The 143,147-nt window shown below is 45.6% G+C and overlaps 3 protein-coding genes across 3 annotated transcripts; 2 read left to right on the forward strand and 1 right to left on the reverse strand.

The window, feature by feature from the left end:
• Positions 1 to 2,566: 2,566 nt before the first annotated feature.
• Positions 2,567 to 9,646, forward strand: CLDN16 (claudin 16). The gene is made up of 5 exons (XM_009486069.1): positions 2,567 to 2,680; positions 7,360 to 7,462; positions 7,723 to 7,887; positions 8,973 to 9,164; positions 9,507 to 9,646. Exons 1-5 carry the CDS (start codon positions 2,567 to 2,569, stop codon positions 9,644 to 9,646), a joined length of 714 nt encoding a protein of 237 aa, XP_009484344.1.
• Positions 9,647 to 17,692: 8,046 nt separating this feature from the next.
• Positions 17,693 to 21,776, reverse strand: TMEM207 (transmembrane protein 207). Its single transcript, XM_009486070.1, has 5 exons — positions 21,702 to 21,776; positions 19,846 to 19,883; positions 19,389 to 19,433; positions 18,800 to 18,942; positions 17,693 to 17,838 (listed from the first exon to the last, which is right to left on the reverse strand). The coding sequence occupies exons 1-5, from the start codon at positions 21,774 to 21,776 to the stop codon at positions 17,693 to 17,695; spliced, it is 447 nt and encodes a 148-aa protein (XP_009484345.1).
• A 24,134-nt stretch (positions 21,777 to 45,910) lies between these two features.
• Positions 45,911 to 94,435, forward strand: IL1RAP (interleukin 1 receptor accessory protein). The gene is made up of 11 exons (XM_075716604.1): positions 45,911 to 45,939; positions 61,985 to 62,052; positions 74,167 to 74,452; positions 75,209 to 75,401; positions 77,199 to 77,364; positions 78,345 to 78,416; positions 79,547 to 79,676; positions 80,634 to 80,782; positions 83,092 to 83,241; positions 84,175 to 84,318; positions 93,711 to 94,435. The coding sequence occupies exons 2-11, from the start codon at positions 61,986 to 61,988 to the stop codon at positions 94,433 to 94,435; spliced, it is 2,082 nt and encodes a 693-aa protein (XP_075572719.1). The 5' UTR covers positions 45,911 to 45,939; position 61,985.
• Positions 94,436 to 143,147: the final 48,712 nt, after the last annotated feature.

Consider the following 143,147-nt stretch of genomic DNA (forward strand, 5'->3'; position numbering starts at 1 on the left):
TGCAGGGAGGGTGAACACAGGGAGGTGGACGGAGCTGGGACACCAACACGAATTGCCGGACACGTGGAAAATAAACAAGACTTTGCCAGGACTTCTGTGACAGCTATGGAGAGATGGAGCAAACCACAGGCAGCACTAGCACCTGGACATGCTGCCTTCATCCCTTAGTGGAATTTGCTCCTTGGGCTGACATGCATGGACATCTGATGTGCTAAGCTGGAAGAAGAGTGTATGATGTGTCCGTTACAAAAGCTTAGAAACACCTCTCTGGCTAATACGTGGTGCTGCTGTTCCCCTGGGAGTTTTTTTCTTTCTACCTCAGTCATGCTTGTATTGGGCACACTTTCACCATACACCAAATGAGGAAAAATGGCCCCCTTCTCCGCATCTGGGCTTATTGCCTCTGAAAGAGGCTTGTATTTGGGTGCAGGACAGAATGAGAAGGCAGGGAGGTCCATACGGCTGTAATACATTTGCTGGCTAATTCTCTGCTACTGTAAAACTCTGCTCGTGCCACCTCTAATGACTTAATTCTATTTGTGGAAGGCTGTCTCAGATTTTCCAGGCCTTTTCTGAGCTCACCACACCACTTTTTCTGAGTTACTACTAATAACAACTGGCTAGGATAACTTGTTTTGAAAACTGGTGCAGCCACAGGTTAATTAACACAGTGCAAGACAAGCATAGGAAGATGATGCATATTATCAGTGCCTGTCTCATATCAATGCAATCGCTATCTATGTGGCTAATGAAAGTCATTATGCTTTATGGGACCTGCATGGCCAATGCTCTGTCCCAGTGGGTCTGAACTGTTGGAAACACAACTCCACCCTTGTCAAAGAAAGCCACAAAGTGAAGATCATGTGTGTTTTTGCCTTATATATGGATGCCAGAAAACTCAGCAGAAAACATCATACCTGCATAACCATATCAAGACATACATCAGGCAGAGAAGGAAGAAGAAAAGTTTCTCACTTCTCAGCTTCTAAGAATGGAATTAGAAAACAGAGAGCAGAAAGCTAAAGCAGCAGAGTCCTGCAGACCCTGGCCTTTTGATTTGGGACTTTTGTTCTCTACCCAGTGTCTCCCAAAGCATGTGCTGAGGACCTCTTCTGCAGTGTGCCCTCTGAGGAACAGAGTGATCCTGGGATCCAGGCAAACGATTGTTAACTCTGACAGTAAAACTGCCTCATGAGGTTATGATGGGAATTATACGGGTTATATTTCGTAAGAATAATAAACTACTTATTGCTATTGTATTTGGCGGGAAATCTCTTGAGAAGAGAGAGCAAGCTTTGAGCATTCTGTAAAAGTACCGATTGGCTCCATCTGGAGGTGGCAGCTGAGATGACAGACACCATCAGTTTGGGAAAGCAGATCGTAAGCAGGGCTGAAAGAGTGAGAATCGACTCCTCAGCCCTGTGTTGAAGACTTGCCTGCTAAAAGCAGGTCTCCAGTCTTTTATGGCTTCTCTTTTCAAAAATAAAGGTCACTGAGGATGTGATGGTTTCTGTGCATTTGTACGTTTGGGATGGGAAGAATTTCTAGTCCTGCTCCCCCTTGGTTTTCCTGGAAGGTGCCCTGGAGCCCTGCTAGGTTTCTCAGTGCTGCGTGAGAGAAGGAGTTGAGAAGGCTCCTTACAGAGGTCCCGTCCATCCGTCCCTGGCAGCCTGTGTGACCCGTGCTCACCCAGGGAGTCCTGCAGGGAAGCAAGAAGGTTGCAATGGCAGTAAATGAGCAGGCAAAATCCAACCAAACAAAATACCCCAAACTGGCACTGTCTTGAAAAGTTCAAGATTCCCACATGGGAACTGGACTCAGGCCATCAATAAATTGAAGTCCAGGGCATGACAAGTATCTATCTTTGACTTAAATGCAGAATACAGGGTTCCATATCTGAGTTGGGATGGTTGTCGGTGTTGGCTCTGAAGGCCCATGACTGCTACCTTTTCCCTTCCCTTTCTAGTGACAGTCCTGCATTGAACTAGGTCATCACTGCATGAGAGACCAACTGGGTAACCAAAGGGCCTGGGATCTATACCAAGATGTTTTATAGTTGCTCACTGCTAAGGCATGAACCAATGTACAGGAATAAACATGTGTGTGCACATGAAAGCTCTTCTGTGCATCCCTTAGCAGTGCTCAAAACTTCTGCCCTGAAGAACAAGCTTTGATTATTTTTTTTAATTCCTACTTTGCCAAAACCGGCAATGATATCTGTTTTCCTTGCAAGTCCAGGACTCCAGTTACCTGCGTGCCACTTCTGCAGAACCCCGTTTCTCTTCAGCCAGGCATGACAAGAGCTTTAACTGTGCAGGGCGGATTGGCTGCAGCAGCTCCTGTGGGCGCTCTCACCCTCCTCCCATCCCCTTGCAGGTGAGCGTTGCTCCTGCGGCCATCACTAACGGATGGCATCTGCAGAAGTAAGAAGCTCCCGCTGTTCAAGGCCACTGGAAGAGGGTGGTGGTGACCTGGGACACTGAGGCTCTGACTCTACCCCAGCTTTAAGAACAAGGGCTGGGCAGTATTTTTCTCACACCTCTGGATGTGCTGAGCACCTGCTGGCATGAGGTTTTTCCTCCAGTATGTGGGCTGTTTTTTTGCTTTTTTCTCTACTGGGTTTTTGATAGCATCTACCTGGACAGACTGCTGGATGGTGAATGCTGATGATTCCCTGGAGGTAAGATCGGGGTGAGGAGAGCCTGATCACCAAACAAATGTGTCCTGGAGAGAGTTTGGTTCCAAGCACCATTGCTCCACTCTCATGTACTTTTCCCCTGTTGTGCTGGATGAAAGTGGATGAAAATCAAATGAATGACTCTAGCAAGAGCAGGGGAAAAGTGGTATTTTGTGTAATTGTCTCTGCCAGACTTTATTATCCAGACTCTGCTCTTACTTAGTAAGTTCAGAAAAGGTCTACAGGCTCTAGGTTTAAATGTGCATGAACTTGACTACAGTTACCCTGCATCTCTAACCTGCATCGATATTTTGGAGATGTTTCTAATTCTGTAGGTCAGACTTCTTGGTGGAAAAGTCCAGCGTGTACACCTGTACTTTTCAAGTCTTTTTCTTAACAGCCATTAAGGTATAGGGCTAGCAGAAATTTATGGGGAGCATGGGGACTAGCGTCAGATCCAGCATTCAAACATACCTTCTTGAACTGGTGCAGACATTAGCACCCTCCTGTTAGAGAAAAGTATTGGCAAAAGTAAACTGCAAACAAGGGAGCAGAATGCTGCATACATGCAAGCTACGCCCCAGAGACTCCAGACCCCAAACTGTCACCGTTTCTCCAGCACTCGGTACTGCAAGTTTGTAATTTTCTTCCCAGAGCAGCCAGCCAACACCTTCTGCATATTTAAAGGCTGCAGGTCCACAGTGTGGGAATCTGCTCTCTGGTAAACAGGGTGTTTAATGCAGTGAAGGTGAAACACCTTCCAAGACAGGGAGTTTGGCTGAATATATCAGGAGAAAACTTTCTACGTGCTATCCAGCATAGGAAACCAGAAGAGCTCCTCCGCACTCAATGATGCAACACAACATTTAGCTGCATCACATCAAGTGATGAATTATCTGAAGAAGGCTAAAAGTGATTACAAGAAAAATACTTTTTTTCTCTATGTCACATGAAGTCCCAACAATCTGACTGGCAATCCCACCCTGGAAGGTGGTTGTTGATGCTGAGGTGGTCATAGATCCAGTTCTGTGAGGTTGCTGATGGCAAGTGTGTCTGCTCAGTGAGCCTCTTTGCAGGGAAAACAGTGTGCACCCACTGCTGCTGGTTGGAATATCACTCTTCATTTGTCAACTTAATTCGGGAGATACTTTAGGTTCATCTCAGGAAGCTGTGAATCACCTGGAGTCAGCTGAATATATCAGTATGCTCAGAAAAGCCAAATGGATCCCAGATTGTGCTATTATTTCCAAGAAAATCAGAAGAGGGAAACCTAGCTCCTGAGTAAAGCGAGTCCAGGAAAGAACCAGTCCGTTACCCTGAGGCTGTGTAACCTTGTCTTATTGGCACAAAGGCACCTGTGCTGGGCTGTCACCAAGTGCTCCATTAACACCCAGCTGGGTTATTAGCAGCCACTACTCTCACATTCCTACTCTGAGTGTGAATACTAAATAATGGAGAAAAACGCCCCCAGCCTTAATACCTGACCGACTGATCTCCTTAATGGCCCTAATGACTCACTGCCTCTCTAAATACAGGAATGCAAGTAAACTGTCCATGGCCAGGAAGGCGTGGAGTCCACAATGACTCCTGTTCTCAGCTGGAAAAAGGGGAACTCGGGCAACTTTTCATTTCAGGAGAAAGGAGCTCCATCATCCAGCATAGAAAGTCGCCTGGGTTTGACCCTGGTCCCCAGCAGCTGGGGAGGAGGAAGCCCTCGCTGTGGTCCCGCTGGAGAGGAGCAGCCCAGGAGACAGAGGCCGGGGAGCACCGGGAGCAGCCGCCTCGGGGGCTGCGGGGGCCCCGGCCAGCGCTCAGCTCCCCCAGCCCCTCGCCCCCCTTCAGAAACAACCAGGTTACGGCAACACAGAAAGTGGTGTAAGCTGGTGCATTCTGTGTGCGCATCAAGACAAGCCTGGGGCAATTTTTGCAGTAGGTTGTGCTGGAAAAAAACCCATAATCTGCTTCCCAACAAGCGCTGTATTGTGTACACAGTCCCTCCCTGTTGCAGGTGGATTAAAAATATTAGCGCTACTGTTAAATGCTGCCTGTTTTACTCTCGTGCTGGGCTTGTAATCATCGCGTGTTGGCATCTTTTTACAGTACGGTAAAACACTGTGACTAACATCACTCACGTTTGTCTTCTGTGCTTTCCCCGGAGGGGGAAGTGTGTGCTTCTTCTGTCAATTTTATTAGAATTATTTTAATATTAATTATACATTTTGCAAAGGATATAATTTTATATATATTACAGTCATTATGCAGTTTATGTTTTACATGCATACTTCTGTTAGGGAAAGCAGGTCGTGGCAATGTGTTTCGTAATCAAAGCGGGAGATGAGGAGTTTGGCTGCGATACTGAGCTTCTCGGGGAGTCCTCGTCTGGGTCCAGGGAAGCTGGAGCAGATTTGCCATGGTGGGAAAGAGGTGATGGGGAATTAGTGCTACCAACATGGTGCATGGGTCCGGCCACGGGATGGAGAAATCCATGCCCCCACATGATGCCCCAGCCAGCCCTGACCCCCCTCCCGTTTACAGCAGCGAGTTCCCGTGTGCCTGAGGGTCTGCGCTGTCTGCGCAAGGGCATCCCAAGGGTGGTCTGGGAGCAGGTTAACAACCAGAAGGACAAACGGTGCACAAAGCAGAGATAACAGAAACTGGAATAACTCAGCAGTGGCTCAGGCCAGCCACAGGTCCCCCCTCTGACGACTGTTCCCATCACTCCCGCACCAGGCAATGAGACATTGCTGTGCATGTGCTGCATAGAGGTGGGCTGATCCCTGCTTCTGCCTGTGTTCAGCACTAGCAGGAGTAGGTGACAACTGAAACACCCCAAGAAACACAAAACATTTATCAAGTTTTTTCTAGTCTGGAAAGGGGCTTGTTTCACAAGCTGATCACAACTGTTGCACCTTAAAACCTCTGTTTTGCTTGGAAGCTGACAAAGCCTGGAATCCCATTAGTCTCTTTATAAATAACAGAGACGAAGATGCTGCTTGTAAGATTTAAAAAAACAATACTAATGCGAGCCAGTGAGGAAGTAACTGAGAGTATTAGCTGAAAACAGAGTACTATGAATAAGCCTACGGTGGTTTGGGAGGAACATGAAATGATATAAATACAAGTGGAACAAAATGTGATTTAATAAAAATATGCTAATTTCAAGCACAGCCTGAACAGTGGTGAGTTAAGACAGAAGAGGAGCTGCAGCTGGATTAAGAGGGCCATGGTAAAAACTTACATCTAATATAAATATGGAAAATTGTTTTACATGACCCTGTTCTCTTGAAAAACACAGAATCAATGAAACCAGGTTTTTCCAGCACTGCTGCTCATTTTTTTGTGATATTTTTCATTAACCTTCCCTGAAATTCTCAGAAATTTTAAGTAGTTTTGATTGTTTTCACTCAAACATAAATAGTATCCTTTTTGCCAGTCTGAAGTAGTGAGTCATTTTTACTCACCTTTTATCCACAATGCAGTTATCACAGAGAAGGTATACAGTTTGGCTCGGGCATTGTATTGTGGAGAAAATACTGTGGTTGGTTACAGACTTCAATACATCCTGAATGAGACTTTATTAAGTGGCTGAGATATGTTATTATCTGCTCTGTGATTTGCACAGTGCAAGAGAAATTAATTTATTGCATCATCCAAGCAAGCCTGGTCCCCTTCCCCTGCGTGAAACCCATTCGAGAGTTTCTCTTTCCATTAACTGCAGCGGGTGTTGCTGGCAGCAGCGGGGCAGGCTGGATTCCAGAGCTGCACCGACATTAACTCCGCTCCTTATATGAGCAATTCCAGGAATGTTTTAGAGGTGCTTGTTGCTGTATTTGCATTGGTAATGAAAACACCTCCCATATTAAAGTGACTTATGGAAGGTTGGGCTGGGAATGGTATCTACGGCTTCAGGACAGCGGAGACAATTAGCCATGATGCTACTGCAACGTCTGCTGAGTCTCGATGTCTCAGTGATGAGTGTGGCTTGGGCACGCGTGGTCCCATAGCCGGCAGCACACCGGGAGCCCCAGGGCCAGGATCAGCGCTGGCTGCCTCTCATTTTCCAGCCAGCATTTACAGCTGAGTAATTTGGGGGCAGACTTCCACACGCGTCTGGAGAGGGGCTCACATCCACACCTCCGCTCTGCAGCAAAGCGCTCCTCTACCCCGCCGCGGCCACCTCCCATTGCGGGCGCCCAGCTCCTGGTGCAATGCCTGCCCCACCAGTCATACTCCCCTCTGAGCTGCTCCTTCTCAGCAGGAGGATGATGTAAGGGGAGCATGGACAGCAAAGTCTCAGGTCGTCTGGTCCATAGCCCTGCCCAGCTCAGCCTAGACAAGCATTTGGCAAGGAGTGATCAAACCTGCTCTTAGATCTCTCCCATCAGCCACCCCCCAGCTCCTGCCAGAAATTTCCTTCAGAATTTTTATCCTTACCAACAGGAAGTTTTTTTTCCTAATGTCTAGTCTGAATTTCTTTTGCTCTAATTTAAAACCACTAGCAGGGACACAGAAAACATTGTCCTCCTTCTCCATCCTGCCACTTTTCTTCTTCTTCAAGCTAAACAACTGCGGTTTACCATTGACATAACTGGACCAGGATTTCTGTTGAAGGGCCTAGCTGACCATTTACTGTGTTGGTGGATATGTTAACTTACTGTCTTCTTTCTCTTCTCAACCTACAGGTGAGTACAAAATGCCGTGGCCTGTGGTGGGAATGTGTCACAAATGTTTTTGATGGGATCCAAACTTGCGATGAGTACGACTCCATCTTCGCTGAGCACCCTGGTATGTAAGAGTCAAAGATGTTTCTACAAGTGGTGGTGACACCTGACTGTAAACAAAAAGAGCATCTGTTCTACTCAGTGACAGATAATTTGGTGCACATACGTATTAGAGCCATTTTTCTTTTCTCAACAAGGTATTACTCCCAGGGTAAGATGGACAAAACTTCACCCCAGAAAAAAATGTTCCCATGGGGTCTGACGCCATTACCCACCCACATTTCCATTCCTTGTGCTCTAGAATGACCCGCTTTTGTCCTGCAGTGAAGCTGGTGCTGACCCGAGCCATGATGATCACAGCAGATATCCTGGCAGGATTTGGATTTCTCTTCCTTGTCCTGGGACTCGACTGCGTGAAATTCCTTCCTGATGAGCCACTCATCAAGCTGCGCATCTGCCTGGTGTCTGGAGTTACGTTGCTCATTGCAGGTATTTGCTGCTGCAACCCCACCCTGCAGAACACTCTTTAGCAAAGGGGGAAAGTTTTAAAGCCTCCTCTTATTTTGGGGAGAGGAGTTGGTGATTTTCTAGGGGGTAAACATGGGGGAAGGATTTGCTTTACTTGTGCCATATAGCTTCCTCTGTTCACTGCCTGCCCCTAACAGCACATAGATGAGTTTATCTGCTTTCATTTAATTTAATGACCAGATGACTTGGCTCTGAGTTGACTGACTTCCATTTACTGCTGTTTTACTGTGAAGAAGTCAGTGTTGTTGATAAAGCAAAGAGACCTAATTGCCGAAGGACTAGAATGTCCTGGCATCCTGGTTTGGTTCCTGGCTCTGCCACAGATTGTGTGACCTTGGGCAAGTCACTTAGCCCGAAATCTCTGCAGCCGATCTCTAATAAAAAGATAATAACACATCTATCTCTCCTAGGTGATAAACACCCATCTGACTGAGGTGCTTTGCTGTTACAGCCAGTGGGAGAATTTTAAATGCAAAAATAAATAGGCAGCCAGCTAGGTACCAAGTAATTTAATTTGACTTTATGCCAATATCTAGCATCTACCTCTGATTCAGTGTAAGCAGATTTAACACATAACTCACCCCAGCACATATAAAACACTTTGAGAGGTTCTTTTAAACATCCTCCATTCACCTCCCAAAGTTTGTCTGAAAACCACTGTCGAACTTCTGAAAGTCAAAACAGATTAGAAAATTAAATCCTTGAAGCAGCTTTACAACAAGTTGATAAACAAGCTGAGAAGGGAGGAGCTTTCTGCCTTTTACTGCAAAAACCTGAGTGCTGCCAACCGGCACTGATGGTGTGTGTGAGTGCCAGCACAGCCTCTGCCTGACAGCGCTCCAGCTGATACCAGTAGGAGCCAGGGCGAATCCGCCAAAGTGACTGGGCTGAGACCGAAGAGGGGCCAAAACCTGCTGTCCGAGGAAGGTCTTCCCATCCTAAAGTCTGAGCCAGCAGACAGCAGGCTAGAGCTCCAGATTTTATGTTTGTGATCTCCTCGTGGTCCATTTGGGAGCGCTGTGTGGTACCTCCCTCCTGTCCTGCAGGTCTCCCAGGCATTACCGGCTCGGTGTGGTATGCCGTTGATGTCTACGTGGAGCGCTCCTCTCTGGTCTTCCACAATGTGTTTCTGGGCATCCAGTACAAGTTTGGCTGGTCGTGCTGGCTCGGCATGGCGGGGTCCCTCGGCTGTTTCTTATCCGGGGCCCTGCTCACCTGCTGCATGTATGTCTTCAGAGGTGAGGAACTGTAGTAGGGCTGAAACACAGTTCAGAGACAGAGCCATTGCTCGGGGCGTGCTACAGGCACACAGGGTGGGGAAAGTCCTTCGGGGGCATCCTTTAGCATGGTTGCTCATCCCCAGTAGCAATATCTTCAGCTGTAAAATGGGAATAGTGTTATTTCAGCAGCTCTAGAAAGCACATCAAGGTTTTCAGGTGAGAGCTGAGGTGTAAATATGACATAAAATGTGTTATTATGTCATATCTTTGAGCACTGCTTTCTCTGCCTTTCGAGGCTTTGCAGCTGAAAGTCACCAAGCACTCATTAGCAGATCCTGTTTCTCTCCCTGTGCCTCACAGAGACCAGCTCTGGAAGACTCCACTCTGCTTACTCCTTGAGGAAAGGCTATTCCTCAGCTGGGACAATTGTAACAAATGTGCATTTGCCATCCTCGCAAACAGCCACTGCCAAAATGTACGCAGTGGACACAAGAGTGTGAGGAGGAGGTAAGCGTTCCAGAAAGAACTCTACTTTTATTTGTAGTGGCTTGCACAGAGACCCAAGCTCCTGTGGTTGTGATACGGATGCAAAGTTAAATTTCAAGGACGTACTGTATGCTACAATGTTTGCATTATGAGAGCTTCAAAAAAACCTTCCTTCAAGAAAGTAATCTCTGAGAAGATCTTGCTTTAGGGAATCCTGTTGTCTTGAGTGCTGAGGCCACTTGCATAAGCACAGACTGAAATAACCAACACAAACTCTTTCAGCATTTGGCTCAACAATATCGGTACGAGTGAGATAAATCAGCCGCTCCTGGATCAGACCCCAGCGTTCCTCATGAAGATCCCCAAACTGTAAGATGGATCCGTTCCATGTCTGGCAATGTGTCGACAGAATGTACAAAGCAGAAAATACAGGCGAAGAGAAGGACTGATCGTCTGGCCAACATCTGGACCCTGTGCACCCAGCATGGGTGTCTGCTCCTCTTAAAGGCAGCTGGAAAGTTCAGCAGAAGATAAAGAGCTGTGTTAAATGCCTGGCCCTCTCTTTGGCCCATGAACACCTGCACTGAGGAAACACTGCAAATTCAGGTGCATTCTTCCCTGCAAAATACAGTCCTTCTCAGTAAGTGTGAAAATATACATTACAGGTGCTCTAGACTCACTGAGATCTGGAAATTGCCAGCTTCTTTCTCCTTAGTAAAACTTTTGCCTGGACAAAGACAAAGTGAGTGAAGATCCAAGACCTGACCTTGTGCACGGCAGTATGTCTATACCAGCTAGAAAATAGGATAAAGGATAGTAAAATCTATTGTCCCTTTCTATCAAAAGATATTTAAATCCAGTTCAGGACTGTTGTCCCCTGCTGCAATCCAGGTTGCCATAGGTTGGATGAAGCTAGAGCTTCAGCCATGTCTTCACTAGGGTTGGTGAAAAAACCCAGCGTGGTTTAGCACATTCCCTAAGGATGGATGCAAAAGTGCTGACAGCCCTTCCATGCCTTTGAAGGAAAGAGAAGCGGAGACACAGTTTTCTTAGGCTTGGTAGGAACAGCCCAAATCCAGTCCTTTCTACCATGAGCACCACATCATATGGTCATGGGCACCAGGGCTGAGAAAAGGCTCTCAGCACAGATATACCTGTTCAGGGGGAGTGGAGGAACAACAGCGGGGTCTCAGGAGGTGTGCACAGCCATGGGTACTGAGGCTCCACCAGAGGTAGGCTTCCTCCACTGACTGCTTGGTGGGGAGACTGGATGGAGAAACTCCCTCCCTCCCCACTGGTAATATGAAGTGAAGCCTTATGTTATGAGGGCCAGTGGGAGATGGGATGGCTGTAGATGGAGTGGGCTAGGTCCCGAAAAGCACCTCTGATAGCACCTACGATGGAAGATAAGGGGCTGAGTCCTCTCATGGATTTTCCTGGAAGCAGCATCTTGTGCTGCAGCACAGAACTGACCAGCAATGGTAAAACATAACCCAATACTGACATGGCTCCTGATCAAATAACACTCAAGCCCTGGGACAGACGGGACAACAGCAGGTCCATATGGCTTTGCTACAGGCTCAAGCACCTCCACAAGGCTCAGACCATAATGCAACCATCTTAGCAAGAGCCCTCATGGCAGTGCTGCTGCCCAGGCGAGGGAGGCTTTGTGCCTGCAGAGTTCCTGCTGCTTTCGTTGGCACACGTTTATGTTAGCCAAACTGAAAGCAACTTATTGCCAACAGATGAGCTATATTGAACAGATGTAAACACAGTAGGAGAAGTGACGGAGGCTTTTTTACAAAGTCCTGAGAGACGAGGAGTACAAGAGTTATGAGCCATGTGATGAATTCATGGATTATACCAAGAATGCACAAAGAGATCTGGAGGTGATAGGAATTTCTGCCTGTTATTGCAGGAAACTGGAGAGGCAAGACCATATCCAGAGCTTTTTCTTTTTTAAAAACTTTTTCACAGTCGTGTCAGAAACATGTATTTGCTGTGGGGCTTTTGGGGTGGCAGAACTGGAGCTGGTACACCATGCTGGAGGAGTGAAGCTCCGGGGATGTTTGTAGGTGTGGTTCCTGGGCTGTGCCTCTGCTTCCCTGCTCCTTCAGCAACATGCCGGGAAGGAAGGGGAGGGAAAACCTGCTGAGAGGCAGAGCTGTGCTCTCCCACTGCTGGGATTCCTGTGCCCCTGCTCCTCCCTGAGGGAGGCCAATGCTGCCTCAACCTCCCCAAGGGAGGAGAGATGCCCATGCCCTGGGCTGCCCAGCCTGACTCACCCAGCACAGAGATGGTCCTCCAGAGGAGGTACTGAGCAAAGACCTCATCACTTGGACCAAAATCCTGAATCGAATCCTTCCCAGACTATGCAGCTAGCATGTTAGCCCTCACCACTAACACACAGGGACACCCGCCAGCCTCTTGTTGCTGTTTTCTACAGCTCTTTCTGAGGCATGAAGATTATCTCTTGCTGGGAAGATTTATTTCTTGTTTAGCAGAGGAGAAATAGTCTGGCATCACCTGCTAATGCAGGTGTAATTGCAATCTCAGACCATTGATTTCTCCTGTTGTTTTTCTCCTGTAAGCTGTATTTGAGGAGACTTCTGGGCCTTTGTCCTAATGGTCTTGAGCTTTTTTTAAGGTGGTGGGAGGTGTTTTGTGCCTTGCAATGTGTGGCTCACACCAAGCAGCAGCTCAGTGGACACTTTGGGATTAAACGCGTGTGCCCTGGTCAGGGGTGAATATAGCGAACCAGTCTCATTAGTCCCTCCAGCCCTGTGGTCCTCCTGGGGGTACACAAATAAGGCACGTGCATAACCCAAACACTACCTTAACTCAGGGTCCATCATCCTTAAATATACATGTCTACAAAGAATGTTGCATAAACATTTGTGAGCCTTGTGAAGGACACTTCAGTACCTATGTAGAATAAGGGTTAATTCTTTAACCATGCTCCTGTTCTAGCCCCATGCTACGATAGCTTTTGAGGATCTATCTCCTGCACAAGAGGACTAGGAAAAGGTCACAGCACGCCTTAGGTTTGCCAGGTTAATGTTTTGTAACAACCAGTCCAATGCTGCATTGCTTCATTATTCAAATCCTGCTGACAGTCTATCTGATATTTTGATCAGTTGTTAATTCACTGTTTGATTTAATTCTGACTGATTTCATCACTGCAGTATTCACTCCTCATTAGCTCATTACCATGCCACAATGCAGATCTATTTTAGTTTGGTTGTTTATTCATTACCAAGAAACGTCCCAGAAAGCACACAGGACTTATTTTTTCTTTCAGAATTACAACCAGTCCCTAAGGCTAAATATGGTGAGGTGAGCTCAAATATTAAGGTATTTCCTTAATACCTACCTACATCCCATTCAGCAGCAGCTCGCTAGGAATGACAATAGACTGACTTTGCCTTCCTGATGGCCTTTGATGGCTTACCAAGGCTCTTTGCTCAGTTGCAATTTCCAGCTGAGGCCCAACATTTAATTCTTCAATGCCAACAGCCTTTTAGGATTCCCCAGATTTTCACTAACTTCCAAAGAGTATTTTGTATGTTTGGGCATGTCAGTCTCATTGCTTCATTTCCCAGGGTATAGGCAGAGTCAGGGACTTAGCTGAGAGCTGGGACTCCCACATTTCCTCCCTGCTGTACCCACCCCGTGGTGTCTCCTTGAACCTGGGGTTCCCCATTGCCCTCTCCGCTGACAGCACACAGCTTGGTGCAGTCTGCCAGGGATCCGGCTGTTTGCAGGTTATGGAAAATAGCAAAGTCTTGTAGGTAAGCTCTTTGCTAAGTTGATTTCATGCCTTACAGATAGATATTGATTTCCTGTGTTGATACAGGCAAGTGAGAGAGCAAAACAATGGTATCTGCAATGGCTGTCCTTTTCTGCATGCAATATTTCGTCCTCTCACTACCTCGATCAGCCTTGTTCATAAGGGCTCTTAATAACTCCGGCTGTAATTAGGACTCACTCTTACTGTGACCTTGTGAAGTAAACTATCTTCTACTGCAGCTGCATGAATATTTCCCAAAATATGGATTTCCCGCCTTTTGACACACATTGTAATGTGATTTTGGTGTGAATTCAGTAGATCTGAACTATTATTTTCAGTAGATAAGAATGTAACTTCAAAATTATGTTTTCCTTACAAATTGTAGCATTAGTGAGGTATAATAAATGCAGTTGCCTTTGAGTGTCATGTTTCTTTAACCCACGTCCAAGTTTCGCCCAGAAAGGTGCTTTGCCAGGTGACCTGCTCTGACTTTTGTCAGAAATCACTGCTCCTGCAAGGACACACAAAAGGCAGCAGCACAAACAGGACCAGCCCTCGGGAAAGTGATTTTGGACACCGCCCAGACCTTTGCTGGTAGCTACAGACCCCAGGCCCCAGTGCACACCTACAGCAACAGGTCTTCAACAACTGTAGACTTTATCCCCAGTTTAGACACATCTACTTATAGTCATTTTATAAACTTTCCAAGAGAGAAAAGTACAATTCCACCAAGAAGGTGAAGTTTTCTCTCTCAGCTGGGGCTGGACCCCCACAGTTTGCTCTTCTGCATCTGTTAAATATTGTGGACAAGCGATTAATGACTGAAATATTCTGTTCAAGCACTGTTACAGGGAGCAGAGAACAATTTTCTCCCCGTAGCTCTGGGGTCCCTGCTGTAAGATGCCTTTGAGCGGGAAAGGAACGAGCCAGAATTGTGCCATCTAGTGACCTGAAGAGAGCGAGCATCTGTCCCCGGCCCCCTCCTCTTCCTCCCTGCGCAAAAGCCTTTAGTCCATAATCCAGAGTCTTCAGATGACAATAAAACACAGATTAATGAGCATTTCTATTATTTTCCCATCTTTCGTGTGCAACCCTCCTGGCAGCCTTGACCGATCCCCTGTTATGACTCAGCTGCCTTTGGTTTTGCTCTATTTTGCCCGAGAGCCAGTTTATGACTTTATTATTCATCTCTTGATGTGTGGAGGTGAAAGTCTAGCCATGTGCCTCACCACGTTCCCTCCGTCTTTTGCTTCCAGATGGTCACCAAGCAATTAGCTCCTCTGCACAGCTCCTGTTTCCCCCTCTCAAGGTTTACTGACAACAAGTTCCCCCACGAACGCATCTGCCTTCTAGTGTTTTCTGGGTTTTTCTAGAGCAGCTTGCTGTTTCTTCTCAAAGTCAGCAGGTAATATAAGTCAGAGGATGAGTGGCAGCCAGAGGTTCACAGCAGAACAAGTACTTTTCCGAAGTGGACCCTATTCCTAAGGTGATGAATTATAAAGGAATGGCTCATCTTTCCTTATAACTCTGGAAATGTCAGCCAAACTGCATTAACTGCCCTCATTAAGGGCTGAGTGCTTACTAAAGCATAAGATACCAGCCAAAATCTCTGCTTTTGTAAGAATGGGAACACAGGTCTGGAGATACCTTGCCCATTCTGCTGGAGCACTTGGGAGTAAGGGGGCAGGCTGGGAGAAGCAGCTTTCATAGGCAACAGTAGGTCGGTGGGGCCATCCCAAATACATCTGTAGAAGGAAGGAACCCATCCTTTTCTTCATTTCAATGATCAGGAAGCCAAGGACCATGGCAGTGCCCACTGAGCCCCCTCTCAGGGTACTCTCCTTCCCCACCCCAACCTAGCAGCAAGGTCAGTTTATGCCCCCCCCACCCCAAGCAACCCTATACAAACTCTTTTTGCAGGTGGGTCCAGCTGGAGCCTGATTTTGCGACAGCCAGTAGCTTGCTTTACTGTAAGCCACTTGATGTAATTTTGATGGAATAATTGTATTCCTTTTGTGAATAATTAAAGCACCCCAAACACGAAGCCGAATGCACTTGAATGCGCAGTAGTAGCACAGAAACACAAAGCTGTTCCCACGGTTTCTGCAAGAGCGGCAGCCTCCTGGGTGCGTTGCTGAAAGCCTCGCTTGCCCTCTGTTGGGTGGCTGGGGAAGGATTTACTGTTCGGTATTGAGTGCCACTTACTGGACCTTGTGGAATAGGGATGCAGAGTGATGGAGGCATTGAAACCAGAGCAGTCCTTGCTTGTTAGTCTCTCCAGCCAGCTGATTAGAAGGTGACATTCAATGAAATTAAAGGCAGCAATTTCTTTAGAGCCAAGCAATTAATAAGCGGGAGACGGTAATGTTTTATGCAGCTTATAATACAGACAACCTGTGGAGTTCACTTCCACAAAGGGTCACTGAAGCAAATGTAGTGTGTAGGTGGGAAGGAATTGATGGCTGATTTAATGCCCACTAGCAGGCTATGCAAGCTGAAGTGACAAACATAATCAAATCTCATGCTTCGGGGCATAAATTGAAGGGGTTGAGTAGTGGAAGCAGTTATATATATATAAAAGGTCTGATCCTGAGAGGTGCTGATTACCTGCAATTCTTACTAAGTTCAGCCAGAAAAAGGACATTCAGGAATTGCTCGACTTCTCTGCTGGCTGAGTCTGTACTTGCTAATTTTCCTTATTAATAATCCCTGTAATATTTTAGCTTGCTGGCACAAACATTCATTTTGCTACAGTAACATTTATTTCCTTTCACACAAGAGTCAAACATTAAAGTTGCTTCTAAAATAAGATTTTATGGAGGTAATTTGCGACGGTGCTGGCAGAGAATTTGTCTCTCAAAAATGCTATAATTCTTTATCTAGCGAAGGTACTTATATAGCCTCATTATGAGAATATGTGAGCACTTCATAACCTTTAGTGGATTTATCTTCCCAGTTTCCTTCCTGAGCCGCGGAATCGGTACTAACCCCACTCTACAGGTGGTGAGCTGCTCCATAAGGCAGGCTGTGGGACTCCATTAATCTTTTGGGGTACCTAAGATGGACCCAGCTGCCCAGCTGCTTGACTGTGAGCTCGTGGCTCCCTGGGGACGTGGTGCACAGCACTAGTGGTGACATTGACCTTCTGCATGAAAAGGTATCTGATTGCAGCCCCCAGCCCTCACCATTGAAAGAGCAGAGGTAGAGAGGTCAGGCAGGCTGAATCCAGCCTGCAGTGACCTGCCCATGACAAACAAAGGAAAGATTTGCTTTCATCTGGAATCCAGCTAAGGGGGAATTTTGGCATCTTTCCTCTGTAATTTGAGAACTAGGCAGGCTAATACCTCCTAGGAATGGCTTAGGTAGAGCTGATCTTGCTTGGGTATAAGGCAGTCTTCTTGAAGTCTCTTCCCATCTTGTCTGCAGTGGTCACCTCAAAGAAAATGGCATTCTTTATCCTAATACATTTCTGTAGCTAAGCACCAAATACCTAACCCCATAATTCATGTCTATGAGGAACTGCCATGTGGGTCCTGGGTGATTCAAAGCCCATAGGTCTGCAATGCTAGGGCAAGAGTAGCTGGGGTTAGTCACCATGAAATTAAAAACAGCTTAAATGAGCAAACTCACTTTTTTCCCATGTTCTTTAGCCAGCTCCTGCTGCTGCTTACTCCCCCCGCCCCCATGATGCCCATCTCCTGCTTTCCCTCCCTGGCCATAAATTTGCTGCTTTTTGCACTAGACAAATCTGATATGCTGTGCTAAATATTTCAAATGTGGCAAACGATCCTTCATCGCAGAGTGGCATGATTGCATTACAATGTATTAGAACAACATGACTTTGCCAGAGGGTGTTTGTTGGCACTGTGCCGAGTGAAGGAGACAGCCCAAGTTTGAGAAGTAACTCTCAAGTCATTTATCAACATTCGGTCCTAAAACACATGGGGTTGCACCAGCTTGAGCAGCCTTAGAGAGATAAATCTGGAGGCTGAGCCAGAAACCCCAAACACAGACAGACTTTTGAGGGAGCTTCTCAAAATCCAGAGCCCTATCAAAATGTCAAGCTGAGCTCCTGTGAGAGATTCAACACATGCTTTTGGCATTTATTCTGTTGCATTTTGTCTCCCCTTTTATGTTCAGATGAAATATGTGCTGCTTTTCAGTCTCTTGGCCAACCTGTGGAAAAGGCTGATTTGATCTCACGCTGCTGTAGCATAATGGAAGATCCCCAATGAACCAAGTGGAATCGCAGAAAGCCAACACATGACATCTAGAGCTTGTTTTCCTTCATAATATCCTCATAGGATGGAGGCAACTCAGTTCCCCCAAGGCTGAACTGTGGGGCAGGAGAAGACATCTCCGCAGTCATGCAGGGGCTTGGAGATCCAGAGAATGGGCATTGAGGTGCTTCACTTGCTGGAAAAAAGCAAAGCCATAATTGTTCAGTAGACAGGTGTGAAGAGTGAGCGCAGGGGGTGAGAGAGGTGAGCCTGGGAGGAGCTGTCAAACCACTTGGAAACAAGAAAGGCATGGAAGTAATTTTTGAAGCATGGCATCACAAAGCCTCTCCCCACAAACTCCAGATGCAAGAAGTGAGAACAGAGGAATTTGGGTGCATTTAGGGTGGGTCGTCCCTGCGGAGACACTGTTCATGACCACCCAGAAAGCAGGCAATACCTCCTCTGGGAAGGGCATGACAGAATTAGCTTTATTCTTCTTGGAGGGACTGTTGTCTGGCCCTGCCTGCTGATGCTGCTGGTAATACCCCAGGGTCAGTGCTGGGTGCTACACATAGTCATTATAGCCCAGTCCTCTAAAGCCTGGGTGCTCCTGGGGGAATGCTGAGGGTGGCTACTGTGAAGAACAGCACCCACCAAGACAACTTTTTGACAGACCCCAGGATGTATCAGTCGCCTGCTGGGATGGCTCAAGTAGACCGGTGCAGTCTTGCCTGAGTGAGAAATGCAGGTCACATGTTGGAAAGTGCTGCCTGTCCCCAGGCAGTGCCCGTGGCTGTGCATGTCAGGTAGCTGAGTGTCCTGGCACCAAGGACAAGGTCCCACACATCTCCAGTGTTAGCATGGCCAAACCCCAGCTAGGGACCTTTGGGACACACGGACACAGGGAGAGCACTGAGTTCAGCTGAAGGTATGGCTGGGCAAAAGAGGACGTGGCTTGCTTAAGCCCTCCAGTCCATGGTCCAAATATCCCCCACAAGATGCCTGGGCTGGACTCCCCACTGTTCACCAGAAACTCAGCACCCAGCTGCAGCCCAGCTCCTACTCAAGCCTGGCTGCCTCTTACTAGGCTATGGATGGGCCATGGAGAAGCCCACCGGGGCCAGCAGGACCTTGCAGCAGGTAGAGAGAGGACTAACCGCAAAAGGCATCCGAGCTGCTAAGTGCAAAGACAGCCAGGGTGCTTCGGTGGGGGAGGCAACTCCGCCGTTTCAGCCAGCACTGCAGGCAGCAGCAGATCCCGCAGGACAGGAGCAAGGCCAGGAAAAACAACATCAGGAACCTGAGGCAGAGGCAGGAGGGGGGGAACAGCACCATCACCATCTGTGGGCAGCACCAACAGATGGCTGCATGTCTTCAAATTAACATATTCATTAACATCTTTTGCAAATAGCCGTTAAATGTTGCAGTTTCCCCATCAATGTACTGGACATGATCAAAGTCCCCGGAAACCAATGTCTCGGTGTTGAGTGCTCAGCGCTGAGTGCTGGCTGGAAATTCAAACATTTCTCCTCAAAATCATTCATCAGTTTTGCCCAGCTCAGTTGTCAGCATACAGTGAGGAGGATATGGATAAATGATTCCCATTAGTCAGTAAAGACAGAACACAGGGACAGCCCAGGAGCAATGCTCTCTAGCTATCAGTCTCTCTTAATGCCTTTCTCTCTATATATCCATCAAAGAATATTATTTGCCAGTTTTTCCTTCTAAAACAGATCTGAAACTTACCACACATACCAGCTGCTAAAGTTTTCATCGCTCTGCCCGACACACCTAACAAGGGAAAAATAAAAGGAGCTTTCAGTCCAGCGTGAGGGGACCTTACCGGCTCCAACACACGTCTACAAACATGAAGAAAAGCATCATCAGTAAGCAGAGGATTGAGAAGTTTTCCTCCATCAAGTGAACCCTATTAAAAGTTTCTCTATGTAGATGGGAGCAGATGCAGATGCTGCATGAAGCACCGTGCAACTGGTTTGCCTTTGAACACTGGCCTCCAGTGTTTTTGCTGAAAACCCAAAGGGTTGCCAGCCTCCCTTTCCTCTTTTGGAAATAAAACTAAATGGCCCTTTCCTGGATGCCCTCATTCCTCTGCCGTGTCAGTGTGCCAGGCAGGAGCACAGCATCCCCAAAAAAGCCCAGGGTGGGAGCAGCCGCAGGTGAGAAAATGGAGAGTCACACTCACCTCTCGCCAAGCTCACAGTCCGACTCAGAGTCTGCTAACTGAAAACACATGTGTAAATCAGAGAGGGCAGATATGTGTTGGTTTTTTATAATTTACCAGCATAATTACTGAACTTAGAGTGGGAAGTCAGAGAGGAAGAGCCATACAGGTGCTGGCTTCTGCAGGGATGAAAACCAGACCTCTCCTGAAAGACCGCAGGGCTGAGCTCTCACCTCTGCGTGTCTCTGGTTTGAGCTAGCCCGTATCAAAACCAGTGGATAACCTCGCAGAGAGCTTGATAAATTCAACAGTTTGCAGGTGAAAGCTGGGACAAGGGGAAAGCATTTTTTTTTATGTGAAAGAGGGAAGGATGAGAGCTGGGAGATGCAAGCAGGTGTCAGAGACTTGTTTACAGAACTGGGTTTGCTATTCAGAAATGTCTGCTGAAAATGTCCCGTGACCAAATTCTTTGTCTATAGCTCATTTTCCAGTAGCTAATTGTGAATGTAGCTGTAAATTGGAGCTGTTTTGACCAGATGTGTGCTCTACCCAGCATTTTCCTGTTTTCAGATAGTAGTGGTGCATCATTCTCAGAGTCAGGTTTCAGGTATTGCAAATATGTGAACCCGAAACTTGTTTTTCAGGTATATTTTCTACTCTCTGCTCAAGCAAGTTTATTTTTGCAAGCCTTGTTGATTTTAGCCTCGGTTTCAGGTTATCTGGGTACAAAGTAACTGGAGTGGTTCATTGGTATGATTGAATCAAATTCAATACAATTTTTGGCTGACTCTTGTTAGGTGTGTTATAACACTCGCCCAAATTTGCTACAAAAAACTTCAGATCAGGTATAAAATTGCAATAACACTGGGAAGCAGAATGAGCAAGGTGGAAGAATTAGATTTGTTTCTTGAAGAAAACTATTAGAATGTAATTTGTAAACCATTACTTTGGATTTCCTTCTGTGTATATCCAAAACACATAACGATTTCTGACTGACTTAGTCAAACTGGAAAGTTCTGTTCTATATTAGAAATTTGTATCAAATATGTATAATTGAGAGATCTCGTATTACATCTCCAATTAACAGGACTTATTTGTAAGGATTTTGTTGTGCAAAGCCTGTGTCACTGTAAACAGCAAGAAATCACCCCACAAATCTCTATAACGCATCTGATCCTGTGCACACACTGCCCTTCAGTCGCTAGTTTCACCAGAGGTCTTCAGGTATAAGAAGTCTTTAATATAAAACATTATCTACAAAATCTCATGAGCAGTTGAAGCCCAAACGAGGAATAGAGAAAAAGACAGAAGCTTCAACTCTTCCAGACGTGTCCTTTTAAAACTGAGCTAATTTGCCATGTCACACATGCACCCTGGTGCAGAATATTTTAATTTTGTTTTTGCACTTCAACTGATTATTAGAATAACAGGTCAAAAACAGACAGCCAGTTGCTGTGATTATGTGTACCTTGAGTATTCTTCATGGCTGAATGACAATCTCTGGACTCTCTTTTATCATCTTTCAAACTACCTTGGCAGAGGTACCTTAGCGTAGTTAAACTGCAGAAAAGTGCATCTGCTCTGAGGCAGTAATCTATCAATGCAGCCAAACACCCACCCGTGCTGCTGAAGTCCCATGCTCTTCCATTTCTATAGCCATAGACGGAATAAAGCATTAAGGCAGTCAGATTTTCTCTGCATTAATTGGAATTGTGGCAAATTGTTGCAAATATTAAATCCTTCCCAAATTCATCAGCTCCTCAAAAAATTCTTCCCCCCAAAATAAAAAGGGCTGATGACTAAATTCTATGAAAGTTGAAATCATCCCCGCACAAAATCCCTAAAATCAGCCTGGCCCCAGTGAAGTGTTTGGTTACCTGGAAGAAGGTTAAACACAGAACTCCAGTTCCTGTGATCCATGAAGTGAAACACAAAGTTCCAGGTCTCTGCATCACTAGCAGGAGAAACGTGGGAAGAGCTTTGTTTGCAGCAGTGTTTTAGCCTCTGTAATTTGGAGCTTTTAAAACTTCTCTGCACATTGTGCCTTCAGCCAGAGAACACGTTACCCAATGGCTTCCTACGCTTCAGAAATTACTGCTAGTCAGGGAATGAATTCGGGTTTGCATGGACACACTCAAACAGCTGCTAGAAGTTAAAGGAACACTATTTAAGGTCAGCACCTTGCAGTTGTTTCAGTATTTTCATAGCTGTTCACAAATTCCTGTTGCTGAAGCTTAGTTCCATATTAACCCACGGCTGTATTTAACAGGGCCTGCTACAAATAAAGAATCACTGGAGACGGTATCGTGAGGCCATGCTTTAATTACATGTTGCCTTCAGCTGCAATTCTGGCATTGCAGAAAAAGCAGAGCTACCTCCAACCATCTCCTATGCACTGTGCCTACCACCTCAAATATGTGCACCAAGGATGAAGGAAACTCTTCCCAACCTGAGACAACCACCACTGGCACCTCTACTGCTGTTATGCAGCTGCCAGGGGTTGGTTTGCGAAGAAAACGCATCCGAAAACGCACACATCCCCCGTGGTTCTCATAAGGGATACAAAATTTCATTGCACAATATAAGGACCGATTTGATCCCAATGCATACATCCCGATGATGTAGTTAAACAGGGGTGGAAGGTCATTTGCACTGTAGCTCTGATCATGGCAGAACGGATGAACCTGGTTTGTTCGGCAGTCAGTAATAGATTGTCACCGAAGTTTAGATCCTGTGGCTGAAACACACCATTAACTATGGTTCTTCCAGATTTAACACAAAAGGTGTTGCCATGAATATGTTTAGCCATCACTCCAGAAGTTAAGCATTATGTTGTGATGCCATTACTTTAGTAATGATTGACAAAGCTAAGCTGCTCTTGAGATATACCTCTGTGGCTTTGCTTCAACTAAAAGGTCAAGAAGTCTAAACAACTCTGATACACGTACTCAACCCAGGTTTGTCATTTATTGTTAAAGTTTTGCATAAACCCAGTCCAAACCCTGGTGTTCTCAAATGTTTACTTTCACCTCACTGCTAATTAAAGGCAATCCTCTGAAACGATGCCCTCTGAGAAAGCATCTCTCATCATGTTGCTGAGTACATGTGCTACACAATATAAATGGTCTGAACATGTTGGTGTCCTGGTTCAGACCAGTCCTTTTCAATTTTGTTCAACAGTAAATTGCCAAACCAATTTCTTAGCTGTTTTCTTAAAAGAAAAAGCTCCTGTGGTATAAAAATGTGCACAATCTTGCTGGCAACCTTGTGACTCTTACAGTTTCAGGCTTCAAAGAGATCATCCATCAGTGAACTAATTTCAGATTTCTTCCTCTCACAATTACTTGCCTCTTGCCAGCACCTAGGGTACTTCCAGTTTAGAGCTACTGAATGGGTCATCCCCAGTATTTCAGGGGGCAGGTACTAAAATGAGCTCCTGGTACTGAAAAATAATGCATAGCATCTGTTCTGGGTCTATTTCTAGAAGAAAAAGGGAAGAATTGAATTCACTGCTCAGCTTCCTGGCCTAAAGGCAAACTTTGAAATTTTCTGCTGGTTGGTCCCATACAGAGGTTTCAAGTGGTGGTGGCAATTTATGGAGCCTGCCCCTGTATTCTTGGTAACGATGTTGGGAGGAGAGTTGGCTACAAACAGGCCTGGCTTTTGCTTGAGGGGTGATCCCAATACTGAAAAGAGCTGCTGCTTCAGCAGGAAAACTCTCCCTGCCTGTGATCTGATGAGCAGCTTGAATACATGAATATCATAAAGAGCCCCAGCACTTGCTCTAAGCCAGCCAGGACCTTACACGAAAAACCCAGAGGAGATCTGTCCTGAAACCCATGGCAAGCTGTGACCCCTCCTGCCTGCTCCCTGCCTACTGTGACATTGCTGCCTTCGGGGTTTTGCAATACTGAGAGACTCATCTTCAGGTAGCCTTGTGTCCAAGGGTTATCTACAGTCTGAGGGATTTTTCTAGGCTTTTTGTCATTTCCCCCATATGAAAGGTAACCCCTGCTCCCTCTTCCTCATCCACTTACTGATGAAAAGTTTGGTATCTCTTGCCTCCTCAATCAATTATATCCACCTCATCAGTGGACTTGGGAGGCTGCTCTCCAATAGATGTTAATTCATGGCCATTAGATTAAAAATCTGTTATTTCCTCGTCACCTTATGTTGTTGCTAGGTGACAAATGCATCTCCCAGGTAGCAACAGGGACTACTGCAATATACAGCAATTTATGATTGTCCATTATCTCTTTGCGTGAAGTGCCTGGTCCTTTCGATGGGAGGAAGATGTGCAGTTCTAGGATCATCCAAACGGTGACTTTTAGAGTTGCCACAGAAACCACCTCCGCTGATGGCTGGCTTTTGCTGGGCTTCATGAGAGGGGATGCAAGACTGGGAGACAGGAGGAATTTGGGAGAAGCTGATTTAACTTGTCAGGTCTGACAGGGATGAGTTTGGATTAAGGGTCTGAATTTCAGGAACAGAACTCAGTCTTGTATGTATGTGCACTAGAAGAGATGGCCTTTGCTTGCTTGAGTGCAATACAGTAATTTTCAGTCACGCCTTTGGTTTGAGCCAAAGTTTCAGTTTCAACACCCTGGGGACCTCTGGATTCTGGTGAGAGTGGGAGGGCATTTACTGGCAAACCGGAGCCCACGCAAAGCCCCTGACAGCTCATAAGCACAGCTAGCAGTTTAAACCTGTTTAAAGCTCTTCCTTAGGTGCCTTCAGAGCATTTGGTGGCTGCTGTGGATGACTTTTGGGAAAGCAATTGCCTTTCTAAGCTCTGACTAGCCTCCCAGTACAGTCCAGAATGGGACTGTGAAAGACTTCCAGAAAGAAAGCAAGAAGGGGAGTGGTAGGAGGAGAGGTGGGACAGACACAGGGAAGGACATAAGACAGGACAGAGAACAGAGAGATGTGCTGTTGAAGGGAGATGAGGAAAGGCAAAGCAGCCCTGCTCTCTACATTAAGGTCCACCAGCAGGAGTTAATTAAGCATGTGTTGGCTTTTCTATGTCACAGTGTTTTCACATCACCACCGCAATCAGTTTTTCCTCCAGCCCAAGTCTGCTGGGAGCTCTCCCCTCCCTACTCCATTTCACTGCTGTGGCTGGCTCAGTGTTTGCTTTTGCAGCTGCATCTTTGGCATCTGGGCTCAGCCAGGCTGCGATCATCCTGGCTGCAATCATCCCTCCCAGCCTGTCCTGGGAAGATTCAGGGCAGGTAAATTCAGTTTAGCTCAAGAGAAGAGTAGTGGAACAGGGAGGAGTGAGGATTGAGCATTGCCTCTCCACAAGAGGCGAACTAAAGCAGCTTTGGTCTCATCCTCATGAAATGAAAGCTGCAAGGAGCTGCTTGCTCCTTACAAACACACTGAGATGAATAAATCCAGCACCAGGGAGAGCTATTTAAGCTAACGGCCAGTGCTGGCATGGGAACAAATGGGAGCAAACTGGCCATGAATAAATTGAGGCTGGAAATGCAAAGAAGATTCACCCCATCCAAAGCAGTGAGGTTGTGCAGCAGCTTGTCTGTGGGAGGAGTGTGGGCACAAAACCAAACAGCTCCCGGGATGGAAGTCATCGAGCTCCCACAGGGGATGTAACCACTTCAGCAGGACCTGCTGGCCCAGGGAGTCCTTTCCCGCCCCATGGAACCTACCACAGTTCATCCTTAGGCCCTCAAACCCATCTGCATGTACAGGAGTCAGGCAAGACGGCCCCAAACTTGCATGAGCAAGGAAGGATGAACTCTTTAACACAAGCCTTGGTAGAGCTGGCACGGCCTGTTGTCTTTCAAAGGGATTATAACTAGTTGCTGCTCACTGATGAATGCAGCCCTTTGTGAGCCTGTGTGAGGGACGTGCTGCACAGGGGGAAGGAAAGACTCTGGGCACTGATTTAAATGAGTGCAAACAAGGATGACATTGTTCTGCTGCATCCTCCCCAGGAGCAAGGCTTTGTAGGTTACCCTCAGATCGCAGACAACTGCAGCTACCTCCGCTGTTTCGGATGGTCCAGAGAGCCCTTTTGTTTGTCTTGGTGTATCACTAGGTAAAATCCAGCAGAGGATGGGGTCAGTGAAACCTTTTACCTGGCAGAAAGCTAAAGAAAAAGGAATCTCCTTTTAGATTAGTTATTTGTAAAAGGGATTTCTCCTATATGTGCATGCATATCCCAGACTGAGAACTACAGAAAACTGTCTTCAATGCATAGGTGTTCAGGGAGTCCTCAAATCCTTAAATCACACATTCATGGGAATTAAAAACTTTAAAACTCTCCAAAGTATAAAGTCCACTGAACTGTTGTGAGAAATTGCTGTGAATTGTCCAAATATCCCTCTTCCAACCCTACAATGAACACCTGAAATAGATACTGCAACAACTAAAATATTGAGCATACATGAAAGAATTTAGGCAGGAGATTTCTTGCTTTGGAATTCACAGGGGGAAGCAACTTTGAGAAGTGCACCTTCCCAGCAAGCATCTTGTGTATGCCCGCAACTCTGGTACTGACTCTGCTCTCACCATTAAAACAGAAAACAGTGTGCAGTGTTTTACTGAGAGCTGTGTTGTGGTGGGACAATGGGAAGCTGAAAGAATTTAGGAGTGGTTTGCCTTTCCTCTCCCCAAACTGAGTTTTGTTTTGAAAACTTAAGTTGGATCCTAAAAAAAGAGTGCCAATATAACAGGATTTAGGCTAAGCCTAGCAGTTGTTGCATTTTACAGGAGAATTCGGAGGTCAGAATTGCATTTTAAGATCTACTGCACCTAAGGAATAAATGGTAGTTTGGCTTCTCTTATTTCTTGCTTGGACATTAGGACTTGAGATAATTCCCAGCTCTGTCACTGACTTCCCACATAGCCACAAACTTCTGTGTATTGCAGCCCACCTGGAAAAAGGGTGTAAGAGACCTTTCATCTCACAAGCTCTCCAGATAGGCACTGTACCTCCCACAGAGCATGTCAGAAATCAGTTCAAAGGGCTGGATAACCCTCAAGACTTGAGGAACAGAAAAGCAGAATTAAGGATAAAGCTGATAAAATTAAAAGCAGCTTGAATAAAGAGAAAGATGAAGTATACCAGAAATACAGTCAAAGTAATCACCAGCAGAAATTTTCCCCTCCGTTTTTTTAATGTGAAATTGAAGCTGATTACAGCTACTTGAATCCTGAAGCCTGCTGCTGTTTCTTTGTGCCTAGACAGGTCCTCTTACTTTTAATCAGTTAAAATTGTATTTGTATTTTAATAATTAGAAATTATATTTGGGGTTTAATTCTTTTTCTTAATTTCTCTTCTTTTTTTGTTACTCTGTTGCCAGAAGCTAAGAAATTACAGTTAAAAAATTAAATGTCTTTTGTATTTTAATCCCTGTAATTTACTTAGCTGCTGGATGTAGAAAGACAAAAGGAGAATAAATTGCTTGAAAGGAGATAGAGGCTTCATTTACCTCTGCCTTTGAGTTACTGATATCACACTGGACACTGCATGGGAGGTTTTGGCTGAGAAATTAGCATGAGAATATCTGGCACATCCTGAAACACATTTTCAAGTCAATTTTCCAGGCAGAACCACTTAGCAATGAATGCTGAAATACATCATGCTGCCAGTCATTATCAGCTGGCACATGTGCTACTTAGCCAAGAAACCCCCCAGTCCAGGGATTAGCTCTGCAAGAGGGGCCACAGGGGTACATACATGTCTCCTGGTGCCTCCTGCCACACCCAAACCTGAGGCACAAAAGGCTTGATGTGCTGTGCCCTTAAGTGAAGACACCTGCTAACATTTCAGCCTAAGGCTCCCCGAGATTTTCCAAATACCTAGCGACTGTTGCCACAGTTGATTGCTTATAGCCTTACCTTGCATCTTGAATTCTTGCCAGTTGCCCTTTATGGGCTTATTTCAAATTGTTGGGGGCCTCAGGTGCAGCCTGTCCCCTGCCAAGCACCCCCAGCTCACCTGGGATCCAGCCAGGGAAGAGCAGTGCTCTCAGACCCTCCTTTCCTGCAGGCAGAGTCAGCTCAGGACACGCTGCAGGCAAACGCCTGCACACCCAGAATTAGGGAGGACTCACATCAGCATTTATAGATTCAAGAAACACAGCATCAGCAGGCTGCTCTCTAGCTTTCCTCTTGTGACAGGTAAAAATTCAAATGCTCTGCCTGGGAACACAGTGAGTTGATGCTTGGGGTGAGATGCTGGATACTCACCTGGCTTGTGCTCCCCAAGCGTGTTGCAGCAGCACAGGTGGGATCAAGGTAGGGATGAGACCATGAGGCTCCTCTGGGTTTGCTCCCTGCACATCAGCCTCTAGAGCCCCATAGCACAGCCAGGCTGCCCTCTGGCCACCCAGCTCAGCTCACCTCCTCTCCAGGCTGGTGCCAGGGCAAGAAATGCTGGCTGGAAGACAAGATGGAAAGCTTGCATCTTCCTCCCTGCTCTGTAGGAGCTTGCTGTATGTATAAATAGAGGGAGGGATAGGAGATCAAATAAGACCACAGAAGAGACATGCTTAGCACAGTCCTTTCTCCCCCTCACCTTGCAAATCCCCCACCGGCTTTACTGTTTCACTTAATCTCCCAATTTTATACCTTCCCCTAGTAATATCTCTGAAGAACACGCTCCTGTTTCTAAACTCAACTAATTCAAACGGCAAGGCTCTGCATATTTCTTTCATTTAACCTGTCCCTTAAAACTCACTCTTTGATATCCCCACTGACTCCTGCTTCTGCTCCCTCAATTTCCCTCTGGCCAAGCAGCATCATCCTAAAAACATGAATCTTCCCAAGCTCATCTCCCCTCCCCAGACATCTGGCTTAAATATGCCAGACAGCCTTAGCTTGCCCTGAAGCAGGTTGTTATAATCCCCCATATCCCACAGGCCTTTGCACCTAAGAAAGCAAAAGGTGCAAACACTCAAGAGAGGGGAAAATGATCTCTTCCCCACTTGCTCTGATGATAATCTCTCTCTTCTAGAGCAAACAAACTCCAACTGGTCACTTTTATAAACGCCTTCCTTGTATTTGCAGGGGTTTTTTTGTGCTGTAATAGCACTTATGTGTTCAGGGTGATAGGGGCTGTATAAACATTAGTCTCCTGAACCATATGAGAGTCTGGATGTTAGAGAAGTGACATTCTTCTCACTTCCACCTGGACAGCAATTAGCATTAGATATGGATCTATTTTTCAGACCTCCCCATTCTCACAAGGTATTACTCCTGCACCTCCTCTCCCTGAGTCTCTCCAGTATGCTACAGACATTGATTAGACCCAATCGTGTAAGAGAAGAAAATACTTAGCTTATGTTGCCTCTTAGATTGCTTGGGCACAGTGTTTGAGTGACAGAACAGAGACTTCCAGGGATGTGGTGGCAGCGCTGGGGCTGGAACCCAGGAGCGCTGAGGTTCAGCTGTGTTCTATTAAGTATCATAGCTTGCACAACTAAAAGGTACGCCTGGGGAAGGCTGTCTAGAGGAATGTTCTTGGAGCAACAGAGAAACACCAGTATGCTGGAAAATCACAGCTCAGACACCCACCTCATCTTCTGTGCACAGACTTCATCTTCCTTGAGGTTCCCATCCATGCTCTCATGCTCTCCTTGCTCTTGCAAGCTCCGGTGTCAGGGACAGAAAGAACAGGCTTAATCCTGCAAGACACAGAGGTCCCACTGCCTGCAGGCAGAGCGGATGGTGTTGGATCGTCCTTGGGGTGAAACCTGGGCAGTTGGCTCCTGCCAGGGAGGATGTTGCACCAGAGACCCAACACTGCACTGACTACAGCCAGTGTGAGCAGAGCGGGCCCTGAATGGAGCACAACCATCTGTGAATTTACTATTCCTTCTCAAATGCTAATTAGTTATTTACATAAAACTTTGGAACATTTTAATTAGTTGTGTTAATTTAGAATTCACAGAAAGAGCTATAAAAGTCTATTATATGGGACACTTATTCAAATGAAGCTTGAAATGGCACATGGTGATGTACTCACAAATCTCCTGCCAACACAGTGAGAAAAAAGAGAGGGTGGCCAGGCTTTAAGCGAGGCAGCGGGGAGACTGGCATTTCTGCTGCACTGGGTAAAGCTGAGAAGCTGGTCCTGGCTAGGTAGATGGTCCTTTTCCACTCGAGGTCTCAGCTTGACAGCCCCAGACTCATATTGTCCCAATGTCATTGTATTTCATGTGTCCTCCTCCTCAGGGGAGTTTTAATACTTCTCTCTTTTCTACTGGTCAGCTATTTTTCCTAAATTTGTAGGAAGTCACTATTATGTTTGAGTTAATTAAAGATGATTCGAATCAGACTAAAAATGGTCAGTAGCTTGTGGAGCCACAGGAGTGAGATGGATGGACATCAGTCCATCAGTCATATGATCATGCTGCCCTGTTTCTTTAGGAGATTATGTGATGCAAACAAAGGCACCTCCAGTACAGACTTGCCAGGTAGGCTATAAGCTTCCCTTGGACTGCTTCACAAGTCTTTGCCATTCAGCTCAAGCCTTGGGATGGGCACCGCAAGGCAGCAAACCTCCCTCCTGCTCTGTGCAGGCTGTGACAACATGCCCAGACATCGTTCCTCTGCCACCCCACCTGTGGTCACTGCCAGCACTGGCAATAAAGGCAAAGTGTGCTGGATCTTTATTCTCAAGGCAGGTGGAGAAGGACTTTCCTTTATCAAGTTCTTCCTTTCCTTGGCACTAAATTCAATTAAAGCAAAGCCGCCTGTATGTGGCTAGACTGATAACTCTGTAAATCCATCTGTCTCAAGTTGTTACAGAATCTAAATTACACCATCACCATTAATCCCAAGATAGAGAAATGCCCAAGCAGCTATATAAAATAAGAGACACTATGCCCTAAGATTTCATCTGGCAGGGAAAATTGTTTTCTATATAAAATACAGCACATGTTACCTCTTGAGGTTAAAGATTTGATTCAATAAATCCAGAATTACCCCAAGTATATTTTTGCTTGGAAACCGTCTTCCTTGAAGGAAGGTAAGTTCCAGTATCACACCCACTTGTAATAGAGCTGCTGTCTGCCTGAAGAGCTTGAGGACAGCATGGAGCGAAGGAAAGGCAATGCTATATCCAAAACATTACAATCACAGAATTCACGGGTGGTGAAATTAAAAGTGAGAGGGAGCCACAAACTCTTCTCTGCTCCATGACAAAACACCTGTTCTGTTGGGGCTCACAAGAAGTCTAGGAATATTTTTATGTCATTTTCTAGAAATCAGCAGGGCAGAAGGAACATTGCACTGAAACAGATCCACTCCACTAAAATCAATGGGTCAGCTGGGCTTCCTGTACTTCTTTGATGACCCATAGTCTGGGATTTTGCAGGCTGTTGGGCAAATAGTGCTAGAAAGACCTTGTTTTCAAGCCAGAAAGAAGGTTTTGGCTGCACAGACTGCATGGGTATCTATTACTTTGCACAGATACTGGAAAATATAAGTCATTGTTCACAGCAGGGAAAGATCATAGAGGACTGTCATGAGAGGCAAGAGGAATATCAGGAGCAGATGACCTGTTCATTGGACTATAGGTTATGCTTGCAGAATAAGAAGTAGGGATAAATCTCGCTATAAAACCTGTTAAGAAGGTGAGTGAAGAACGTGTTATAAAGTTCAGCTTTATGTTGTCTGGGAAAGCAGGTGGACCACTTAACCTAAGGATGGACTAGTTCACCTGGAGATGGAACAACTCACCTGGAGGTGGCTGCTTCCACCTCTAATGTCTTTGGCTTCAGGGGAAAGGATTGGGGCACAGCTCAAGACTGAAATCCCATGGGAGTAGATGTGTTGATTCGATGGAGGCCAGCCTGGGACTGTTGTTTCAGTCTTTATCAAAGATGAAGAGCATGAAGATATTTTGAAAATCACTGCCACCATCAAGGCAAATTGGAAATATTCTCTGGGCTAGAATTTGCTTGATAGCAACAACAGAAGGAAATGAAGCTAGAAGGCACTGGCAGCCAACTGGCAGGTAGTTCATGGGTGTCAAATCCTTTAATCCAACCTTTTAAAGCCCATCAAAAGATTTTACAGCCAGTATATAAATGCCCCATGAAATACAAGGCTGCTGGAAATTATTGAGGGCAAGAGCCAAGCACAGTTCAGAAAGAAACTGGACATCACCACGGAAAAGGAGAATTTGCAGAACAATGAAGTATTTTTTGGAAAGCCTTTCCGTTTTGATGCATAAACTAGATTCACACTAACAGAGGTGCAGAAGAAACATAACTCATAATTACTATCTTACTTTCCTCTGGCCATTGTGGGAGCCAGGACTCCAGAACTGTGCTCAGCAGAGCAATCCTTGTTTCCAATTTTGGGCTCTTGCTATTTATTCAGAGCTTGCCCATTGACCCATCTTCCTGTCACAAACTGATGAAGTGCACATGTCAGAAGGACTGCCTGCAATATAAAACAATCAGTGAAAAGGAAAAGGGAACTGGAGGGTATAAAACAAGTAGCTTTTTACTAGTGACTTCACTGTGAAGGAGCTGGATGTCATGGCAGGGCAGTGGCACATGTCAGAATAGTCCAGAGGAAAGCCATGGAAATGGTTGGGGAGCTTAGCGCAGAAAAAGCACATGCAGTCTTGCATTGGACTGAGCGTTGATGCTCTTCTCCAAGTATATAAAGGCAGGCTCCCAGGGTGGGCTTGGAAAAGTAGGCACAGCATCACCTCATTGCGCACACAAGGTCCACCCCAAACCTCATTCCTACCATCGCCATCCCTCGCTGGTCTGTCTCAGCATTGCCCTACATGAAAGCGTCTGGAGGAAGAGCTCGTAGGAGGCAGGGACACGCCGCCTGGCCCCTGTGAGTGGAGCAAGCAGGCCTTCTCTCATCACCAAAAATGAATAGGCTTGGTCTCAAAGTCTTCCACGTGCTGGATTCAAACCATGGTTTTAATTAAACTGAGGAGGAAAGGACAGAGGAGGAATGATAAAACGGGGTTTGGGGTGTGGAGGCTGTGGTTTTGTTTTGTTTATAAGTTCAGTATCTTGTGAACGAAGAGAAGCGGAACAGCATGGCAGAAAATGGTGCTGGAGAGCGTTGATCCACAGCATCAGGGCCAGGGGCGTTCGGAGACGACATCCCAGTGCCCAAAGGCTGGCCAGTGCCTCGAGCAACAGCCTTGCCACCTCCCAGGCTGGCCAGGTCTCCCCGGGGCTGCAGCCAGGGTAGGAAGAAGACCTTTAACAAAGGGGTAGATCTTCCCTCACTGGCTGGGAAGGGTGAGTAGATCTAACTTTACACTTCATCAGAAAACATCTTTGCAAAGCTTGTGTACTCAGGTGAACAATTGCACTTGGTAGATAGCAAATGCACATCACATCCCGTAAATCTTTCCTAAAAGGGCATCACAAATTAATCTCTCTGCTGGAGTTCATTTTTTTAGAGCACCATTTATCAATTTAATTTAACATTACTTCAGTTGCTAAGGAGCCATGATTGGAAACTGTACCAAACAGGTTTGAACGCTAATGCCTGGTCATCTAATTGGAAAATATTCAAAAAAATCAAGCTGAAGTCTATCCTCTCCAGCCACACTGCATAGAGAGACATGGAAATGTTCCCTATTGTATATAATAACACTGTTTATTAGTCAAGACTTGTAATTGTTGAAGAGAATAGCAAAAATCACAAAAGGTTCAATATATGTGACTTGCAAATTAATCTCATTACACTTGAAATTGAACTGCTTTCTATGCTCCTGGCAGAGACACCTCAGGGATACCAAAATTGCCTGTGCCTCTGTATTGCATTTCATATCATGACCCTTCTGCTTTACACAGTAATGCAGTAAGTCTGCATCAGGCCAGTGACAAGAAGGGGGACGTTTACTTAGTGACGTGTGAAATGATGAATAGAACTTCAGGAAATCTGGGGGGGAGAGAGCAGTGGGGGTGAGCTTTATTACATTATTGCATCACCATCAATTCCAAAAATCCAGAAATTTTGCACATCTTTCAAATAATGAGCATCAAATGGGGGAAAAAATGAAAGGCTCAAAGCTGGTTCAAATTTCTGCAAATCTGAAAATGTATTTTCATTTCAATTAAATCTTGGCCTATTTTTAATCAAAAGAATCCTCTGTGTCTTGCTACCTCAGAAGACTGGCATTGCTAGCAGGATGCTGAAATCTCAGGTCGCAGCTCACCAGGGAGCGATGGAGGCTTTCCTCGGGGCAGCACGCAGGTGGGTCTGCCTCTGGGGGCCATGGACTGCTTCCCACGTGTGTCCAAGTGCTTCTCCTCATTGCCATCACTGCAGGGGAGGGCTAGAGCAGACACAAGGAGTGAAACAACTTTTCTGGTATCGTACAGCAGGTCTCAGATGTACCAGCAATTGGAACCACGAGAATGAATCAGGACCTCCAGCTCCCAGCCCATGCACGGCAGAGGCTGGGGCATTGCACTGAAACCCACTGTGGGGTCACAAAAAGGGACCTGAGCTGTCACTGAAAAGAGCAAGATGGAGAAACAGGCCAGTAATTTTTCTAGATGAGTATTTTCAAAGAAGAAGATAGAGTGATGTTTCGAATAAGCTCCTGAGACATAAATAATAAATAAGCAATATGATATCTATATGCAGACATACACAGATATACACATGCATTATGAAGAGCTCTTCTTTAATCATTAATTCCCCTGGGAGTTAGAAAATCACAACTGAAAACAATCGTTTGTATGCGGAGACAGACAGAATTTTCTGTTTTTTACTAAGACAATACTTTCTGGAAAAAAAAAATTAATGTGGGCCATACTCAATAATTTTGACTAAAAAAATAACAGAAGAGATATTTTCAAAAAGTAAGGAAATAAAAAGGCTGATTGATTTTTATATTTGCAATTCCATAAGTTTTAATTTTATAACACTATTCTTAAGACCTGACCAATTCAACCCTTGCATAAGGCTTCTAAAAAACTGCGTATTGCACTGGGAGTGGTTCAGCATGAAACAGAGGCGGGGGGTACTCACCAGAAAAATGGCAAAACTCCCCAAATTTGATTTTAAGTGGTCTTAGACCAATGCTTCCACTTTTCTGATTAATCTTCAAAGCCAAAAAATTCCCAGTTGTCCCAGGCATACTCTTGTGATGAAGTAGCTGTGCTTGTATCCTTAATCCAGTGCTTATTGCAAGGCAACATAAGATAGGGCTGTCTCTGCCCAATAGCACTTTACCAAGTAAAGCCCTGGACACTGTACCAAACATAATAATGGGAGGACGAAAGGACAGACCTTCCATGTTTCTCTAGGCTAATCTTAAAGGTTAATGGAAAGAGGAAAACAGATTTCTTGTGAGTTTTTTCTCTGCATATTAAACCTTCTTTCTTGTGTTGAATGCAAGGCTGGGTGTTCCTTATTTTGTTACAGAAGCTAGCAGTAGTTGATCTTACCCATAGCGCCACCAAATTTTATCTACCTCATGCCTGGACAGTCCTTTCAGGAAGAGATGACAGATGCTACGAGCAGTAAGAAAAGCATATGCCCTTTGGATATACAACTGAAATACAAAGGACTCACCTAGCTACTTCCAGAAGTACAAACACACCTGGCTACAGTGGGAGAGAAGAATGGAGACCTGCTCCCTGGGGACTTGCAACAGCTCCTTTCCTCTGCAGGCAGGCATATTAGGAGGCCTGCAGGATTCTCCATCTCTGCTACCCTTGGTGTACATACTGCTGCTTTAGGCAAGTCTCTAGCAATCCACCTTGCTTGGTTTTTCATGATCTAGAACAAACCCCAGCGAGGACTCGGGCGATGGTTGTTCCAGAGACCCCGTTCCACGCAGCCGGAAAACTTCACGATGCCAAACACTCCCTTGTTACGGCTCATCAGGAGCTAAACTAATGATAATATCTGCCATAAATACTTTCAGGAATGACAAAACTTTACCATGCATTGCAGTTGTTGAGTTGTTGGCTGTGCCTCACTGTTCGTAAATGCATGCTGAATATTTTGAACAAATAATTCTTAAACTTCAGACTCTTCCCTTCAGGATATTCCCTAGTCACAATTTGTGCTTCACATTGAAAGGAACTGAGTCTTCATTCAACAAATAAAATGTTTGCCAGAATGGCACATTGAGAAACCAAACTCCCTGCCCCTCTACCACCAGGCAGGACGCAGCTTTACCAGCCTGCGGAAGGGACTGTGCTGCTGCTCAGCCATCAGTGCACCATGCAGAAACTCCCCTGAGCCCTCCTCGCTCTGCGCTCCTCACCTGCATCGCCAACAAATACCTCTAGAGTCAACATTTCTGAGGTAGCCATGGCCCTTGGGGACTGGACCGGAGATACACGGAGCAGAGGTGTCTGCTCAGAGTCACTTAGAGTCCAAACCACATGAATTCTTTCACAAGCAGATGCAACATCTCTGAGCTGTTTTGTGTCGAAGATCTGGAACATTTCTTTTGCTTGGGCAAGTAGCCAAATAGGTGTTACCCTAGCTATATGTAAAAAAGCACTTAAGCTTGCCCTTAATTTGTAGGGTAGTATTTAATGTTAAACTCATGTTTAAACAACAAGCAATTTTTTTTCTTTTAATTAAGATTTATACAGGTTCCCATCTGTAGACTAAGCGATGAAGTCCTAATGAGCAGAGAGCCTAATTATGATCGTTCTGTAATTGAAATAATGGTGTGCCTCAGAATAGGGCTATTATGTTGCCAAATAATGGACTAATGAGCTCCAAAGAAGGACTAACAAAGGTCTGTAAAAGACTCTTGCAGTTCCTATGAGGACATGCCTACTGGCAAACACCTCCATGTAGTATTCAAACATGTATAACGTGATACATAGCATGCCATGTCTGAAGATGTATATCAAGGTGTTGGTAATGGCTGAAATTCAAGGGCATGCCTAAAAGCAATAGAAATATTGATGCAAGATAGAAGAAAACAAGCCAGAGAAGGCTGCATGAAGTGATGGAGGAGACAGATTAAAAGTATAAAAAGGGAAGTCAGTGGGAGTCAACACTGGCAAAACAATCAACATCTGCCACAATATTGGTCCCATCGGCTGAAACCAGCTCCCTCCACACTCTGATTGATGAAATACACTTGAATCCAATATTTTTTCTTGCCTAAATGACCAGCTCTAATCATGAGCTCCACACATTGCCGCTTTCTTCATCGTTCAGCTGGTCAGGAAAGAAAAGATAATTACAGAATGTTTGTTTAGTAATTGTCTGGTCCTATTTTGGAGTTTGCTTCTGGTGCTAACGAATGCAATTCCATTATGTCATTTATCATGTGAACAGTCAGGTTGAGGAACATTTTAAATCAGGAACTATTTTGGTTTGCATGAGAAATAACCCCACAGAACAACTGACAGCATGTGTGAGCAGAAAAATTCCATGTCTGAAAATGATAGGTTAGGTGACTTCACCAGATTAGAACCTTAAGGAAATCTCTTTTCACCAGCAGAACAGAGCATTCCTGGGGAAGGGAAGAGTTGCAGCCCCATATTTATCTTCATGAGGAAGTCCAGACTGCAAGTTATTTAACTGGCTTGCTGGGAGACACTTGTTTTCTGTTACCTTTTCTACTATCACCCATTGCAAGGGAGAACTTTTGGAAGGGAGACCTTGAACGTGCTAAAAATTATACTCTAAACCTGATTTAAGTACAGATGAAATAGGTTGTAATTATATCTCAGATGGGGCAAGAGCAGGAAAGTGGAGCTAAGGGGAGGCACCAGCCAGACATTACACAGAGCTGTATCTGGAAAGCAATGGGGAGTCACAGCTCTTGTCCAAGCACCTCGCTCCCCATAAACCCATGTTTGCATCAGAAACATTAAATTCCCCATGTTATACCATAGTACCAGGTACACGACTTTTTCCTGACTTAATATGGCCCAACGAAATGCAGTTCTCCACTGGGGTGGGATCTCACATATATTCCCTCTCCTATGGACGGGTGTCATTCTTGGTGAACCCAAACGTGGTGATTTGGGCTCAGCTGAGAAAAAGGCAGCTGGGAGCACACAACCATGTGAGAACAAACTGGAAATTTCCTCTAAGGGTATTTTCAACCACAAAATAATTTGCTAACTGATTGCACAACTGTAGATTGAGAAACCTGTCTGAAGTGACTGGTCAAAGAAAAAACATCCATTTAATAGGATGCCCTTCCACTAATGGTGGAACAGAAGTTGTTTGACAATACTTTGGATAATATCTTGAAGACTGTAGGTGACTAATAATAGCAGCATCTTTTTTCCAGAAATATGAAAGTCATAAAAATGATGGTTTAGAGGACCAAAACTATTTATAAACTGAAGAAGAATTCAGTGAAGAGTTTTGACTAAAAAGGAGTAGAGGGGAGAATTTTAATGTGCTTGAAATAGAAATCAAATCTTAAAGAAAAAAATGCAAATTCAAAGTATTTTAAATAGTTTTAAAAAAAGTTGAGTGGCTCAAACATGAAAGGACACCTTTTGTTTCAGATCAGATGAAGATGTTTTGTTTACCAGGATGAGCAACCTTGCTTTGAAATGTCCTCTAACTTCAGCCTTCTGACGATGGGCAGAGGACTTCAGTTCACCCAGGATCTTTCATCCATGCTATACACAGCGAAATAATAATACAGAGAAATTTAACCAAAAAAAAAATAAAAGTTTCCAGGAGCGTTGACTTCCATCATAGGGTTTATTGTTCATTTCCTTTTGGCCAATTACTCTTTTCAGAAGTTTCTCTGGCATATTATGAAGACTAAGTGTTAAACCTGGGAGGTCGTTTAACTTGCAGCCTGTCGAGCACATCTTTACATCGCTGGTTAACGACTTGTGAACTTCATTGTCAGATGCTGCTTTGCAACTTTGCGTCTCCCAGTTGATGGCTCTCTGCCATGAGCCGAGCAACTGCCGGGGTTTGAGGGTGCCTCTCGCCCTTGTGAAATTCAAGTTCATTCTGCTCCCCTCGCTTTCTCCCTGCAAATTTATGACTTGCTAACAAATGCGTGGCTCTTGATTCCCTCCTCTTCAGTGATCTTTAAGATCTCTCATTTCATAAGGAAGAGGCAGGTGGGTGATCTGCTTCCAAAAAAAAAAAGTTTCCATAAGCATGGCTTGTGTCTTAAGGCTGCCTATAAATCTATCCAATTTCCGTTGACTTAATTCAGTCTTTTTTTGTCAAATTACATAGCAGTAATTAACTGCCCTAACCAAAGCGTTTTCCTCAAGGTGCCCACATTCCTGTGAGAGCTGTAGATTGTTGTACCCACACACAGAGGCAGCATCCTTTCATCATTCTTCATACAAATTGAATACTTCCTCTGCTGATCTTTACAGCTGTTCTCCGAATAGCATCCGCAATTAATGAAATATTCCTGTGGCTCACCCATTCCTTCAAAAACCTTTGTCCAAGCTTGTTATGCCCTAGGAGGCTAATAACATTTATTGCACCTTTGCAAATTTTGGCTCAATCCTTCTTCCTGCTACAGGAAAGAAAATAGTCTTAAGGGCTCCTGATTTTCCCTTGAAGATAGATGTGGAAACCCAGGACTAGAAGTTGTTACCAGGAGCATCCCTGGCTCCTGCCCTCTGCTTTCACAGAGTTCATGATGACATTTATAATCATAGTGATTTCCATTTAAAAAATGATCGATCTGTAAGACTATTTTACCCTTCCTGCATCTGCCAGAAGGCTGCTCCAGAAACTTTCCTCCCTGGTGCTTCAGGAGGTAACAGTAAAGGGGTGGGGTGGGCCTTTAGCAGAAGCCACCCACATCCAAGCAGTACCATTGCTGTGACACAAAAGGCCAGCAAGGTCAGCATGTCCCGCTGCTCCTGCCACCCAAGCCGGTCCACTGCAGCTGCATGGGGCCGCATTGCGCTGATCTGGCACTTGGGAAATCAATAGCAGTTGGGGTGGGAGGAATTACAGCACATTCCTAGTAATTGTGCAAATGCAAATTTATTACTCCAAAGTCTTCTCTAATGTAAATCCAGTGAGGTCAATGGAGTTAGAGCAAAACTGGCCATTCTGCTTCATCTGTTATGCTCATTTTTATAACGATAGATAGCAGCTATTAAGAGAAAGGAACTTGCAAATGCCTGGAAATACACTAACCTGGGAAATGAGCTACAGGGATGCTAGGAAGCACTCTTTGTGCAGAAGGGTATTCTGCCTAACCACAGCGCTCAACATTGCCAAGAAACTCCACCAGCATGAACTGCTACAGCTCCATCAGCGCAGCGCTGATTAACAGGAGCAGAGGGTCCTGCCCTTTGGTTAAAACACACCAGTCTGTTACGGAGGAATTCCCAATATTGGCAAGTAACAGCATCTCCCTACATCAAGGCCTTGCTAAACTGCAGCTGCCCTCTCCAGGGATTGTGTAAGGTTTTCTGCAGTTTCTTGAGTTTGCTCCTAAAATCTTCTGTTGCTTGTGTAACCTTTCTAAGAGTTACACAAAAGGATTGTTTTCCTTAAGAAATCCTTAACTTATGCACAGCTAAACTGAGAGTCTAAAGGTTAACATTGCTTCATCACTGCTGAAGTGCAATCAAAGATTTAAAAGGCCATTCTGCAGAATGATCTTGCATTTTTAGGGGGGAAAAAAAACCCTGTTATTGATTATAATAATAAGCTTTTGGATTGTGGTAATGGAATTTTTTTCATTCACCAAACCTGATGTTCTCTTTTTTCCATAACCGTTGCAGTTCATCATAGGACAGATACTCAGAAAAGCTGGGTTTTGTTCAGAAAAAAAGAGTATTGAGAAGACTATTAAAGCATCAAAACATCTGTATAAACTTATATCAAGACAGGAAGAGCTTTTACAATTAGGTAGGATAAAACCAGGACGTATTAAGGCTTTTCCTACTTTCTTAAGACCTTTTAATTGGCTCCATTTACCCAGGAAAGACAGGGTGTTACTTCAGTGCCTTTTCCTTTTTGCAATGGTGTCAGCAAACCATCAGCCAGAGAAGCAAGGTGTCTGAAAACAACTCCAGAGACCACTCCATGTAGAAATACCCAGCAGTAGGGAATTGCCTAGACAACCAAGGCTGTATTGAGACTATCCAGCTTTATTAATCTGCTGACAGCCTGCCACTTCTCACTGGCATCAGTGAGCAAGAGAGGTAAGCTGCAGCTAATTAATGCCCAGGTTAGATGCTTTCTTCAAAGGCTGTTTGAGACAGATGCTGGTCTTGCCCAACTGAAACACCAACCCAGTTTGAGTGTCCCTGCAAAGTCTATGGTCAGGCAATTTGTACAAATTCGGTATGTTTGAATGTGTTGTGCAGAAGGATGTTCAGGCGCCCTAAACACAAACTGTGTCCAACATGTCTGTACTTGTGGGTCAGATACCTGCCAAAAGTTGAAGCCTTTGGCAGGATGAGAAGATATTCCTCTCCATCACTGATTTGAAATAGTTTTAGCTTGTATGAAACACAGACTCATAGGACTGGAAAATATCTCCGGCCGTAGGCCGTATCAAAACATTTGTGACAGAGATTTGAATGGACTTAGGTGCAAGTCATGTAAGGTCAAGTTTCCATTTGAGAACCATTTGCATTAGCAGTCCTACCACCACAGTAACACAGAGGAAGAGACACTAATGATATTTAGCACATGAACATGGACAACAGCTATTTGCTACATCCTCAGGAATAAACATAGCTCAACTCATAACGAAGCTGTGCTTCCAATCCCTCCTCGCTGTGCAGGGTTTTTAGAGAGGTTCACACAACATGCCTCACTGGGGAGTGAGGTGATTTGAGATCTAGTTTGGACATTGTCAATACGGCAAAGAATACATGATCTGTGTTAGTCAGGCTCACCTGATGCAGACACAATTACAACTCCTTGTGCAGTTTGGTGAATGAGCAGTGCATAACTGCCTGAAAGCCAGGTGCGCCTGCACAGCCAGGCACAAGTTACTTGCTGCAAAATGGTCTCAGCAGAAAATATTAAGCCCTTACACCCATGTGTGGGTAACCTCAGCTTCCTTGACAGAAACAGATGGGAGGTCCATGTGCTGCTATGTTAGAATGTCCGTCATTCTCCAGTTTGTTCTATGTCCTGTATCTTAGGTTATCAGGCGTGCTCTTCTCAATGCCAGTTAAAACGTAGGTGTAAAACACAGAAGGCACATTCATTTATAACTACACAGACTATAATTATATGTAGTCTAGGGCTTGTTTCCTGAACTAGGAAGGAGGAAAAATGGGTTAGGTGGGTGTGAGTAAAGTAACAAGCAGGAACATGTCTTTTAGAGGTTATGAAACTACCTTGATATCCCAGTATCGGAAATGCTGGCTAAAACCAAACAAATCAGAAAACTGCATGCAGGCTGAGAGTTGGGACAAATACAAGAGAATTGGGAACTGACAAGGGAATAGTAGCAAGTTTCTGATCCAGCCCAGGAACTTACCATTGCAAGCAAAAACGGAGGAGAAATATGAGGTCACCACTACAGTTTAGTTGCAGAAAGATAAATGCAAGTTTGGGATCACCAGGTGAGACATTTCAGTGAGAAATGGGGACTTCAATGTCATTGTATGAAGCATCAGTGAGACCTCCTCCCATTTATACTATAACTACTTTTGGTCATCCATATGCACCTTAAGATCAATTGAAACCAGAGCAGATGGAGAGAAGATGTCTGAGGTGAACTAAGAGTCATTTAGGAAAGCAGATTGAAAAGCCAGTTCTGTGTAGCTCGGGTGGAGGGGAAAGGAGGCAAGAACCATCTCCATAAAAACACCTGAGTAAGGAGCAGTGAGCAAAACAGCTACTGAAATGAGATGCTGGTGCCAGAACATGTGGGAATAAACCGGTGATGGAAATGACACGAAGGTTCCTGACCATCAGGGACACGGACAGTCTAGGAGAATCTCCCAGAAGGAGTAAGAGGCAGAAAACACAAATTTTTTTTAAGTTGGAGCATGGTCCTTTCATGAAAAGGACCATAAACAACGTTGTGCCTGACATGGCAGAGAACCGGGCTGTATGATCCAGGCTCCTCCTGTGCTTCTAGCTCTAAATTGACTAACGGGAATAGAACAGCAGCAAACCGAGGCCTTTGGCCACTTGTTACTGGAGATCTGTGGAATATTTTTGCAGCAGTTGCAATGCCAGCAGCTCCAGTGTCCTGGCTAAACACCAACACATTCCTCTGCTATTTAAGTCCCCCCCGTGGTTTTACTTAGTAATGCTAATCTTTGCTCCCTGCCCCAAAATTGTGGCAGAATGCTGCTTTTCCATGCTTAAAAAATGTTTTCTATTTACTGAATTGCTCTTCAAACTGTAGTATAATTCACTCTAGGGTGTAACTGTGTTGCATTTTAACCTGCACAGAAATAGCATGCACAAGTGTGGAGAGAGGATGGGAGAAAAAATAGCAATGCAAAAATAATCCTTATGACAGCACTGAGCCCAAGTGAGCAATATTACCCTGATTTTACAGTAGGGAATTGCTGATTCTTTTAATGTATAAGCAAAAAAAGTCTGAAACCTTTCCCATGAAAGCACAATAAGCAGGTGTGGTTTGGGGCTTTGCTATCAGCTGTAGCCTTAAAACAACCTCTGGAAACTTGGTCCCGAACTTTAATTCATGAGCCTTTCAATGAAGTCTAAAGTTTAATTCTGGCTTTCTGTCAAAATCAGAGAAAAGTAATGACACTGGCCTAAAAATCCTAATTTGCACTGGTGGAGGCAGACTAGGATTTTGGAAGGGTGTGAATTTCCCAGGGTGTAAGTGTCGATGACGGTTAACCTGCATTACTAGTATTGCAACAGTGCCTGGATCCTCCCAAACAAGAATAATGACATGTCCTATCCCAGATCTGTATCTATGGATGGCAGATATTATGTAGAACAAGGTATCATTATTATTATTATTTAATTCTTGTAACAATCACCAGAGCAGCTGAGCTACTCCCACAGGTGCATTAAATATCATGACTAAAATATGCAATCCTTTTGTTATTTCATCTTCTGTGAGAAAAGTGGACTGTCGCGTTTCAACAGAAGATTTTAAGCACATATTTCTCTGTAAGCATGTTGGAAAATACAGCTCACAAATGTGCCTTGCTATTCCAGTTTTGCCTATATTCAGTAATGCAACCAAGTGCACGGATACTTAAAGTAGCTCTAGACAAGATAGCTTGGCTCCTGGAGCTGTGCAGGTAGCATGCAGCAAAACACGGACTAATCTGCCCTAAGAGTGGGGTACATTAGTCTACATAGAGCTCCGCCTTAACAAGTTACTTGCAATACTTGCGTAGATTTGGGTTAGAGATGGCTTGAGTAGAGCTGACTCTAAGCACAAGCCAAGTAGACAGGTTTTCAAGGGCATTCGCCACCAGCACAAGAAAGAAAGCTGCTGAAGTAAGAAACTTTCTGCCTAATTTTGCTGTGCCAGAGCCCTGGGAAAGGAAGGGGAGAGGGGTGCAGAAGGAAGAGCTATTCCCGCCAGAGCAGCAGGAACAGCGCTGGCCTCCCATTGCAGTTCCTTCACACCCTGTGGCACAGCCAGGCTGCAGCCGCTGTTCCTCGGGGTGGGGAGAACTTCAGGTGTGCCCACCTTGATGAGCTGGGGTGGGCTGACGAGGACAAGGACCTCCTTTCCCAGCAGCACTGTGTGTGCAGTGGTACCTCATGCAGCCTTGCAGAGAAGATGGGGAGATAGGTTCTAGTGGTGGCTGGGAGAGGTTGCGCCAGGTGCAACCTGCCAGGCCCTGCTCTCCAGGACAGGCTTGTTGCAGAGGAGCTTCACGGGGTGGAGTGAAATTTGGTCTCCTAGGTATCCTGGAGCCACCTCCTGGGGATAACGACTGAAATCTTGAACCCAGCCCAACGCAGATGCAGTGGTGTAGCCAATAGTGCCAAGAAGTGCTGCAGCACTTTGAACTGATAGGAGTTTCCTCAGCACTAAAGGCTTTGTGTCCAGCCGTATCGCTTTGCTGTCAGGCTGCCAAGAGGTGACAAAAGCACAAATAAGGCCAGGTCACTCGCTGCCAGGATGGAAAAGCCTCCTGGCCAACGTGTGAGGAGACAGGCTTTCCTCCCTGCCTGGGCACTCCTGCACTAAGGGCTGCACTGACTGTCGCTGGCCACATTCTCCAGAAGAAGGCGCCAGCCCAAATTTCTGCAGATTCTTCTTCCACTCCTCAGACTCAGTATTATTATTTCCCTTGCAGACCTTTCCAGGTGTCTGCTCCGCATCCATCAACAAGTTCAGTCTCATCCGGGCTGCATCCGTGGCAGCGAGACAGCAAAAGGTGTTGGTGTTGCTGACACAGAGAGGTGTGCCAGGCGTGCTGGGCAGCCCCTGCCAAAAAGGGGCAGCAGGAAGGGCCAGCCGTTGGCAGAGCTGTGCCCCCAGCACCCCTGGGCACGTCCCACCACAGCAGGCACGCCTTTGTGTCACCGCGCTGCACCGAGCGGGTGCCGCTTCTCCGGGACGAGGTGGCATCGCAGCGCCCAGGGAGAGCCCGTCCCTCCCAGCACAGCGGCACGAGGGCAAACTTTGCTTTCCCGGGACGAGCGGCCCGCAGGGAGCGGCGGGGGCTGCAGCAGCATGAGGGCTGTGCGCGCCGGCCCGCTTTACCGAAGCGGGCAGCGGGCTGGCTCCAAAGGCTCCAGATGTCCCTCGGCCGCCCGGGGGTCGGGGCGCTGACTTCGGGCAGCCGCCCCCCCGCCGCCGGCAGCAGCTTCAAGCCGGCGGGGCAGCGCAGGCCAGGAGGGGGAGCCGTGGGCCGCGCAGCCCGCCTCCTCCCAGCAGGACCCCGCAAACTGCGAGAGGGGCAGCGCGGCGGCCTTCCGCCTTACAAACCCGCCTCTGCTCGCTCGCCGCCCGCCCCCCCCCAACCCCGGCTGCTGCCGCCCGTTCCCCGCAGCGCCCCCGGATCCGCGGAGCCCCCCCGCGCGGGGCTCGGGGCCGTCCCCGCGGCGCGGGCGGGGGCGGGGGAACCCCCCCCCCGTGCGCGTAAGGAGCGCGGCCGGCGGGGAAAGGGGCGGGGCGGAGCAGGGGGGGCGCGGACCGGGGAAGAGGAGGAGGAGGAGGAGGAGGAAGAGCAGGAGAAGAAGAAGAAGAAGAAGAGCGCGGGACGTGGCCGCGCGCGCCCTCCGCGTTCTCAGGTGAGCCACGGTGCGTGGGGGGGGAGCGGTACGCGCGTGTTTCTGTAGCCGTGGGCGACGGGAGGGGGACGCGGCCCCGGGACGGGACGGGACGGGACGGGGGCAGGGGGTGTCCGGCCCGAGTCCGGCCGTGAACTTCCCCGCGCTCGGAGGGAAAGTTTCTGGCGCAGGCGGCGGTTTCCAGCCCCGGCGGGGGGCGCGGGCAGGCGGGCGGTGGCGGCGGCGCGCAGCCGGCAGCAGCCCTCGCTCGTCGGCCGGCGGCGCAAAAAAACCCCCCAAAAAACAACAGGCAGAAAGCAGAAGAGACGCTGGGGAGAGCCCGAGGAGCCTTGGCGGCGCCGCGGCAGCAGCGTGGGGCGTCCCCCGGGGAGAGCGAAGGTGCGCGGCCGCGGCCGGCCCCGCCGGGCCGGGCGTGAGGGGAGCGAGGGCCGGAGGAGGCGGGCGGGCGGCGCGGTGCCTGTGCCGCTGCCGGAGCCCTCGGCGCCCGGAGCCCCCTCGGCGCTGCCTCGGCGCCCGGAGCCCCCCGCTCTGCCTCGCCGGAGCACGCAGCCGGTGCGGAGGCAAGCGTGAGCCGAGCTGCAGGAGCGCAGACGCGGGTCTCCGCCGCTTCTGCAGCCGGGCCGGCCGTGCCTCCGGTACCCGAAACGCGGAGCGGTTTGCTTAAATGCCCTCCTTCAGGCCAGGGCAATTTGGATATTGCTAGCTAGAGCGGTACAAGCACTGAGGAATGCAACTTTAATTGTCATCCGCATTGCAAATGCGTGAGCCTCTGATACCTGTTCTGCTGTCAAACAGATCTTTGAAATGGAAGGGGGGAGAGGAAGGGGTCTGACTTAAGCCACGGCAGGAAAATAAAGTGGAAAAGACACGTCCAAGAAAACAGCCTGAAAGCGATTAGATGCTGGCAGCAAGATGCCTTTTGCTGCTTTTGCTGGGGACAGCAGCCCCCTTATGTGAAGCATTTTGGGGGGGGGGGTATCTGGATGGAAACTGGACGGTGGGAATGCTTTCCTGAAAAGGAAGCGGGGGAAAAAAAGAGAGCGTCAGGGCTCCAGTGCTTCAGGTGGCCCTTTTCTGTGCCAGTGTCGCTTCCCTTCGTTACAGTGGCAGTGCTTGTTCCTCAGCCTGGGCTGGTTTCTCAGAGTGTGTCTGTACGGTGCTTGGCACAACGGGATCCTGATCTCAGGGCCTGAGGATGTTACTGTAAACTGGATTATAAATCCACTCTTGCATGCAGGCTCTCTCTTTCTATCCCAGCTTGTGCTTTGTGAATAGCTGGTTATAATGCTTGGATAAAATTCTGTTTTCTTTTACAGATCTTCTTTTCTTATAAAATGATGGCTTTTGTCCCATGCATTTAGTTTTGTTGTCCTAAGAAGGCCTTTTTACTTCTGGATTTGGGAGATTGCAGCAAGCTCCGTATAATTTAAAAAAAAAAAATACTTGCTATGTAATTAAAAAGTACTATGTTCCTGACATTCCGTTTTTAACTGAGGCCCCTCTTGGATAAGCAGGACTGTCACTGAACTTACAACTTCGATATACAGAAGGATCGTGGGGTATTATTTATTAACTGTGCTGTGGAGAGTCAATATCTCATAAGTTAGCGGGCCATTTATAACAGGTTGCTTTTGGCAGCTCTGGAAGATTTACTTGCTGTCTTCTGTTCCTTGCCTCTCCTCTCCTGTTTGCATGGAGAGCATCACTCCGGCCCAAGGGCTTTCTGGTGGGAGGGTGCGGTGCTGCAAAGGGTCCTGCTTTCTGTTCCCGTTGCTTACCTGGCTGTGGTGAGCAGGGAAGGACAAGCAGAGAGGATTAAGCTCTTGAAGTAGGTATGGAGTTGTTCCTGCCACCGGGAGCACCTTCTGTGTAGGAGCAGTTAAGGATGCAGAATAACATGGGATGTGAAGAGTAAGGCTGTGAGGACTTGGAGTGGTGGAAGCATGCAGGGCACTGAAATGATCAGGAAACATTAAGCTGGGAAGGTGGGAGATGCTGCATGGAGGTGAAGCAGAGAGCCGTGGGGTGAGAGCTTAAGTTTCTAACACAGTACCTCTGTGCAAGGCAGAAGGCAGGTCTACAGGCACGCAGCCCTGTGACTTTCTTTTCATGTCTCTGGGTGTAGCTTGAGTTCAAAGTGTCCATGTATTGCATAGGAAGAGCTGTGCTTGCTCAAGTCTGCCCGTGCCTGGCCCCTCCAGAGTCTGTGAAGGAAGAGCTTGTGTCTGAACATGTCAGGGCTCTCTCTTTCCAGACCTCTGGGGCTCTGTGCAGGTATCCTGCATCTGAGCATTAGCTCGTGTGCAGTGGGGACGAGTGCTGCACTGGTGCGGGCTTGAGCAGGCTCATACCCTGGGTCAGGTAGCGCTACCCCAAAGTGCCTCACAGGAACACATAGGTAAGAAAGACTTCAGAAGGTTGGGAGAGTGGTGTGGCAGGAGGTTGGATAGTGCCTGGGTATGTGGAGGGATGGGGAATGCTTCCTTTCTGGCCCCACTGCTGTAATTTTATGCTCCGAAATACATATATAGGAAGGAGGAAGCACAGAGAGCTTGTCCCAGCTTTATTCCTTCAATACCTGCATACGCCAGATGCCAACACCAGGGAAGAAGCATTTCACTCCTTCAGAATAAGCAGCCAGAACATGTTCTTTTATTCCTTCTTCTTGCTTATGTTTGGATTTTTATGTTGGTTATTTTGGCAGGCACATGATTCGTATTCCTTTCCCCATCTGTCCTGGGTCTCCCACTGTCATCAAATGTCCTCCCATTTCAGCAAGACTCTGACTTGCAAAAACTTGCCACAAAGATAACTCTTGCAGCTGGTGGTGTGGGAGAGGAGGTGTCCCAGCTTGGCTCTTGGAGCACAGGGTGCATTAGCAAGGTGGACAGTTAGGAAGATTATAACCAGCATATGAATGCGTTCACATATCTGTGAGCATCCTTGCTGTCCGGTCTTTCTTCTCATCGTACAGCAACGGGGAATGGTTCGGGAATAAAAATAGATATATGGAAAAGCCTATATAAACTGAAATCTGTGAACAGCGCCATGTTATCTGGGAACTGAAACACTTTCTACAGTGGAGCTCACAGTTCAGACGTTGCCTGCCCTCCTCTCTCCTCCCCTGCCTTTCTCTTGACGCAGCTCATGTATCTCACTGTCCCTATAAGCAGAGCCAAGAGCTGTCTCGTCTGTGCTGCCAGGCTGATGCAGCTCGGCCAGTAGCATCTCTGTACCCAGTGGGTGAGAGCTGGTGCTCCTCTGGCAGTGCGAGGTGGGCCAGATGCAGAGCCGAAGGCAGGCAAAGCTGGCTGTCACGTTTGCCACGCTTGAGCTGACCCCCTCTCTCGCACCAGCTCTGCAGCTTGGGTGTAGCTTGGGGGCCCACGTTCAGGTGGGTTTCTTTCCCTCCGTGGTTTGTAACCACTTTGTTCTGCTCCGCCAGCAGAATGTATGGCTGAGATTTGATCACTGTTAAACTGGAACAAAACAGCTTCTTCTTTTGGGAGGTATTTTAGGATTCCCCCCCGCCAATGTTTTCGCAAAGCAGAAGGCTCATCTCATGTTTCTCAGCCACAGTTCTGTTGCGTGTAGGGCTCTTGTAAGCAACCGAGCCACATGCACACTCAGAGAGAGTGCAAAAAGGAAGCCGATTTGGAGAAATTAGTTCATATGATGCCTACGCTTTTGGAAATTTCAGCCTTAGCCAGCTCGCTTGCTACCTTCAACCTCAGACGTCCCAATGAGACACATGCACGTATCATGATATTCATAAATTCAGAGTCTTATTTGACAAAAAATAAAATACAGGAACATGAATGTACAAGTGTACGTATTTTATTACAGGGTTCCTTAAAAATAGTTGCTGGTAAAACAGGATTTCTACTACAAGCAAAGAATCATATCTTTAGTCAGTCCTTTGTTAATTTGGCAACGCTCACTTTCGTCAACTGGGGGCTCTATCCCCAGGAATTCCTCTGACATGGGTTTCCCCCAGTCTGGATGATTGTCCAATTACAATTTTAAGAAAATTACATCAAGGGTAACTGGCTAAAGGTAGAAGTCTCTGAGAGTGTTAAGGAGAGAGAACGAAAGAGTGTGAGAGAGCGAGAGCTTCCTTTTCTTGTATGAGTAAAATGAGGAGAATTGTACCGGTCCTCAACTTCTGCGGTGAGTGGAGTCAAGGTCCCTGGTCTTGGGTTTTGTTGGTCTGTCTTTCTTTTTCTTCCCCCTGCACGCTCTTCTTTTCTCCCTGCGCTCTTTTGTTATGTGCTGACTCCATATTTATATGAAAAGGGTGCGTTGATTCTTAAGCAGTCTTTTTAGATTTACATATGTTAGCAAAAAGGGACTGTTAACCTAAAAGCTCTGTTTGGGGCAGAGAATAAGAGATTGCCATCAATCCTGGGCTGAATCAGGGGAGTGGTATTTGGTTGGTTGGGTTCTTTTTCCTCCCGGTTTTGCATGACTGAAATAAGTGTAACGGAATATCTTGACTCTTAGGCCTGATCCTGTCCACTCATAGGGATGTGATATTTTCAGATGTAGAGGATGATTTTTATATATTTGATTAACTTGTGTCTAAAAGCTTGCAAAGCTGTGACCTAAATGTTTATCCTTAGTGCTGACAGGATGCTGTGGAACTGTTTAACTGTGTATTTGTAACAGTTACGTGGCTTGGCGAGAAAGACAGGACGTTTTCTTCTCAAGAGGCATTTTTTTGCCTTTTTTTGCCTTTTTCTGCCTGTGATTTGTGGTTATAGTTGTCTTTCTTTATCATTTTACCTTTTGTCCTAGATGTAAATAAAGAGCTAATTACAGTTAATCTCAGTGCAAGGGAATGAAATTTTTGAAGAGTAAAAAAAACCTCCCATCTGTTAGACTTTCAGTAGTGTTTTGGGGTTTGCCTTCTACTCGGAAGGAAGCCAAAACTTATCTTGCTCAATTTAAAGTTTTCCTTGCGATATTTAAACTGGATTTTTAATCGTTTAAAAAACCAAACAGAAATGGAAATAGCTTTTCAATTTATGTTTGGCCGTGTTCTTAACGTGCTGGTCGCTAAAACCTGAACAGCTTTGCCATATTCCTACTGAAATGACTGAAAATCCCACTACCAAATTCTATAGGAACAGCTTTGAGACCTTATTCTGGAAAAACATCTATTTTTCATAGTAGGATATTGCATTTCTGTGTTTCCTGCCTGCTGGGGCTCCATGTGCCCAGCCAACCAGCCCTAAAATGACTTGTTCCAAGGGAACTGTTGCTTAAGTAGTTACTATTTAAGACAGGCTCAGAACCAAGTTTTCTGTGGTGGGTTTGTGGTACGTTTAGCCCATCAGCTCCAGTGACTGCTGAGCTCAGGGAATTAATCTATACTTTGCACTCATCTGTTATCTTTCATCTCAGCATCTCTAAGCACTTTAGAGACATTAAGATGCACAACTGCGGTGTGAGGTGGGGAGAGGCTGTTATAAAAGTGGCTAGGGAAACAGAGGCACGGATTTCAGAAGCCTCTACTAATGCGCTCAGTTCAGGGGACAGCTGTTCATAAGATCTCTGATGCCTGATTATCAGGGAGGCCCTACAATTTCTCGTGCGCAACAACTGGTGATTGATGCCTCTGTTGGTTTCACGTAGATTAACCAGAAACTCATATTGCTACCCTAAACTAGTAGACTGTTTTAAAATCTTCAACCATAGAGACTTAGAGGAGCATAGTAAATGGCAGTGGCAGGAGCCCACATTTCTAGTTATTTTTTTTTTTTTCTGAGGTTAGCCCTATTGCAAAAAGCAAATCTCATAAGGAGCCAAAAGTAAACCAGCCTCACCTCCATCCCACCATAGTAACATCCGGCGCCCCACCTACATAAATTTATCAGCAATCTGTTGATTCAAAGCTCTAGGGATCTGTAGAAAATGCTTATTCTAACAGTAAAAGCCGTACAAATTCACTCTGATACAAATAATTGGATTTGTTCAGTTGAGAAATAGCAGCCTCCCTCCTCTTCCTTCAAGCACAGATGCCTCCCAGCCCTTGTTTACACGGCGGGAACCGGATAACGGGAGGAGGATGTATGTGTTGCTGCCCAGCATGATAATACTGGCAGGCTGTGAAGGGCTTGTAGGGCACCCGGCCTCTTTGAACCAGCACAAATGTGCTGTTGGATCCCAAAATTGGTTGCTTTAGCAAACTGTGCTGGTTGCAGTTGAGCCGGACAGGGCTGATGTGCAGGGGTGGCTGAAGGACATGGCAAAACTCGGACTCTGCTGGGCTAACATCCCCACGGTCTGGGTTGTCTTGCCCCCTTCTCCGTCCTCCTGCAAAAATAGCTTCAGCCTCGGTGCATTTACCTTTCTCCGTTGTTCTCTCTCGTGTTGCTGTGTGGACTTTAGGGAGGTTCTGTTTAGTTCTGGCTCCTTGGGAGGCTGTGCACACACAGACACCCCTGACCTGAGGCCACGGAGAGGTGGGAATGCTTTTCTCCAGGCTTATTGTGTCCTCCTCTTCTCCCTTTGCACAGGGGAGCTGCATCTTGGCATTTCAGCTCTGCTAATAGCCCTGGGTTGTGGTTACCCAGGAGGGCAATGTTTTCCCCTTTCTAAGCTCCCCCCCCAGCTCCCCCCCATCTGCCAGATGTAATGACTCTGTAGTTGTTGACAAGAAGTGTCAAAGAGCAAGAGGGAAACTCAACCCAACTTCCCAAAGACAGTGATTGCTTCTTCCCAATGCGAAGAGGTGAGCCAGCCCAGGGCTAGGGTCAGTGCAGATTTGAGAATAGGAAGGCATCCGCTTCCTGGCATTGAAAGTGCTCAGAAATGAAAATTTTGGAGACTTCAGATTTTTGGCCCTTTGCAGCAGGGTTTTAATACATAGCGGTATTTCCTCCTGTCGCTGCTCCTTGTAGCCTTTGGAAATGTCAGCAGCGCATATATTGCCTTTTGTTTGTCATTCAGCTGGAGAAATGAATTCATTGCCCTCGTGAGATCAATCATATTCTCCCCAAATAATTAATATTGATGACAAACCCAGTGTACTGCTGCCTGCAGCTCCCTCTCAGCCTTCCCACTGTGTAGGTGCATTGGGTCACAGAGCAGACCTTCTTGCAGGGGGCTCCTGGACTTGAAAATTCTGGGTGCTGTTGTTTGAAGGTTGAATTTAGAGCTGCACTCATGGGGACAGTGCAGGCAGAGCCTGAGCAAGTTCCCTGTGATGGCGCAACCTAATACTTGCAGAAGGAAATGTTAGAGACATGGGGAGCAAATGTGATGCACGTGGCATGGGAAGGATTGTCTTGTTCTGTTTCCCTTTTCCTCCTTTGCTTCTGTCTGTACCCAGATTTTTCTAGTCTCCTTCGCAGAATGCAGCTGTACTGTGCTGACCAGGAAGGGGCAGACATGCAGAAGAAAGTTGCTCTGATAGTCACCAGGAGGACCAAGTGGGTGGGTTGGGAACGTGGAGGCCCATGGGAGGGCTGGAAGGACATCTGGAGAACTGCTTGTAAGTGGGGTGTTGTCCTGGGAGAGGCACGTAGCTCCTGGGGTTTCTCTGCCTTTGCTGTTCCTTTTTTTTTTACTGCTTTAAATTTTGCTGTGGATTAATGTATAAAGCACAGTCACAGAGCAGCCTGTGTGAGCTGGGGGAGAGGGAATGAAGCATCTTCATGTCTTATTCTTGTTTGCTTTTTCTTATAAGGCTAAATGTGATTAAATTAACATGATTAATTAAGTGCCAGTTGTGGAAAAACTGTGTGGCCCAAACTTGAAAAAGAAAAGCTCAGCTGACTTGCTTTTACCCTTGAATATGTTGCTCATCCCAGGATACCCAGAGTCATTTGAGGAAATCCTCCTCTTATGCCACGGGGAGAGTTGGAGATCAGGTCTTCACCACTGGCAGCAGCATGGGTAGACTGCTAGCGGTGCTGGAGACATTGCAGTCTGCCTAGGGATTTTGTGGCAACGGCACAGTAAAAGAGGTGCTTGGAAAGGGGAGTGAAACACAGTGATGTTGTGCTCTGGAGCATGGTTGGTGCTTGGAGGCTCTTTGCCTGCTGTGTCCCTCTCTGGAGGAATGAGAAGGGGAAGATGTTGGCTGAATATAGAGCAGCCATCCTGGGAATCTGGTCTGCAAGCACTGAGGGCTGTAAGGGGAGGAGATGAAGTGAAAGAGCAGGTATGTAGCTGGCAGCAAGGGCTTAAACTTAAGGAAAGGAACTCTTGGAGTATTTTTTTGAGTCTGAGAGCCCGCTGCAGCTAGCACTTAGCAGAGCTGGGTGCAGCCCCTGTTGTGACGGTGGGGATGTGCAATGGGGCTGCAGAGCAGTTGCTGGGCGTGCAAGGAGACTCATCTCCTGGGAAAGGTGCTCTGGGGTTCAAGAGTCCCAGGTCAGTCCTTTTGAAAGGCAGTAAGCCCAGGTGATAAACCTGCTTGAGTCTGCATAGTATTCTCTGGGTTTAGAGACTTGGGCCGGGCTAGCTTGGGGTTGCTGCTGTGCAATCTGTTGCACAATGTGGACATGCTGCTATGACCACAGGGACAGTAGAATAACTTCTTAGGGAGGGCAGTGGAGTTGCTTACATCTAAAAGCCATTAAAAAGATCAGGAGGCAGAATGTATAAATTAAATGCTTGTTCTCAGGTGTCTCCAGGTGCTCCATGGGAGCTAATCGGGACTCTTCCAGCGAGGGAGGAGTCTCGCTCTGGATTCCTTAAGTCTCCTCAGGTCTTTGAACCACATTGGTTGCGGATTTCTTTTTTTCTGTGCAAAGATTAGTTTGTCAGTTTATTTTCCGGTAGCACAATACGTGGGTATTTCTCAGAGCTCTCCTTCCACTATGACATTGCTGTCCAAAATAGAAGCATTGTGTCTGGCTTCATGGAAGGTCTCAGCTCTCTTTGAAGCTCCGTTGGAAGCTTTTCATTCCCTGGCTATTCAGACTTAAAAAATAGACTATCTTGGCTGGATACCTCTTGTTTGAGCACAGAAGTGCTCTTGTAGGTTGGTGTTTGAACTGCTCGGTGGCCAGCGTGTATGCATTTGTAATCTGTGCTGTTTGATTCCATAGCTGTGGCTCAACCTGCCCCTCTTCAGCCCACTCCACAGATGTCTCTGTGGTAGTCCCAGCTGTTTATTTGTCTTGTCCAGGTGTGCATATATTTTGGAGAGGTCACAGACTATTGAGCTAGTTTATTTTAAATGTATGAAATGCAGCGTGCTCTGCCTGCTAAACAGCTGCCAGAGTATAATCAGCAGCACCCTGGGCTCCAGCAGAGCAATGTGCAAGTTCTGTAGCATTTCTGCTTTGCCAAGCCCTGAGAGGACCCCAGGAGAAGTGAAAAGGAACGGAGGGGATACTGACTTTCTTCAGGTATGTTTTAAAGGCCCCCCCCTTCTCTCCACATGTCTAGATTGCACTTTTTTCCTTTTCTCTTGAGAGGGGGGAAAAACAGCTTCTTGCTCTGAATTCTGATTATTAGTGTTAAATGTGTTGAGCCAAAGGATGCCAGGAGATGGTATGTGAATGCCAATAGTGGATCACAAATTCCCTGCCTAGCAATCGCCTCTGTGTCCCAAACGCTGGCACCAGCAGAGGCAAATGTTGCACTACCGAGGTAGCTCCCAAAATGACTCGCTGTTAATGAATGCCTCCCCGCTTTTCCCCGCGCCTCTGAGCTCGAGGTGGGGCTGCTGCCTGCTCTGCTCACAGGAGCTCTTGGTGGTCTTGGAAGGTTGGCCTTGCTCCTACAGTTTGCACAGCTGTGTTGAAGGAGAAGCAGCTTGGGACCACCTCCCGGGGTGACCCCTGGAGTGACACGCTGCTGGGTTTGTTCATTCCCATGTTGGGGATTTAGTAAAAAGTAATTAGTAAAAAGCCAGCAGACTGCAGGCCTTGGCCTGGATATGCAGTACAGGAGGCCAGGGAGAGGCAGCGGTGGGTGATGGGCAGTGGAGCCACCTCAGATACCTGGTGTCATGTCCTCAGCTGGCGGAGAGCTGGCTGAGCCACTGACTGAGAAGATTGTTTCCAGGTTTTCTTGGGGTGGTTTTTTTTTTTTTTTTTGTTTGGTTGGTTTTGGTTTGTCTCTCTTCTGGGCACTCGGTAGACCTGGTTGTAAAGCTGCACGCGAGCACCGCAGCTCCCCAGCACCAGGCGCCAGTGCTTCCAGGTCCTGTGTGACAGCAGCCAGCTCTGGCCGAGGAAGACAGAAGATGGTTTGTGCTAGTGATGAGGGAGACCTTACCAGGGCAGCTTTCCATCTGACTCCCACTAGTTTAAATTTTTTTTTTCCTGCTGCAAAAGCAAGTGTTTAATATTTACTGTGATTCTAGCTAGCGACAGAGTTTCAGTCTGCTCAAATCTAAACGTTTCCTTTGGTTTTAATGCTATAAATTGCTTTTATAATAGAAACATCCCAGAACAAAATCCTTTCAGCCCACTCTTTTGTCAGGCATGCGATAGCCTGGTGAGTGCAGTTACCCCAGGAAAAGCGAGACTTCAGCATCGATCTCGCAGGTCCCTGCCTTGCATGTGTCACCATCAGATGCGCTGACTGGGGCACGCTTGCGGCTCCTGCGGTATCCCTGATTGCGGGCCAGGTTTCAGCCCTGGCTGATTCCTGCTGAAATGTGCCTGGCTGTTAGGGAGCTGCTGCCAGGACAAATTGGGCTCCCTGCCCTTAGGCGAGATGCGAATGTTGTCCTGACGATAGCGCTGGGGGCCCTTTGTTGGTCAGCGTGCCTGCGTTTGCAGCGATGAGTGCGGCGTAGCGTGCAGCAGAGCAGGGAAAGTGCACTGAGCTTACGCTTACGGCGTTCATCATCAAATTGCTGCTTGTTGCCTCCCCATTCTGTTCCTGGAAGCTGTCTGGGAAGGAAGATTTTAATGCACATGCTAATTTCTCCTGGGGAGAAAAGGCTGGACTTGCAAAACCCGTCGCCTGTCTTTCTACCTGCGTCTCCAGAGATTTCAGCCTAACGTTACGTTGCACAGGAGGGCTGTCCGCAGGACCAGCCAGCTCACTGCAGGAGTGGCTCTGCTTTGGGCAGGGGCATGACTGGAAATGCTGGCGCTGTAGCAAAGAGCGGTGCTGTGCAATGCCCAAATGGCCTCCGGAGGAGAGGCAGGGTCAGAGAGACGCTGCGCAAATGCCGGCTAAGTGGCACCAAGATGGTTTATGCTACAGTAATTCTCCCCTTTGTCTGACTTACTCCTGTACATACTGAAAAGCAAAAGTGTTTCCTGGAGGGCTGAAGCACCTTTTCACACTTTCCATTAGTGTTTTTGCTATTGCTTTTCTGCAGCTGCTTTTGCAGGCTGCCCTTTGTCTGCCTTTTGGATTCTTTGAATTTACTTGGACTGTACATCTATTTTTCCTGTAAGAAAACCCATCAAACTCATCCAGCAGCCTTCTCCAATGCTGTTGCATGATGATGCAGGGACCCAGAGCTTATGGGCACCCAGTGATGTGGGAGCAGTGCCCCTCTCCCAAGAGCCAGCTGTACTCTGCAGCCCATCAGCCTTCAGCCCCAAGTCCGCGTGGCATAGAAGCAAAGCATTTCCTAAGCTAGCCCACCCTGGTTTTTGCTAGCCTTCCTATGTCTGCATCCCTTTTCCTGGAGCCAGTTCTGTGCTGTCGAATGCTTTTGACTTGGAGGGGCTTGGAACAGAATTACAGAAAGAAAATAGTATGTAAAACCTGCTCTGACCAGTGTTATTTTTTTCCCTCTTTCTGAAACTGCTTTATTTTAAATGCCCTTTCAGCAAGAGCACTTAGCGGCAAGGTTTTGAAGGGTGCTTTTGTTCTGTGTGCCATAGTGTGAGTTCTCAGTGAAAAGCAAAAAACCTGTCAGCTCTCCCTAGGTGCCTGTGGTTAGGAGGGACAAAGGCATTTTCTTGGAAAATGCAGCATTGTTCTGTAGAATTGGTACAGTGTCTTTGAGAATAGGTGTACAGTAGTTACTTTGAGTGCAGCTCTCTTTGTTAATTATTTGACATCTGTCTTGGGTTTTATAATCATTTGGAAAGCGCGTAGGCTTTGTGGGGTCCATGCTGCTAAAGGCAGGAGTGAACGATTCCTTGCCTAGTTCTGCTTAGGAAGGGTGTTTTATTAAAAGGTGTTTTATATGAAAATATTAATGATTTTTCTGACATAAAGGTCACTTCTGTCCAGTATCAAATGAAAAACCAAACCTTTCCACGACCTCTGCTTTTAAGAACAGGAGACACTTCCATCACTGTGTTTCCCCCCCCACCCCGCTTTTCTTTGCTCCCCAATAGACATAAGGTGAAAGTTTGAAGATGATGATGCTCTGGAACAAAAAGGAAACAATTTCTGATTTGAAGCAAAAGGAACACTTGAAGTAAGTTCCTTAAAAACAATTCTAGCAACAGCAGTGATGGATTGTTTTCTCCAACTGCTCTATGAATTATTATTATTAAAATGTTAATTTATGGAGACATTAAGAACACCTCAGAGTATATTGGTCTCATGAGAAGTTCCTGGAGTGCTGAGGATGTATCTGAGCTCTCCAGCCGCCTTCTGGCTGCTCTGCTTGCCTGCTTTCTAGCTGTGGTGTGACTTTTTGAGCTGGTATGCTCTTCTGCTTGCTGATTTTATTCCTGGCTTCCTTTAGTGTTTGCTTTTTATTTTATTTGCTTGTGTACTAGAGGTGAGGTCTGTGATCTTTTTGGGTGGATGCAGTTGGGTGAACCCCTCCACTGCAGCCTGGGGTTCGCACTCTGACCTCTGGCTCCTTCAGTTGCAGCCAGAGATGCTGGTGTTTCAGTGCAGCAATGCCAAATTGTGCAAGAAGTTAGTTGGACACCGCTGGAATTGCATCATATACAGGCAAAATGGGAACATGCTTTCTGATGTCGTGAAACAAAGAAGCAGGTTGCTGGAAAAGTCTGAGAAAACTCTTCCGTTCCTGGCAAGACCGGGGTGGGTTGTAGTCCTGTGGCGTCATGTTCTTAGGGCATTGCAAAACCCACCCTCTCTCTGCGACTGAATGGGTGCAATGCTCTTTTCCTGGTGTCACTGGCAGAATCACATTATCCTCCCCAAAACGGGGGCGGGGGTGGGGGGGGGGTGGGGGGGATGATGACATTGTGTGACTACGAGACTGTTGTAGGAAGACCGTTCTCTTTGGGGCATATCACAGATTTCAAGTTTAAAGCAAAGCATCAGAGTGCTAGCAGCACTAGTACCTAAGAGTTGGTCCCTGCACTGTGTTGGTAGTACAAACCATCAGATCCTGTGACATTAATTCGGTCTTTTGGAAGAATCGTATGCCGCAGGAATGGAGCTGCACTGCAGAAACCATCCTGCCCCTACAGCTACCTCCCTCTTCATTGTGTGTGTGAGGTCTCAATTTCTTTAGCAAAGGTGGAGGATCCTCGTGTTTCATCTCAGCTGGCAAATGCTGGCATGGTCAGGGCATCCAGGAGGTTGTGATGACTCCCCTTGACCAGCCCTTGACTGTGCATGTGCCTTCCATGGCCTCTTGTCTTTTGTATAGTGTGAGAGCAGCCAGGGCTGTGGTCAGCTGAGTCCCATTCCTGTAATGGAGAAATTGCTGCAATCTGACAGGCTCTGTGTCCGTCTGTCTCCACTGATAAGATCTCTGGAGAGCCTGGAATGAACCAGAAGTAAATCACACTGTGCAAGGCTACTTGTTCTACCCAGCTATAAAATCAGAATTTTCCTACTAGGAGGCTGAGCATGGAACTCTTGGATACCTTGCTCATGGGAACAGAGACCTGGTGGCTCTTTGAGACAGCTGAAAGGAGCATGTTCCTGTGAGCGTAGTTAATGGATGTAAATATTAGCTTGCTGCAGAGTTCATGTATCACAGTGAAATGTAGTAGTTTATTTTGGCCTTGGGCCATGTAAATGGCCTTGCTCTAAACAAGAGAAACTCATCCAAAGTCAGTAGTTGTCCCTGCTTGCTTCAGGGCTGAATTCAGTCTGATTTGTGCAAAATGCAGGAGAGAATCACTGGAAAATAAGGATGAGTTAAGACATGCGTTCATTTCTCTAATGGCAAATGGAGAGGGAACCATGAGGGATATTTATTACAGAAATGATCCCACCACTGTTTACGCTCCCTCTCTTCTAGCATCTGAATCCCTAAATTCCCACCAAAAGTGCAGCATGTCGGTTCTGTCTGTCTAATCTGATGGCATAAAGATGTTTTATCTTTCTTCAGCATTTCCAGAGGGTAGGAGTACTTAATTTTGTTTCCTTCCTATGGAGTCTTCTTAAGTGACATTGGGAGCTGCTTGTAGATGGTAATAGAGAAGCCTTTGATTAGCAGCTGGCATTTCAGTTTGGATGAAGGAGGTGGGGGTCAACCCGCCCTCAGCTAGACCCCAGGAAAGAAAACTCACCTTCTCCCTGGCTTCTTGACCGTTTCTGAAGGCCTTATGGCTTCTGAGGAGGTCTGCAGCCCTTTGCATGGACCGTGCAGGGAAGAGCAGGCTTGCTCTGGGTTTGCTTTGTCTCTTAGAGATGAGCCCAGCAGAGGGAAAGCATTGTACAAAGGCTTTTCAGGTTTTCAGCATTGAAAAGGAAGGATTCAATATCCGCTGCTGGATTTTGAGTCGTACAGTTCACATGTCCCGTTCTTGTTAATCTCTGCAATCTCAGGTGCTCTCTGCTTATGCTCAAAGCCCTTCTGCGTAACGCATATGTTATAGACAAGTTTATAAGGGACATGTTTAAGCAAGCTCTGTGGCTTCTCTCTCCACCCTTGTAGCACACCCCGATGGAGCAGATTTCCCTGTCATCTCATGAGTGTGCTCCTGACAGTATCACCATGCTCATTACCGCATCTGCCCGGCAGAACTCAGATGCTTTGATGAAGTTCAGCCTTTTAACCATCTCTTCTCCCTTTGTGATCCGACAGCACCCAGGAATATCAAATGCAACCTTCACCCCATTAATGAGAGCATCTAGTAAATGTCAGCTTTCGTGACTACCAGCTTATAAGTTGTCTCCTGGAAAACCTAGAAACACAGGGAAATTAATTCTAGTGTGTGAGCAGCTCTGAGAGCTGAATGCCAGATACTGGAGCAGGCAGCAAGTGAAGCTCTGGCAGTGTACATTTATCTCAAATTACAGGAAATTGCACTCTGTAGTGGGAACGGAGAAGTCTGGGATTGTTTTCTGCCTATCTGTGCAGCTTTGAAAGAATAAACCTCTGTTCAGATCATTTCCGAAAAGCGTACAAACCTGGCACTTGTTTACTCCTGCAAGATGGCAGTTCCAAGGAGGGTTTGACTGGAAAGAGCTGGTGGAGCCTTGTCCTGCCTTGACCTGCCTGCAGGAACAGGGTGAAGCGGTCGGGACTCTGGCAGCCGGCCTCTTCGCAGGTCACCAGCAGAGCTTGCAAATTCACATTGCACTGGCATGGTTGGCATGCCGAACTGTCAGACGCATGTTCAGTGCAAATGTGCTTCAGCTGCAGCTCGCTATTGCAAGTGCTTTCTGCACTCATTCTTAGAAACGAGCGTGTGTGCTGGCAGAATGAGGTCTCGGCAAAGGACCTTAGTGTTTTGGGAGCCAAAGCTTGGGATTTCTAGCCTGCAAGCATCTACCTTACTCCTTGTGCTCATGGACATAGACTATTCCAGTAACTTAAGCCAATGAGCTCCGATGTCCTCTTCTGAGCCATCGCCTCCCAGGCTTGGAAAGCTTGTGCAGCTGCCTGCAGGCAGGACAACACTGCCATACAGATGTTTTTCTTAAGGAATCTTACTGAAATAAATAATAATAATAATAAAAGAACATACCAGAATTAAAGGATCATTGGGTGGGCAGAGGAATAAACATAGAATCATAGAATCATTTAGGTTGGAAAAGACCTTTAAGATCATCAAGTCCAACCATTAATCTAACACTGCCAAGTCCACCACTAAACTGTGTCCCTAAGCACCACATCTACACGTCTTCTGCATACCATGTACACTCAGAGTTTAAAAAATTGTCTGCAGTGATGAAGTAGTGTAAAATAACCAGAACCTCTGTGTCTGCTTTGTCTCAGCAGGATGAAGACAGTCGGTGCGCTGGTGGTTACGCTCTGGCTGTGCATGGTCACCCTTGGCAGCGGCTCAGGTAAGGACATGGCACACGATGGGTCTGCCCACTTATCACGGGGAAGAGCTGATCTGAGGCCAGAGAAAGAAAACTGGCTGCAGGGATTTTTAAGCATTTACAGTATTCCTGGGTGAAACGGTCACATGTAAAATACTTGAGCAAAATGCATGAAAATGATGTTCTGTGTGGGTATTGTATAATGCTCACGTGTAGAGGCTACGAGCATGGTGTAAATGGGTGCATTCGCAAATAGCAATAAGCACTACCGTGACCTAAAAGTCCTTTGCAAATTCAAGCTGCTCACTTGGTCAGTACTGTTACTCCCCTTCTGCGAGGCGTGAAACCAGGGCTTGGCACATGGTGCTGGCTTGTCACTGAGCTGCAAGCAGGACCCGGGCTTGAACCTGAACTCTGTTATTCCTGATTGGATCCGGTGGGGGTTGAGATTCCGGCTCTTGGATTCTGACTCATGCCTCAGCAACGCAAGGGGAGAGGGGAACTTCTCAAGCAAGAGTAGCTCTCATGCCGGTCTCACTGAGTCACTTTCCTGACAGGAAATTTGTTGTCATGCTCGCGGCTCCTCTGGCACACGTTCAGCGCAGCTCTTGTGAAGAGGCAGATTGTGTGCATCTCCGCTACGGACTTCCTATTTGGGGGTGGAAGGAGACAGCATGATTTGCAGGAGGCGAGTGGAAAGGGGGAAGGAGGAAAGAACAGGCGCTGGCTTTATAGGGGGAAATGTTCAGAAATAAGGGCTGTGCAGGGTATCGAGCAAGTCTCCCCATGAGCCCTTGCCCCTCTGCAGCAGTGGCAAACAAGCAGTTCTAATACCCTGAGCAGATGAACAGCTCTAGTATTGTTGTCTCTTGGACCATGCTGAATTATTGGGGCCAGATTCACAACACACACCTCAGCAAGGTTCATTTCGGTGCTGGGCTCATCACAGAGGCTGAAGGCTGGGAGGTTTTTCTCCTTCTTTTCGCTGCCCAAGGGCGGCAGGCATTCACAGTAGGGTGTAGCCTTCAGTAGGGGATGTCCCATCCTGGCTAATGGGGGCCTGGTGGAAGTGGTGAGTAATGGGGAAACAGCAAAGGAGAAAGAATATATGGCCCAGGTCTCTTCCACTAAGCCCTAGGTAGTCAGAGTGCCTGGGGATTGCTGGGGAAATCCCTGCTTTATGTGTGCTTCTGGACGTGCTGTTCTGCTCTCCACCAACGCAATATCCTCCTCCTGCTGAGGCAGCGTTACGACACCCCATGTGCAGTCATCTCGGGCTCTTTCAGAAATGAGAGGTAGGTGCAATTGAATCAGGACTGCTCAGGAAATGTTAGAGCAACTCTAAAAGCTGAGACTGTCAGCTGGGAGCTGTGAAATGAGCACCCTGGTGTTTGGGTCACGCAGGCTTGTGCCAATTGGTCTGGCAGAACCCTCCATGCATTTCTGCAAGGTGTTTAGTGCTTTTTAAATGTTCTCCCTTTAGCAGAGGTTTTCTGTACAGGAGGGTTAGAGCCCTTGTAGAGTGCTGCAAAAGCATAAGTGTCAAAAGGTGATGCATGGGACACATGATCAGTTAAAATACATTTCTTCTGCAAATCCACTGTAGTGTAAGCATTTAATTTCCTGCAGGTCTGTGGGTGACAGACCCACTCTTCAGTTCAGAGCTCCCTTTTTGTTCCATGGACATCATAAACCATTCTGGGCTGTCAAAATGTCTTTTGTTATTCATGACGGGCTTGTATGGCTGTTTGTACTTGGATGGAGGGGCAGCCGTCTGTGCAACCCTCTGTTACACTGCGGGGTTTCCTGGGACTGGCACCAAAAGGCAACTGGAGCTCGTTTCACCCTTGCGAAGTCGTAAACACAGACCAGTGTGGGAGACCGGACGTGCTCCGATAATGTTACAGCATTTGGATCTGCTTTTTATTCTCGGAGCAGGGAAGCGTAGGTGAGGGGAGCAGAGCGGAGGTTATCTGCAGTGAATGCAGAAGGGCTGTGCACAGTCCGCAGCTGCCCCAGTGGTCTCCTAACACCAAGCGAGGCCATGGAGATGGGTAGCTCTCACTGGGGAACTTAGCTCCTGGGATATTTAAGGTGTATAACTTGGTAGGGGGTTGTCATTTCAGCTGGGTATTTTTTTGTGCTTTGCTGTAATGGCCACATATATGCTGTATTGTCAGGACCGCTGTCTCCAGCCCAGGCTGGCCAGGAGCTGGGGAAGGCGGGCGGCAGGGGCAGGAGTCCTGCCGTGGTTTGCTGCCGCTTTTCCTGCCTGCTGCTGCAGCCCTTCCCCGGGGAGCAGCGTGGTCAGCGGCACTGACCAGACTGCCCCAAGCCAGGGGTGCTGGCTCTGCTGAGTCCCCAGCTCTCTGAGCTTACAGAGGGGATGAAGAGCAAACACTAAATTGCAGCTGTAAAACACCAGCACTCCTCTGGCTATAATGCAGATGGCCTTTCCATCCAGTTCAGCCAGTATGGCTGACAGTCTCTCTGGCAGTGTCAGAAAGCTTCAGCATTGTACTGCACCCTATTTCTTACTGGAGAGGCAAATCTGCAAACTTTTTTTTTTTTCCTAATTTTGCTGACAGCACTGTGGCTCTAAACATGCGTTCCTCGGGCTTTGCTGTTTTTGCTGTGTATGGAGGCTGATGCTAAAACAAAATCAGTTGCTGAAGGAGAGCTGCAAGCTGGAAGAGGAAAGAAATGTGATCCGAGTAGTGTAAAGACTTGGAGTCTGAGACTGAATTTGTGCCTGAGTCTGCTACTCACTCATGCCATATGTGTGGGCAAATCTCTTCTGGCCTTGAGAATATACATGATCTGCAGTGCCTGGGTTTGAACTCCTTACTTGTGATCTTTGGGAGATTGTTTGCAATGGTACTCAGGGTCTTCTGCTTTCCTTGCCTCAGCTAAGCCATCCTTAAGATGGAAATAAGGCTTAGATCTCTGCACTTGTGTTGTAGGATGCTTAATGAACACAGATGTTCTGATATCCAGAGAAGGATAGCAAAAACCGATGAACCCATTTTTGGTCTTACAATGATTTCTTTGGCACTGCTGAAGTCATATAAATACACAGTGGCTTAAGAGATGAAAAACCAGTTGGACAAAGAACATCACAGCCAGTATGAATGCAGAAAAATGTTATCTTCTTGTTTCCGAAGAAAGCTAGCCTATGTTAGACACTGACTTATTTAGAAGGTGTAGCAGTAGTTGTGCTCCTTGTTCCATTTTTCTCTCTCTGCTAACCAGGCTGCTCTCATTCTCGGAGAGCTCCCAGCTTTCGCAGGGCAAGGGCTGGGGAGGGGATCACGGTTAGGAGTATTGTCTTGGGGAATTAGAAAAGCAGAAGAATATTGCTGCCAGGAGAGGAAGAGCAGCCTTGTGCTGATTATCTAAGCAACCCGCCTAGAGTGAACAGGTGACTACTGTGCACAAATAGCCCTTTGGTGGGAGGAAACAGCGTGTTCACATAGGAAACTCCTCTGACAGCTCCCGTGGGGGCTATCAGATGGGCTGCGTGGTAGGATGAGCCCAGGACTGGGGCCAGCTTCTGCCCAGAGTGACACCCCTGCGTGGCAGGCAGGGGTGGTAAGGCAGCCAGGAACCTCTGTTCTGGGAGTTTTATTTCAGGCTTTGCTGTTATTTCCTGGGTTCTGAGCGTGTCTCTTACGCTCCCCCACGCCAGAGGCTATCAGGCGCTGGTTTTGTCCCCTCTGAAGTTGGCTCCAAAGTGCCAGGCGTCACGAGTGCTTCTGGATTCAGGTGGTGGCTGGAGCAGTGAAGGTCTGGCTGCAGTGAGCCAGAAACCGAGGTCCGGCTCCGGAGGTCAGAGCTGCCGCTGCACCATCTCTCTCAAGTGCCCATTTGCGCTGTCTGTCTCTCGCGCTTAGCAGAGAGGCAGAGCAGTTACTTATGGCCAGGGGAAATCTGCAGATTAATAAATTACTGTCTGTAAAACACTTTGAAGATGGAAAGCCCTGCGCAGCTCCTCAGGATTATTACTATGTAGCTCTTATTCTACTGATGGGGTTCCAGTGGCCTTATTTTCCTTATGATTTGTGACAGCCCCAGAAGCTGAGAAGCTTATTTGAGTGTGTAAAGTCAAAAGAAAAATAGATTAAACTGCATTATTGTTTTCTAAAGATACTAAATCCCTCCCCCATCGTCTTCTCCTGGGATTTCCTGACTTCCTCCTACTCTTCCAATCTCAGCTGCTCGCTGTCCTAATTTAGGACATGATTTTATAACCATCCATACCCCTTGTTACGGTGGTTGTAGAAGTCTATGGTGCTTGGGGGCATGAAGTTACTCAACACTGAGGGTGTTGAAAGGTGCATGGCCCTGAAGTGGATGGAGATAAAACCTGCAGAGCAGAGCTGGCTTGGGTGCAGATGCATAACTGCAGCCACCAGCCTCCCTCCGCACCAGCCAGAGTCGTGCCTGCTGAGGAGATAAGACCTCGCTTCTGCTTCTTGTCAGCTGAGGAAATAGGTTGTGAGGGGTGAGTTCCGTGCAGGCGTCAACGTGATGTGACCCGTCTGCACAGAAGTGCGGAAAGGTATGGAAGAAAGCAGCCCCCTTTGGGTGTGTCGCTGATGTGATATTGAACGGTTGCTTTTGCTCCTCTGTGTGTATGAAATAAGGCGTCAGGGGACATCGGGGACCTGTCTCCTACCCTCCTTATCCATCACGTCTCCCTGCTGCAGCTGCACAGTTGTGCACTGTCTCACACATTTTATTGCATACAAGCAACTTCTGCCAGGCTTGTAGACTCTTATGGTGCATTTTACTGCCTGCTGCATTTTTTTCAGTTCCCATCCTCATCTGAGAACAACTGCTGCAGCAGCTTTTTGTTAACGCAGATATTCTTGTGGATGTTTGTGGTGGGCAGTGCAGAATTGTTGACTGTATTTTAAAGCAGGCAGCAGAGACCCTGTCTAAGTGCAATAACTAGGCTGCATAGGTTTAACTAAGCAAGCCTGTGGCAGAGGCAGGAGTTGAGCCAGTCTGATGTCCCAGGCACAGAGAAGAGCCCCTGCCAGCTTGAGCGTAGCTCTATGATGGTGCTAATCAGGTAAACCTCCTTTTCATGCTGCCTCTCCTACAGGAGATTTTGCAACGGGCCGTTCTGGTTTTTCTCTCTGTCTCTCCTCCCATGCTGCTCTGCTTTGCTTCATGCAGCAATTTCCTCAATGAAGTGGGATGGAAAGTAGCTATTTGCACCTTTTCTCCTTCAGGCTTTGAAGCAGTTCATACCCCTACCTTTATCGTTTTAATCTCAATTTTAAAAAAAGCCTCCAGGAAAACATGTCAAGCTTGCTAGAGAAAACCAAATACTACTTTTTTTTTTTTTTTTTGGCCCAGTTGCTGGAGGTAACCAAAATACTCTGTGCCATATACAGTAAACACAGCTTTACACCTTTACACACAGATGGAGAGTGAAGGCAGGGAGCTCACTGTGGAAGAGTTTTAAAACAACAATTGCCCCTCCCCATATTACAAGCTGTGCTTGATTAGATAAGGAAACTCAGAGTCAGGAGCTATGGGCTCCATTACGGAACCATCGTTTGCTGGATGCAGTGCCTTGGCTGCTTCTGGCTGTGCTGAAGTCAACAGAAGTTTACACAGTCAGCTTGTTTTTCGTGAAGTTGGCAGAGAGGCGGACTGTCACACCTGTTTAAACTAGACTTTCAGGATCTAAAGTTAAACAACCACAATGTATAAGTGCTTTTGGAAATGATGAGCTGTTCTGCAACAGAAAAGTACTTTTCCTTCTTCCTTTCTGGGCTCTCCTGTCTATTTAAATAATAAAAGTAGTTGGGGGCGGGGGGAGAGAGAGACTCCATCCTCATGTGCAGCATCCAGTGGAGCTGCTTCCATGGGGGCATCACGGCTCAGTGGCAACACAGGATGAGTATGGTGAGACTTGGGAGAAGCGTAAAGCCACGCCACCAGTGCCATTGCAGCAGAACCGCACGGATGGGACCGCGCTGTGTGCTGCGTGTTGGAGCCGGTCGCAGGGAGGTTTGTACCAGGACTACTTGCATTTCCTTGCTCTGTTGGAGAGGCTGTGGGAAGAACGCAGTGAGGTTGTGACAGGCTGGTTTTGATGTGTTTCCACTGGAAGTCAGATTATAAATTCCTGCAGAGTTTGTGCAGCTTCCAGGCTGAGCCTCCAAGGCAGCGTTGAGCTACGATGAGTTTTTAGGCATTCTCTGACCACTGTCACTGCTGCAGAGGTAGTGGGAGCAAATGGTGAGAGCTAGCTGATCTTGGCTAGGGCTGACACAAATTCTCTGTCATTCCCACCAGTTTTAGCGTGTTTGGGTCTGTGCCTCTTCTCGCAGTTCGGGGAAGATGTTCTCATTTGTTTTGTTGCATGCTCCCCTCCTTCTGCCATGTTGTACAGTCAGATGGGATACAGACCGTGTGGGAAATGCTGCCCTGCCATGCTGCCTTATTGCTCAGCTGGTGAGCAAAGCACATGGCCGGGGAGCATGCTGCTGTGCAGCGGTCTTGTGCAGGATGCACGTGTGAAAGGAAAAAGGCAGACGCAGTGGAAGAGTGGGTGCTCGGGGTACCGGTGTAAATGGAAAGCACACCCACGCGTGGCTGCTGGCCACAGCTGGTACCTCCTGTGCTCACAGTTCTACTCCCATTCAGCCGGGCTTCCTCTGCTTCCTTCTCACTGACTGCTGTGAGCTTGAAAGAGGGTGGGGGAGATTTTTTTTTTTAAGGTACTAATGATTAATTCTCACTTAATCACTTTGCGTGACCAGCTTTTTCTGCCTTATTGATGCTGATTCTCGCATTGAGCTAACAGCTGGCCGGGCCATGCTCCCCGGGTGAAGGCTGACTCGTATCAGCTTTGCTTTAAGATAATGCAGCAGGGGTGGCTGAAGAAGGTAGGGAGCTGTGAGATAGTGCAGCCCCATCTGCTGCTACTGCTGAAATGGCATGGGGAAGGGGGTCTGCCGTGTCATTCAACCAGCAGCATTGATGGCTTTGTATCCTGCTGCCACTGCATGGTCCCAGTTTGTGTGCAAGGCAGGCCCCTTCCCAAAATTAGAGATGTTTAAGAGGGGCTCATCAATTTGGCAAATGGCAGGGTAATTTGTGCCGGCATGATAGATGGCCTTCCGTAAGAATGGCTCTATTATTTCTTCACAAAAATTCTAACTAGGTGAAGCCTTTATTTGTAGCCCCAGGAGAGGGCCAGGGAGGGAAGGAGTGGAGGCGGTGTAGAGCTGGTAGAGTTTTGGTGGTTTGAGAAATTTCTTAAAATGGAGGTACTTAAAATGACTGCATAGGAATGCCAAACTGTGGAGAAAATGGGACGGCATTTCTTGATGTGGCCTTGCTCTGGTTTTCTTTTTTGATCCCTGGGTTAAGCAGTTTCTCTCTTCTTGAAAAATCCAAATAATTGCACCAATTTAATCTCTGTTTTGACTGTGGGTGCTTTTAATGTTTTAATGGGTACTACAGATGCATTCAGGAGCATTTCAGGTGTGTGTATTCAGAGCTCTGTTCCCAAGGGGGTAAATCAGTGCAATAAGTGAAAGGTTGGGAAAGGTTTCCAGAAATGTCTGTTTTCACCTTTATGCAGCTGAGCAACATCTTTTTTTTTTTTTTTTTCCTCCCCCTCCCTCTCCTTTTGTTTTCTACTTTGCATCTGGAGAAGCCACTTTCTTCAGCTTTCTTTGGCTTCTGAGAAGGAGTCTGTTTTGCAATACCTGGTGTTTAAGAGCATTGTAGCACCAGATTCAGAAATGGGACAGATCTGAGTATTTCTGTAACGGAAGAGGTTCCTGTCCCTTGTATCAGTAGTAGATACCCCTGTGAACACAGATTGCAACATACGGTCCAAGCAAGGGAGATGTTTGGAGTTAACTTTGCCAGTTCACGTAGTTCCCAGTGTGCACCAGGGAGGAGCAGTAGCACAGCAGCCTGCTCTTATCTTTATCTCAAGGCACGTGAAATCAAGATGGGCATCCTTACCCTGCCCTCTCTGTCTGCACTTTCTCTTCTGATGCTGGAGGGGGGTGTTTCCTTCTACCATGCAGCCTCCCTCTAGCCTGTATAATCCTCATCCCTTTGCCCAAGCAGGACTGTGGAAACAGGACTGTTTCTTGCCTTTTTCCTGCGTTGTCTGTCACGGGTAGGTATTATGGGTCACGGGCTGCCCTGCTGTGTGATTACAGAGCACCGAGCAGTAAGAGGGGTCAGCTGAGGCATCTGCAGTACACCTTGTCAGTAATGAGAAAAAGATGGCTTCTTTCAAGTGTTTTGCAGAGGCATTTCTAGGAAGATGCACTTGTGGGATGGTGGATTTTTAGAGAATTTTATTGTATCCCTCAGTTGTGTGTGCAGTGCTCCGTTTGCCACAGCATGGGAGGGACCACGGAGTTGCATATGGCTCCCCCATCTCTTCACTGGTTTCCATTTGTTAGTGAACCTCTGAAGTCCGAGCATGAATGCTGATCCCACTTGATGTAATCAGGAGCTGCTCTTAGCTCCAGTGGCTGTTTTGAGCAGGAGACATTTCAAGAGAGAAGAAACTTGCTTCCTAGGCTTAGCCAGTGAAAACAAGGGTGAGTTGCCGCAAATGAGCATAGCACTGTAGAAGTTAGTGCTGTTTCTCACAATTAGAACTGGGTGCTTGCATATTCTTTCTCCAGTGCCCCTTCAAATATTGTTACTGGAGTCAGGATATATCAGTGTGTGTGTATATTGCACCCCCCTCGCCCATAGTGGGAGCTGCTTTATGCCAGTGAGGTTCAGTGTGAAGTCATGCCATTTTTTTTCAGGCTATCTCCAGTTTAGACTGACATCCAAGTAGCTGCATGCTGATGTTAGCAGCAAATAGGCTCTGAATATCTAATAAAGGTTAAAATAGTGGAAGAGGCACAAAATGTTGCAGGGAGCTGTTGGATGCAAATAAAATTATAGCAATAATAATGTGAGCATCCTCTACTTTACGCGTGAGGAGTGCAGCTGGCTGTCTAGGCTTGACCCATCTACTGGGGTCTGCTGCAAAATTGCCACCACGGCAAAGGATGTTGTTGGCCCAGGGAGAAGAGCCACATCGTAGCTGAGGAGGAAGAGGCTCGCAAAGGTGTGTGTGAGGGATGCCCTGCAGTCTCCTCACATGCCATGTCAGGGAGCAGCCAGCTATCTCAGGCATAAAACTCATCTCAAAAAATCAAAATAGCAGTACTACTGTCAGCATGACATGGGGAGGAGGGAAGTTGTGCGAAGCGCCACAACTTCCATCCTTGTGTTTTATGCATGAAGGAGGTCGCACTCCAGCCCGTGGTGTTTCTGCCATCTCTGCTGTGGGCGATGGGTCATGGCTTTGCTCCCTGAGCCCTTGGAGCCATGCTGGGCTGGCTTTGCCCTGGCAGCCAGGAGGAGTCCTTGCCAGCAGGGTGGCAAGCACAGCCTGCGATCTCAAGCCGCATGGCTGCTCCTGCGGTCTGTGGTGTAGCTGCTTGTTACCAGCACAGTTACGTGCTGTGTTTGGGGTTCAGCTCGGAGCACGCAGCACCCCAAGGTAGGACGCGCACTGGGGAGCCTTAGGACTAGCTGTTCGGTGTGACAGTGTTCCTGACGTCAGGTGAGTTAGCCAGCTCTGAGACAAAATCTCCAGGTACAGTTCTTAAAGAACAGTAGCAGTTGGCTCTTTCCCCAGCCAAGGAGGCAAGGCCCATACATTGCTTTTGAGTAATCTAGGAAGAAAAAAAAAAATAGTTGTATTTATTTTCAATAACTCATTCAGGTAGAACGAGTAAGTAGTTTTGCAGTGCTGATTTATGAGCTGTTGCAAAATGCAAGAGCTGCTCATGATTGCAAATTTCATTGATCTTGACTCCAAGAATTTCAGTACTGTAATGTTTTATGTAGTTTTCTTCCTCTCCAGTCCTGCCATTTGAAGAAATAAGGACAATTTGCCTTTATGCAGCCCAAGAGGAGACAGCAAAGTCAGGTGCCGGGAAGAGAACCCAGGTGCCCAGATTTACAGACCCAGGTCTGCTCCTCTCAGAGGGAAAGCCTTTCTTTATAGAAACAAATGCCCCCCTCCATGAATAGCAATCAGTGCTTTATGACGCAGTTAGCAGGCAGTCTCTGGCAGGCTCATTTGTCTCAATCACCACTCTATGGAAACTTCACCATGCCTAATCCAGTAGTTTGACCCCACCAGCATAAAGCAACAAACAGGTTCCAAGTTGGCCTTAACCGTCATGGTGACTGGTGACTATGCACCTTCCCATGGTGTAAGGCTTTCAACAGTTGTTTGCTCTTTCAGAAAGAGCCTTGGTGCTGGCTGTGGTAGCAGCTGTACTGGATGATACTGTGCAGTTTTGAAAGAAATATCTATGTGTTTCTTAGATGATGAGTGATGGCGCTCTCCAGCCATTTGGGTTTGGGGTTCCTGCTAGCAAATACTTGTACTCTGGGTAGCTTCACTGCCTCTTCATAGCCCAATTCACTCTCTTCCTCCAGAAGTAGCACTCTGTTACATGGGTGTTTGGCATACCACAGGAGGAGCAGTACAGTTGGCATTTGCATTTACGGGTAAACCCACCAGAAAACATTTCTATTCTTACTGGCCCAGATTCTTCTTCACTGTGACTAACCATTGCTGAGCCACAGGAGTTAGCATTGCTGCCTTTAAGCCCTGTGGGCCCGTCTTCTCAAAGGTTTATCTCTTTGCTTTTTTTAATTAAGTATGAATTTGGGGCCGCGCTACATCCCACTGTCTATTTAAGGAAGGTAAAATGCCAGAAATCCTGCTTCGGGCCTGTGAAGTCAGTTCAGAAGAATTGGGCTCAAAGGGCATATTGTATTCTGTTTTTCCTCTCGGTCTGATTTCTTCTAATATCTGCAAACTGGAGAGGCTTTGCAGTGTCATCTCTGGTGTGCCTGTGATATGCTGAGACACTGCTCCCAGGGACTGCTGCAGGCAGCACACCCCTCTCCTGTTTGACTCATTTTGGGCTCTTGGACATCAGGCTGTCCTAGCTAATGCCTCCCAGCAGCTACAAGAGGTGCGCTGGGAAGTGTGCTGTGCCACACTCTGCCTTGTCAGCATGGGGAGACAGGAGGTGCAGTGACAGCAGCTTCTCTGCGTGTCTCAGCTGGTGCCGGCAGCGCAGGTTGCTCTCAGTTTGCTGACACCCTGGTACTGTGCTTTGTTTGCACTGAGTCCCTTCGTGACTGGGCATCCTGATGGGCGGGAGGAATGGAGTGGAAAGGAGCGCTCAGAAGAGAAATGGGTTTTGACTCTGCTGTTTGTCCTGAAACTATTGACTGATGACAAGAATAAATTAAAAAAAAAAAAAACCAAAAAGGCATTGCACAGCTTTTTCTCATCCTGCCTGGTTTCTGTGTCAGTCTCAGTCTGCCATGAGCCACGCTGAGCCTGCTGAACTGTGCCTGGGGGTCCCCAAGAGAACCTGCTGCCACCTCCTCCATACTGTCTCTTCTGCCCCTCAGCCTCCCTTACCAAACTTAACTATTAACAGCCATTACATATCACTTATTAGTGCTTGTACACTTGTGTTATAGCATGTACAGGTGTCGCGTGAACGCATCACAGGAAAGGCAGTCCTCGCTCCCAGAACCCACAGTCCAGCTTCTTCTGTCAGGGGCAATGGCCCATAGCTCTAAGGGAGGGTTGAAGTTTGCATTGGGTTGTTTCTCCCCCCCTCTTATTTCAAAACCTCTATTTCCATTTTCCCTGTCACTGTGCATGGATGCACACACACCTCTAGCATTGTTTTCACCTAAATTTTATCTTCCCATACAAGATTTTAGGGTTGAATTTTCTTGGAGCTCTCTAGGAAGTCTGGTGTTATGCAGGAATATCCTATGCTGTTGTCCTTATGGGGGATAAATAGCTTGGAAGAAGTGTAGATGTACAAATGAAAATAGAGGCTTGCAGGTTCTCTAGAAATGAACACGGTATTCTTGCTCTGCTTTATAAAAGCCTGGTTTGCTTCCACTGAAAACACTACATTTTTTGCCTCTGATTTTAATGGGGACAGGACCAAGGGCTGTGGGGAACACAGGCAGAACTGTGTTTCTCCTGCAGACTTGCAAGCTAAGGTGTATTGTTCTTTCTGGCTGCAGAACGCTGTGATGACTGGGGTGTGGACACCATGAAGCAGATCCAGATCTATGATGGGGAACCTGCCAAGATCAAATGCCCGCTTTTTGAGACCTTCTTGAAGTACAACTACAGCACAGCACATTCTGCTGGCTTAACCCTGATCTGGTACAGGATCGGGCAGGACCGGGATCTGGAGGAGCCCATTAATTTTCGTCTCCCAGACAATCACATCAGTAAGGAGAAAGACACCCTTTGGTTCTGGCCTGCTCTTCAAAATGACACTGGGAATTATACGTGCATGCTCAGGTAGGTTGTGTGGTGCAGCTTCTGTGTGTCTTCAGAGTAACTGAAGGACTTTCGTGGAAGCGGGAAAATTATGCCGTTAGCACCAGATCTTTCTGTAGGGAGAAGACCATTTACATAAGCATTAATGGGAGAAGAATGCTACAATTATAAGACTGCTTAGTGCTGAGCTAATTTACATTGTAATAATGCTTGGAGCCTTGCAAACATTAACGAGCGTGCTTCTCCTTGCTAGCTGCAAGTGTCCGTGAAAATATTATTGCTAAGCCCATGGCAAAATCCACAGGCACTCACCATTAAGGAGTGATCTGCATGTCTAGAGTAAAAATAGCTTTGGATGCAGGGGTAATGTTTTGACTGTATGCTAATTTGGCCAAGATTCATGAGATAGAGACACTTTTAATTTCCTAGAAGTCTCAAAGTGTGGTACAAAATGAACATAGCATCTGCTATGCACTGGGCACAGGAGCTCTTTTTGATCTTCCTCACGTTGTCTCTTGTTCATCGTGTCTTTGACCCTATTATCTGCTTTACCAGCAGGGGAGTGGATGTTGCTTGTTAGTCATCTTTGGAGGCTTTTCTGAGCTAGTGTGGCCATCTCTGGTGTTTTCTTTCCCATTTATAAATGAGTCAACTAAGGCTGTATATACCTCATCAGTGCTATGGTGCTCGTTATCGCAGATGTGATTTTTATTTCATTCCGCAGCTATAGGAGTAAACAAGTTTCAACTAATCAGCCCTATCCTGTTCTGTCCTTAGAAATACAACGTACTGCAGCAAAGTTGCATTTCCTTTGGAGGTTGTTCCGAAAGACGAGCACTCTTGTGTGAGCCAGTCAGTAAAACCCACTGAGGAGATGTTCTACTTGGAGCACGCCAATGAGAAGATCATATGTCCAGATATTGATGGGTTTTACCCTCCTAGTGTAACACCAACTGTCAAGTGGTACTTGGTAAGAAGGACTTATTTGGGCAGTGGGGGAATGCAATGTTGTATCTGAAAAAGCAATGGTTGGCGTAAGAATCATGGAGCTATGTTTCAGAGTCTCCCCAGTGATGAAGCTGTTAATGAAGCTTTACTAATTTTAAGAGCTTTGTTTCCATTGAGTTCAAGGGTAAAACTGCTCTTGGAAGAGAATTGAGAGCTAACACTGAAACTCTTTTGACCAGCGTGCACAAGTGGAGAATACTCTAGCAGGGATTTAGGAACCTCAGTTCAGCTGCGGGCAGTATGCCTGACCTGCTGTGTGAGGCAGTTGCTATCCCTGTAAAGGAAATTGTAATTCATATTCCCTCTTCTCTTGGGGGGGGTGTGGGGAACAGAAAAACAAAAAAAAAACCCCAAAACTAAAACCCACGTACTAGTGAAAACAGCATCCTTTCCTAAATCCTTTGAAGTCTGGAAATGAAATTGTACATCAGGCCTCTGCAAGGACCATGGGTGCCCTGTTTGACACAGTTCAGCAAACCTCTTTTCTGAAGATGGAGACATCCCTACCCCACCATCCATGCTGCTCTGATAATTAGGCTGTCTTCAGCCATCCTCAGGCTCTTGCCTACAGAATTACTGCTCAATTTTATTAAATTTTGACCTCAGTGTTTTTCTCTAGGTGGATGTCTTTAGTCAAGAGAGAATAAGAATTCTCAAGGGATGTGCAGCCAGAGGGTTATAGGACTGAATTCTCTAACCGCTTATGAAGCGCTTTTGGATTTCTAGATAGACGGTTCTGTATGAGTGAACATAATAGTAAAGAAAGTAGGCAACAAACATATCTGCTGATTTTAAAAACAAACAAACCAACTACCCAACCCAAAAAAACACCCCAAAAGAAAAAAAAAAAATCTCTAAAACCCTTCAGGAAGAACTTACTTTTGTATCTAAGAGGAGCAGTTTCACTCCAGTAGTTGAAATGCTTTACTTGTGCCATTCATTGAAATTCACATCTCAACAATCAATTAGCAGAATGAAACAAAAAGCCCCATGGAATTAATTTTTCAGGCAGCAAGTCATTCCATGCCTAATAAAAATCATTAAAAATGGTATATGACCCCTGTCTTAAACTGCCCCATTAGGATGTATCTGATTTGGAAATGTACCATTCAGAAAGAATCTCTTAGAAAATGTGCACATCTTTGGGTTTTATGACAATCAAGATGTCATCTGCATAACCCCTTTCTGAAAAGGGATCTCTAGCTTGGTACTTGGCAGAGGTTTCCTGCCTTGCCTGACAGAAAGAGAAGAGTTATTAAGGTTTCTGTACTACAGATTCTCGTTTGCCAGTTGCCAATTTTGGGGCTTCATCCTCAGCTGAAGTCAGTCAGGGTAGCTTGATTAGTCCCGAAAGAGTTAGACACGCTGGCATCAACGGGGGACATGTCCTTTCGTCTTAGTATTCATTTGTGAATACATCAGCATTTTCTTCCTGTCTCTTTTTACTTTCACTCTTCACTCTGCTGAGGTGCTCACCTTGATTGCAAATGTACTTCTGGATCAGAGATCTCTCTTATAAAATTGTCTGTATTTAAGATGGCATAAAACTATTAGGGTCATCTGCTTCATCACCTCATTGTCAAGGTGAACATATCAGTTTGTATTCCAACATACTCAAAGTTCATGGTATTTAGGTCTGACTTAAATAAAATTCCAAGTGTCATATTCATAGTTTAAAACCAGTTCTTTTTAGTAGCATTTAAACAAATATCTTTACTTTTGAATCCCAAAACTCAAGTGTTTTTCTGTCTGACTCTAGAACTGCAACTTGGTGGATGGCTTCTATGAGCGATACACCCAAGGGCCCAGGCTTGTCATTGGCATTGTTCGCAGTGCATATAAAGGGAATTACACTTGTATTGTGACATTCAAGGACCACGGAAGAACCTATAATCTCACCAGAACCATAGAGATGAAGGTGGTGGGTAAGAATGACTTAAAAATGTGTAAAATGCATGTGGATAACTGCAGAAGTAGTGAAAACAGCTGGAAGAGTCTGTCACAGCATCAATCTGGTTGTGCTCAATTTGCATTACCCAACTGACCTGGTATTTTTTTTGCTTGCTGGGATCAGCCTTGTGTGGCTGTCCAGGACATGTTGCACTGGAGGTCCTACCCACTGCCACGTCAAATGCTCCAAACAACACAGAGGGTGACCAGGTTTAGGCTGGTGAAGTACAGCCCGTTAGATGGCCAGGGGTACCCTCTGCTGGCATGTGAATGCATAACCCTGGCACTCTTGCTCATTTTTGTCTCCAGTGCCCTTTGCTTGTCATTATTTGGGGGATTGTCCCATTATAGCCAACTTGCCTCAGTCTTCTTGCAGTCTCAAAGCCTTGTGTGCTGAGGCTGAGACAATTAATTGGCCAGGCAGGGCTCCAGTTACCCAGCCCAGTGCTTGGACAGGTGTGTTCCAGGCACAAGGGCTTAGCCTGCCTGCCAGGGAATTGTAGACAGAGCTTAAAAACCTAGTGAACAGTACAGTACATGCTGAGTCCCATGGCAACTGCTGCTTTAAGAGCTGAATTAAATACTTGCTACAGGAAATTATGGTTGTATTTTGTTTTTTAGAAGCAGCAATAAAAAGAAACTGGTACAGGTTGTGCCTTGTGGGAGACATTGAGTGGGAGATGAGAGGGGTGTGGAGCTGTTCTGATGTGAGAGACCCAAAAGCTTGTATCTAGACTGACTTACACTTTGGAGGAGCCTCAAAATCTGGGTCTGGCCCTGAGTTTGGGGACTAGGATTAGATTTCTCTTTGCGTGGAAGTCTGCAGCAGGATTGTATCACAAGTTAGACTGGGGCATGTGCAGCAGGGTGCAAGGGCACCATGAGTGAGACTGCGAGAACCCAAGTTCTCATGAAGTCTGGGTCCCCATGGGGGGCTCTCTGTTCTCTCCCGCAGGATCTCCGAACAAGGCCTTGCCACCACAATTCACCTCTCCAAATGAGAAGGTTGTCTACGAACTGGAAGCAGGTAAATTGCAATGCTTGCTGCCTGCTGTCACTGCCCTGGCAGCCTGCTTGCTGGGACAGGGAGACCCAGCCAGGCACAGAAGCTCTCCCCTTCCACTGCATCCCGGTGCTTTTCCTCGCAGAGGGCATGAGCTGCCACAAGTTGCCTGGCAGACAATGTGGGGTGCCAGTTCTCGATGGCGGAATAGGAGAACACAGCTTTAAAAGTTTATTTTTGCAAGCACAAATAAAGATAGGTATTCAGGCACGGAGAGACAGGACTGCAGCTGCAGAAGCAGACGAAATGGGGACCTTCGGTTGCTTAGAGAAATTCCTGTAGGACCTTGTCTCAGCCCTGTCCCTGGCTGTGGTTTGCCCAACCCTCCCTCATTCAGCCCCTCAGTGGCTTCAGCCTTCTGGCCACTTCTTGCTCATCTCTCCCTTTTTGGCTGATTGCTTCCTAATTAATGACAGCTCTCCTTTTGCTGGCCCTTCCACACCCCTTCCCCCACCCCATCTGTTTAGACTGATAGCTCTTTGGAGCAATTCCCTGTATTGAAAGGATCATGTCCCATTACATTGATGTAATAAATGTGGTGCCAATGATGATGATTAGCAGCAGAGTCTTCACTTTAAAGCACAGCTTTTTTAGCTCAGAAGGTCAGACTTCTTCCATAGTCACTCTATAAGATAAAATCACTTACGGGCTGATCACAAAGATATTCACACTCCCAAGCCTGATCTTGAGGGGAAGTTAAATGCCTGAGCAAGTGTTCCCACACCAAAATGCTTTTGTGGAGCTGGATCCCTTCGCTTTATGGCATCTGTCCCCTGTGCAGTGGGGATGAATAACACTCCCTGGCTTTCCAAGGAAGTGGTTGGCATGGCGCATCTCCACTTGCGTGGGTCACTTGGTGCAGTCAAGGAATTTGTGACACATTTGAGAAAGTAGGATATTTTTTCCTATTTATTTGTCTGTCATAAATCAACGTGTCCAGGGTGCTAAACTGCTATCAGCTGTCTGAAGGTGGATGCTGACCTCACTCTCTCCTGACGGGAGGCAGACCTCAGGCTGGTGGGATCACTGGAAAGCATCACGGTGGTGATGCTGTTCCTGCTTTGTAATATCTCACTGTGGTGCTTTCTTCCCAGGAGATGACCTTGTTCTGCCCTGTGAGGTCTTCTTCACCTTCCTGAAGGACTCCCGAACTGAGGTGTGGTGGACCATAGATGGGAAAAACACAGATGACATCATGGACTCCAAGATAAAAGTCACACAAAGGTAACACAGTAATGTGAACCTTCATTTGTATCTAACCCTCTCTTGGGTCCTGCAGAGGGGGGTGGGTACAGACATGCGACAGTGCCATTTTCCCTTGCACAAGAGTATGGAGTTCCCCCACTTCCCTGTTAATCAGAAAACCCTGTGTCTGCACCATGCTGTGGTGAGCACTAGGAGCTCCAAGGAGTAGGCCTCCAGACCTGGACAGTGTCTCATCTTACAGAAGGATTTGAGGGATCTTTGTTTACCAGTTCATATCATCACTTGTTCAGGTCCCGGTAGTGGTGCCAACAGCTGATGCTATTGTGGGACTTCTAAAACAGGGGCAGACACAATTTTATTTAGAGGAATGTTCCCAAATAGCATGTGATAAAAATGTTTAAAAAACCAGAGGCTGAAAATGAAAATGTAGTGTTATACATAGTATTGATTAGGAGGAATAGAGACTTAGTTACATGAAGAACCCAAACGAGGTTCAGAGTCCCGTTTGCTGGGTGCTGAATTACACGTGGAAGGCAGTCACTGCCCCAATCGGTTTGCAAACCTATGCAGAAAAAGGAAAGGCAAAAGGAAATACTGTTATCCCAGTTTTGCAGCTGATCAATTCAGGCAGAGAGAGACAAAGTGACTCATCCAGGATTGCACAGGGCATGTGATGTGGGCTTTGAATCCTGAGTTCATGAGATCTTGTTCCTCTGTAGGCAAGAACTTCCTTTATCTCTAAAATGCAATGTGACGCAGCTGCAATGAGAAAATTATGAGTGGCAAAATAAATATTAGAGAAAATCAGATAAAGGAACAGCTGCAGTTGTATTAAAATCTGAAGTGTGTGTCAATTTATGGTGTGTTTAGGTGTGTTTTTAAAGAAAGAGTTGGATTATATCAGGGAAAAGAGTATTTGTCACTAAGAACTTGCTGCAGTTTCACATCTGTAATGCTCTAGTTTTTCTCTTACAGTGAAATTGCTAGAGATTTTGAAGACAAAACTGTCATAAGGACTCTAACAGTTGCAAAAGCCACACCAGAGGACTTGAAACGGAATTATACTTGCTATGCCAGAAACGCCAAAGGCGAGGACCGTAGCCAGGCCATAGTGCGCATGAAAGGTAAAATACTTGCAGAGAATGGGTGTGAAATAAGGCATACTCAGAGGGGGCTGTCAGTCCTGCCTTAAGTCTTGCCCTGCAAAACGGTAGGGGAACAAATAATTCCATCAGGCATTTTTTCCCAGCACACGCTGTTCTGTATGCACTGCTGTCATACTGCACCATTTCTTGCAGGCAGGGAGCAAAGGACGCGTGCCACATATACACTACCATGGTCAAGTGCCTGGGGAGAGAGAGGGGTGGGTAGACCTGTTGTTCTCATCCCATCCGTGTACCACAGTTGAAGCAGACCTGAGGGGACACACTGCTTGAAATTGTTTCAGGTTACTTGATTGTGTGAGGGTTTTGCATGACACAACAGCTACCAGTTGGTGTCATCCAGAAGGCAGACTGCACTTGTTGACATTGCTCTGGGAGTGAGACAGTCTAAGCACGACACTCTGTGGTTTTACTCCTTGCTGTGATGATGCTCCAGTCTAGATACAGCCATCTCAGCATGGATGATATGGACTGATCCAGTTCTGTTCAGTGTGGGTTTTTTCCTACTTCATTCCTTCATCAAAGATTTTGTTCCTGTTTCCCAAACCCACCTCTCAGTAATAACTGAGCCTTTACTATAGGTATGTGAGGTTTCCTGATTAAGGTGGATATTTCTGCCTCCATATCAACCTCATCTAGAGCTTCAACATCTGCTTGCTGTAGGTTGGACCTCCCCTGTCTCATAAGGGATGCTGCACTGCCTTGTGTAGCTCCTGCCAGACACCTTCTTCCCCCCACTCTGCCCTATTAGCATGAGAAGGCTCACAGAGGTCTTTACTGGAAGAGCTCTTTCTCTCCTTCTTGGTACCTGTTCTCCTTCCTTTTTAGTCCCATTCCTTTGAGACGAACCTTTTCTGGATCATTAGGAAGGAACAATAGACCAAACACACAACTGAGGCTGAAACCATCTGCCAGTGTGTTCATCCTACATACATAATTATTCTGGGATGATAATGTTTGTACATGTAGCAGAAGCTAATCTAAAATCTTCAGTTTCTTTCTCTATATAGCAGTGCCTAAATACTGTTTTCTAGTCAACTGATCTCTACTAGCCTCTCTCTTCCTCCCCTGTCTGCTCCTAGACAGTTGAGTGGGTTTGCTGTGAGCAGACCTGGTTACTCACCATCCCTCCTTTTTGCTCTGTTCCACAGCAAAATCCAAGAACCATCCCTGCCCATTGCTGGCAGAACAACCTTAAGCTAAGCTCACTGCAGACCATCCCGCTGCACATAGGAACATCAAGCATGCCAGAACCTAGTCCCTCAGCACTTGTCTTCCATTTTTGAGCTAGTAGCTATATATGTTGGCTCCAACTCTTTCATTACATTAGGTTATATACTTTTCCTGCTTTTTTCTGGATGATTTCCCTCTCCTTCTCATGTACTTCTGCTGCTCATCACCTAATGAAAGTTGTTAAATTCCTTCCATTTTCTTTTTTGTAATTCAGTTTCTAATAAAACTTACTAAATCTTGGAATTTGGTGACGTTTCCACTCACTGCTGTTCTTTTATTGTGCAGTTTGCCAGTGTGCATATCGGCTGCCACCTGAATCGTCATAAAAATGGAGTTGCCCAGGGATACAGTTAGAAGAGTTATTTTCTGTCCTTAATACAAAGAAGCAGCAGTAGCGTGACAGACACTGTATGAGTTGGAGGGGGGGGCCTATGATGGTCTGGCTTGATGTCCACAGGTTGTCCTGTTTGTTTGCAAGCATTCCAGCTTTTCTGTGATGATCTCTGATTCTTCTTTCCTGGTAGAAAACAATCAGGCTATGGCTAGTTACATCCTTGCTGTCAGCCTGGGATAAGCCACAAGAACTGTGTGTATTTGATGGGGAGGGAAAATGGTGGCCCTTGCCTTTATTTTGCTGCAGGTGAGCTTTGGCTGGCTCTCCTAGAAGTAAGTGCTGTTGTGTTGCCCCAGGAGTTTGCATATACGGCTGGGGAGGTCACATTCATGAGGTGGCTTTGGACTCTGCAGGTGGTTTCCATCAACAGGTCGTTCTGCCATCTGGCTGCTCCCAGCCTTTGCTTTGACTTGCTCTGCCAGCCCAGCCAGACCTACTAACCCAGAATGGGGACTCCAGGGTGGCCAGCCATCACATGTCCTGCCGGAAGAGCCTTGGCTTGGCCACCTTCCTCTGAAGGGCCAGCTTGGCTCTTGGCTGTTCCTCTGTGGTGTTTGGCTGCATGAGACACAATCTTGTTCCTGCTTAGCTGAAGGCCCAACCTGTTCTGTAAACCAGACACCCTCTTTCTTTTCAAACCCAGTTGTGGCACCGAAGTACACCGTGGAGCTGGCCTGTGGACTGGGGGCAACCATCCTGCTCATTGTGGTGCTGATAGTCATCTATCACGTTTATTGGCTTGAAATGGTCCTCTTCTATCGGGCTCACTTTGGAACAGATGAAACCATTCTAGGTAAGGATTTAAAGGGCTTACATTTATTTTATCCTGCTACAGGCCAGACCCTTCATTTTCATATAGGAATTTTCATATAAGCTATTTTTAACCCTCTTCACAGCACAATGACGTTTTGACCTTCCATTTCTATACCTGCATTCAGTTGTGTGGGTCATTTTAGAGCAAGAGGAGTCAGGCTTGGGTCAGGGGAAGAAGAGAGAAGGCCTCTGTGTTCTCTGCAGAGGTGAAGCATGGATATGTCAGGCTCCCTGGGGGACTACCCTGCTGATGGCTAGCTCTTTCATCTAATCTAGATGGTCGAGATAAGTCACCAAATTTCAGTAAGTCCCTGGTTTCTCTGGTGACTAAGGATTCATGAGTCCAGGATGATTTGCTTTAAAACGTGGGAAGGCATCCAACAGGATGGATCTGGAAATCACCCTTCTGTCCTCAGTTCTTCCACAGCTTCCTTGTGCTACTGGGAGTTCATCTCTTGGGACGCTGAGCTGAGATCTGTAGGATGAGGAGGGTGTTCGAGCCCTCGCAGCTTGTAGTGTGAACCCGCCAAGCGGGTGCCATGGCTCTCAGAGGGTGTAGGCAGAGTGCAAGTCTCTGTCTGGTGGGACTGCTCATGTGGATAGACAGCAATGAGAGGAAACGATGTCAGAGATACCAAAGACACAAGGACCCTGGACAGAATGGGTTGGTCATCTTGCTGCAGTCTCATGCCTTCAGTGACCCAGCAGTGTCTGGGTACCTGCATGTTCAGGCTGGGTAGTCAAAGAGGCAGGGCTGCTGTCTTATAACTATGGAAATCAGTGGTGGCGGTGCCTGGGCTCAAAAGCGAGCCTTCACACCTGCTTTTCCCATGAAGCAAGTCAAAGGCTCAGCATGTGCAGTATCACAAGTGTCTCTTCTGCCGTTTGTGTTTCTCTGCGCCCCAATGCTCAGACGGGAAGGAGTATGATGTGTACGTGTCCTACGCACGCAACGCAGAGGAGGAGGAATTTGTGCTGCTGACGCTGCGGGGAGTCTTGGAGAATGAGTTTGGGTACAAGCTGTGTATCTTCGACAGAGACAGCCTCCCTGGGGGAAGTGAGTATTTCACAGGGGGCTGTGCTCCATGTGCATTCTCTCTTTATTGTTCTTTGAGGTACTGATAATTGACAGGAACTGGCCTATCCAGATTAACTTTATCCTTTGGATTTTTTCCCCATGTCCATTAACCATCTCTTGTTGGTATCTTCTAATGTTTTTGCTTCACATGACAATGTTGCAGATGCTCCAGGCCACCAAAAAGGCTGTGGTGGGCAAGTGGTGGTTGTTGGTCATTTCAGTTGCTCTTCCCAGGAGTGATGTGCAGGAGTGATTAATCTATCAACATGAGGGAACCAGACCACTGACCTTCATGCAAACCCTCTGAGCTACCTTAAAAAACAAAAGGGGATAAAGTCAAGGCTAGAAAGAAAAGAGGCAGGGCGAGTGTGATACCAAACCAGACTGGTAGCTCACAGAGGGTAATGGTGAGTGCCTGTAAAAACCAGGAGTGTCTACTTCTGGACATGTGGAGAGCACCGTGCCAATATCAGTGAGAAGATAACGTGCCCTCCCAGAAGGCTCTCACCCTCTCTAATTGAGAGTCTGTGTCTAACAGGGCATACAATTAAGTTGCTATGATTAAGAGTACTTTGTTGCAGGTAGTGAGACTCGTATCTTCACTAAGATGAAGATTGATTTTTTTTTCACTGTTTCAAGCTAAATCATACAAGGTTCTGGATACAGTGTCTGCTGGAGGGATGTAGGGGATCACCAAGAATGGAAGTTTGTGAATCTCTCCACATATGCATACAGTCACACAAATGCCGCAGCAAAGGCACAAATCTAGCCAACACTCTCAATTTCCAGTGTCCTGGAGGCTCAATTGGCTGTATGATCCCTGATGCCTACTAAAAGTTCAGAGCCTGAACTTTTACCAGTGCAGACCACACCACTTTGAATTCATGGGCTTTGGGTCAGGACCCCACTGATGGCAGAACCTGTGCTGATAAAGTCCATTGGGGTGCCTTTTGGGTAGGACAGGAGGGACTGCTGAAGTCCTAGCCCAGCTGTGTGACAGAGGGAGCAGAATCAGTCTGGGATCTTTTATCTCTATCTCCTAGATCGTTGCCAGGACACAGCATGTCTACGTTTGAGGGCAAATAAATACGTGTGCCTCGGGGGACAGGGAGACAGCTGCAATCCTGGTGCTGTTCCTTCTAGAGAGAGCTTGTATGACATAGCAGGGCACCCTCCAGGCTCTATTTGCTTGATGCCTGTGCCAGGCTCAGAGCAGGTTTGCTCTGAGCTGTTCTGACCGCTTGTTTCTCAAGATGTACATCTCCCTTCCGTTCCCTCTGCCGCTTCTTGACATCCTTCCCTTTTCCCTTTGGAGGTCTCATTTTCCTCCCAGCGCAGCTCTCCTGGGCTCCCTGCCCTTTACCCTCACACCCCGAGCGCTGCCATCCCTGCTCACTGTGGCAGTCACTGCTAGCCTCAATCCAGGGCCAGCCCTCCAGAGCACTGCTGGGGTGGCTTGTCATTGCATTGCTGTTTGCAACGCCGCTGGGGCTTCCCTATTGCTTCTTAGCTGGGATTTGACTAATCTCCTTCTTGAGGAAGCACAGCAGGCCAGGAGGTAGCTTTTGGCAGCTGGTATTGTGCCTCGAGTGTGTATCTGTGTCATGGGTAGAGAGTTATGTTGTCTTTGATGATGAAACAGTGGGAGATGGATTATCCTGCAAGTTTGCTGACAGGAACTAATCAAACGTGCTTGACAGATAAATGAAGTTGCCTGTCAGCATTATTTTATTCTTCATTGTATTTTCTGACCAGTCAAGAGCATTCTCTTGTCAGTGAAGTGTGGGAGATCCTGCAGCAGAGAGTGCAAGCTCTGGGATTCACACTTACAAGGAATTTTCACATTAATTATAGAAAGGTGCCTAAGGACAGTCTACCTGCAGATGTTAGAAAATCAAAGAGGATCCACTGTTACCATGACGTGTCTCCAGCTCAAAGGGTGTCACTTTTGGGACACTTCATTAAAAGTCCTCTGAGCAGTTTACTTGTCACTTCTAGAAACACTCAAATCTGCTTTGATTGATGACAGCAACAGGAACAGCTGGATGAGTAACAAGAGTTAGGATGGTAGTATTTCCAAAGCAAATTAACCCATGGGGACACTCAGGGAGGGTGTAGATACTTATTGGTGTGGGGAAACCAAAGCAAGAGGAATGAAGGGGTTACCCAGAGTCATTCTGGTCATCTGCCAGAGGAGGATGTAAGCCTAGGCATTTGGGCTTCCTGATGCCTCTTCAGGCTGAGTCTTTTCCTTGAGGTCATGTGTTGTGCAGCTGGCAGTTTTCCTGCTTTGCTCTAGAGGGCCTCTTTTTCCACTCTTGCTAGAAGGAAGCTAAATCTGAGCCTACCAGAGCAGCCCTCTTGGCCACATGGCATCATCATAGCACTGGGTGGTGTCACTGCCATGTAGTACAGTGCCTTTTAGATACAGCTACCTCAGGCACCTCTGTGTAGCATGGGGAGGAAGAAACACATCTGTAGGCCAGGCTGGGAGTAGAAGATGTCACTGTATGGGGCAGTGGGTACCAGCCATGGTGTAGGAGGCCCTACCTGGAATTGCTTGCAGGGTTGGGAAGCACCAGTATAGTCTCTAGAGAGGGTCTCCAAGAGATTTTATTGTCCCCTTCAAGAGACACCTGGTGTCACTCTAGCAGCTCAGCAGCATGTTCTCGGCCATCACTAACCACCTGAATGTTTCTTTCTCCCAGTTGTCACAGACGAAACCCTGAGCTTCATCCAGAAAAGCCGACGTCTGCTTGTTGTCCTGAGCCCCAACTACGTCTTGCAGGGAACACAGGCCCTGCTGGAGCTCAAGGCTGGTCTAGAGAATATGGCCTCCAAGGGCAACATCAAAGTCATTCTAGTGCAGTACAAAGCCATCAAGAAGAGCAAAGTGAAGGAGCTGAAGCAGGCCAAGACGGCCTTGACTGTCATTAAATGGAAAGGCGAGAAATCCAAGTTCCCAAAGGGCAGGTTCTGGAAGCAGCTGCAGGTGGAAATGCCAGTGAAAAAAATTAACAGGAGCTTGAGCCTTGATGGGCTCATACGTATCCCTGAAAAATGTTTGACACCATCAGAAAACAAAACAAAACAAACCCCAAAAATCCACGAGTTAGGCCAGGGAATGGGAAGGAACTCGGGGTTTTTGCCATGAAGGACCGTGTCCCAGGCATTTCAGAGGACAGTCGTGCCTACTTGCAGCTTTTCTACTGCCCTGGCAGTAGAGAGACCAAAGATGCATACACCTCCTCTCTGCAAATGCACATCCTTGTCATCAATCACAAGCCCTGGTTCTAAATTTGGGCTATCCAGGTGGTATGCAGCCAGCACCTTGTGATAGCATAGTATTTGTATAGGCCAGTACTCCTAGATCCAGTTCTATGGGACCTTTGGTAGCATCCAGGACAGAGCTTCTTTCCTGTCCTAAGTGGCTTCACTCCTTCCTGGTTGTTGGTCCCTGTTGCAGAGGCTGGGGAACAGTTTGAAAGGTGGCTCCACTATAGAGCCTTTCATACATGTCCCAGCTATATAGTCCTGATCACTGTGGGATCACAGATTTTTGCTTCAGTGGGGGGAGCGTAGACTCTTGAGGATCCTTATCTTTGCTCCCCACATTTCTGTAGGAGCAGGTGCATTCAGATAGTTTGGCAATGTGAAATGGCTGTTACAGAAGCATTTAAAAAAAACAGAAAAGAAACCTCTGCTAGGTGGTCATTATATTGTACCATTTCTACTAATAAGTGGTCAGTCTCTGGGACTCTTCAGCCTCCCGAGTACCCCAGATCTTTCAGGGCTGTAATGCTCATAATCCAGGGGAAATATCTCATTAGTACAGGCCATGGAGCATGTCTGAGATATGCTTCTTTGTAGAATAAACTCAGGGACTTCACAAGCACTGCAAGGAACCCCAATTTACTACTGAACCTACCTACTGTGTCTGTGCTGCTGGCTGGGGGAAAGCATCATGCAAGGTGCGGGGCCTCTGGGATGGCACTGAATATATGTCCAACTCCCCAGGAGACCCTGCAAACTTATTTGAACTTACTAAAAACTACTATCTCTGTCCAGCTGGGTAAGACTATGAGGACAGGCTGAGAGAATTGGGGTTGTTCAGCCTGGAGAAGAGAAGGCTCTGGGGAGACCTTGTTGTGGCCTTTCAATACTTAAAAGGGGGCTTATAAGAATGGGGACAGACCTTTTAGTAGGGCCTGTTGCGATAGGACAAGGGGTAATGGTTTTAAACTAAAAGAGGGTAGATTCAGACTAGATTTAAGGAAGAAATTTTTTATCATGAGGGTTGTGAAACACTGGAATAAGTTGCCCAGAGAGGTGTTAGATGCCCTGTCTGGGGAAATACTCAAGGTCAGGTTGGCTGGGGCTCTGAACAACCTGATCTAGTTAAAGATGTCCCTGCTCACTGCAGGGGGGGTGGACTAGATGACCTTTAAAGGTCCCTTCCAACCCAAACAAGTCAATGAAGACTCAGTGTTCTCTGCCTGGGTATGAACAACATCACCATTCATAATTTAGGGCTAAGGTTTAAACTAGCCTTGGCTTTACAAAGCAAGTCTCCACCCATCTTGTTTCCAGCCCAGAGCTGCCAAACAGAGGATGTATCTCAGCTTCTGCAACGTTTGCACAAAATGGAAATGTAAAAAACCACTGAGTACCAGTCCTTGCTTCAATGGGAGGCAGCAGGCATAGGAGAGGACCTGGTGAGTTAACCCCCAGGCTTTTCAGACTGAGGAGGGGAGTGTCCCTTCCCTTGTAGGACAGACCGAAGCACGGTGGGACCCTGGCATTGACTGGTGCTGTTGTTCACAATGTTTTCACATAAAACTACAGGCTCTGGGGGTGTCTCCATACTCCTGTAGCTCCCAATGCAAGGGCCTGCCCACTTAATTGTGGAATTCAGTATTACACACACTAAGTGCATGCTTATTTTTTGTCAATAATGGTTGCTCCTGAGTTACCTCTGACTCCTGCTTTGTTGGTGTCTAGCGGGTGAAGCATAGCCATTCATAATGGTATTAAAAAAGCATTACAATTTGGAGTCTATGCACTATTCACCCAGCTGAGCGGGGAGGTTTGAGGGTGTCCCAGTAAACAGCCCAGCCTTAAAGGTGTGGGGCTGAATCTTGGCATCGGCAAAGCCCCTTGCTCTTAGCATCTTAAGATTAATAATGTTATTCCAGGGCAGTGGGGTGCCACAGCCACCCATGCTGTTGGGCAGGTACTGTACAAATGTGGAATAAATAGAGCTTCTTTCTCACCTTCCTTTTCATCATTCCCCCCCCCCCCAAATAAGCTTTGCTTTAAGCAGGTAAAATTGCAGTCAGCTTCACTGAAGGCAGTGGAGCTACTTGTCTGCTCAGAGGTGCTTTGGAGCTTTGCTTTTACAAGCTATTCTACTGTGGCTGTCTGTGGAGGGGCAGAGCTGCTTCTCACACTCCGGAAAGCTTCATTCGTACAAGGCAGCAACATTGCAACAGTGTCATTTTGCCCAGCTTCACCTTTTTGTTTGTGTTTTCAGCATCCCTGTAATCAGCTGCCAGATCTGCAGGCAGAGGGAAGGCCCTGAGGCCAAAGCAGAACTGTATTAGATTCCAATTTAATTTTTAAAAAATTGACTTAAAAATATGCATAAATTCAGTTAACATCCCAGACCTCACCACATCACATCTCACTTTTGGCTGAAGTACCAAGAGAACTTCTGCTGATGTTTTAGGCTGATGATTTTAGGAAGTTAAATCCACCTCACTTATTCTGCTGGTTTTATTCAAAGAGTTTTCCAAATAAACAATGGATCAGGACTTTCTTTGGCATACATTACAGTGGCCTTTGGTGCCATTGCAACGCTAGAACAGAATTACTGAGAGACATCAGCAGAGCACCCACAAGGCAAAAGGTGCGATGCTCTGAAGGGGGCCTGACAGGTCCAGAGGGAGCAGCGTGGAAGGAATAGCACTGGAGCAGGCTCCCCTCCCCCAGGAGCTTTACCACTGGCTTTGCTGGGAGCCGTCAGGCCAGGGGTAAACCCCAGTCACAGCTGTAATGCAGATCTGCAAAGCACCTCAAATAAGCCTGCCATTTCATCCCATGCCACATGTGGTTTCCATTATAGGATTCTGTCACAGCATCTGTCTAGTTCAGTTGATTCATTTGAGTTCCAGTGCTCTAACCTAACATTTATCAATATGCAGCTCATACAAAGTTCCTCATTGTTATTTCATGGGGAAACAGCGTGGCACAAATTAGAAAAAATATCTCCCCCCTCTGTGCCATTTGATGTTGTACAGCTGTTCCAGAATTTTCCCTTCTCTTTTCTGTATGTTTTTGCCTTTGTGATATTTGGTCTGTGAAGTGTCAGTATTATTTTATTTTGCTTTTCAATAAAACATTTTCACTTTTGCATTTCAGTCCTTGTGCATTTCTCATAAGTATCATTTTCCTTCCCATTACGTCTGCGAAAGGCCATTAAAGAAAGATGACTGTAGTCCAAGCATCAAGATCATTTGGGGACACCTCCTTAGAAGGGAGCATTTTCCTGGCTGTTTCATGGTGTGCCTGCAGAAGTCCTGAGGCACCACCACTGCTACCGGGGCTATGCAAGCAGAAACACAGTGCCACCCAGCATTCAAATGGCACCCAGCAGCGAACATGCACACACAAAAAGTCTCTGACCTGAAGAGTGCTCCCTTGGCGATCACAAGATAGAAAGATGGGAAGGAAACACTATCCCTTTGCTTGAGAGACCAAGCCAGAACGTTGAACAGCAATCTTGGCAATCTGCCCTAGCCACAGAAATCAAACTCACTCTTAAGCTGCTTTGCCCATCACCTTCCAGGTAGTTGGGTAGAAAAGGGTCATTCAGCTTCATATTTTCTCATACAAGCTACTTTCTTGGCTTTTTCCCATGTTTGCATGCTAGCAGGTAAGTTGAGAGAGCGCCTAGCACTTTCAGACCAGTAGCAAAATGAATACTTGTGACAATCTGTGCATTTGGGGTGTATGGGTATGGGTTCTATGACCCCCCAGCTTTTATTGGGCTGGGACAAATGTGTGGCTCTTATAATCTTCTGTTACATCTCCGGGGTGCATTAGTGGAGACACAAGTAAACCAACAAAAATATGCAGTGTCCTTCGTAACTATGTAGTAAGGATGGAAGTTTTTTAGTATAAAGCAGTGTCAAATTCCCAGCTCTGTTGGTACCGAAACCCCCACAGCGTTATTGCTGCCTGTCCCATCCTGTTGCTGTTGGTGTCACTGGGAGGGACCATCCTGCCTGCACATTGTGAAGTGGACACTCAGGATTTTTCATGAGCTGGGATTACATTGTAAACTGAACATCCCAAGGTATCCTGGTCAGCCAAGTCTAAAAGCATTGCATTCTCCGAAATAAAATCTATCTTTGGGAATTTGAGCATTTTCCCTGCCAAAAAAATGTTGAGCCTCAAAAAGTGCTGCAAATTCAAAATTGATAAAAGAAAACTATCACTGTCAGCTCAATCAAAACATTTCATTTCAGCAGTGCTGAAATTCACATTAATTAACCTATGCTTTTTGAGCAGGCAGGTAGAATAGGTGACCTCCCAGGGGCTGCTCCTGCCTACATTTCGCTGTGATTCTGTGATTCCAGTTTCAAAAAGACAGACCTTTCAAACCAGCAAAGGAGCTTTTTCTTTCACAAAATGTTGAAGCTTGGCTGATTTCAAAATAGATCTCAATCAGTTATAGAAAGGTTTGAATGAGGTCTGGACTCAGTAAATTGGGAGATTGCTGCCAATTCTTTGTGCCTTTGAAATAGGGTGGCAAGAATGTTTCACGGTGTTAAGTGATAATTCTGACAGAACCAACTTTATAATCTACTTTCGGTTTCAAAGAATCAGTGTTTTCCTGTGTGTTTCGGCAGGGGGGGGAGAAATCCCCCCAACCTTGCATACAAGACAAAAACACTCCAAATACTTTGATTTAAATTCCAGTATTATGTTAAAGAACCAAACAGTGCCTTACTTTCTCCATTAGGATATTATTTTCAATCATTTTTCCTATCCCAGGTTCTTGGTCCCCAAATAATCTAGTGACAATGAGTTTTACAGCTAGTCATGTATCTTTGGAAAAAGAAGTATTGCTCTGTACAATATTAAAATAAGATGCATCCAGGTGCAACACGGTGCAGCTTCTGCTGTGAGATAAGGAAAGAAACAGCCAAGGGCTGGAAGACTAAGAGGCATTGCTATTGCAGGGAAGGAGCAGTATTTTTATTCATATAAAAGACCGGTGTTTCACTGGCAGGGAGGGAGGGGACTCTCCAGCCTGAGGAATCAAGGCTTTAGCAGTGTGAGATGATGGAAGCCGCAGGTAGCTCTTCTCCCCAGAACAGCTCTTTGCAAGGCAGTCCTAGAGGGAGGTTTTTCTCTCTGAGTGTGCAAGAGCTCTTACTCCAGTGATCCCTGTCCTGCTTGAACACCACCTTGTCCTCAGGTCCCCCCCCCATCTCAGGCACCAGCACTCAGTAAGTGGGTTTTTTTTAAAGTTTTTACAGTTCTGTTAATCAGCTTGGATTAATTTGTTAAGTGCCACAACCCTATTAATTCCCATCCTTTCCACTGCTCACCCATTAGCCATGACGCCTTCAAAATGCTTACTGCATCCCAAGCCATAGATAGAAGTCCAAGGACATCCTTCAGGTTTGCTGCTTTTCAACGTTCGTAATAAAAGAGATGCTGCCCTTGTCTGGCACCATTCCAGCTAAGTAACTTGCTGAGCTTTACAAACTGCAATTAATCCCAAGAAATGCTTTGAAGGACAGTATTTTCACCCCCCATCATGGCTAGGGGAACCGATGGAGAGGTGTAAGGCTGTCATTTTTGCTTTCTAAGTTTGGAGGCTTCCATTTCTGGATGAGAGAGCATGAGAAGGAGGGAGGTGGATCTTAGCCTTGGCAGTGCGAGCGGTGGCATGATGACGTGATGGCTTCACTTTGCCCCCGCCATGCAAAGTGCTGCCAGAGCTGTGGGCAGCGGGTTCCTGAACAAGACCCGCTCATTATCAAACGCCCGCACTTCCCTGGGCAGGAGTGATGCTGTGCAGTGCAGAAGTCAGAGTGCGGTCCTGGCTAATCCTGCCATCCTGGCTTCTCATTTACCACTTCAGCCTTTTCCAAAATCCAGTGCAAAGCAAAAATGCTGCTATTGCTCCTGCAATCCCTGCCAGCAGGAGTGTGGGCAAGTCAAAAGTCACTGGGCTTGTGCTTCGGTGGGAAGGGGGGATCTGTGCAGGTATGCCACCAAACAGCTTGCTTCAGCTTTTCTCTCCCTGCTTCCTCCCCTCTTTGTGCACCCTGATTCCTCTACCCTCGCACTCTTAGATACCACCGAAGCTGTGTTCGACTTCATCCAGAGGAGCCGCAGGATGATCGTGGTCCTCAGTCCCGATTACTTGACGGAGAAGAGCATCAGCCTGCTGGAGTTCAAGCTGGGCATCATGTGCCAGAACGCCATTGCCACCAAGCTCATTGTGGTAGAGTACAGGCCACTGCAGTGCACCCACCCCAGCATCCTCCAGCTGAAGGAGTCCGTCTCCTTCGTCACCTGGAAGGGGGAGAAGTCCAAGCGCTCTGGCTCCCAGTTCTGGAAGGCATTGCGGCTCGCCCTGCCGCTGCGCAGCCTGAGTGCCGGTGCCAGCTGGAACGAGAGCTGCTCCTCCCAGTCAGACATCAGCCTGGACCCTGTCCAGAGGAGAAGGAGCCAGTTGAAAGGGCAGCCTGACCCACGGGGTGCCGCGGCAGGGACTCTCGCTCCTGGAGGGACGGCCCTGGCTCCCGAGTCAAGGGCCAAACACCGAGCCAAGCATTTCTTGACGTGCCAGTGTTGTGGGACCTATTGCAATGGTGGCAGCAGACTCAAGCGCAAGCACCGGGCTGTGGCTGAGCCCAGGTGGGACACTCATCTCTGCAAGCCGGGCTCGGGCAGGCCCACAGCGCAGGGGGTTCAGGGCAGAAGTCAACCCGAGGCCCCGCCAGCGCAGGCTCCTGCTCTCGCCCTCTGCCATTACAGTGACCTGTCAAACAACAACGACTTCTATGTACTCTAGCAAAGAGGCTGACAGCACCACAGGTGCTGGGCCAACAAAAGAAACTCACTGCAGCCTCAGCTAAGATATTTTTACAATATCACAGGCTGACATGGTGTCATTCACCAACAGTCCCATGCCAGCACAGAGGGCTGCAGCAATATCACCAGTGCTGGTGATCTGAGCCAGGGACCTGCAGCCACACACAGAGCAGTGGCTGGGGGCTGCCTGTCTGGGTCCTTCTCCTTAATTTAAATTGCAAAGTGGAGATGAAAATGTGTTTCTCTGGCTTTGCTTTTCCCCAGCTGTGGTCATGTTTGCTGCAGGGCTGCTGCTGGGGTTGGGTGCGGGAGGGCAGGTCCCCAGCCGGGGGTCGGGAGGGAGGGAGCGGGCAGAAGCCGTGCTCCTGGCAGTAACCTCTGGAGAAGGGGGAGCAAGCCTGCATTTTGCAAAGGATAAAACTTTGCTAATGAGGGCAATGGGAGCCCCCTCCAGTGCAGGAGTGCACCGTGCAGTACCACTGTGCATTATCCACTGTGGTTTAAAAGAACTTGGTCAGAAGTTTTAAGACAAGTCCCTTCTCTCTAAATAAAACTGATTTCTTTAACCTGCTGTTGTTACAAGTGCCATGGGAACTGGAGCCTTGTTCACCAGGCAGTGCCTGCGGAGGTGGTTTTCTCAAGCTGTCTGAGGTCCCCTCCTGTTCTCAGTGCTTCCAGTGGGCTCCTGGGCTTGGTCCCTCTCCCGGCTTCACCATATGATTAATTTGTTCTGTCAGTTGTGTGGCCTTTCACGCAGCAAGAAAGAAAATCATTACAAATCTAGAGAAATATGATTTTTAAAATTCTCCCAGTAGTTAATGAGCTCAGGGATAGGAGCAAGACCTAAAACACTCACAGAAAACCTCAGGCGCTGAAGCTGAGGGGTCAAAACTCAACCACACTTCATTAAATAACCAAAAGAGCCTTTGAACAGTCTCCCTGGGGCTGCTGTTTCAGCAGCCCGTTGAGCTGGCTGTCAGCAGTGTTTCCCACTCTTCATCCACAATGAAAACTTCATTTGCCTCATTCCACTTTGTACAACTACTTCTCTCCCTGCTGAAGAAAGGTGCTAATCCTGAGAGTCAGCCACTTGCCTTCAGCTGATGTTCAGGCACGCCAGACTGGGTAATACACTGCTTTGTTTTCTTCCCCTGAGACAAAAAAAAAAAGGTCTCCTTCACTACTCTGGTCAGTCTAGTTCTTGCCTCTCAGATTGGCAAGTGATTATTTTTCTTCTGCCTTGGAAATATGAACTAAGCCCTTGGGGTACAGGGCTGTGGCCCCCAGGACAGACCCTTATCTGATGTCCTCAGGTGCAGCCCTAGCGAAAAGCTGGAGCTGTGAGGAAGGAAGGGGCCATGTCTCGCCCATTTTAACAGTGCTGAAGCCCAGTTATAATTGACACATTGCTTTCCTTCCCTCAGCAGCCCCTCTTCCCCAGTATTGCCCTGACTTTTTGATTCTTTCCTTCTGAGATCAAGCACAGCTGATAGCTCTCCCCTTACAAGGCTCTGTGAGCTGAATCCTAATAGCCCTGCTGCAACAGACCAAGAAAATAGAAACCAAAAAACCTGGTGCTGAGTCAATCTAAATAAAATAAGGGCAAAAAACCTCTACCAGCTCATAGGAATTAGAAATTCAGACTCTAGAGAACTCTCAAAGCATGGATTTCTCTGTAATTTCAAACAGACACATTGTAAATAGCTCAGAAAAGTTTTGTCCATATGTGGCCATTCTCAGGGATCAAAGAGGAGGAGCCGGAATGAGATAGTTGGAAAGCAAGCTGATTAATTACAGAATGCTTTGTGAGACGTAATCAAAATACGATTAAATGGTTAAATGGTTCCAGTTGCTTACAACTAGATGCGGATGGTACTGCCAATGAGTCTGGTAGAGCTGAAAACACAAGCCACAAAATACAAATAATTTGCAATCAGTCAACCTCCAGACTCAGCGTATTTGTTATTTGTTGGCATTTAAACAGCTTTTATTTACAGACTTAGCCCTCATTTGACCATGGTGTAGTCTCGGTCGACTACAGCAATCCAAAGATGCAGGAAACAACAGCTGGAGCTTATAGCAAATGTACAAAATGGCCAGTTCCAGCCTTTTTGGGCAAACTGTCATCTCTTCATGAAAGAACGAATGCAAACTGGTAAGGACCATTGCTTCTCCTGTTGCTTCAACAGAACTAGTGCAATTTTACTATCCCTTTTACTACCCATCAAACTGACCCAGGGTTTTGGTTGCTCTTGTAACAAATACTAAGACACAATGGATTTCAGTGTGTGCAGAGCCTTTGCTCCCTGAGGCCAGGCTCCTAGAGCCTGAAGGCATGCTGTGCTGGATAGGATGTCTCAGCAAGGACACAGGGACTAAACCCTAGAAGCAATTTCAGTTGTATTTGGGGGTATTTCCAAGAAACATGCTTAGGATGTTGCTTGGAAATACCCCTAAGCATCAGCACAAGGTCCTGCTTTAAGACCAGATCCAACTGCACTGACTGCTGCAGGTGGTCTGTAGTCACTACTCTCTTCTCTGGTGCACATATGTCAGTTGCATACAAAAATACAATCATCTCCAAAGCACAATACTATCATCCCCTTCACCCACCCAAGTCCTCTCAAAAGAACTGTTCAGAGGGGAGTAGAGTTAGTATATATGGAGAATTTCTACCATATCCTAATATAAAAACATTTGCATAACCTTGTATATCCTACCTATGGCATGCAATGGTACAAGGCTACCAGGTCATAATCTGCAGAGCCATTAGTACAATATTTCCGCTGTTACCTAGACATTTTTAATCTGTGGAAGGCTGGTGGCGTCATGAAGACACTGAACTGAGCTAGCTAGGCAGTTAGGGAACACAGTCAAGTCACTTAGTCCATCTCAACATCAACCTGTCTTCACTTTAGTGACTGCAAAGCGCTGGTACCCAGGAGGTGTCTCCCTGGCATGTTCCACTGGACATGCCAATAATGGGCCGCTCCTCACATCTGAGATGTTGGATGAATCACTAACCTGCAAGAACTTATGCAAATTCTCTTCTTAACATCAACAAGAATTTTGTACTCATCCATTACACTAGATGCTGATCTCAGAGCATCTGATCTAAGTGTATTTATAGCAGACATTTTCCCAAACGATGACAAAACTGTGAAGGAAACAACAGATGCCAGAAATAGGGAAAAAATGCTTCAAATCCTTCATCCTTGTTCTATATTTATATTTTTTTTCTCCTCATGTCGGTCTACCACAAATCTCTGTTAAGGGCAGCACCACCTCTAGGATGGTGTCTGCCCAGTGTGGCATAGTCAGTAAGGGTATAACCCAGAGCCACGTCAAGCAGGCGAGGGGAGACTGTGAGGGTACTCAAGAGGGTGCACCCATAACACAGATCTGCAGGCTGGGGGTTGTAGGTGCTCCCTGCTCATGACCCAGGCACTTGACCCCATCTAGCACCCAGGAACATGCGGTGCTGCTCTAGAAATGCATGAGTTAAAACACTGTGGCAGGAGTAGGGAGAACCACTAATGAATGACCCCAGAGCTGCCTGCCTGAATTCATGTGAAAAAGGCAAGGTTTGACTCTTGCTCACGTGGGTGTTCATGCTATGTACCATTACTGGTCATGCTGTGGAGTGGCTACGGCTCTAAAAAGACATAATAAATGCACCACTCAGGCCCCTTTTGTAAAGATGTTAATGAGACACATAAATGTTGTAGAATGGTTTGTAGAAGAATATGACTTTAATTCTTAATACCAGATACAGTAATGGCCAGACACAGGGGACACAACATTTACACTGATATGCCTGTAATCAGGCTAATGATTTGTACTTTACTAAAACATATCTGCCACAAAGTCATTTGGCTTGAAAACATCAAAGAGTTTTCCAGCTTGTCAGTATTTGTTCAAGTGAATAATCAGCCTCACCCTTAATATCATGCCTGATTGTTGTTTTGCCTGTTTTTTACTTTCAGGCAGGGTTCTTGTTCTACCTTCCTCTGCTGCAGCAAAGAGGCTTCTCAGGGAGTTTTCCGTCCTTGGGGGTATTTGCACACTGTTGCCAAATCATCTGGCAATCCATCGCCCATGAAAAGTTTGTTCTTAAGTTTTCCAGATGGTTTTCTTCCTTTTCTTTGCTGTTTAATCATATTCAGACCCCGGGTGGCAGAGATGTCTCTCCTGTTGCCTGGGCTGCACAAGGAGGTGAAGTCCCTGACCCACTGTTATTCCCTGCTTCCCACTGACTCTTTCCTTCATGCCACCACATCTCAGTGGGAAACCAGACTTCATTGGTCATCCACTCCCAACACCTTTTCCAAGGGGGTGTTATGGCTGCGGTGCTCCCCTGGCACTCCACCGGCATGATCTTAGATGAATTTTTTTGTTACGCTGCACTGTATGTGCTTGGGGCCAGTTCATCAGCCAAGCCAGATCACATTGCATGCTTGGCGAAGCAGGAAATAGCAATGACAGACAATCTTTGTGCCATCTGCCACGGTTATTAGCAAATGACATTTTATTTATCTCCAGATCAGCCATGAAGACATTGACTCCCATTAGAAACATGTTCAATGACAAGTTCACATCTTTTGAGATCTATAGGTTAATGGATGAAGAACCAAAAACCTGCTGTTAATGTGCACAGGGTGATGCTTACAAAACACTACCACATTTATGTACCCACAGTTACCAGCCAAGCTGGAAATACTGTTGGTGGAAAAAGGTCATTTGGGAATATCTGCTCCCACAGAACCATGATCATTGGCTACTAATTAATTACACTGACACCTTGAAATTCCATATGTGGACAATTCCATATTGCCCAGTTTGGGAATGAGCCTGCAGTGACCCACACAGATTCACGAAGAACTTGAGTTTCCAGCTCACAGGAAATCCCATTTTAGACGACATGAAAATTTTCCATGAAATTTTCTTAGCAATCTGTATCCATAGCAAATGGAAAGTATTCAATTCCCATTTTAACTTCTATTTTCTTTAACATAAACATATTTTGATAAGCTTTTTAAACAAAGCTCAGAATGTGCTATACCAAGAGTGTCAAAAACATGCTGGTTTTTCACTTCTGTTTTGCTTACAGCATGTTTTGTTAAGACTAGTCCGTTTTAAAATATTTCAACTTAAATGAAAACAGTGTTTTCCTTTGAAAAATGGCTTCCATTATAAACACACTATCAGATCTGCATTGGTTAGCAAACTTGCCCTTCTCTGCATATTGGCCCAGCATTCTCAGCTTTCAGTATTTGCAGTTTACCAGTCTTGTAAGATTTATTAAAGAATTAGGTCAGTGATACTATGAGCTCCTCAACCAACCCTCTAGCAATTGAAAAGCCTTCAACTGTGATCTTACAGCTAGCTGGAAAAAATCAACATGTTTGCATATCAGATCATATCAGCTCCTCAAATCTCACTCATGTTTGTGTATCAGGTCCAAGAACTTGGCTGTGGATAATGGCTTACTACCTCTTTCCTCCCATATATTGCCAACACAAATGGAGATATCTCTGAAGACAGTAATCCATGCCTTCTGCTTTGCTCACACTCTTTCAATGTACGCTGTTGCCAGTGAAAGAAAATTCTGCTCCATTCATGCTTACATTTTAATTGCATGCTCCTTTCTGGAGGCAGGCAAGAGCAATATCCATCATTTTGTTTCACATCTCTGCCTCAAAAGCATCTGCTCCACTTGTGGTGATGAACGAGAGAGCAGCTGCTTGCTCCCATTCAGTATCAGCCTCACTGGCACATGTTCATTTACCTGCATTTAACATCCTGATGGTGTTGGACAGCATTTCAAACTCACTCACTATACCCTTTAGATTTTCACACATAAAAAAAATTAAAAATCAAATATCTGGCTATTGTCCCCTAATATCCACATCTATTTTGGCTGGTTTCATGCACTCCAGCAGCACAATCCTGCCAGAGTCGTGGTTCACCCAAACAACAGTACATGCTCAGTTGGTCTCCTTTTGCCCAACGTTTGGCACAAAGCTGGACCTGAAAGGAAAAAAGTGAGGGCATCTGGGGGTATGCGAACACCTACTACCCAGCTTCTCAAGTAACCATCAGACCCCATATAGGGCCGCTCTATTAATGCTGGGTGCTAGTTTTCTGCTTGCCTGGCTCCCTTTTCCTTTGAGGTCTTCAAGGATACACTTTAATAAATTACAATAGTGTCAGCAGAATCCATTCATATCACGCTAATTTTAAGTATTTGTTATTGCTTCTTTTGGGACCTATGGAAATAGACCCAAGTAACCAGGCTGAGTTACCCTTTTCCCTGGGGACACCTTGCACGGCTGTTTTGCTTTGTTCTTATCAGTGACCCTGACCTCTCCCACACCCCCCCTCTCATTTCTGCCAAGATCCTACACACAGACATCATTGGGAAGATGCCCAGAGCTCACTCCAGACCTAAATGGTTAATGGTTGGACTGGATGATCTTAAAGGTCTTTTCCAACCTAAACGATTCTATGATTCTGTGATTCTAAGCTTTGCTCAGTTGAGCTCAACTGCTTTCAACTCCTCTCACATGAATTTTATGCCAGGGGGTGACCCAAGTTCACCACCTTGTAAACCAGATCAAGATGATTTAGCTTCTCATCCTCATTTGTAATTTAGCTACCCTCTTTCTTGCCTGTCTGTATCTGAAGCTTCCTGATAACCTTTGTCATGTACACAATCAGCATCCAAATATTTCCAGCTGCTCTGCACACAGCCTGTCTATTAGAGGGAGACAGACTTAGCAGGTGGTTGGGACTCACTGTCTGGCTGTACTCCAGCCTACCTGTTTGCTTTCTTTCTCCTGCTTATTCATCACTGAAATATAGCAGCTTGCCTCCTGCTGTTATACTCCTGCTATAACAGTATCTGGACAATTCAGTCTCTAGCATATTCTTTCTCTCCATCCTCCACGGATGAGGAAGAGTGTGCCAGGTACTACACAGATGTCAGGATACACCTTCTGCTCTAAAGGGGTTCTGCTCTTGTTTTGTGTGATCTCAGCTGCCATACGTAGCCTGACAGTAAACTTCCTGAAGGTACACTGAGTCTCCCCAGTTTGGCCCTGCATACAGTGGTCAACACAACATATGCTTTTGAGCAGTGACTTCATCAGCAAATGGGGTCCAAATCTGTGTGCAGATGCCTGTCTGCCAGTTACCAGCGTAATGCTGGAGCATCCAGATCCGAGCAGCTTGCAGGGTTGCTGTTGCTGGCTGTTTCAGTTTGGTGGGTAGCTTATATTTAGTCTCTAGTACATGATGTTATTGAAGGAGATGGAACAAGGGAAAATGTGGCACAGAAAATAGATCACATCATGCCAATTAAAAAAAATTTATTCATCCGTACATTTTCAGTTGTACTTTTATTTATGGTAGAGTTAGGTGGGTTTTTTTGAAATAAAGCATTTGGCAGGCAAATAGCAGCTTTCCATTATGGTATTACAAAGTGAAACTGTGGCCACTCGCTTCACAGACTAAAGGTGACCTTTATTATTCCCTGTTTAGCCAATGCTTTTACAGAAACAGTAAAATAAGAGCAGCAACTCGCCCAAAAGCAAGCTCTAGGGCTATTGTTGAGAATTCACAGCTGCCTGGCTGGCACCTTAGCAGCATTCCCCATTAGCTGCTGTCACCTTTATCACTCAATTGGAATAACTACTGCATTATTCGATTTTCCTTGCTTTCCTCTCAGGTTGGCATTTGGCCTTTCTTTTTAAATACCATGTGCTGTAACCTCCCTTCCCGTATAACTAGGGATAGTTAGAAGCTCTTGCTACCTCTCATCCCTGGCTGCAAAAGCTGAGCAGAAAGGATTAATACTAGACAGTAGTTACATTAATATTTTGCTTCATTTTTGAAAGATAGAAAGCACCAAATAATTAAGTACCTTGCTAGCATATGGCAGGGAGAATTGTTGCACCTGCAGCAGCTCCTTTACTGCCTCAAGCAAATCCCTTAATGGTCACCCTGTTAACTAATCAGTCAATGCTTATTAATGATATCAGCTGTGTCTGCAGAATATAGCGAGGCAAGCAAGCCCTCACAGAAATGATTGAGGAGCAGGGCCGGGTTGAGGTATATCACCATATGCCTGCTTTGGAAGCAAAGGTCACCAGAGGTCACCTTTCATACAGATCACAATGGTAAAGTATGACTTATTACCTCCCTTAGGAAAAAACAGTGAGAGGTGGAGATCTGAGTACTTCCAGGTACCTTACACTAGATAACTGCCCTTGGTTACATAGGGACTTCATTGTAGAGCAGGGATATAAACTTTGCATTTATTAAGCTTAGCTTGTTTGGTTGAAATACAGCTTCTGCATTGTCTCTATGGAAAAATTGAAGGCAAATGTGCTGGTGCTTCCTTGCCACTTTCAAAATGAGCTGCTTTGTGTTTTGGGGGTTCGGATTCCTAGTACTTGCAGAACTGACTAGACAAGATTCCTCTCTCCTGTGTGTCCTCATGTCCTGTTACATGCCAAATGGATGTTTTAACTACTGAGCTTAACAGTCTTTAGTGCTCTCTCTCTCTCTCCATGTTTTTGTGAAGTTAGCCCTTTTTATGAAGCTCTCCTAGGGTAGCTGTTGCAATGCACAGCCTATTCTGGACAATCCCAGTCTGGATCAACCCAAAGCACTTTTTTATTTTTTTCCCCTCTTGATTTTTCTCTCCCTGCCCTGTGCTGCCCCCCGCCCCCAACTGTTTACGGCTCCTTCTCTGCTGGCCTATTTAGTTTTGAAGAGATGCACGCAGAACCTTGCAAAAGCCTGACATTGTGTTCATGACTTGCTCTGCACAGAAGTAGTCAGATAATCAGTAATGATAAATACATGTGAAATCCATAACTAGTTTGTACCTTTCCCACTGTGCCATCAGCTGTGCCTAGTACAGGCTGATTAACACACTGGGAGTGTATCACACCTTTCTGAAGTGCCTGTGGAGTGCGTGGGGGAAATGTGAGTAGGTTATTTTGCCCTGTTCTGCTTTTTTAGAGATGTTTGGGCTCCTAATATATGCCTTCATATATAAGGGTGAAGGGTTCACTTTTTAACTTGTACCTGGAGCCTTCTAGCAACTACGCTTCCCTGTTAACCCTTGCTGTGTTTCCAGGGCTGGACAATCATCTACAGAGATTAGTGGTGTTTTCTATAGATGGAGTCAGACAGTGCCCTTCAGGTGCAGCCTAAAAGGCAGCTTTTCCTCATAGGAAATATAACCACCAGTTCGCGCTTCCCTCTGCATTAAGCACACACCAGAAAGGTCAGTAGATGGCTGGCAGGGGGCCCTTCAGAGAGGATGGTAGCACCGGGCTTGGCTGTGGATCATCCTGCTCACAGCACTTCTGCTGGCATCCACATTTCATGGGCACTGGGTTCATTCACATTTCTACCACAGGACAACACACCTTGCCACTCCGATCAGGCAGCTCTTTTGAGACGTCTTGCTTGCTCTGGACACTCTTGCATGGAGGCGTCAGCTCCCATTGCATTAACATGCACATCAGGAGTGCTGTGATATTTGCTCTGTGCTCAGGATGGGAGCTCTTCTAGCTTCCCCCACCTACTCCATACACAGATGCACACACTTCAAGCTGTCCAGTGTATCTCAAGAGAGCAGAAAGTATTTGCTAAAAATATTTATGCAGAAGTTATTTATGGCCTGGCCCACATCAGCCCTGTGGCAGCCGTTACACAATGCCACACAAAGAGGCCCTTATCTGGAGGAGCACACAGCCAGTTTTACAGCCCACAAGTTACCAAGAGACAATCTACTGGCTTTTCAATCAAATCCTAGGAATTTGAGGCCTGGACATTCAATTTAGATGTCAAATCTTGTCAAGCAGGCTCTGCCAAGCTGCTTTCTAATGCCTCCCAATTCGAAGGGAGCTCTGGTAGAGAGGATCAGAAAATGCTGCACTGCTCAAAGGCATGGTACCTTTCTCCCAAAAAAATGGGAGATCTGGTAAAGCAGATCTCTCCAGCTGGAATGTAGTTCAAGATTATAATTGTTTTCTCCCTCTGCATCTTGTAGAAAACATCACAATAGCCTATGGAAGGGGAAGGAGACTTATCCCTCGGCTGATACTGGGCACGTACCCGCCGGGCTGGGCACAGAAATCAGATCTGGCTCACAACATACTTCACTGCTAGAGTGCATGTCTAGCCTAGGTGGCTTTTGGATCAAACTCCAATAAAGCTATGGGGAGTTCATAAACCCGTTTTTTTGGGTTGGTTTTTTTTTTTTTTAATCTATGCCTAGGTTTAAGGGAACAACAATTACTGAAAATTCAGTGCAAAGGAGATCCTGCCTTTTGTTCTGGACTATCTCAACCTTCATATAGCTCTTTGATTACACTTATGGTCTGCAGTGGCCTCACAGGTGCTGATCTTTAAAGGTCTGTACTAAAACTTCCAGCCTCACCTGTTATGGTGTGGACATGAGAAGTGAGCTTATACAAGTAAGAAAGCAGAAGATACTCTTGATATAATGACACTGGTGGGATGCAAATGTATTAGAGGAGTGACAGGAATATTAGCCCTTCCCTGCCCAGCTGCTCAGCACTAGTGGCTGTGCGTCAGTGATGGTTAGCATAATTCCTCAGTTCACTTATGAGATGGCAGAGGCAAAGAGCATTGAAATCCTTACTGCTTTCAAGCTAGGATTGCACACATTGGTTTCCACTTCTCCATTAGGTCACTCGCCTTCTCAAGGAATTCAGATTGGTTTGACACACTTGTTCTCATCAAATCCCTAGTGGCAGGTCCTTACCATTTCATTATTGGTTCGGAACTAATGATGGGATGCTCAGTAATCACTCACATGTCCTGGCTCCTGGAAAGGCTAATCCCCAGAGCCTCTCTCTGCCCTCTTTTTAAGATAAGTATTGCACTTGCCCTTTTCCACTCCTTTGGGACCTCTGCTGTTGTCTTTGCCTTCTCAAATGCAATCACTAATGGTTCAGAGGTTTAGTTCAGCTAATTCTTTAAACACTCTAGGGGGAATTTCACCAGCCCTTGCCAGCTTGAATACATGGGGTGTTTTTAAGTCTGGATATTTCTTTAAATCATTCTTCTACTATGCTCCTTCAGTGTAACCTATTCCCTTAATACAATTAACCATCTTAATTGCTTGGTTAGAATTTACTTGTTTGTGAAAAATAGAACAAGATTAATTTTGAGTACTTCAGCTTTGACATGCTTTTTTCCCTGTTTGCTCTTTTTCCCCATGAAGTAATGGGCTCGTAGCATCTTTTGTCACAGCCTGTTCCTCTTTCCCTTGCACCTCCACCTCCATTCTTGTGGATGACCAGATCTTCTCAGGACTCTTCACTGACAAAGGGACAGAAAGAAACCTTCAGAGATGGAGAATCAGGTGGGATGTACATGCTGATAACACCTGTCTGCTCTTGGGAAAACCTTCATGGGACTGCAGGATTTTGTCAGCAGCACTTGGGTGCAGGTGGACAACTGAGTCTGTGCCCTCTTATGCATTTGCTAATTTTAGTGCTGTTAGATCTGTCTTGGGTAGATTTCAGTAGTTTTCAACCAAACTTATCTCTGTGTTATCTGGGTTCCCCAGGTTGAGGAGAATGGAATCCTTGGAGTTCCCACCAAGGAGCCGGAGGAGCCTCATCCTTACTCAGCTGTGTCCAAGCCTACCCTGCAGCTCTGCAGAGCTGGAACTGCCCAGCAATATCATGTTTTTGCCACTGAGGACACATGTCTACATGAAATGGGCATGAAACTGGCTCATTTAGATACATATATGAAAACTCAGAGGAGAACTGCTTCTGATTAACCCTTTCTATTGCTTCTTGGCATTCCTGAGTTGTTCTGCAGGATGGCTATCAGCTGTCACTGTTCAGAAAAGAACATCAAATTTCTTTTCCTGATGTTTTTCTACCTCTTGCAGCTGTCAGGAAGAGCTAAGGAACATGGTCCACAAAAATCAAGTAATTCAGTTCTAGTTTTCCAGGTCTAAATCAGTTATGAGCTACTAAGATCAGTAACAAACATGTGCAAGAGACTATCAAACATCTGCAGCTGTGGTTTTCCTTCCTGTGAAGCACTTGGTTATTATCAGAAGCAAGATCTTGAACAGTTGGTTATGGGTTATGGAACAGTCACTCCTATGTCTCTCCAGGGTCAAAAAACAGAAAGAAAGTTTTAAAAGCCTCAAAAGCGTTGTTTTCACCAATCAGTATTTTCAGGCTGATCTGATTTTGGAAGGACTGTCTGCGTTAGTTTATAGTCCTCGGGGACGGTAAAGCTAAGTGTGGATAGGCATCCGCGTGCGCTGTAGTTGACAGTGAATGCAGGTGAACGGTTTGCCCATATAAGAGCAGTGCATGTCTTACAGATACCTTCTGGGTGTAGCTACCCATTTTTAAAACTAACTTAGCGAGAGCTGGGCCATGCTCAAACCGAGCCCCCTCCCACTCGCCTTGCTTGATGCCATCTAGTGGCTGCTGGGGGCCAGGAGCTCTTAGACAAGAGCACAAAATTTGCAAACAACCCATTTTTGGGAAGTGAGCACTGCAAGTAATAATTATTCTTGGAGTCATAAAGTTAAAAATCAGATGAGCCTGCTCTTAGTCATCTGCTGGCACTAATCAAGCCACCGAATCCATGGCAGAGCCCAGCACAGACATGGCACAGCAGAGTTTGGCCAGCTGTAGCCTAGAAAAGCCTAGCAGGAAACAATCTGTGAAAGTGAATTCTGTGTAGAAAACCACAGAAAAGGAGCATCCTTAAAAAAACAGATGCTGATGTGAAGCTCTGGGTACTCAGCATGGATATGCATCCGACAGCCAAGCAGCAGTTTCAAACATGGTTACAGACTTCGTGTCTTTCCCAGTTTCTTCCAAATCCTTCTCCAGTAGGTCTAAATGATTTAACAACTGGAGCCAAACATTTCTCCTCTACCAACAGTATCCCAGCAGATGACACTGATTTGCAGAAAATCCTAATTAAGTCTAAGTTCTTAGGTGCAATTGTAGGTACTGTAATAACCAAATGAAAAAAAAATGCTTTGAAATAGACAACTGAGCAAGTCATCTAATGCAGCCTCTCTTTTATTCATCAATTAGTTGAGACAGACTTTGATTTTTACTGAGTCTACTGAGTGGTGTGAGAGAATGGCTTCCAGCCTGCCTAGAATATCCCTGTTAAGCTCTGCACAAAACTCAAGGCTATTTCTGGGCTTAAGTTTTCCATTAAAATTCATTTACGGCCACTTAACCAAGGGTTTTTTTGGTTTAGTGAACATTAGTATCCAAAGTGCCTTTTTTAATGTTCTTGTCTGAGTATTTGAGAAAATGCTAATAATTACTGAACAAAATCTCTAGATTGAGTATGTTTCCATAAAATTGCTAATTTATATATAAAAACACAAAAAAAGTGTTTTTGCATCACATGGTCATAACCCTATTTTCTGACCACAAGGATTTGTATGAGAATTTCCAAATGGAAATTTGACTTCTTTCCATTTCTGTGATACTAAGGAATCTCTCTAAATTAGCAAATGTAGTTAGACTTTTGCTACAGATAATCCAAGAAAGCAAAGAAAGACTAGCACTTTCAAAACCTAAAATAGTAGTATTTATTCTTATGTCTAAAGGAAAAGAGTTTGTTTCTATACAGTGTTTTCAAAGAGCTTGCTTTCCATACAGCTCAGCTACTGCAGCTGTCTAGATATCTACTCTAATCCCTCTCTTCCCTTGCTGCTGTTTAAACAAAGATCAGTGTTATTATTTTTCAAACTAAGAGCTCTTTTAATAGTCACACAGACCATAGATCACAAAGTCTATAGCCCCATAGATCACAAAATATGAGCTCATGTTCTGATGAATTGTCAATTGTTTCCAAAGGGTTTGTAGGCAACACGGGTTTGGAAAGGAATGTGGAGTGACTATTTTTGCCTCCATTATTCACCCATTCCTTTTTTCCCCTAAATAACCTCTTTTCAGTTCCAAGGCATGTGCAGACTAGAAATAGCATCAGCCCTGGAGGATTTTCCTTTACAATTCACTCGGACATTCATTCCCCAATTTAGGGTGCCTGTTCTCAACTTTTCAGAATAGCATCTCCTTCCCTTGCTCCATCCCACATGCCTCCCAGACAGAGCGGTGACCAGGCTGCCTCAGGAGAGGGATATTCTCAGTTAGGCCAAACAAAGTCAGAACAACCCCACTGCTTGTCTACCAGCCAGCAGATGTAGCAGGACCTGATTTTTATTAATCAGAATAGATGGTGCAAAATTCCCTGGTTTATGCTTAATAGTCGCTAGAGGGCAAAGCAGGTCTCTGTAAGGCAATCCTGCAGCCCAAAGGGAGGTTACCTGGCTCCTGCCTTTGGCTCATAATCTGGTGTGGGGTCCTGTCTGCAGGGACAGAGCTAGACAGTCCCACCCTGACTGCTGAACTTAGCTTGGCCCAGGGAACAACTGGGTTGCCCCAGGTTTGCCTGGTTTGGGACATAGTCAAGTTTGCCCAGAGACAGGAATTCTTGTGTATTTCTGGTTTTGGAACAGACTTTTGGCATCTTTGTTCCTGTTTTGCTTATGTAAGAGCATCTTATAAGGTCTGGGCAAGGGTCCTTGTAGCCCAGCAACTATCCAGCCATGCATCTCACTTAGAGGAGATGCCAAGGGGCAAAATACATTGAGCTGTTTTCCGCAGGATATCCCCCTAGCCAACTGTGGCCTGCAGCTCAGGTAATTCAAGAGGCAGAGCTGGGACCTTTGTAGGTAACGTAGTTTTTTCTTTAATTTCTCTGATTGCTCTTTGCATCCCAGTAGCCCCTAGGGAACAACAGTGCTCTTGCACAGAAGGTCTGGAGTTTACCTGGGCATTGTGTGAAAAAATACCTCCTTTTGTTTCTCTTGAACATGCTGCCTGGTTGCTTCATACCATGTCCTCCCATGTTGATATTAGAGGCAGCAAGCTGAAGCCACCTTCTCATCCTCAGCAAGCCCTTTGTGAGGTAAAGTAGCTTTGCCATATTCTCACCTATTTATTCCTCTTCTGCAATGAACATCCCTAATGTATGCAGTGGTTTGGATATTCACCAAGTCATTCATCCTGCATGGCAGATCAGGTACCACTGCTTGAAGTCAGTGTGAAGCTAATCAGGGAAAAGTCGACTGAGAAAGCAGAGGAGGACACTGGGAGAGTGAAACCTGGAGATGACAAATCCAGGGCAATAGAATATTTTTCTTGGCATGGCTGCATCCTCAACATATTGAGAACCCACCCAAGCCAGGACAATAAAAGGTGCCAATGAAACCTTAAGTATCACACATGTAGGAGTATATTCTGTTATTACTGTCCCAAAAGTAAAATATTTTCACATCAGTGTGCACTAAAATGCCTTTGGAGAGTGCCTAGGCAGCAAGAAGCCCTGATCTGAGAGTTGTGCTGCTGAACTTCCCGACTCTCAGCATCTTGGTGAATATTAAGGCTCCCAAAACTAAGAGCAGAAATATTTTGGTGTTTCCAAAATAAATGGTGGACTTCAGGATCTGCTGACCAAAAGCGACTTCAATTTAAAGTGTTTAATGTTGAGTGAAACACTTAAAAGAAGTCCACTGTCCTTCACAGACCTGAAAATCCATTTTTCAACCAACTCTGCTAGAAGTTTTTGAGTACCAAGATTCAAATCAATGTCTGCAATCAGTCTCCACCACTCTGTACTCTGCCACCTATTAAGTCCTGCTCACATGGGGAGTGGAGGTCACTATGGGTCAGCTTACATGGCAGAAATGATTTGGCTGTTGGCAGGTGTACCTGGTGCCACTGAGGTGGATTGAGCTCCAGATGGAAAGGGCCCGCACTGGGCTGACAAGGGATTTCATATGAGTAGCAGGGTTTCCCTTTCCGGAGTGCCAGCATATTTTTTCTTGCACAGGAAAGGTTTTTCAGTCTGTAGGGCTTTACTCTGAGATGGCAAGTCAGCTCATAAATAGCACCTCAGGCGAGTCAGTACAACCAACCCTGAGCCAAAATCAACAAAGTCTGTGCTCAGGCCTTGCTGCTGAGAAATGATAATTGCTTTTTGAGTTGTACAAATGTCCCGCATAGAGCCATTTAGCTGAGATCTTCTATTACCTTAAAATTCCTGAAATGAGCAGGGTGCATGTAATGGTCATGGAGTTCTATGGCAACGCAGAAGAGGTTGGAAAGGCCAGGACTTTCCAGTCAATGGGATCATGGATTTGCACCAGTGGGCAGCCAGCTCGAATTTGCACTTTCAGCAGAGACGGTTGGACTGTCTGTGGGCAGCCTACACGATGCATTGTGGGGCCAGAGCATACAGCAATTGCTGAGCCACTAGCTAGAGCTACTCTCCTTTTAGGAAAGACCAACTCTCCCAGCTCGCACTGAGAGTCCCACAAAAGTCAATGGGAGGATGTATTTTATTTTGATGTATCTACATTTGACCTTCCTGCAGGAAGGACAAGGTTCTAAGGCTACGTGTTTTTACCTTTACCCATTTAAAATTAAGCATCTGAATGCCTCATCTGGACTTTTTGATTCTTAAGCAGCCACAGCTCACACTGAGCACAGGGATAATTGGAAGTTCTCATCGCTTCTGGAAAATGGGCCATGAAATAGGTCATTAAGTATAGCATTACCTGCCACATTTCAGCACCCAGGCTGAAGAAATTTGGCTGTTGAAAGGCAAACAGAGGCACAGATTAGCTCTGGGTGCAGACTAGCTGGCCATGCTGTTGTTTCCTGCTGCACCACAACAGCACAGGCAACCTGTGAGCCTTCAAACACATGCCATGAAGTCCACATTGATATTTAATAATCCACCTTCTCAGGGAGAATCAAACCTTTCCTGAAACCATATTTCCAGAACACAGAGGAGATCCACAGCCACACAGGACCTCTGAAAGTGGCAATCAGAGTTTTACATTTTTAGATCATTGACTCCTGCCTGGTTCAGGATGGAAGGTCATTCAAACAGTGGCTCTTGGTATCCTGCTGTGAAATGAGATGACTGTTGTCCCTTTTGGAGCTTGTCTGTCCACAGGAGAAGGACCCTGGTTCCCCACATAAGTGGTCTCCTGTGAACATGAGAATGGCCTACTGACTCAGTCCAAAGGTGCATCTATCCTGATATGATCTCTCCAGCAGTGACAAAAGCAATGCACAGGAAAACATGTAAGCACTTGGCAAGGACGTATGGCTCTCCCAGATCCAACTATTTGCTGCTCAGGAACTGCCAGAGCCATAAGGAGTTTCTCTGTCTTTAGTAACTCAATGTATTTCTCTTTCAGGAAGTTTCTCTGTTCTCTTTGGTCTCATGTAGACTTGTAGCATCCACAGCATCCTTAGATGGGGATAGGCTGAATGAAACTGGGAAGTGAATTAGAGAGAATGGATATGAGGAACAGTTGGAAGCAGCATGAGAAAGCAAGCCAGCTCTACTCTTTTCTGGCTCAATTTCTCCTTGATACAGCTGTAAGGAGGCCTTTTCCCAACACGTTGAGTGCGCTGAGTCTTTGCCACAGCTTTGGATTTGCTGAACCAGTTTATGAAGAATCAGGAAAAAAATATATTAATGAGGTATTTAGCATGAATGTGAGCAAATTAGGCCAACTGTGGAACTATGGGATGACCCCACCCAAACCCGCATGTGTTCTGTAGGTCCCGGAAACAAAACTGAGGGCTCAAATAGCATCATTGTACTACAGTGAGCTCTTTTTTGAGACATTTAATGATAAATGTTTAAACAGCTGCCCTCATAGGATTCAGGGAAGGAAAGCAGTGCAGCATTGTCTTGTATTAAAGCCACAAATGGACCTTGGCCAGAGCTGAGGAATTTGTAGGTGACCTGAGTACATTTTTCATGCATTTTGCTGAATCCCCTGCATGGCGTAACTTTCTCTGTGGGAGATTTAGCCAAACAGTCTGAAGAAAAGAAAGAAATGTGGACAAACCAGCTTCTGTGATTTATTGCCTCAGAGCCATTCAGTAGAGATTGTCCCAGCTGGTCATAAACTACATATTTCCTACTTCAGTGGAGGGGAAGAAGGGTGCTGGATGCACGTTTTGCCCAGATAGAGATCTCTATTCTTTAATTTATCTCACACACTTAGGACAAATGATTAGTAGTGTTGATGTTATCCCATGCTTAATTTCTCGGTTACTTTTCTTTTCTTAGTCCTCCCCCCCATCTTTTCTTCCACTCCCTCTGAGGTTAGGTGAGATGTACAGAAAGAGAAATAGGCCCATCCCTTATTCAACAAGATGGGAAATTTCTTACATTAGCTTTATATGCATCTGGAGGGTTGATAAAACTCTTAAATCAACAACTTTGAAGATCAAGGCAGAGCAAACCTTATTTGTCTCATATCCTTAGTAACCTTAATGCCTCATCTGGTGTGATCCTAGAGAATACAAATACTCTAGGAATACTGAGTCCTTATTTTTTTCTCTTAGTACTGCTAACTGTGATTTTCTTCCTAAATCTGGATGGAGATTACAGATTCGTTAATTAAAACCATTGTGAAGATGTAAGTGTGTGTCTGCATTAGTGTTTCAGTTCAGATCAGGTGCTCATTTTGGAAATAGATAGGTTTGCATTGTGGTGCCATCTTAAGGATGCTTCAATTTGTGTCCCTTTGGAGGAAACTTATCTGGAATATGTGTTCCCCTGATCCATTCCAGTCACTACTGGGAAATCAAACCCTAGGAGCAGACTGTGGATTGCATGAACTAAAAAGAGAAAAAAAAAATACAACAAACCAAAAAACCAAAAACCCAAACCAAAACAATCCAACCATGAAATGCATTTACTGTGGATGTTGAGTCATCAACAAAAATTTTCCTGGTCCATGGCTCTGCTCCTCTTAGTCCATCCTACTTGCTAATGCAGACATAGTCTTAGAAAATCCAGAGATGATCCTCAGTGAATATGAAGGCTTCAGGGCTAAGCAATTCCATCATAAACCACAAAGTAACAGTAAGAAATCTGAGCCAGAGACCAGATGTGTTTTGTGTCACCTGTCTGCCTGCAAGACATGTGAAATGAAACTTTTAAAATTTGTTTTAAAATATGAGTGGTCTTTTTTTATTTCCATGTAAATAAAATTCTTATTTGTACAATGTGCTGAATCGTTGGGGCTGGGAAACCCTCTTTGGAAAGGGAGCAAACCTGGGTTTCCTCTGATGGACCTGTATGTGCCACAGAACTTCAAGAGCAGCTTTGCATTGTACAAAATTTCATGCCAAACATTTTCCATGTATCCAGAAAACCATTTATCATGAAGGCATTTATCCTCTGGGGTGTGATCCTGCCCACCTGCAGCACCAGCATCCTAGCACTGCTGATGTCTTGTCCTTCAGCCTCGGGGCCAACAACCCACCGAGCATCACATCATTGCCTCATCTCCCACGCCCTTCATCTCCACTGCCCCTTCAGATGACTGCAATTAAATCCTTCATTCGTCAGAGCTGCCTAAGGTACAGTAACTGTAGTGTTACAGGGGCAGAGGGGTGCAGCGTGAGGGAGGCCATGCTGTTGGGAGTGGGATTAAATGTTCCTCGCCATCACACCTGGATGTCTGTGCACCAGCCTCTCACTCTCACCTGAGTGTACACACTTTGCTTTTTTCTGGTGACAAAGAAATCAAGTCAAATCAACTGAGACTGATTCTTTTGAGAAGGAGAGAAAGGAAAGCAAGCGAGACAGGCTGACACATGTCTGATCCTCACAAAGCTGCTGTGCAGGCTGGTGGACAGGTAGTGACTGTCAAGCAGCATGTCCTGCTCTGAGGTGAGTCAGAGGATGTGGAGGTAAAAAAGCAGATGCCACCTCTGCCACCTCACTACCCACAACGATTAAATATCCTCCAGAAATGAGGTAGGGGGTCATTTTGTTCAAGTGTTGGCAAGATCTCTGAGTTTACAGAGGTAGATTGTGAAAGGTTTCTTGGTTTATTCCTCGGGACTTTCCATAAAACTACTGAATGCAAACTTCTTTCTCTTTCTCTCTCTCTCAGACACATGCACACAGGTGCTAACTCCCCATCTCATGTCAACCACCATTTCAGTAACAAGACAGAATCACTTTATCCTCGATTTTTTACCCATAAGCAACTCAGTCACCATGAATACTTAGAAGGAGGTTCATGATGGTGCTTAAAATCAGAACAAAATTTGATGTCTAGCTCTGCTATACATTTTTTTCTTAAAATATTTTATAATGTAAAAAAATTAAGTAAGTTCTGGAAAGGTCAATAGTTCTGATCTTTTGCCAAAAAGCACTTTGGCTGAAAGTTTGCTTTCAGTTAAGGTATGTTACTTCTTCAATAACCCGAAGTTTTACATTTTCTTTTTGCAGGACTGTTAAGGAAATTATGGGCAATTAAAATGTAAAGCATTGTTAACAGCTCTGACAAAATAATGTCCTACTGGATCTACTTTGTTCTACTTAATTTTTAAATCTGTGAGGCCTGATACATTGAAGTGCTGTTCCATCAGCACCCAAGAAACCTGTGGTCTACCCTCTCTGGTGTAACCTGCAGATGTCCATGTGTGTAACTGCAGTTGTTTTTTGGCAGATATCTGACTTTGGGGATCTATCCTTTTCCAGACAATCTCAGTAAAAGCCTTGCCCTCTTCTTGCCCATCCTTTTCCCAGACCTTTGTGGGCACAGATTTCATGGAAGGAAAACTGATACAGAGAGAATTAATCAGCCAACCTCCCTTACAAACACGAGATCTGCATGTGGAAATTCCTTATGAACACAGACCTTGAAACTCAATGTACAGCCTTGGGATTTAAAGGCATATTTGAACTTAGCAAAAATAAGCGACTCAGTGAATATGAATAGTCATGGCCTCTGTTTTGCAGCTTATGTACCACTTCTGCAAACACAGTGGTTTATAACTGACTGAAAGGAGAAACACATCTTGCAACACCCACAGCTTCTGCAGCCTGGGTAGTTTCCAATTGGGGTTTCCCACCTGAGCACCTTGCTGATCTGTTTTTATCCTGTGGACAGGTTACAGCACCATGCCAGCCATGATTTCCTTTACTTAACAGGTGCTGGTGATACTTTATTTTGCAAATGAGGCATTTCATGAACTATTATGGGAATAAAGAATGATTACAGATGAGGGGGGGTGAAATGGAAAAAAAGGGAGGGAGGGCAAAGAATGACTTTCCAGACAAATCCTCCACACTATTGAATCTTTGCTGGCACAGAAAAAAAACAAACATCAGAAAAGTCATGCTTCAATTCTCCACCATTGCATTATCTTTTTCCTTCTCTTTTGCCAGTTCAAAATACCTACAGGTATGCTGCCCTCCTTGAAACAGCCTCCTTGAAAATTAAGTGTACGTTTCAAAGACTGTGTACAATATAACTCTTTGTGTTTGGCTTGGATAAATATTTGTTGGGTGGAAAGGAAAAAGGAATTTAAATAGCTGGTAGTAAGCAAATGTTCCACTACTGGCTGGTCAAAACACGTTGGAAGTAAGGACAGATCTTGACCATGCTGGACAGGGGCTGCATCTTGCAACCTTAAAAGAGAGTTAGAGCTCTTGACAGGGCATTGAAAATCAAACATCCCCAAGACCTGTCAAACACACATCCAGAGATGGGTAAGTTCACACTGTGTGTGACAATGCCACGGAGATGATGGTGAGGACTGGTTGCCTGACCATCTGTGCCCAGACCTAGGCAGGGTCCTGAGCTCCCTGTAGCACAGCCGTACTGCTGGTGAGGCTAGTACTAGCTGGTTTGAAGTGTGCTGTACCTACATGTGGAGGAGCAGCAAAAGTATCTTATGTTATCTGATAACATCCCCTTCCTATTCCCCCTGCTTTGACCTATTTATCCTCTCAAAACCTCTGTGGGTCAGAAGAATACTAGTATCCCATGTGTACAGATATGGACCCAAGGCCCAGAAAGAGAGAAACGGAGACTGCTCAAATATTGCTGCCAGTTTGTGTTACAAGTTGCTCCACAACATCCACTGAAGTTACCACTGATGAAAGAACGAGAGGGGTTTTTTAATTCCAAACTTGGCAACTTGATATTAAGTCACTTCTTCTTTCTTGGTTCTCCACTTGAGCCCAGTGCTTCCAAAATAGGACCTCTGATGAGCTGGCAGGAGAAGTAACGATGAACTCACTCCCCCAGGTGACACGCTCTACCTGCTCTATGTTCCCCAGACAAATCAGGGAGGACACCTTTTGTTTGCTGAGCAGTGTACAGATGAGATGATTAGCTCAAATAAGTGGGTAGGACTGAACTTTCTCAGTATATATTTGTTCTGTCCTCATTTCTTTTCATTTGGTCTCAGGTGCCAAAGCACGTTGCCATGATGATGAATATACGAAGGTCTTGGAAAATTAGAATTAAATATGTGTATTGTTTGTAAGTTGAGACATCATATAAAAGGGAACTCTAAATCTAGTGTAAATAGCTATCAACCTACTTATGTTTGTTTTGCAGTCCAATTGTCTAAGTGTGCTATGCCTCGTGTTTTAAAATAATACTTGAGCTGAGCTGATGCCAGGCTGCATCTCTCTTCTCTCAAGATACCTAAGCAGCACGTACTCAGCTAAGGAGAACAGGACAGGCGTTTAAGTCAGGTGTTGTCCAAAGCTTCAATGCACCACTCACCCAGCACTCTGCCGCTTCATGGCTGGGCCAGGGGTGAAATGCATCAGGACTTAGTGTCTTGCTTGGGCACTAAACAGACCAACAGGCAACTTTGCCATACTTTTGTGTTTTGGTTTTGGGTTTGTTTTGCTTTTTTTTTTTTTTTTTTTTTTTTTTTTTTAATTTCCAAACTGCCATAATTGTCTGTGAGTTGGCAATTGCCTGGGCATATTTTGGAGTTAGCTTAATACATTTGATTTTGCTTGAGTCAGGACTTTAATTCTTCCACCTACATTCAGAGAAGATGGAAGACTTTCCCTGACTAAGTTTATTTGAAGCCTCAAAGAAGCTCAATTTTATACATGCAGAAGAGGTACCTCAGTGCTTGAAATAATTTCTAGGGGATGCTAATTTCTCATGATTTGTGTGACTGTCAGTGTAGAACTGTCTGAAAGTTCTCCAGTTTTTTACTAATTTTGGCCTGAAGCTGTCCCACAGCAGAACTGAACATTTCAGAAGTCATAATTTCAGCATATCTTGAACTCCAGACTAAAACTAGATGTGACTTTCCTTGAAACAAGTAAAAAACCCAATTATTATTTCATTTTTAAAGATCACTTGGAAATAAAAAATGGAAGCATTGAATTTAAAAAATGTTTTAACGGTTTAGAAAAACATCATTCATTTTTTGCTTTACTACATTGCTTTTTCATTTAAATGAAAACAATGTTTTGGTTGACAAGCAGTTCAGTTAAAATCTTCCTTCTAGCTGTCTTCGTGCTCCTCTCCTGTACAAGACATGCTCAGCAGAAATTACAGGAACAATATCAAAGCCATCATCTTGATCTGGGCAGGCAGATCCTGTATCCTGGGTCCATACTCTGAAAGATGTGCAGCTCCTGGCATCCGATTGCTCCTTTCTTTGGCACCCATTACCAAGAGCTGCCAGCTGACACAAGGATAGTAGTTTTCCTGCCCAGGGACCTCTGAGGTAAGGTACTCATTGCTTGTTTCCATGGGGAATAAATAGAGGAAGAGACAGCCAATGAAATAAAAAATGCCAAGTTCAAACCCAATTAAAACTACGTTTTCCATTCCAAGTACAATCAGGCGGGGAATTCAGTGTTATTTGACGTCATTGTGGTCAAGAATATCACAAGTTGCATAGAAAGTCTTGGACTTGAGATGAATATATATGTATCTCTGTGTGTACATACACACATATCTCCAGAGTAATCTTAAGTCATTCTAATATATTTGTATGTAATATTAAACCTTCTGCCACTGTGTTTGTGCCACAAAGATATTTAGACCCTAACCTGTACTTAGTATCTAAGTTCCCATTGAAATCTAGGAGCCTAGATAGGCTGGTTTCTAAATCCTTCTGTTGTCCTGCTATGGTGTGTGCACCATTCCAGCTCAATTAATCTGACCTGAGTCCTGCAGCTCCAAGCAGTGGTCTGCTGAGCCAGTCTTGGTTCTCTTGGAGATGAAAAAGTGTCAGCAAAAAACCTGGTCCACCCGGTGGCTCATATTTGGGTGGAGGAGGGCCAGGCTGCCTTCACTGGCATCATGCCCATAAAGCAGTAAGTTCCAGTGGAGTTCAGGTACCTGGGACCTGCCAAGGATTGTATGAGCATGTCCAAGTTGCAAGTTTCGAAGCCATTGGGAAGCAGTGAGTCAGTGGAGGGAGCAGAAAAGGATCTGATAAATTCTTTGTTAAAGGCTTGTTCCAGTTCTAATTAATCACATTCAATAACAATTCAATTAGTGCCATGAGTTAAAAATTACCAAGTTAGCCGCGTATACTGAGATGGACACATTCAGGACTGAGACAAAAAGAGGCTGGCAGAAAGGAGAGGCATTGAATAAGACAATGATCTCCTGGGACATTTCTGGAAATTGTTCATGGCTATTTTCCACGTCCTCGTTCTCCAAATGCTTCTAGTATTGCTTTCCTTCTCTGACCTAGGCCCTCCACGGCATTTCTCCCACACATTTTCTCCTGCTAATGAGCAAGAGTGGCGACTACTGCTAGGAGCACGGTGATGTGGTTAGTCAAGCAGACTGGAGCCTCTCTGAGAAACTCAGTCCCACTCTGTTAAGAGCATTCTGTACACATAACAAAAAGACACACACTGGAGAAGCCCTGGGAAGATGAATACAGACAAAACAACAAGCAAAAGGAATATAATTAAATAGGATCAGTCTCTGAGAGCCAATGGTCCCAGCAGTTCAGCTGTCAGCCCTCAGGCTGCTGGATACCACACTCACATTTACCAATAGGAAATACACTGTACAGCATCTTCTCTCTGAATTCTACAAGCCATTTCTTTATGTAGTTCACCTCTTTCAGCTTTTACAGCTCTTGGAGTGTGTTCACTGTTTATATTGCATCAAATACAACAGGGTTCTGATTTGGCTTTTTGGCTGGTAAAATAGGAGGTCAAGTGAAAGTCATCATCCTGGGCTTTAGAACATTAAAAAAAATTGCGATATAAGTATACTCAAGGAGCAGAGAAACTCTTTTAGCAAGGGGAAACAAGAAATACCAGATTAAAAATGCTCCATGATTCTTTTAATAAGAAAATAAAAATTAAACAATGGCAATCATTTTCAGCAAGCCAGGTCCAGATTCTGCCCTGCATCTTTGAGGTGAAATAGCTTTTGGTTGCTTTGCCAGGCATTTCTTCCTCCTTTGTCCACTTTTTAAGTTCTTTTGGAATATGTCAGAGAGAGACGTTTCACTAGAGGAAAAGGGAGCACAATCAGAATATCATGGAAATCTGAATTGTTGTGTACACAGATACATGCATGCACTAAGATATCCATGCCAGCACACCAGCTGTCATTGCTGTCTCTACATGTATCAAGCTGGTGGAGGTACAGAACCTGTCCCACTTGAAAGCTGACTTGTGGAGTAGGTTCCCCAAAAGCTGAGGGTGTTGGCTTGCAGAATCAGTTTTGCTTTGCTCTGGCAGTGCCACCATGAAGATTCTTCCCACAGGTTCCAACATTTCTTTTAATTTCCAGAATCAAGAGCACTGTTTTGTTTCAAAACAAACTTGTCTTGCCTTTACCTGAACTCAAATTTCACTGCTCAAACAGTATCTAACTGGAGTGTAGACAAAGTGCCCTTTATATCCAGTGCATCTCCATGTGGCACTTCATCAACAAGTCAGAATATTGACCTCTAATCTCATTTTCTATTGAAAAGTATGAACAAATTCCAGTTGAAATCAACCAGAAGAATATGTGCCATTTTGGCTAAATGATTTGGAAGTAAAATTAATCGGCACTGTTTTCCCATATGTCACCGAGAGACAGCTGGCACAGTGCTAGTGATGGGACTAATGGCCAACATGGGTGTAACTACTGAAATGGGGACTCTGGAGAGCAAAGCAATGGCAAAATAAACCTTTAACCCAGTGGCCAGATGAGTGGTGGGAATTATTTCCTCAGCACACAGTGTCCCTGTGGCTCCCAGCACAATAGGTGCTGATGGGCTGTTGCATGATGAGTCAAAGTCCACTCAAATAATGGGAAAGGAGCTTTCTATTAATTTCTTTGAGCTTTCTACTTGTCTTACAGAGGCAACTGCTTACTTGTTCAAGCCACAGCTGCATAAGCCTCTCTCTAGGAGGGGTTAATATGCTAAGGGATGGCCAACAAGCAAGTAGGAGGCTGAAGAAACTCTCAAGGATCCCAGAGTAATTTCATCACTTTCTTCTAGTAGCTAATGGCACTGCTGAAAAATGTGCAATCACAGCCCTTAAGATGGTGCTTCTACACATGAGTTGGGGCCCTGAGAGCACTAATAGCTCTTAACTGCCCTGATCAACCTCACTGGGGACCTCCACCCACAGCCCTTGCTCATTCATAGAATCGTTTAGGTTGGAAAAGAGCTTTAAGATCATCCAGTCCAACCATTAACCTAACATTACCAAGTCCAACACTAAACCAGTTAAGGGTAGAGTAGCAAACCCACGCCTCCTGGCTTGGTGGCTGGATTATTTATAATGAAAGTAAAAACTAGGAATCATTAAGATTGGAAAGGGCCTCTAAGATCATCAGTCCAATCATCAACCCAACACCACCATGCCTACTAAACCATGTCCCCAAGTGCCACATCTACCCATTTTCTGAAAGCTTCCAGGGATGGTGACTCCACCACCTCTCTGGGCAGCCTGTTCCAATGCTTGTCTACTCTTTCCGTGAAGAGATTTTTCCTAATATCCAATCTAAACCTTCCTTGGGCCACCTTGGCCCAGGGATCCTATTTAAGATGAGGCTGGGGGCTTGAATTCTGGTTTGAGTTATGTTGCAGGGGAGTGCTGGTCTGCAGCTTGGCTATGCTCTTTCCTGGCAATGAACCTTGTTGTTCTGGACCCCAAGGCATAGATTAACTTCCTGGCCTGACTCTGGATATGCTTTGCTGCTGTGGACCTGCCTGGCCATCACTGGATCTGATCTGTGGATTGGCTTCCTGGTTTGACTTCAAACCTGCCTCGTCACTGTGGATTTCTCTAGTGATCTGGATTCTCAGCAGAACCTGGCTGCTTTCCATGGCCTGCCTTGCTTGGGTGTTGTGGATGGGGTCCTGCTTGGTGAGGTCCCTGTGCTGCCAGTCAGTCCTTACAAATATAATTGATACCTTGGATGCAGAATACCTCTATGCAGTAGCTGAAGTTCTTACATCTACTGTTTTAGCCAAGGAATTGTCCAGGCAGTCTTCAAAGTGGGTTGGGATATTAAGGACATGCCTTTAATTTCAAGGTTTCCTCTCTATTGTGACAACAGTGGGTTAAAGGCATATACCAGTCCTGCACCCTATGCAGACCTTCCTTTGAGAAGGAATAGTTGCAGTAGCCTGTTCTCAGCTACTACCTCCTCCACATGCTCCTTAGCTGGGTGTAGTGCAGGAATTGAGCCTTTGACAAGACTCTGCATTCGCTGAAGCCAGCTGTGGCAGAGGGAGGATCAGGTCTGTGACCCTTGACAATGTCAGTAGCACATGAATAGGCTTAACCAAGACCCTATAGTATGCCAAGCTTGTGAACTCTTTTTGGCAAGGGCTATCTCTTTAGTGTGTATGGAGCACCTACCTTTGTGTGGTCTTGGTCACGTTTCCAGGTGCTGCTGTAATGTAAATACTCACTAGAGTAATATCCAAGCTCCAGATGCCTTTGTTTTGCTTTTCATAAGCTTACATACCAGAGAGGGCTGGAATTCAGGAATTACCAATAATAGACCCTATTCTAAAGGTGATGCTGTTGTCACTGGCAGTATGTAAAGGTGGGTGAGGTACATTGGCAGAGAGTAGACATGGTTGCTCTTGGGAATAAATAGCTAGGATTGCTTCTGTGAATGCCTTGAGAATTGTTTCACCCACAGTACCTGTCCCACTTGTTGAAAATACTTAGAACTATTCATTAGTTCAGGAGGAACTTGCTCTCTTCACTGTTATTACTAATATTTTTCAAACCTAGCCTTTATCTGGCTAGGTTGAGATAACAAATATTGGTGATAGGTTAAACTATTTGGTGGGTTTGGGGAATTTGTTTTCATGACTAGTGACTGGGAGGGTGAAGGGAGCTGGTGAATTTGAAGCAAACCACAACCCCCCCCCCAAAATCATTTCAAGGCTATCAAATTCAGTGAATTAATACTGGGCAAGGCTGCCAGTAGGGACCATGATAGTCACCATCCTTGATGAAAGCTTTGTAGAGCACCTGGGACAGCAGGGCCATGATCTCACCTGACATGGCTTAGGCATGTCACCACAGGCAATATTAGCAGAGTCTTTCAGGAGCTGCCTGTATCCAGCACTAAAATGTCACAACTTCTGTGTTGCAAGCTTTTCTAACAGCAATCTCTGAGACAAGAAATTATGTGCTCCCCAGATGACTCTGGGTTTTTTTTGCAACTTCCAGTTTTCATCTCAGACCTAGAAACTTACCTGGTTTTGTAGAGAAAGCAGTGTCCTTTGCTTCCTGCCTCTTTCTAGTACAATTTTTCTCCAACTCCTCAACATGGCAGACAGTCTTTTGAGACTGTTCAGCATTAGTAATGTATCACTGGTGCAGCTGGAAATGGACAGTTCTGGCATTTGGCTTTTGAAATGGAAATCTGTTCCTTGACTATTCCTCCTGAGCAAAAGCATGGGATCAATTTGATGTGCAAGCAGATAAAGTAATAGGTATTTTGTAGTAGCACAAATACCTGTGCTGTTTAAATAATGCTCAGTATGTTATCATGCAGAAGAACATTTATGTATGTTGTCAAATATCTTTTACTTAACAGAATAAAAATCATCTATTTGTATTCTATTCTATATATACTCACCACAATATATACATAGATATGACCCTGAAAATGTGCTTACTCTTGGTTACAGATGTTTTACATCAATGTGAAATGACACTGTTCAGATGAGTAAGTGTTTGCAAGATGAAATGCTATATGCATGTTTGTGTATATATGTACAAAAGTACACGTATATGTAAGTTTTGCTATCAGTCTCAATCAGAAATATAGGGACCAAGAACTTCCTCTGATAAGAGCAACTCATGTGGTATGGGGAAGAGAAGTGAAGCTGTCATGGTCTTGATCACAGCCTCCCAATGTTATAAGGAATTCTGATTCCAAAACCTGCCCATGACACTTCTAAACCAGCCCAAGCAAGCCTTCCTCCAGAAACCCCAGCAGAAGTGGACTTCATGTCCTATTTGAAGATATTTTTAGCATTTACATTAATCCTAGTGGGAAAAATATAGTGGTGGAGTAGGAACAGAACCCAAACACTTCAGGGCATGTTGGCCAAGTTTCTAGTTCTTGGAAGAGCTGTGGGGTTTGAAAAATAAGTTTTTGTTTCAAAATCTATTTTGTCATGATTTAAATGAGTTATTTCAAGGGAAGATTCCTTCAAATCAACCTATTGTGTTTTGAGACAAAACCAGAGCCTTTGCTTTGCAAACAATAGAGGCTGCATCGCCAGCATCTCCTTTGCCTCAGCTGCAACACTCCATGCACCACTTATGCTGCTTGACTGGAATCTGAATCCTCATGTTTGACTATTCAGAATAAGCTGGTTAAAATGATCCAAGATCAGAGAACAAGGCTGAGGACTGCAGTCCTCAAGGGAGAGGGATGAATGCTGGGTTTCAGTGTGTCCTGTTGGCTTTGGTACCAGTTCATATGTGGGGATCATAGCACTCCTCAGTGTGCTCCTTCAGACAGTGCTTGCACAGACATCCCAGGGGATTCCAGTCTTTGATTCAGCATCAAACAGCCTAAAAGCTAAATCTGTAGTGTCTAACTAGGTTGCTTTGTAAGGGAAGCCACTTTTTTATCAGTTACTGCCTTACCCCCTCTTCCTTTCCTGATTTCCTCCTGTTTTCCCTTCCCTCCACCCTCCCTGCCTAATCCTTATTTTTTCCTCAAATTTTTTACTACCTGAAAGCTGAAATTGTGCAGCATACGGCTACTTAATGCAGACCACCTGCACACATCCTGTGGCCTCTATACAGTCCATGAATTATATGCTTGACAACCTCAGTGTAAAATGCTCTGCAGCCACAAACTGCAGATACAAGGGTCAGGCTGCTGCTAAGACATGGTGACAACCCTACATTGTTATGTGTGATTCCTTTCCTTCTTGTAAATATTGTTTATTTGCATAAATTCACAGGAGCCTCCTGGATGTCCTCAAAGCTGCAGCTGTTCCACTGGATTAATCTCAACCACCTCAACTTGCTCTGTTTTGTGTTGCAATTTTGCCAGCACCCACTGCTGTCTGTAGGGCACAGCTCTGTGGTTCCATATGTTGTTCTTCACCTAGCACATGCAGTAGCACCCAATGGTGCAAAATGTTACTAGTGGGACAGATCCAAAAATTTTAGACCTATTTATCAAGTGCTTGGAATTTGGTCTTACAGCAATTTTGTGCACAACTTATTCAGTGGAGCCTAAACCTGCAAATACAATGGAAGTAGCAGATAGTCCTAATTATAGTGTTAATAAGTGCTGTTTCATAAGCAGTCTCCTGGCAAAATGTCCTCCTGTGTATGCTGTTATGCAAGCAATTTCCCCTTTATTAATTGTTGCTAATTATGTTTTCATTGTGAATGATCCATTAACTAGCTTACCATGGCAGAGCTGAACAAGAAAAAATATTTCACTTGCTCAGGGAATAAGCAGAAAAAAAGCCAGAATAACTCTTGGATGGGTGTCTTGCTGCTACTTGGTCTCTTTAAGACATGTTTCTTATCACTGTTTATTGGTTTTCAGGCTCAGTGGGCTGTACAGCTTGTAAAAGGAGCACAGCAGATATGATTTGTTCCTTCTCTCTAGTGCAAGTAATTCGAGGTCCAAGGTTTTTAATTTTTAAAAAAATACCAGCTTTTGCTAGATGTAAAAGCATATTACAGTGATGGCTAAGATGTGGTTTCAATGCTTTAACAAATAACACTGGCTCTGAGACTTAAACAACAGCATCAATCATAACAGATCAGATCCACTTGGAAGGTGAACTTGCTTCCCATCAAATCTGGACACAGCCTTTTCTTGAGATACTCATGAAGGAACTGCTGCATGTTCTCACCCTCCAAGTAAGTGAGTTTTAACAGTGTGGATCTCATAGCAAGTATTTGTTTTATGGGACTTGGAGACCAATGCTTATCCAGAAAAGCAGGTCCACTGGTGGTAGGTAAAAAGAAGTATAACTGAAGACTGATGTCTGTATAAATATATACAGAGACAGGCCTAATCTGATTGTGAATGCAACCTGGCTTCAACACCTTTATGGTATTCTAAAATGGTTATTCAGTAAAATAGAATCTCTAAACAAATATAACTATACATTTGGATAATCTACCACTTTGCCTACTAAACAGTTTAAACAATTAAGAGGGAATCCAAAGTGAGTAGGGATTTATTAAGCTGTTTGCTTGTAAAGCAGGAATATACAGTTGGATATCACTCAAATCCAAGGCTCAGAAAATAAATGAGCCTTTGAAAATGTGTCATGGTAAAAGACCTTGTAATCCTGGTTTAACCAAGTTGCATGCTGAAGCGATTACAAACCAGAGGTGAAGAGAAACAGTCTGCAGTTCAGATTACCAAAAGAATTGGGAAAAGAGCAGCCAGGCTGAGACTATCAAAGACTATCAGCACTGTCACAGTAACATGTGATGAATAAGCCAGGGACTGGGAAGACCTGGGCTTCCACTTGTTTCAACACCAATGTGCTTTGTTTGCTAGGAAAAAAAATATCCAGAAGTGGGGGATTAAAGAAGGGTGGTTTGGTCTGCATGAGCAGCCCCCTCACTGCCTGCATGTGGTGGTGCTTCAGAGGACGGACTCTCTTGAACCATCTTCAGAGAGCACAGGGAAAATGGGGCCAGTGTGAAGAGTGTCTGAGAAAGCATGAGCACAGTGCCCACGTTGTGCTGCTCTGGGGAGGACTTGCAGACCATCCCAGTGCACCTGCGGCAGCTCTCTGGCTCTGTCCTGCTCCTTGACTCGGTCAGGTGTATTTCTGCAAGAGGGGCAGGGAACTTGGCTATTGCAAATACCTACTGCCATGATGTTTGTGGTTTTCTTCCTTTATCCTACTATATTTTATTCTCTCTGGTTAAACTTATTTATGTTCACTGCTCTTTTCTTGTTCTGTTTTAAATTCACAGTTAAACCCTTCACCTTGTTTAACTAAAGGCTAAAGGGAGCAGAGCTTGGGGATTGGCCAAAAATTGTCCAAATTATTATAGGTTCAAGAGGTGTGATGTGTAAATATTCAACTGCTTCCCCATTGTGGTGTGACTCATGGCCACAGGGCAGGTGCTCCCCAACAAAGGTGTAGGCAAGTATAGGGCATCCAGACTTCTCCTTTGTCTGCCAGTCTGCAGGGAGATCTGGGTAAAAGCTCTGTGGACTGACTCATTTTCTGAAGATCTGGAGGAATTTTTTTGTGTTTACGATGCAGATGAAGCTGCTTGAAATGCTGTATTCAAGATGGGAAAATACTGGGAAAATTGATTTTTGAGCAATGCCCTTCTACAGTGATGCAAAGAAAATTGTTCTCAGCTTAGGCAAAGGAGCATTACTTTGTGCAGATGACTAAAAGCAGAAAGGACCAAGGAGATGGAGAGTCACTTCGCACCCAGGTGTCAGGGTCAGACTGATGGTGAACACAACTTGTCCTCTCTGCGCCTATTTGGTGCATAAACATAAATTTCCAGGTTGACCAGGGCTGCAACTCTGAATATTGGCACAATAGATATAGAATCAGTTCACCACAAGCTGTGTGGTGCATATATTTCAAGTTTATTTTGCATCCAGGTCAGAAGTATGTGGTGTGTTAATGCAAGTATTGTTCATTGAATATAGATTTTCAGCATGTATTAGCCTGGCCCCAAAGATTTGCTGGAGGATACTGGTCTGGAAGACTAATTATAGAGTGATTTTTTTAAAAAATCTGTTTTTCCCTTATTAAGCACGATGAGGGTGCTGAAATGATTGATAACCATTTGAATTGATAACCATTTTAATATAACTAAAGTATGGGAAAGAACTTGCAGTATAAATGCTATTTAAGAAAAAGGTTTCAGTGAGCTTTGCTTTCAAACACCTTTAAATTTATAATTTTTCATGGAATCACTTTTTTGAGCAGCTGTTACAGATGGGTGGTGAAACCAGGACAGCTGCTTTCATACCCTTCCTGCACACTAGCACATCACTGCAGCCAAACCAAAGTTGTACTTGTGACCTATCTTGCATCTCCATGCACTGTATTGCAGTTTGCTTTAGCAAGAAAATACACTACACCATTCTGACCAGAAGATGGCAATGAGAAATGCGGTTTTAAACTTCATACTTAACTTTATTTCTTTACCAAGCATTGTACAGTGATGGTTCAAGCTTATCACAATTTATATGCCAAAGCCTTCCAAACAGATTTTTTGAATAATTTTTTAAAAAAGCAGCTTCACCTCTACAGAGATGAGCTATCAGTGGCTGTGTCTGAGGACATCCAGCAGTAGGGAATATACAGGAGGTGGTTTAAGACCAGTTTTCCCATAACTGCTTTTTCATAGCTGGTTTCCATGCACTGCACAGTGGTTGAAACCCCCAGAAATGTTCAGCAGTCGAGCTTGAAGGACCTCAGCACATAGAACCATAGAATGCTTTGGGTTGGAAGGGACCTTTAGAGGTCATCTAGCCCAACCCCCCTGCAGTGAGCAGGGACAGCTTTAACTGGATCAGGTTGCTCAGAGCCCCGTCCAACCTGACCTTGAATGTTGCCAGGGATGGGGCCTCCACTACCTCTCTGGGCAACCCCTTCCAGTGCCTCACCACCCTCAGTGTAAAAAATTTCTTTCTTATAGCCAGTCTAAATCTATTCTTCTTTAGTTTAAATCCATTATTCCTTGTCCTGTCACAACAGGCCTTGCTAAAAAGATTGTTCCCATCCTTCCTATAGGCCCCCTTTAAGTACTGAAAGGCTGCAATAAGGTCTCCCCGCAGCCTTCTCTTCTCCAGGCTGAACAACCCCAACTCTCTCAGCCTGGCCTCATAGGAGAGGTGCTTCAGCCCTCGGATCATTTTTGTGGCCCTCCTCTGGACCCACTCCAACAGGTCCATGTCCTCTTGTGCTGAGGGCCCCAGAGCTGGACGCAGTACTCCAGGTGAGGTCTCACCAGAGCAGAGCAGAGGGGCAGAATCACCTCCCTCGACCTGCTGGCCATGCTGCTTTTGATGCAGCCCAGGATACGGTTGGCTTTCTGGGCTGCAAGCGCACATTGTTGGCTCATGTCCAGCTTTTCATCCACCAGTACCCCCATGGGACATGACAGACAGCATTTTAGGCTCTCCCTGTAGGGTAAGGGGGCAAGTCTGTGGTGTATGTTGTGCATAGTGATGGCAATTTGTGTGCCAGAGATTTAGTCTAGCTTCCTTGTTTGTACTCATTTCAGCTGTTACAATGAAGAATCTCCAATATATTCTGCTGTTCTTTAACAACTCAACCAGACCTAGTGTCAACAAGGAAGCAGCTAATCAAAGGCTGTTAACGTAAAGGATCAGATCCAAGATAACACAACTAATGCATATGCTTCCACAAGGGCCCCTTGCCCACTATGTCTTTCCTTGGTTTTGCATTAACCTGGCACTGCCATCCACCTTCTCTATGGGCTGATGATGACAACTCTGTCCTTTTATGGGACTGCATACATGGAAGTATCCAGGTGCATCCTTTTCTCGACCTGCTCTTGTCATTTGCCAAAGCTGTGAATCAGCTTTAGGGACAGTCTGAAGAGGCTATGTCCCTGTTGGGAAAACTTTGGTTAAATAGCCTAAGTTGGTTTGGTTTGTTTCTTTCATGGGACATATTCTGACATCCTGATTCATGCTCAGGTGGGTTTGACTGCAGTGGCATATGGCAGGATGCAGCATGAATGGGTTCATTTTCCTCTGTCACTCCAGGTTGAATCCTGATTTTTTTAATTATTCTGTCACTCAGTGATTGCTCAATGTGTGCTAGGATTACAGGACCAGGACTGTGGAGCCAACACACAATCATTGATTGTGGTGAGGGCTCAGCCAGCATGTTGATGGATGCGGGGCAGAAGCTGAACATTTGCTGCAGTACCTGGGCCCTCTGTCAGAGGCAAGTATGACCATCATCCCTGCCTGTCTTCAGGCCCCATAGAGGTATGTGGTAGGAGTGAGGGGTAACAGTTGGATGAGAATGTAAAATCAGGGGCTTGTGTGCTTTAATGTGTTCAAGATCCTGTATCCTTCTGTGCAGACAGGGATTGTCCCTGATATTTGACCTTGATGGCACATTTGAGCTGTAGGCTGTGTGCCAGTGGGCTGTTACTTTCCTAGTGTATTTGAGGCTACAGTGAGGAGACAAATCTGATCACAGAATTTCTTTGCTAAAGAGATGTGAGCAAAACCAGACAAGTGCACAATGCAGCACCCAAAGGTTCTTTAATAGGAAAATACTATAGAAAAGTAAAATAATATTGGTCCTGCTTTCTCATCCTCTCATTTTTCACTATTTTTGTCTTTGTATCTCGTTTCTGCTTCTCTTCTGCTTATATCCTTCATTCCAGCCTTTCACGTGCAAAATGTGTTTTGACAGTAGGCACAGAGACCCCAATTTGTCATTAGTCTCAGTCTGGCAGGGCACTTGCTGGGGCTGTTGGGCTGCTTCAAGTTGAGTCTGCAAAAGTGAGTGTCTGGGGATTCAGCTGTACAAGATATGCAGAGAGAAGCATCACAGGTGGATGCTCTCTTCAGTTTTTTTGACAGAATAGAGGTGCCAAGAAATCAAAACCTTTTTACACCATGGCAAGTAATAAATCAAGGCTCTGATATTTTAAGCAGTAGGTTGTGCAACATTCATAAAGGAAGAACAGGAGTTATGCCAGCCATGCTGGTTATTCATCATTTTCTCCATCAGTCTCAGGTATTCATGTTGTTCTTTCCCTCCTTTTATTTCTTAGTAAGCATTACTTTATTTTCTAGGGAGCACAGAAATAAGAATAGGGAATGAACATAATGATGACAAATAGTTGCTTTGGCCTTCTTTGGGAAGACTGTGATAACCTAGGTCTGGTCTTTGTGTGTTCCTTCTGCCTTGCAGTATGAGTTCACTGAGGTGGTCCTGGACTGGCAGACCTCCAAATTGGCGTGTGTCTGACATTTTTCAGTGGGAACACTCTGTGCAGAGCCAGGCATGCTCCTCTCCTTGGCATCAGGGGAAAGAAAACAAAAGGCCTTGGTCCCAAGTTTTTTGGCTTTATCAGCACACATGATTGCCTCCTCCAACCTCAAAAAGCTGTTGTAACCCCAAGACCAGACTACTGGTACTATCTGGCAAATCACTCTTCATTTGCCATTGATAGACAACTGGCTTGCTTGGAGCTGATGAGTAATGTTTCCCTGCTGCAAGCTGGTTATAAGCAGAGAGGAACAGCTTGAAATCAATAAATCACCAATTATTGTCACCCTGTCTACCTCCTTGTTCAGCTTAAGCACCATTTTGGTGCAAAACTGTCTGCCAAAGCCTCTGTCTGTGGGTAGCTTGATCTCCCACAAGAGAGTGTTTGCAATTGATGGTTCTGTTTTCCTTGTTCCATCTTGAACTTCAAAGCTGAAGAAAGCTTTCTAGAAAAATTTCAGAACTGTTTTTCATGAGAAATTGTAGCTCTCAAAAATAAAAATACTGCAAGAAATACTACTGGTTTTGAGGAGATTTCCACTTCAGGCAGAAAATTTATCCCAAATGTGTTCTACTTCAAAGTCTCTGACATAAAGCTTCTTAATTTTCCTTGTCCAGTGTTTTTTTCAAAATGAAAACAAAGGCTATAATGTCAGTGTTCAACAAAACAGAATTACCAGTTTTCAGCTTAGCTTTAGGGAGAATCAGTCAAACTGTAGTTGTAAAGATTGTTATTATCAGACTTCAGGTTGATATAAAAGATGATTTACAGTGGAATTGCACAGCAATCTCTTACAGCTGGTTTTTAATCAGATTTCAAGTTAGGATGTAAAACTGGTTTTAGTCAGCCTGATCACAACTCTCCACTTCTGAGTAAAGACCTGGAGTGGTCTCCCAGCTCTTGCTCTGGTCATGTAACTATGAGGGAGTGTGAGGGTGGGAGTGACTAATGGGAATATTGTTGAAATAGTTATTTGCCAATATTAATAATAGCCTGATTCTATTAATAAGTGTAATGAATGAAAGGTGGTGTGAGAAATGCTGGTTGTGACCTGTCTCCCTTTCACTTCATCCCCTGCTAAGGAAAACTTACCACTTCTGCTGCAGCAGCAATGTAAGCACTGTCTCTTCGAGTCTGCAGCTCTTGGAAGGATGGATGTTTGTGCTTGTGGCCATGCAGCTGAGCCCCAGTGCTGAGCTGTTTCTCTCTGGTTTTCTCTTGGAATTTCTCCTCTGAAATGCAATGGTGTAAGTTCGCAATGGACTTAGCCTACTTTGCAGAAGGCAAGCATGTGCATGACATCCTGAGGGGACTTCTGCTCCAGAGCAAAGACCCAGCATATGGTCTGGGCCAAATAATATCCCACGCTGTTGTAAAAATTGCTACAATATAGTCTTTATACAACCTTTTTACACAGGGGTGACCACTACCCAGAAGACAGCAAACTCCTGCCCTGTGACTGAACCACAATGCAGTCTTGAGAGGGGTTTGCATCCATGCTTAGCTAATGGCCTGTTAGAAACAGTGCAAGAGGAGAGGCTTCCACTTGCGCAGGCTTTTTCCAGTGTTGGACCTATTGGCTGGGTGACCAGCTAGGAAGTATTAAGTGGAATCTAAGCAGCTGGTGCCTCTGATCTGTGTTAATGGGGGATAGCAAGAGACGAACAATTATTCCACTCATACTAAACATTAAACATGAAAGAATTGCATTTAAATGCCCTAGGAGAAAGGAATTAATTCAGTCTTTTTGATCTGTGAGTATTTCTTCTAGAATATTTGACCCTGGCATGTGTCTGACTTGGTGTACCCAGTTATATTTTAAACAATGATAGGGGTTGAATTATCCTTTTGAAAGAAAATGAACATGCAGCTGGGGTTAATACAGAAACTGCCACAAATTGCTGTCCTTTAAGATGCCTAGAGGAAGGGTTAGAGTGGATATCTGCAATTTTTCGATGCTGCTCCCAGATGCATTTGGACAAAAGGAAGAAAGTGTGAAGTTATAAGGAAAAATCCATAACCCTATGTTATAGGGGAAAAAGGAAAGTGATGGATCATGTTCTAGATAATGATGGCTAGTCCAAGGCAAGTAAGTACTGACTGATTTTACCTGCAGCTAAATAGTACATGAAGAGATGGCTGATCAGTTGTGGATTTAGAATCACTGAAATATGGAAAATCTGAGGTTGAAAGACCTACAGAGGTTTTCTGGTCCAACTTCCAGTTCAAAGCAGGGGTAACTTCAAACTTGAATTGGGTTGCTCAAGGCCTTGTTCAGCTGCCTTCTGACTGTCCCCAAGGATGGACATCACCTACCTTAGTCCTTGCTGCAGTGTTTGCTTTTATTGTGAGGAATTTTGTCCTTATCTAGAAATACATGTATCCTTAGTTGTCTCTGCTTAACAAAGTAATGGAAAGAGAAAGGGCAACATAAATATCTCTGAGGGTTTTCTAAAAGGGACTGGAAACTACTCAGGAGAGGAAAGAACACTGTGTGAATGCTAGTGCTTGGGAGATAGGCTATAGCTTCAGAACAAATAAGAACTGAAGGGAAAGATGTTCCTCCCTTGTAGCTAGATCAAAAAGAGCTTAAGAAACAAATAAAGCCAAAGTAAAATAATCATCAAATGCTCCTCACCATTCATTGCCCTTTTTTCTCCATGGCCATTACTTACCTCCTTGCTTCCCTGTCTCTTGGTTTCCCCTTGCCTTAGAGAGGAGAGGTCTTGGGTAAGCACTGCAATTCCCTTCTCCATTTCAGGGCCTGCAAGGGAACGCAATGGGCTTCCAGCTGCCTTGGACAAGCATGGTTTGCCGATCCTACGGGCTAGTGGCCAGTACATTTGCTTTGTTCGTTGTAGCCTCCCTTGGGATGTGAAGAGAGTGCCAGCCATGGTTTTCATTAATTCCACCATCAGTAGGTCTGAATTCATTGCCACTAATACAATGCCTTTTTCTATGTACTGTGCCAGGGGTATTTTTTTTTTTTGACACCATGTGTGACCTCCTGTTATTTCTCAACAAATGTTGGCAGGCGCAACACAGCCGACAGAGCAAAACAGCACAGTGTGTCACAAACTGCTGAGTGCATCCATGCTGAAATGAACAGCCAATTCCAGAGTGGTCTGAAAATTAAATCAATAAGGAAGGAATACATACAAGTATTGGTCCTCTCTACCCCAGCTTTGCTGCTTCCTTTTGCAAATATCTCCCCTGAGTTGGACTTGGCAACAGCCAGGACTTGCTATATTTCTGTTCTAGCCTTCCCAAATTTCCCCAAACTACTGTAAACAGGTGCTTCTGAGCTAGTCCCAAGCAACTTACCAATTAATTCCTTCCTCTGAGCTCATCTGTTTTTACGGGAGGGTTTGACCTGTTCAAATGCTTTATTACAACTAGTGACTATGGTAAATGATGGTTGTTTCCATCACTGGATAACCCACTTTTCTCACCCTCCTTCTTCCTTTGGGATTCTGTGCATCTCCTCCCTCTTGCTGTGGAAGAGGAGAGCAGGGTGGAGTGCTGCAGTTAGTTGTAGGCGGCCTGAGCTTTTCTAGTGACAGAAGCAGTTATGAAGGTTTTAACTGCTCAGATGCAGGACAAGAGGACCGTGTAGTGTTGCAGAGCATGACAGCTGGGGGTACTGGGTTTTCTTCTTTATTAATAAATCACCTGCATCACGTGCTAAGGAGCAGCTGTGCCATCCTAGGAACTCTCCCTGCCCCAGCCAACCCCAGCGTCACTGTGTGCCTCTTCCCTCTCCTCAAGCCACGCAAGAGGGGCTGAGTCACCGCTGTCAGCCCAGGGCTCGGGCTGCTGTGACTCGCACTCAGCCCAAAAGGTCTCCAGCTTGGGGTGGCTGACAGGGTTCAGCTCTGCCCCTCAGGGTGGCTAACACACAAGCACATTTGGGCTCCTGTCTTCTGACAGGGTTTTATTTAGCAGTGCAATTCATTTGACCTGTCTTAGGATGACCATGGTAGGAGGCAGGTGCTCATGGAGCAGATTCACGCTGGGACACCCTCTACACTCTGTCAGAGCCATGCATATATTTTGTGTGCTCAGTACAGCACACTGGACTTGAGAGTCTGGAGACATGTTCCCCTGCCAACATGCCTTTCAAGAAGGCAAGGCAAAAAGAAATAGCTTCAATACAACCATCCTGCAAGCCTGGTTCTGCAGAGAATTGTCATTTTTTTGGCACCAAGGAGAGCATTTTAAGCTGATGAGAAAATGCATTAGGCTGATCTGCTTGGATGTGCTTCAGTGTTTCTTTGACTTTAGCCAGGGGAGGCCGTAAGGGGGGGTAGAGAAAACCAAAATATAATGCTGCACTAGGCTTGTTTGTATGCACTGGGGCTTGCAGGCACTTGCTAAACTTGTACCTGCACGTGGGCCAAGTGGAAAAGGAGGGCAGGCAAAGGGAATTTTCTTTCTAATCGGCCCTTGCAGAGGCAGATTAACTTCCACTGTCAGCAGCCCCAAGTGAGGCCATGCAGCCTGGAAAAGTTTTTGAGAAAAGTGTGTGTGTGTGTGGGTTATGCTTGCCTTCTCTGCAGTCATGCTCTCTTGCAGAAGATTTTGACTCTTCCAGGCCCTCTGGCTGGGCACCCTCCTCTTCCTCCCCATGGGAGCGGGCCTGTAGAGCTGGGGCCCACCAGGTGGCACTGGCGAGATGAAGTAGCCTGCAAGCAGGGAGGATAAACCCCAAGCCATAAAAGGATGGAAACAAACCTATTTCTCGAGTGTTTTTGTGAGCCTTGCTTTCCTGTCTGCTAAAGTGCCCGTTCCAGAGCAAAGCAAAGGGTAAGCAGAGGCCCCGAGTGAGGTGCCCTGGGGCAATGATATGTTGCTGGTAGGGTTGGACAGACTTTTCTGGTAGGAGCATCCCACTCCTACTCTATTTTCTGAAGATGGCTGGTCTGTCAGCTCCTTGGTGTCCCTTTCAAGACTGCAGAAGGGCTCTGTAAGCTACTGGGGTGACACTAATCGCTCCTCTGGCTGAAGTGTTTTGATGGCAGAGGATGGCACAGGAAGAAACAAGGATGTGAGAATAAACAAGCCCTGACAGAGAACACCAGCCAGCAGTAGTATTAGCTATCTCGTAGAAGTGGGCAGGAAGTGTGACCCATCATCCTGGCCCCAGGACTGGCACCAAGACTTGTACATCAGAAAGCCAAAGAGAGGTTATTGCAGGGGCAGTCCACTGGGGAATGGTGACAGTGACTCAGTCCCTGGTGGCTGTTGCTGAAGTTGAGCATGAGCCCATGTATTTGCAGTTGTCATTCTCATAGAAAAAGCCATGTCCTTGGAGATTTTGACTTTCGATTTGCAGTGCATTTAGGGAATGATGTGCAACAAAACTTGGTCCCTGTTGTGATGGGGAGCGCAGCGTTGCATCTGTGGAGTAGCCACACATGGAACGGCTGCTCCCGTGGCAGCTCCTGGACCTTTGTTACAGCACAGAGCACAGAAATCTGGATCACAAGGGCTGACTGGTCTTGTGTCCTATTGTGCTGGTGCTGCCTCTAATTATACTCAGACCTATGTGATTGCCTATTCCAGAAAATGAATGAGACAAGAATTTACTGGCTACTCCTTTTCTATGCTGCTTCTGTCTTTAGCATCCAGGGGCTCAAACTCGATAGCACCTACTCTCCCAGCTCTTTCATGTGTTCTGGTCACTTCCTCTGGAGAACTAGTCCAAAAGCTGGGTACTGGTAGCTTCTCCCTTCCTGTCTGATATGGTAAAAATGTCTGGAAGTGCTCCTGGTTTCTGGAGTTGTGGTATACTGCTAGGTTCCCCCCTGAGAATTCTGAATTAAATTAGGACTTGCTTTACAGGAAATTTTAGATAATGTCTGCCTGTGTTCACAGCTCACTCAGTTCTTTGGGTGTAGCCCAGTAGTCTGAATAGCCTGTGATTTACTGACACTAGTGGAATGAAACAGAATCACTTTCTCTGATTTATATCCTCTACTGTAGTTAAATATTTACACAGTATCAAGATCTTAGTAATTGAATGGCTAACAGATAGGTAGCAAATGTTTATATACCTCTGAAATGGCCACAGGGCCATTAGGGTAATGATATTTCATTCTGATAAAAGATCTTTTAGTAAGAAGAAACTTAAAGCTCTTTCAGCTCCATTTTGTTCTCAGGGGTAATACAAACGCATACTGATTTTGGTGGGTTAGTTCAATTTTTACAGATTGCAAAAATTACCCATTTCAGAAAAATACTTTCATTGAAATGAAGCAATTGTGGAGGAACACGGCATCTTTCACACAGCAGTATTGTTGATTGCTTCAAGTAAGAAGGCAAAAAAAAAAAAAAATACCAGGCTAATATCAATCTTTGAAGGAAACTGAAGTTGGCAGGTTCAAACAATACCCACCAGTATTAAATCAGGACTTCTCCATTCACTTGCAGAAAGGTATCATTATATATTTCATGACCCATAGGTAATCAAAATTAGCCCTGTTTCCTGAAGCAAGAAGGGATCTTGTCATTCCTACTTGTTCTGTTTAATTCTATGTCCAAGTGAGGTAACTGGAATTCAACGTAGGTACAACAGTTATAACAGAGTGTGAATACCGAGCTGAATTCTTATGTGTTTTACAGTAATATTCAGAGCTTGTAACTGAGCTGACCTGGGTTCCACTATTGTCAGGTTAGGATTTTGTCTGGGGCTGGCCAGGAGTGGGTATTTATCAGAGGAGTAACTTGTGTCTTGGAATTGTGTGGTTTTATAACCAAAAGAGATGTCAAATTTTCCCAAAACCCAAATCTGCATAGAAGCTTTCTATTTACATAGATTTTCCTCTTTTTTTTTTCTTTTTTCTTCCCTTTTTTTAACCATTGTTTGAAACTTAGATAATTTTGTGTTGCTGGATTTCAAATGAGACTAGATGGGCAAAGATCAGTGGCAATGCAGTTCTTATTATTTTCTGTCTCTTGATTACTGAAAAACATTTTAGCAGCTGTCTGTCATGTAATTCCAGAGTGAATACTGAGAAAAGAGCAGAGAAATGCTGTATGTATCCCATTTATAATAATGTAACTTGGAAAAACCTTTTAGAAAAGAGAGAGGCTATTTGGGATCCTAGTCAGTGGAAATGAGAACAGAATTCATTACACAGTGGTTAAGACTTTGAATACAATTTCCAATATAATAGAGACCATATTCCTGTCTGGATAGTCTGCATAACAGTATAACATAAAAAGAGTAATGATGATTTTAATCGTCTAGTAAGAAATGTTTCTGTGGTATCAAGCTTAATACCTAGAGCTTGATACTCAATAAAACATGCAATGCTTCAGAGATTATAAGGGATACTACTTCTCAAAGGTCACAGGGATTTCTTGGTTTCACTGTCCTAGCTGGGAGGCAGCTGATAATCTCTTCCTTCTGGATCTGGAGTAAACTGCAGCTCATAACACTGGTAATGAGAGCTTTCCAGGTGACACTTTCTCTATGTGCAGTGATACGTAGTAGGATACTTGGCCATGCGTGCAGCCTCTGGAATGAGCCTGCCTGTTACCCAGCTACCTCACAGCCTGGGCAGAGGAGCCCGGCAATGTTTGTGCCTGTAAACTGTGCCAGTTGTTTACCAAGGACGCAGCCCTGCGCACACGGTATTTCTCCCTGCTTCCTTAACCCCAGTCGTGTCATCAGGCAGAAATTACCTCGAGACTAAAGACAGGTCATTCTCCTAACCAAAGGCCATCACCCGTGGCAAGGTCCTTTGAGCATTGGTAGCTGCTGGTAAGTGGACAGGGTTGTTCCTCCCGCCTTGGCTCCTGTGGATTGTACAGCGCCTGGGTCTGAGACTGCGGGATCTCTCTCTGGTGGGGCACGCTTGCTCGCTCCCCCGATGCCCTCGCACCTCCGCAGCCCCGCTGCGCCCATGAGCCGGCGCACAGCCGGGGCGGCGCGGCCGTTTCAGCACCCTGGCCAGAGCCGCCGCGGCGGGGGCCCGCAGCCACCTCGGCGGCACCGCGGCGGGACGGGGCGGGGCGGGACGGAACGAACACCACGCAACACCACACCTCACCTCAGCGGGAGCCCACAGCCGTGAAAGCTGGGGGCCTCAGCCTCGCAGCTAGGCAGCAACAGCCCTCGGTTGCACATCTGGGTGCGCAGCAGCAACGCAGGTGCCTCAGCTGCCTGGGTGCTGTCATCTGCACAGCTGGGCCTGCAGCTGCACAGCTGGGGCTCTGGTGGCATGTCTAGGGTATTGCCTGCATGTGCGTGCTCTCGAATGTGCTGCTAGGCTTTCAATCTGCAAGAGCTGGAGGCTAGGATTCCTGGCCTGCATTCCAGCTCATCTAATGACATATTGCGTGCCCCTGAAAGTGTCATATAGCTCCCACACTTCCAATTCCTGACCTCGTGTTCTGTGATCATTAACAGGGAATAATGTGGTGGTGGAAGACATTATACATGCAAATAATGTTCAGCAAATGAATCTTTTGAGAGTTTTCTTTGACTAATAACAGCTTGAGACAGTTGTTGGGAGTTTCAGCTAACCACACCAGTATTACAGCTACAGTTTGCAAGTGGGATTTTTTGAATAAATCAGGGAAGATAGGGAGCTCAGACCTCCCCGATCCTCAGGCCCCTACTGATTTTTATAATCTGCTGCTTGTGCTGCACCATTATTATACTGATTTCCTTGGGCTGCACTGTGTGTAAATATTTAGCCTTGAAATAATTCAATGATGCACAACTAATGAAGCAGAGAAATGACTGGAGAGGTGGCATTTTAGGTGAATCACAGCTCATTCCACAAATTATTTATAGACTGCTCTCTCTTTATGATGGGATGTCAGCTACCTGGCAACAAGCCAGACTGTTTGTGAATCAGCTAATAGACTTATTGTGGCTTCTAGAGGAGGGCAAAACAGCTTAAGGAAGGCTCACTTTGTATCTTTTCATAAGCAATAAATAAACCTGCATTCCAAAGAAAAATAGATCTCTCTGGTCCCAGCTGGTGCATGGTTACTAATAAACCTGCCCACGATCAGAAAGGAAAGTTAATAAGTAACACAGCTTTACTTTTGGTGCCAAGTACAGCTGACTAAAGAGAGGTTTGAATTCTTTACTCATGCTTTTCTTTCTCATCTTCAGTCTCTTTACCCAACATCTCCGTGCCATTTTACAATTCATCACTTCAGAGTCAAAATCAGGAGTACTCAGAGTACTATGATGAATCAGGTTGCCCTGGACTGGGATGCTCAGCTGCCTAAGAAAGAAGGTATAGGTCTATTAAAAGACAGAGCCTGATGCTGCAAAAATAACAGAAGAAAAGCACAATACTTCCTTCTGTCCTAGTCAGTTTATGGCATGGAAAAATATTTCTGATTCAAAACAATAATGGAACACTGCAATATTCTGTGCAAGCCCAGACTGAAATGAGCATACCTGTGGCTGTTACATCGTTACCTCTGTTATATTATGATCAGAAATTGCACCTCCTTGTGTGGACGCTTGCGCTTGCAGGAAATAAAGATCCCTTTCAGTCCTCTGGAGAGGTGTGTAGGTGCCAGGTGTGGTGCTATGCAGTGTGAGCAACAGCTGAAGTGCACAGAAAGAATTGCATCAATTAGATGTTAAGTTTTATTAGCCATAACTTAATGACACTGGTAAAAATTGACATTTACATATAATCATGGCCTCTTTCAATCACAAAAATCATGAAGATCATCATATTGTGTTAAATTAACTTCCACTTCTATTACCATGTCTTTCTAAAAACATGGATTGTTTTAAAGTGTGCAGCTGCATGTTACATTCACATAATAGGGCAAACAAACTTCAAATAAAAAAAAGAAAGGAAATATGTTAATACAAAATGGATATTTACAGACAACGAAGTTCACCACTGCCCAAAGAACCTCCCTGGGCCATTTAAGTCATACCTCCCCATCCTGAAGATATGTGTGCCTGGTACTGATCCTTGGCAAGAGGGAACTTCTCACACAGTTTGCAGCAGCAACAGTCATGTTTTCTTGTTAAATTGCTATGAACTGGTCCAGTGGTGGATTCCATGGAAACCAAAATGTGATACCAGAGGCAATATCAGAACGCAGAACTTCTGCCTCCTGCTCCTCTATTCCAGCTGCCTGATTTGTTTTTGAAGTTAGAAGTACAGTACCAAACAAACTCTTCATCTCTGCTATCCCTGAGCTACCCAGTTGTGATGGCTGTGTGAAGAACTGGGTTCTGTTTCCACTTTTTGCTTTCATTCCTATTGATCTCTAGCTACCTCTGTGGTATAGAAATGTGCCACAGGCTTCCCTGGGCTTTACCTTGCACTTTCCGTGAGTAGCAAGGTGGCTCTGGCTCTGTTTCACCCACTGGGAATGGATACAAAAGGGCAAACAGGCAGCATCAGGCACAAACCAGGACTGAAACCCCATCTCAAAGCCTGGTTTAGGCTTTGTACAGGCAAGACCTTCTCTCCCGTGTGTTTGCAGGCCAAAGAACTGTGATGCAAACTGGACAGTAATTAAAATCAAATAAGAATTTCCAGAATTTTATCTCATGAAGAAAAAGATGGTGTGTTAGGCTCCATTTCTGTGGCTGATTTTTACAAGTTCAATCTAGAGTGCATCTACACTATGCACCTACGCATTGAGGAACTAGATTCAGTCTCACTACTATCATGTTAGTAGCAGTGTTGCTGCTCCAGCCCCAGCCTGCACCTAAGGTGACGAGCCCCACCAAAAGGTAAAAGCAAATAAACTGGAAGCAGCACCACATTAATGCAGCTTTGCTGCTTTCAGGCTCAAGGAAGTTGTGTGGACACAGCTGGCCAAACCAGCATGAGTCCAGTCAGTAACCATCCTTCATATCCCGCCATTTGACCATAATCTGCCATAAGATATCTTCAATATCTTATTAATTTTCCACATCTATTATACCTGCATGAATTTTCAGAGGAACCAGGCAGTTTAGAGTGAGGTATGCTGAGTAAAGGCTTTCTTTTGGCAATAGGAGCCACATTGATCTAAATGAACAGTTCAGTCACTGGGACTTCTTCTCAATGAGAATTGCACCACTGAACTCAGCGGGAGTATTCTAGAGAAACAAAAAAGCAGAAGAGTCTTGGTCCTCACCTTGGGGCCGACTTGCTTGCTGTGGGTTGGTGTTAGACACAGAGTGGCTTGTTTTTATTGCTCTTCATGATAACTCAGGAAATACTAGTTCAAATGATGCTGTCAGGGAAAAATAAATCAGCCTTAGTTATTTGCTAAAATGCTTTGGGTATTTCTCTGTTTCCTTTCTAGCATGCTTCCTCCACTACAGTGATCAGCAGCCTTACGAACACAGAGACCTTTGCTCAAGCAGTTGTCTAAACCAGAATTTTAAGATTGCATGTGCAGGTCAGGAGCACCCATGAGCTGACAGGAGCAGCACCATGGGGTCCTCTACCCAAATGAGCTCCAATAAGCCAGGCTCAGAGAGAAATCCCTGCCACAGGACTCAACACTTTCATGCTGAGTAAAATTCAGGAACCCACAGGAAAAGAAGGGAATTCATTCAGGTAAATTATTCATTGAGCTATTCACTTACATCTATAACTTATTTGCTGTGAGGCAAGGGGCCAGCCACCCCTTTACAAAAGGCTGGCAAAGGTTCAAGCATCAGTTCATTCCTACTGAAACCCTACTTTGAGATTGTACCAAAGATCTGACACTTTTGTTCTGGCTCTCTGCAGGGTAAGTTCTCACATGCAGTGATATAAAAATGTGGAAAGGAAATGTCAAACAGGTGGAAAGCTTTTTCTCTCTTTGGAGGAAAAAAAAAAAGATTTAATATTTGCTGACAGAACAGATGTACTTATTGCTGCTGCTGACTTCATAGCATTGAAATACATAAGTAATAGCATTAAATAGTGTTAGAAAACATAGATCTTTCTCTACTTATGTTTTACAGCTGCTTTGGGTGCAATCCTCTGGCCACACTGTCTATTCCCTGCATGTTGTTCATCCCCCACACCACACATACCAGGGTCTCCCATCACATATTCATGTTAAGGTCAGGCATTTTCTACACTACCACATGCACCAATAAAAACTCCAGTGACAGGAGTATTTTCTTCAATGCTACCTTATATAGTAAGGCAAGAGGAGATTAATAGAAAACAAATGCCTTGAGAAAGAAAACAGTTGTTTGTAGGACAGGATTTCATGGAAAAGTAGAAAAGTGCTATAGAAACAGTGGTCTTGTCTGACTTGTCTTCATCAGCTGGCCACATTTTTACTGACTACAACAACCCCCCCAAACAAATATT

Source organism: Pelecanus crispus, chromosome 9 (genome assembly GCF_030463565.1).
Source record: "Pelecanus crispus isolate bPelCri1 chromosome 9, bPelCri1.pri, whole genome shotgun sequence".
Classification (NCBI taxonomy): domain Eukaryota; kingdom Metazoa; phylum Chordata; class Aves; order Pelecaniformes; family Pelecanidae; genus Pelecanus; species Pelecanus crispus.

Coding starts and splice junctions, on each gene's coding strand:
- TMEM207 (XM_009486070.1), bottom strand. CDS start 21,776: ATGCAGAGACCTGGAACTTTGTGTTTCACTTCATGGATCACAGGAACT. Junction 19,434..19,845: donor GACTGTGAGCTTGGCGAGAG/GTGAGTGTGACT, acceptor TTCCCTTGTTAG/GTGTGTCGGGCAGAGCGATG. Junction 18,943..19,388: donor TTTAGCAGCTGGTATGTGTG/GTAAGTTTCAGA, acceptor CCTCTGCCTCAG/GTTCCTGATGTTGTTTTTCC.
- IL1RAP (XM_075716604.1), top strand. CDS start 61,986: ATGAAGACAGTCGGTGCGCTGGTGGTTACGCTCTGGCTGTGCATGGTC. Junction 62,053..74,166: donor CACCCTTGGCAGCGGCTCAG/GTAAGGACATGG, acceptor TTCTGGCTGCAG/AACGCTGTGATGACTGGGGT. Junction 74,453..75,208: donor AATTATACGTGCATGCTCAG/GTAGGTTGTGTG, acceptor TTCTGTCCTTAG/AAATACAACGTACTGCAGCA.
- CLDN16 (XM_009486069.1), top strand. CDS start 2,567: ATGAGGTTTTTCCTCCAGTATGTGGGCTGTTTTTTTGCTTTTTTCTCT. Junction 2,681..7,359: donor ATGCTGATGATTCCCTGGAG/GTAAGATCGGGG, acceptor CTCAACCTACAG/GTGAGTACAAAATGCCGTGG. Junction 9,165..9,506: donor CTGCATGTATGTCTTCAGAG/GTGAGGAACTGT, acceptor TGTGCCTCACAG/AGACCAGCTCTGGAAGACTC.